This window comes from Mytilus edulis, chromosome 10 (assembly GCF_963676685.1).
Source record: "Mytilus edulis chromosome 10, xbMytEdul2.2, whole genome shotgun sequence".
NCBI classification, from domain to species: Eukaryota; Metazoa; Mollusca; class Bivalvia; order Mytilida; family Mytilidae; genus Mytilus; species Mytilus edulis.
Genome location: NC_092353.1, coordinates 45430038 through 45559892, shown reverse-complemented (window position 1 = coordinate 45559892; position 129855 = coordinate 45430038). Strand labels below are relative to the sequence as shown.

General features: G+C 33.2%; 3 protein-coding genes across 3 annotated transcripts; 1 reads left to right on the top strand and 2 right to left on the bottom strand.

The window, feature by feature from the left end:
- Positions 1-15828: 15828 nt before the first annotated feature.
- On the bottom strand, positions 15829-25573 carry LOC139491286 (ectonucleotide pyrophosphatase/phosphodiesterase family member 5-like). The gene is made up of 4 exons (XM_071278843.1): positions 24538-25573; positions 19644-19814; positions 18451-18705; positions 15829-17128 (listed from the first exon to the last, which is right to left on the bottom strand). The coding sequence occupies exons 1-4, from the start codon at positions 25430-25432 to the stop codon at positions 16926-16928; spliced, it is 1524 nt and encodes a 507-aa protein (XP_071134944.1). The 5' UTR covers positions 25433-25573; the 3' UTR covers positions 15829-16925.
- Positions 25574-42854: 17281 nt separating this feature from the next.
- On the bottom strand, positions 42855-44302 carry LOC139492444 (uncharacterized). Its single transcript, XM_071280630.1, has 2 exons — positions 44219-44302; positions 42855-43684 (listed from the first exon to the last, which is right to left on the bottom strand). The coding sequence occupies exons 1-2, from the start codon at positions 44232-44234 to the stop codon at positions 42984-42986; spliced, it is 717 nt and encodes a 238-aa protein (XP_071136731.1). The 5' UTR covers positions 44235-44302; the 3' UTR covers positions 42855-42983.
- A 20272-nt stretch (positions 44303-64574) lies between these two features.
- On the top strand, positions 64575-120476 carry LOC139491285 (thymidine phosphorylase-like). Its single transcript, XM_071278842.1, has 8 exons — positions 64575-64830; positions 102980-103182; positions 103685-103913; positions 104582-104700; positions 107722-107884; positions 108521-108748; positions 109696-109836; positions 118066-120476. The coding sequence occupies exons 1-8, from the start codon at positions 64686-64688 to the stop codon at positions 118200-118202; spliced, it is 1365 nt and encodes a 454-aa protein (XP_071134943.1). The 5' UTR covers positions 64575-64685; the 3' UTR covers positions 118203-120476.
- The last annotated feature ends 9379 nt before the right edge of the window (positions 120477-129855 follow it).

Here is a 129855-nt window from a genome sequence, read left to right as displayed (position 1 = left end):
ATTTCATTCCTCTAGAATATATGCTCTTCTGTTCAAGTAAGTGTATCTTCTATGATTCCACTGTTTGAATATACGACCATGCAGTTGAATTGATCAAGCGTTCGATAGATAAGGTGAAAAAAGTGATTAACTTTCAAAATACCGTCCAGACATCAATTATAGCTGGTGATCAACCACTTTAGGTATTGGCTAAGAAAATTCAATGGGAATGGCTAGATTTGTACGGAGAAGATAAGTTTATCGTTATGTATGGTGGATTGTACATCGAAATGGCTACCATAAAATCTTGCACCGATAAGTATTTGTAAAGGCTGGACCGAGAAAAAGGCAAGCTGCTGGCATTAGACGGAAAGTTGTTCTGGTAGAACTCCAATGGTTTGGAGTAGTTTTCTCTGTGATAATGACATCAAAACGGAATGGTTCAAGTTTACTGCCGACATAGTTGCTTCTTTACAGACTTAAAAACATGTTTATGTTACTCAAGATGAAAAGATTATTTGCAATTTTAATACAAATACTTCCCAGCTATCCCGTTGTAACCATGAAGAGGCAAATACACGCATGTTTGTCCGTGATAAGCCTGTTGCTGAAAATGGTTGATAAAGGTGATTTTAAGTAGTACTGCACATGACACAGATGTAGTAGTATTAGGGATTGCAGCACTGGCAGTATAAGGTGTGGACAAATTGTGGATAGGTTTTTGAAGGAATAAAGACTTTAGATTGCTTTATGTATATGATATATCCTCATGTATCTACTATTCTTTCCTTCCATGCATTCTATAGATGTGACACTGTGCCAGCATTTATTGGAATAGTGGAAAGGTCAGCTAGGAAGACATTGGAAGTATTTCCAGATGTAACGGATTTCCCCCCACTTTTTTTGGTACACAAACAGGGACACCATAGAAACATTTGCTTGCATCAACATTTACTGTTTGCGAGGCATGATTTGAATCATTTGCCAGGATGCAGTGTCCTTATGGTGCTATTCCGCCTAGCAGAGGTTGTCTTCCAGAGCGCATCAAGGTGGGCTCAACCGGATTTATGAATTCGACAAGTATACATACCAAGTCGTGAACACTGGGTTTGAATGACAGAAAAAAAAACTATACAGTTGGAAATCAAAATGGACTGTTTTGGAGGCTTTTGCACCCTCGTTTCAGGACTTTTGAAATGCGAATGCAAGAAATCTAAGGGCGTGGTAACTATAAACGCTACTGTTCTGACCTTCCTTGTACGGGTTTGTGCATTGGTAACTGCAAAAAAATGTTATCACCACACAAATAGCCCTGTACTAAGTACTTCTTTCCTCAAAGATAGAAAAAAAAATCTGGATAAGGAAATTAGGGACTGCAATGCCATATGGTTGCAATGATAATATCAAAGGAGTAGGAAATTTGTCAAGTCCTGCCTGCAGTGATGTTAATGTAATGAGTTTATTTAATACTACCTTACGACAACAACGTAGTCATGGGAAAAACATTACCATCGTCCTAATGTAAAAACGTCTTCCAAATCTAGATCACCCTCTGGGATCTTTGATGACCTTCTTTCACATTTCATCATCCACTAGGGTTACATTACATAAGAACTATTCTCTTTTCACTGCCAGTTAATTTTCTAAAACGTTTGAGAGATTATGCACTTGACAAAGGAGGCACCAATACATTTTCTGCAATATACAGACTAGTCAGTATTATTTGTGATGTAGCTCTTTTCCGTCTTTTCAAACCAGTAAGATCGGAACCTTAACATGAGGAAAAGAGGAAATTCCTTCCTATTGATTTTGCCAATAGAGGAATTGATGCAATCAATATCTGCAACGTTCTACATCACAAGGAGGTAACATCTAAAATTCCTATTTATTTTTAAAATCAGTCTGTTCCTATTGTATCCTACAGTTACACCAAAACCATTGCAAATATGGTACCTTTGATAACTATTAACTATAAACCAGCATTGCAGGACCTTGACTTAGAACAATACCTAAAAAACCCTCCTACATGTGACTGTTCCCACTCGCCTTATGATTACAGCCCCTCTGGTCATGTTATAACTGGGGATCGAAACATAATTCAACATGAAAATCTCTGAAAGGTGATTTCTCATGGTCCTAAGTTTAGAAAAAAACCAACACATTAATTGGAACCATAACTTCAAAATAATTATGGATTCCATTGAGTACTACACCAGAGCATGGGCTAAGCGAAAAGAAGTTAAACTGGACACTTTGTCAGAATGTGTTAAAACTATCAGGTCTCTGATAAAACGTCGCATTCACAAGTTGAAAAACTGTGAGAACGATCGACATGATAAGTATGTTGATGTTCCTGCGGACAAGGCTTCAAATAATATTGTCTTTGTATGTAAATCGTATTACTACGAATGTCTTGTAAAAGAATTGGGTCTCAGGTAATCCCACATACAAAGACATATCATTTGTCAAGGATGAGATTTTAGCAAATCATAAGTCCTTCATGGCTTCAATAAACATTACATTGAACACTAAATCGGAGGACTTACCTTGTTTGTATTGGATACCAAAGCTTCATTCCGTACAGACAACGGTATATTGCTGGCTCATCTTCATGTTCCACTTAAGAATTGTCCATTAGATTGACTAAAATTCTGTCCGCAGTGAAAGAGGGTCTTCGGAAATACTGTAAAACTGTTTTCTCGCGTAGTGGTATTAACCATATGTGGATTCTAAAAAATTCTACATAACTTCTATACAATTTTAAATCTCGGTCTTTTTTTCTGAAATTAGTTCTATCAAAACTTTTGATTTTTCAACCCTGTATACATTTGTGTACCACCATTCCCCATGTGAAACTGAAAAATCACCTAAAAGAAATAATCCACAATGTCTTTCAACATAAAAATAGTAGCATACGCTATAAATATATTACTTCATAAGGCTTATTTCGTTAATAGTGACAAACAAAAAGGTAAAACATGTTACACAGAAGAACAAGTGGTCAGTATAATGGAGTTTCTTATCGACAACATATTTGTTGAGTTTGGAGGTAGACTTTTCCAATAAATTGTCGGCATTCCTATGCAATTCATCGGGTTTCCATTGTACTAAGATGACCAAAACGACGAATGTCACATGCTTACTCTACCGGAGCATATGATATCATCCCAAGTTTTTGGTGGTATTCGTGTTGCACCGGCATTAGTATTCCATTTTGTGTTTTGTGAACTGTTGTTTGCATGTTTGTTGATCTTTTTTTTTTTTAATCATAACATTGCCAGTTTATTTCCGGCTTATGATTATGATTGTCCTTTTGACATCTTTCGGCTCTCTTTTACACATACATCAAAGCAAAGTCTAAGTAAATAGTTATCAAAAGTACCAGGATTATAGTTTTATACGCCAGACGCGCGTTTCGTCTACATAAGACTCATCAGTGACGCTCAGATCAAAATAGTTAAAAGCCAAATAAATACAAAGTTGAAAACACGTATATATGATGCATAAAATCTGAAATCATACACCTTCATCTAACTTTAAAAGCCCATATTAGAAACATATTTAAACAATTCGAATATACTAACTCCAAACTTTTTTTAACCTTTCTAATGAAGATCATCATTTCTTTTGTAATTCGCATGAATGAAATATTATGTACTTAATCTATTTAATCAAGTTGATATTGAGGATGACTTTCATTTAATTTTAAAATCCATTATATGACAATTTAAGAACATTTTATTATAAGGTATTACTATACGAATGCATCTGTTCAGTTATCATCAACATAGACTTGCATATTTTGGGAAAATATTTAAAGTACACCACAAATATAAAATGTTCATGCTATTCCTAAAATAATTATAATTTCATGAATGTGTAGGCTTGCTCCGATTGTATTTCAAATATTCTTTCACAAAATGCATGAATAATAAAATTAACGGTACCAATTTTCTTGAACAAGATGCGCATTTCGACAATACATGTCTCTTCAGTGATTTCTTTTATAGTTATTAGCTGTATTACATCTTGATTAAAATAAACTAAAACGAACTATAAATAATGTATGACATGTAAGTAAAATTATTCTGAAATAGTAAAGGATGTCTAAAGTAGAAGCTTTTAATCACAAAATGATAAATCTCTTGACTTGAATTACCACAATACATTACTATATTCACGCTAATTAGAAAGCATCATTCACATTTTAAAGTTAAAATAACACAAAACAAATATAATAAAGTGCCACTAGCCGTTCTCAGGTCCAGCAACTATTTGATAATTAGATATGTAGGAAATCAGATATGTCTTACATATAGTACTAAGGCTAACAAACATAATTGAATAATCATGATAAAAACAACTTGTTCACATTAAAAAAGAAAAAGTCAGTGCAACGTTTTGAAATTTATGCATTCAGTTTCAAATATTTTTTGTAAAAATATGTCTACAAAAATTTTATGATACCTCGTAGCGTGTAAAGGTAAGCTCTACTCTTTTCAGCATTTGTAACGGTCATGTCCGCCATCTGAACCTCTGCTGGAAGGTTTCTTAACGGACATCCTAAATGTAAACATTGGACTGCAATTGTGTGAAAATCGTTCAGTTTGCATATGATCGACCAATAAGGAGGATGCACAAATATGTCCGGTTTCTCGTACATTACGGTTTGAATATGATCGCGTATTTCAAGTTCATTCGCTCCGAATGCCTTTGCAACTCCTTTACCGTATTGTGTGATTTTATTGTTTATAAGAAAGTGTATTTTTGGGAGAATAAGACCTTCTAATCTAGCCCTGTACCAAAATTCGTATTCCCTTAAGTGTGCGTACTTCATTTGTCGTTCATTATCTTTTTCAACGCCATACAGCAAGTATAACATGGACTTAACGGCTGTTCTCGAAAATTCATCAGCATTAAAAGGCACAATAAGCCTGTTGGCTGCAAGAATTGCTAGTTCGGTGTAAACCGAAAAACTCGGGTTAGTGTCAATGAAGAAAGTGTAGTTACGTCTTCGAGATTCGGATGCTACGACTCCGGTGACAAATTCCTTCATAAATTCTGTTACAGCTTTCCATGGTCCTCCTGTAGCAGGTAGTAATAACCTCTCTCCCTCTAGACGCATAGCTATCACTTCCAAGTAATGGTCACCACATAGTAGATACATATTACTAGGTATATACTTGTTATATTCAGCAGGGTGAACGAGAAAATCTTGATATGGTATGCCTCTTTTATCTATCTGAGCCATTAGATATCCACACACTGTCTTATCATATGGAAATAACTTTTTACGAGTATCACTGCAATGTACTTTGGAATTAGCCATTTCCCTTACCACTTCATCTCCCTGTTTACCTTTGCCAATTTCGTTAACACTGGTGGACAGTAGAGCAGACGAAGCGTTTGCCTGAGGGCACATATCCAATACAACAATTTCCTCATTTGGATGGCTTAATGCATATTCAGTTGACAGATGAAACGTAAGGGTTGTCTTCCCTGATCCTCCTTTATTGTTCCAAACTGTAAGGAAATAAAATAAGGAAATGTAATAATGTTATGAAGTACTAGTAAACGTTTTGGTCTCGACTTCGAGAAATATGATACTCAATTAAGGTTAACATATGTTTGTACAGGCTTTTATTGGTATTTATAGTTGCTTGGTTGTAGTCATTTACATAACAAGATGATAATGTTAATTCACTGACTGGATATAAACAAATCGTATTTTTTGCACTTTGTTATTTTATTTACAAATATATGAATAAAAGGAGCACTGCTACGAGATAAATAAAAAAAAAATGTAACGTACGTTTTTGTTCAATCATAATTATTCGCTTTTATAGCAACCAATATGGTTCATTTTTGTCAAAATAAGCTATGAAAAATTGTACATTTAACATGTTAAACTTAATTGTGACAAGCAATATTTTAATAAATTGTGTGACAAAGTGCTTGTCAATTTCTTCAGTGCTAAAGATAGAAAGATAAACTTCTATCTAGGTTAATGTCATTGTTATTGTGTTTATATATAATATATATATGTTACCTATGATCAAAGGAATAAAACAATGTTTGTTTTACATCTTTATTAAAACATGCCTTTTTCAAATTATCTTTCACGCGTTAAATGTTTTCAAGATTGGCACCATACCCTTTTGAAATCCTAGCTGGAACACTGGCATGCAATGTGCCATAGTAAGTGTCAATTAAAAAATACGATGCTGGCCTTCCAAAACCCCATGTTTTACTTTCTACAAATTCGCTCTAGTTCAACAGTCAATTAGTTGAATTTTATTTTAAGATTTCAGCCATTTTACAAAATGACTAGGTATTTTTACAGTGCTGTACAACTTTGTACTTTTTTTTCGCTTTCGATCTTTAATATCTGGGCGTCACTGGTGAGTCTTGTGTTGATTAGGCGCGTTTTTGGCGTATTAAATTTTAAACCTGATGCTTTTTGTTATTCATTAATCATGCATGTGTTTCTTTTTCTAATACGTTTTCCTATTTATTTGTATTGCAGTCCTGTAATATTATGTTGTCATTTCTATGTTATATTTAACATTGCCATTAAAGTGCGAGGTTTTGCATGCCACAAAACCAGCTTCAAACCACCATATTTTCCTTTAAAAATGTCCTGTACCAAGTCAGGAATATGGCCATTATTATATTATAGTTCGTTTCTGTGTGTGTTACAATTTAACGTTGCGTCGTTTGTTTTCTCTTATTTTTGAGTGTAAAGTGACATTGCGATAAGACGTGTCACGGTACTTGTCTATCCCAAATTCATGTATTTGGTTTTGATGTTATATTTGTTATTTTCGTGGGATTTTGTCTGATGCTTGGTCCGTTTCTGTGTGTGTTAGTTACATTGTAGTGTTGTGTCGTTGTTCTCCTCTTATATTTATGCGTTTCCCTCAGTTTTAGTTTGTTATCCCGATTTTGTTTTTTGTCCATGGATTTATGAGTTTGAACAGCGGTATACTACTGTTGCCTTTATTTAGTCATTTGATGTAATGCCTGACATTTTATAAATAACCTGAAAATTCAGTCATATCATAAAATGCGTTTAACGTGTAGGTGGTGTTGTCTCTTTATTCCAATAGCATCAGTTCGAATCCCGGCGAGGGAAGAACAAAAATTTGCTTCCGAAAAAACTTTTGCTGATATTAAGGGTAGTTATGAATATATAAAATGTGTTTTCAACCGTGTGATTCACCATCAATGGTGATCAAATGGATTGATCTGTCGTAGAGTTGTCACTTGTTTAGACGTGCTTTTCAAAGTAATTATTTCTGTGACTGTATCTTATAATCCTTAACGATAGATATTTAGCAAATCTGCAATCTTTTATATCTACAATCCTAATATGTATCATGTACTGTGTTATAACTCATGCTTGCGGTATTGTCTCTTATTCGAATTCCGATGAGGGAAAAACAATTTTTACTTCTGCAAATTTGCAGACTTAACATTATTGTGCTGATATTTAGATCAGTTATAAATATAAAATGTGTTTTCAGCCGTATATCACCTTCACTGGTGATCCAGGTCTCATCAGATGACAAAATCAAAAGCTCAAACACAGCAAACGAAGGATAACACGTCATATTCTTGACATCGGTACAGGCATTTCCCTGAGTAGAATATGGGGGTTTTACAGTTAGCTAAACGTTTCACTTATAAGACAGTTGAATACAATACCATAATATACAACGATGTGTGAACAAAACAAACACACATAACAGGTACAAATGTCAAAAAAGGCGGATGTAGTAGTCAACATTGTGTTATTATCTTAATTAACATGAAAACAAACAACCATGTATCAAAGAAGCACAGAGAAGCATATAGACAGAGCACATTAAAATATAAAAATCAATTGCATGCAAATTGGTTAACTCTGACTCTAACACATAGATTCTTTCCGGCCATTTGTTTTGGTGTTTACACGTATTATATAATTACATCAACGCAAAAACAGACCAAACAACCTATAGTTGTTAATTTCTGTGTCATTTTGGTCTCTTGTTGAGAGTTGTCTCATTGGAAATCATACCAAATCTTCTTTTTTATATTACAGCGATGTCCACTCAATGAATTGAAGCAACTATTTTTTAAATCATCGTACACTTCATGTATTTCTTACAAATTGTTATATTCGACGGCATATTGAATTTGAGTTTTATTGGTTCTTTAACAGAATACTTACAGAAATGGCCCAGATTCATTTCTTTTAAATCTTCGTTAGTGGATATATTTTTTTAATCTTCACCAAAAGACATTCACGACATTCTAGAGATGTACAGATTAGACCAATGAAACACGCCCTAAATATTCATCCATTGTTCATAACTGTGACATGTTTGAATAATGCTATACAAACTTTTTACAAAACGTTACAAAACTTTAAATTTTTCGAAAACAAAAGGATTTTCTTAACCCAGGCATAGATTACCTAACCGTATTTGGCACAACTTTTTGGAATTTTGGATCCTCAATGCTCTTCAACTTTGTATTTGTTTTGCTTCATAAATATTTTGATATGAGCGTCACTGATAAGTCTTGTGTATACGAAACGCGCGTCTGGCGAACTAAATTATAATCCTAGTACCTTTGATAACAATTAACACCACTGGTCGATCCCACTGCTGGTGGACGTTTCGTCCCCGAGAGTATCACCCGCCCAGTAGTCAGAACTTCGGTGTTGATATGAATATCAATAATGTGGTCATTTTTATAAATTTCCTGTTTACAAAACTTTAAATTTTTCGAAAAACTACGGATTATCTTATCCCAGGCATAGATAACCATAGCCGTATTTGACACAAATTTTTGGAATGTCGGATCCTCAATGCTCTTCAACTTTGTACTTGTTTGGCTTCATAAATATTTTGATATGAACGTCATTGATGAATCTTGGGTAGAAGAAACGCGCGTCTGGCATACTAAATTAGAATCCTGGTACATTTGATAACTATAAGCCCATCTTAAAAGTCATTATAATTCCAAAATGTTTTTAAAAGAGGGACGAAAGATACCAGAGGCACAGTAAACTCATAGATTGAAAATTAACTGACAACGCTATGGCAAAAAAATAAAACGACAAGCAGACAAATTGTACACAAGACACATGGAACACTAAAGACTATAAAGCAACACGAACCCTGAAACTGAGGAACCAATTTCCATTTTAAAAAGTCAAGTGATATAAAAACATGTTGTATCCATCTAAGATTGAAACCATCAGTCTATTCTTTACATACTCAGTCTGTTTTTTTTTAATAAGCTTTAGTAAGATCTATATAAACGTGGTGCTAGAGCGTATGAAAGAAGTTTCATGTCGCTAGTCAAAAGAGAAATAGGACGAAATTGTTAGTGTCATATGTGTCACCTTTTTAAATAAAAGGTTTAATACACTTGTACGCTGTGAATATGTAAGTGTTTGGACTTTATACTCAATATCAAGAATGGTTATTACTATGCTCTCTAATTTATCCCACATATTTTTATAATATTCAACTTTAAAACCGCCTAATACAGATTTTTTCAGTTTCATTTCATAAATATCACCGAGCACTGTATATCACCTTGCCCTGTTATAATCTCATCATTTTCCCTTTTAATGTATAGTTAACTTCTACCCCAATGGGTCTTTGGTATAGAGTTGTCTCATCGGCAATAAAACCACACCCTCTTATTTTTGTATTGTATCAAAGCAGGTATTCAATTTGACAAATGACATTATAATATTCTCATACCAATATATGAATTCTTCAAAGACATGTTGTAAACTACACTCTGAAATAGAATAATAAGATTAAAGGGTATATCAGTTAAGTTATCATGTTGAATAGATGTTAGATATCAATTTCTGTTGAATAAGTGTTTTTTTTATTCGTTTGATGTGTATGAGCTTTTTATTTTTTCTTTTGATTACATACTCTCCAGTTTGAATTTTCCTCGGAGTTCGGTATTTCTGTTATTTTATTTTTTTGTAGCATAATCATAAAATGAACCCACATTTTAATGGTGCTTCTTTTTCAGTTAGATAAACAGACATATTGTTTTACAGTTTGTCTTCTCCTACAATCTGATAGATCCCGATCGATCAGCTCGTTTAGATATAGTTATCCAGGACATCGTCCGTTCATTTTTTATTGGAAATATTCAAGCATAAAATAATTTCGAGTTTCACGATTGCAAATATTTTACCAATATTCTCTTATTTGGCAAATGTGAAGCCTCAATGGTAAAAAAAAGAGACATATATCCTTAACTCCTATGCCAGTCATAAAAGAACAAATTTTAACTCTAAAGGCTTTGAAAACATTAAAAAATATTGTATGGGTTCTGCGGAACCAAGTGTCTCGCCTACTTTTGATGTTAATTGCGGGATGAACAAAAATGAGGAAAAAATCAATTGAAATATTCCTCTTGATATTATCTTCTGATTGTAAGAGGCTTCTTTCCACGATTGGTAAAATCCATGATAGTTTATGAATCTAAAAAATGGTTTAAAACTTTAACTACAGTCTATATATAATGTTAACTGGAAGAAAAGTCCGTCCATTTATAAGTTAAATATGGATAAACAGGTAAAATAAGTTAACAAAATGTCGTCCTTCTATATACTAGCTTTTGATCACAAACAAGCTTCTGTCCAAGTTTAGTTCAAATCCAGGATATTGTGAGAAAGTTAATTTTTTTTTAATTTTACCTCACAGTGTATGTATTGTTGCCTGTCTGAGAAAAAACTAAGTCCATTAATAAGTAAAATACGGAAAATGAAAAAAAAAAATTGAAAATTTATTTCTGGTTTCTATCTTATGATCATAAACAAGCTTCGGTACAAATACAGAATAGTTTAAGAAAGTTATTAAAATTTTGAAAACTTTTACCACAGAGTGAATGGAATGTTTCACGGCAGAAAAACTAGGTCCGTTTCTAAGTTAAATACTGAAAAAGAGTTTTCTTTTTACAAAATTTACTTATGGATACTTTCTTATGAACAAAAACAAGCTTCTGTCCAAGTTTGATAGAAATCCAGGATAGTTTAAGAAAGTTATTAAATTTTAAAAACTTTAAGCACAGAGTGAATGTTTGTGGACTTGGCCAACGACGACGAACACGGAATGCAGGATCGCTGTGACTAAAGCCGAAGGTTCGACAAAACTGACATTTATTAGAACTTGATTTAACTTATTATACCCTGATAATAAGATTTAATTAAAATTAAAACTACCTACCCCGTTTCTAAACTTTGTCAAATTATAACACAATAAACAATACCAACTATTTAACCAAAAGACTTATGATATATTTGAAAGTGATAATGATAAAAGCCAGCCGAGATCCATATTTGTTGTTAAAACTCATGATAAATAATTCAAAGTCCAAACGATTAATTTTACTAATTAGCTATATCAGAGAGATAACAGCAAAACATGGACGAGGTCTACTTTGTTATTTGGGTCTGACATAATCTGAAGGTTATTGCCGTTTATCGTATGTTGATGTTGTCAAATAACTGGAAAACCGTATGTCATCTCCCATTGACTCCAATGCAAACTTATTACTGGAATAGATATATACCTGGTATAAACCCTATTCTTGATCCATCGTACAAAAATGTTTCATTACAAACAGTATGTAACAATTAGCGAAGTACAAGACTCCGGTGTGATATAGAAAGCTCTCCCCATATTAGGCAGTCCATTATAACCTTACCTTGAAAGAAAACTGAAGACACCAACAATGGCAATCAAAATGCATCAGTCAAAGAAACACCGACAAACTTAACAAAACCTAGAAAGATACAAAACCAAACAAAAGTACAATAACAAAAATACCTTACTCTTAGGAGATTTAAAACAGAAAGCCCCTATCAAATGCCTGTACCAAGTCAGTAATATAACAATTGTTTTCTATTCGTTTGATGTGTTTGTCATCATCGATATCAATGTATTTCCATGGTTTTAGTTTGTAACTGCCATCATTTTTATTTATTTCTAATAGGCTCCAAAAAAGTAGTTAGAACAATTACCATTATTTTCGTGATAAATACCTATTTGTTCTGGATTCTGGTTTAGCAAATGTCAAAGTAAGGTCATATGCATTAAAAAAAATTCACTGTCTATACCAATAGGAGTACTTCAAACTAATTCAACTCAATTTTTTTATTTTCAAAATCAATATGCATGCAAAAATTCTTATATAAAATAAAGTTGCAGGTTTTAAAATATTTATTTCAAAGAGAAAAACAAAACATAATATATAAATAAAATATCAATAAATGTCATTTATGCTTATGTTAAAAAGACAAACATTTATCCATACATCTGTAGTGACTGGAGTATATAATGGGTGGCATTTTAATCTTAGCCATGTTAAATTTACTCTGCTATAAGTCTTTTCAAAGTGTTAAGAATCAGAAATGTTTGTCATTTTTGTAATGTCTATGTTTAAATTAACATAATCCATAATATTATACTCAGTACTTTGACAATAGCATAGCACCAGGCCTTGCCAGTCATATATTTCTTTATGTTCTTAAAGTTTTCAATTTATTCATCATGTAAAATGATACTGCCATATATATATATACATATATATATATATATATATATATATATGGACTACAAACAATATTCATGCAGATATTCTTTCATAAAGTTACAGGTTTTAAAATGTTTTATTTCATAGAGAAAAACTCATATATAAGTGAACTACAACAATATGCAATTTACTTATCATGTAAATCATCATTCTTGTATTAATGCATTTAAAGATTTTAGTACAAGTATGATATCATAATAAGGTATGAAGGAGATGTGGTATGATTACTATTTCCAATAAGACATGTACACTCGAGACTAAATGATGAATATAATTGCTATAGGTCACTGTTTTGACTTCAAAATGTGCAAAACCAATATCGCATACCAAGCTGTCAAAGGTCACAAAAATTAAACAATTTTAACAAGAAAACCAACATCCGAATTTATGTAAAATAAACAATTAATGAAAATAATAATTTTATATACAGCAACAAACAACATACGAATTACAGGATCCCTGCTTAGGACAGTCAAATACATAAGATGGTGGAGGGGTTAAACATGTTTGTGTGTATCTAACTCAACCTGTGGTAGTGATGTGTCAGTTACTCATCAAATCGATACAAAGCACAAAAGCAACTTAACAAAAACGTAAGACACAAATTACAGATCTGACAGTACTTAAAGTTACTGTAAGCCTATACAAAGTCAATAAAAAAACTAATTATAAAGTATGTACATTATATTCAAGTCATTCAAAGATAAAATATCAATTGTCTTCAAATATCACATTCAATGGATTTCAGACATTAACTGTGTTTGGTAAGCCACAAACAAAGATGCATTGATGTACTAGTACTTTCAGAAAACCTAAACTTTTTTAATCTATATTTAAGGTTTTGTCCATTTTCATTGATATTGAATATTCTTCATAGAGTTAAATACTTTAGCATTAGAAGAACTGTTTTTGACCCCACAATTGTAGTACATTTGATATACTGCTAATTCAAAAATATTTGCAAGCATTTACTATTGCAATAGTAGAACAACCTAGAATTCAGAAAATACCATCAAAATGATTTTATGCATTTATGAAACTTATCCATTTGCAGTTTTTGAAATATATATACTTATATTCTATAAAATGTGAGTAAAAAAAAACTTCAAACAATTGCTTGGTCTTAAAATGTTCTTATGACGTTCTTTTATGGAATGTATAGTGAATTGCCTTCTAAATGGAACACTTTTATAGTGATATCAAAGTCGATGAACACACACATTTTGTGTTACAGATATGTAAACCTCATATATTCAAATTCATTAGGTAACAAATTTCAACATCTTCATTGCATAAATTGTGATATTGCATTTCTGAAGTTAATGGATTTGCAACCCTTCCTGAATTATTTAAGGAATGACTGTAATATTTTTTCTGTCTATGAAGAAATAACATAAAAAATTTGGTGCACACTGAATAACCCGCGTAGCGGGTTATTTAACAGTGTGCACCACATTTTTTATGTTTATATATCGAATAGACAGAAAAAATATTACAGTCATTTCTTATAATTTAATTCTAAATTCCATTTTAAACCGTAGAAAACCATGAAAAAACGTTGATGACGTCATGGTCACATGACTAAATTATGTCTATGGGCTCATAACAAAATAACGTCAGACAATCAGAAGACGCGTTACATCCAAAATTAAATTATTACTCAATACTAAACACTACAATGAAAGTTCAAGGCTGTATTTTTTATCAAGCAAAATATGTTACTGTGTGTTCATTTATAAATCAACTAGTAAACTGGTAACTACAAAACTTTAGTTTTTACACTTTGTCCTTCATATTAACAATCAACAAGGTAAACAATCAGTAGAAGGTATTTACTGAAGAAAAAATGAAATCCCAACTCTCTCTTTTTTGCTATCTTAAGACAGTCATACTTTAACACACAATGATTTGAAGTTGAATTTTTTCAGATTTTTTTCATTAGTTTTGTGAATTGAAACCCTTCATTTCCTTTATGTACTGTTTAGTCTATTACTTGCAAAGAAAAAATGAAACCACTTTCACAGATTCTTGAGCAATTCAGCGTAAATAACAAATCAGACTCTGTTAATCAGAATATGACAAACTTACTGTAGACTTTTAAAAAACACACAAAACAAACATCATAAAATTGGAATGTAACCAAGTGTAAAAAGAAAAATGCAACTTTTTGGAATCTAATTATTTGGATGGCAATATGATTAAATACATGACAAAGATAGGTGTTGTTGAAAATTCGTCACACTCAATGCTGAAAGGCCCTAGGGAGAACACTAGACTTAATTAATTAAATTGTGTTTCTATATATGAATCGTAAAAGATGCGGTACAATGATACTAACTACTAAGCAAATGCAAATTTATAGTTTGTTTCTGTGTGTGTTACATTTTAATGTTGTGTTTCCGTTGTGTCGTTTGTTTTTTCTTATTTTTGAGTGTGAATTCACATTACTATAAGACGTGTCACGGTACTTATCTATCCCAAATTCATGTATTTGGTTTTGATGTGAGCTGCGTCGGATAGAAATCGACCTTATGCAAATGAATATCAATACATCTTTTAACCTTTTGTCGGGTTGAAAAAATCGCTATGAACAATCAGTATATGTAACTGTTGATATGAGATAACTTTGTTGATATGAAAACCCTATATATCAGACCAAAATTTATCTTTGAATCGTTTTTTAAATGTTCCTCAATTAAACAAAATCTTATACATATATAAACATACGTACACTTACATAATGTCGATTTCTATCCGACGCAGCTCATGTTATATTTGTTATTCTCATAGGATTTTTTCTAATGCTTAGTCCGTTTCTGTGTGTGTGTGTGTGTGTTACATTTTAATGTTGTGTCGTTGTTCTCCTCTTATATTTAATGCGTTTCCCTCAGTTTTAGTTTGTTACCCCGATTTTGTTTTTTGTCCATGAATTTATGAGTTTTGAACAGCAGTATACTACTGTTGCCTTTATTAAGCTTAATAAAAGAATATATAAATATTTTCAAATAAATTACCCAATAACGACTGAGTTCAATACAATGTAAAATTAAAATTCTGTAAAAACAAATATATACAAAATCATACAAATGAAGCAAAATAATACATAAACACTGTTTCAGATGAAAAATGTATAAATCTTATTCATGGTGTGAATAGCTGGAAACATGTAGTACATTTAAAATTTATTGGGGACATTTCAATTCAGTTTGCAATAACAGAAAATAATTCTTTTAGGAAATTCAGTGATCACACAAAGATATTTGTAACCTCTTCTTCAATTTAAAGCTTAAGAATACCCTAATGTTACAGATCATAACAACTTTTTTGTGTTAGTACAGCAAATCACATATAATTTGAACATTTTTTTTTAAAATACAATCATAACTCACAAATAACTTAACAATCTATTTCTTGCTGTAACTTTTTTTTAGTAGTTTTGAATAACCAATTTGGGTGTGTTACTTAAATGGAGCATTTATGAGTAACAAAAAAAGACATAAACACTCCTTAAATTATTATGGTTTCAGGAAATGTTGCATTCTGTATTTCAACAATGTTTTTGTTTGTCTGTGAAACCAATTTTCTTTTTTTTTTCATATATACAATTTAATATTAAAAAAGGGCAAAAATGTCTGAATTTATAGTTCCTTTATGTATTGGATTTCATAACATTTTTGGGGTGTAAAGTACAACAAATCACAAAACCCATATTCCAAAGTACAATTCATTTCTTGCTTATATCTTTTTTAACAATACAGAACAGAAATGTATTCAGTACAGATAATAATTTAGAAGTATAATCAAACATGTTTGTCAAACATTATATTATAACATGATATTTCAATGTATTATGCAAAAGAAGAATATTAGACCATTCAAATCAAAACCTCTGTTTTTCAAAATCATGAAAAATATTTTCTAAGGTACTATATTTTGTATAACTTTCTGATTTGGGTACCCTTTTGTGGTTTAACTAATGGTCAAATTTATTATCTGATAATGAAAAAAGTACATACATAATTTGTTTAGTGGTGATTCTATACCATTAGCATGGTCAATCAATATTTTGTTAATCTAGTTTTCTTTCTTTGTTATCAAATGGCTGAGGCAAAATTTTGAACAAAGGAGTGATGATCAAAACCCATTCTTATATTGTTTCAATGAAATATAAAAAATATTACTGGTATGAATGTCCTGTCAGGGACTAGAAATCCTCTAAAAACAAGAGGTCACCAGATCTTACCCAGAATATTTTAACAGGTAATCTGGCACAGAGGTAGAGATAGAACTTTTATTTATTTACTCTGAATAGCATCAGATCTATATTAAAATTCTTCTTCAGTATCTGTTCCTCCCAGTAATGGCTGTTTCCCTCCATTTACTGAAGAGGAGCTGTATTTCAGCTGCATTGACATTGGTGACAAGGAAGATAATCTCAATCTTCTATGTCGATGAATTCTTTGTTGTCGACATGCAGCTATACTAAATATTCCTGCTACTGTTGCTATAAATACCAGTAATACAATATCTACAATAAATTCACATAATTTGCGTTATTATGCAATTTATTTTATGTTTTATGTCCATACACCTAATTGCTATAAATATTCCATTCCGGATCAGTTCTAAAATTACACAACTTTTTTATCCAGTTGAAGCTATCTGGGACCTTGGTTAAACAATGCACTATGCATGATACTTTTTAATGAGACCTGTTTAAACTACCGTAAATACTTCAAACAAAATATTTTTGCACTTCAATTTTAATTTCGAAAAAGTGGATCATAATCTATCAAAGTTTACTAATGACCGCTTTCTTAAGTTTTTCCTGCCTCAGCTCACTACTGATGACCTCTATTTTTTAGAGGCCTGACCCTAACAGGAAGTTGTGTAAATGACTGTTTTCCCAGATTGGACTAAACAGCAATAAAGTGTATTAGATACAGGTACATGTGGTGCTTTCATGTATATGGTTCAACTTGATTGATTTTATCGCCACTTTAACCATCATGACCATTGTCTAATTTTCATGATGGTCAGTTTGTTTTGATGGAGAAAGCCAGAATGCCCAGAGTGAGCAATCGACCTTTGGAAAAAAACTGAAAAATTGACAGACTAGTGATACATTATATACCGATTGTGCATTATGCATATAAGGTTTCAACTTTCAAGATAATTATTAATGTTATTCTGAAGAGTACAGTAGATTTATCATTATTTGTGGGATACCTATTCTTGTACATTTAGTGGGTTTCATTTCACTGCAAATTTTAATGTTTAACATGTTTAATGGAGAATACTTTTTTTTTATCAGTTTGTATATACATGTATGCAGACATTAGCAAAACCATAATAGTTATCAAAGGTGCCAGGAATTTATTTTTGTACGCCAGATGCGCATTTCGTCTACATAAGACTCATCAGTGACACTCATATCAAAACATTTATAAAGCCAAACAAGTAAAATCTAATATCCCTGAAAATACTTTTTTTCCTCTATCAAGGAAAAATTGGTACATTATATCCATAAAATTAAATGGATCCACAGTATCAGTAACACACCTTTTTTTCTCTTCTATGATTCCACACTTCATTTATATATGATTATTTGAAAAGTTTCTACTTACAAAAACATGCTTTATTTAAACATTTGTTGAACCCTAACATTGCAAGACTGTGCATGAAGGAGAACTTCTCTTTTAAATCTCACCACTTCACCCTATCTGTTTCAAAAAGAGAAGTAACTTCTCCCTATGATTCTGAAGTAGTGTGAGCCCTGAATAAATACAGACTAAAACAAAGGCCAGAGGCTACTTACTGAACAAATTGCAAATTAATTTGTTTACTTACAAATAAGGAATGTTGAATCATAGCTTAAAAAGCTTTTGGATTTATGAACTGCAGATTTAACCACCAGTAAACTCTCCACATTTTCCAAGGACCCATTATTTGGAGCTGGTTTAATTCCCAGGATTTCACACATTAATGGATAGATGTCTACATTATTAAATGTGTCTATGGAGAAGCCCTTTTTAAATGATGGTCCTCTTGCAATGAAAAATGGATGCATGTCTTTAAAACTGTTATTGTATCCATGATTTCCTCCTGAAAAATAATACTTGACATTTAGCTCTAAATAAATGAGGAATCATGTCAAATAAATCCCCTCCGACAGCTATGCATTAACAGTGCTCTCCCTAGGCTGTTTTAGGGATGGGGTATGGGTATTCAGCGCTGTGCTAAAAGCAGACTGCAGTGGTATCCAATCAAATATATGCACTATTGTTTTTAGAACTTTGAACTTTCCAGTGTTAATCTGTACAATTCCAATCAGATGGTGGGTCGGTTGATTTATTAAAAAGATCATTTATTCACCCAAGAAATTCAAATGTTGAAGGTCAATTCAATACAAGAACTAAGTGGGGTCACTTTAACTGTCAAAAAACCCTATTTCTTTCTGGAGTATGATTGTTTCGACATTTTACTGTCTATAATATATATCTACTTTTATTTATAAATTCTTAAACATCCAGAATTTGGACGTTCAGCTGACATTTTGTACAGCCTCTTGCCTCTATTGTAGAAGACCTTAGGTATGTTTTGCTTTTCTGTAATACTGGGTTCTTGTCTCAATTATATTTACAACAGATTTCCTTTTAGCTAAAAAAAATTAGTTTTATACAAGGGAAGAAATAAATCTTTTCTTACAAAAGGTGAATTCAGAAAAAAATACATGTACATTGTACTAGTAACATACATTGTACATGTACATGTATATTTGTAAGTCCATGAAAGAGTAAATACATGTTATACCATTAAGCCATATAAAATGGTATGTGTGGTTCGAGTTACATCTAAAAAAAAATGTTGAGTACATCCTAAGGTAGGGATTTGTTTTTCATTCAGTCTAAGGGAGCAACATTCTAACTTTAACAGTGCTGAATGAAAAGTGACAAAAAATATGTCAGGTAGTTTTATAAAGACTAAAAAGTAGGGTAGGTAGGGTAACTGGATTGCACACATATATTTTTATTTGGCCTTACTTTCAATCTTGGATTTATTGTGGCTAAGTGAATACTCTTCATCTGTCACTAACAAAAGAGGCTGTATTCTTCTGTTATGTTTATAATGCATGTCATCTGGAATGTCAGCTTTTTTGTATACTGTTAAATGTGGAATGTTTGATAATTTTTTGTATAATTCATCTTCTTTACCTGCAAAAGATACATACATAAATGTTAAAAAATATATTGACATACATGTCATGACATACTAAAGTGAGATATAAACATGATAAATGTATTTATGATATATTTCAACATGATGAATTTGAATTAATACTTTATTTTTGGCTCCATTGACATGATTGAGCCAAACTATCTCATCAATATACCATAACACTCATGCTTTAATCTACAAAAATGACAGGGGCGAAACCTCTTACAAAACAAGAATGTGTCCTCAGTACACGAATGCCCCACTCGCACTATCATTTTCCATGTTCAGTGGACCGTGAAATTGGGATAAAAACTCTAATTTGGCATTAAAATTAGAAAGATCATATCATAGGGGACATGTGTACTAAGTTTGAAGTCGATTGGACTTAAACTTCATCAAAAACTACCTTGACCAAAAACTTTAACCTGAAGCGGGACAGACGGACGGACGGACGAACGAACGGACAGACGGACGGACGCACAGACCAGAAAACATAATGCCCCTCTACTATTGTAGGTGGGGCATAAAAAGTACAAATGTAGTGTTTCATGCTAAATATTAGTACAATGTTAGGGAACACACTTGGCATTGTCAATTTTACAAATTGTGATTTTTTATTTGAAGTGATAACGAAATACTGCTGCATGCAATTTTATGTAGCATATTTACCTGACGATATCAGGATATTGGTATTTAGTCAAACCCAGTGTTCTCCCCAGGCCGTTTTAGCGCCGCGATTTTCAGCGCTATTTCAATTTCCCGCTGTCCTATTGCACTGACCGCGTCGCTATCCCGTTCAACCGCGTCGCTATATTTTTTTTCGTATTTTTTAAAATTTCCCGCTTATTTTTCTTTTCGGATCACGTGATTGACTGGTTAACGATTTTTGAAAGAATTATTTCCGTTGTATTTAAGTAACTCCGCGGGACCAGTCTAAGAAATTTTACAAAATGGCGTCGTTGAGAGATCAAAATAAACAAAGATTTCAACATTGACATCTATTTAATGAATATATAGAGGCATATATGAATGAAATGAGAAGAAATAAATTGACCGCATTTCCCAACGACATTCACAAACTTGTTTAACGAACTTTGAACAAACACTGATTTTAACAACGATCAAATTGGCTTCAATGAGCTAGTCTTTGAAGTATTAATTATCACCCAATCGAACTAATACCTGTTTAATCAGCAATTCTACAGTAATGAATTTTACCCTTTGAAAACAATTAAGAGGATATGATTAGAAAAACAAACCCCAAGCTGATACTAGACTTGAGAAATTCACTTTCTCGATGTCCAGCTTGGGTGAAGCCAAGTTAAACGTCGTAAGGTTAACAGAACACTGCTACATTTTTTCGCTTTATAAAGATGCCGAAACGTATGAAAGGAATGGACAGTGCTAACAGAGACATATAATACATGTCTCGGGTGCTGAAAAGTTCATTTCTATATTATATAAGGGAAGTTTTACCCCCTTCTCTGACAACGTTGTCTCGACCATTTTTTGAACCATCTACGATTATATCATTACTTTTTTTGCGTTTACAACCGAACTGTCGAACCTGTATTGCTTGAAAGAAGCATCCCTGTTATCAAGGGATTCATTATAAGCCCGTATTTTACGATTACTTGACCATACATGGCTCTTTTTCAAATGGATAAGGGAATAAAACAAAACGAAAATTTTGTGTAAATATATATAAAATATCGATATTTGTCAACCAATCATCAATATATCTTAATTAAATATTGCTTTAAATTTAATGTAAACAGAGGATGGCTTGGATAAGGAATAGTATTTAATGCTAAAAAAAGACACAGGTGTAAACAGGAAGTTATGTCAGCCAGTAAGGGAGATAATTTGGGAGGGAAAGACCTAAAAGAAGTATTGTCAAATCTTGACAAACTTATCTGGTGGCATGTATTCAAATGTTTATAAAATTATCAAACAAAACCTTTAAAGGTGGTAGTTGTTTCAATTGGCATACATAATGTATTTGATTGGTAATTCACCTTTGAAATAAAAAAAATCTCTTTAAAATATTTTTAAAGGATTTCTTTCATATTCATAATTGGAATATTTTAGCCTTTTTTTTAAGCAAGTCTTTGATAAGATTTGAATATTATTAAAAGGGCAATTTCATTTCTTCCTTTGAAATACTATACTCATTTTTATTGAAAAGTTGTACTTTGCTAGAAATGTTAATAAAAGTAAATGTAAAAAATACCAATCTTGTCATTGAAAACTTTCTCACAGAAGCTGACAATGACTTTATTGTTGGTCCTACATGTTCTGCAACATCACCTGTTAGTGATAAGAAATCTTCACATCTAAGCAGTCTGGTATAGACCCACCATGGAAAAGACTTCTCCTTGGGTTTTATAGACAGATGATATGAGGATTATATGTATTTACAATGGAGACAAAAAGACTTTTCTTCTATCATGTCTATATCCAGACAATAACATTAGCAAACAAAGGGGTAACTTCCATGAGCATGATGAGGACATCATTACAATAGAAAACATCAATAGCATTATATAAGAAAAACACATAACAAATCAATTACAAACCAACCGCGCGCCGCGACAAAGTTACTGAGAATTGTCGAAAATCACGCGCTTACCACAGCGCTATCCAAAAATCCTGGGGAGAAGTTTGAAACCTAAACTGGAATTTGTGACACAATTAGAATTCTAAAATTTATAAATGTAAACAACATGTCGAAATATTTAGGCTTGAAATAAATATATTTTTGGATAAGTTAATGCAAGCACACGAGGTGTATAGTGTCTTATACGATTACAGGTTTGTAATATTTAACAACCATATTATATCAGTGTGTTAAAACACGTTAATAATGAGCTTTGAAAGGCAAGTAGTTCGAGCATTTTTCTGAGTAAGTGTTAAAAATTTCAAACAAATATTCTTTACTGTGGTTAGCATTCATTAGTCGTCAGTATCTATAGATTAACAACATGTGGTTATATTGATAATTTAGAATCTTCCTTGAAGCTGGCGCACAAATTCGCAGCTTAATAATTCGATTGATGTGTCATTTGTATACAAGAGTTATATTCCTTTGAACTATGAGTCTATGTTAAATTTCATAAAGTCAATATGTTGATTGTTTACCTTGAACAGGATTTATAATTTTATCTTGTACATGTAGTTTTTTTTATTGAATTTAAAATTGTTACAAAATCTGTAATGAACTAGATACTCGTATTTTTCATTAACTTATCAAAGACATGTATGAATATCTATAATTTCTTTTATTTGTTTTGAAATGTTTAAAATAAATATATACCAATATAAAGAATTATTTTGTTATCTTATAAATATGTTTTTGTTATCTGTAAGTATTCATACAATGTTTATATGTCAAAAATAAGCAAGGTCAAGTCTGCCTTCATCATCACTAACTATCTTAGACCCATGAGACAAACTGCTCTGAATCACAGATCACAGGCACTAGCATCAGAATAAAAAATTCCTTTATTATACCTTAATATATCATTAAGGTATATAGGGGGAATTATTCTGAAACAAGTGACTATGTCACAGAAAAATCATCTTCCAAGTATTAATGAAATTGCTCTCTATTAAAACCATATCCTGGAAATTATTAAAAAAAATTACTTTTTTCCTACTTTTAATTTGAGGTACAATTATGCCGGTGAAAAACATAAATTTGTGCTGTCAAGAATACAGTTTCAAGTTGTGATATGCATAAAAAAATGTTGAACAGCATTCGTCCTTCTACCTGTAAAGGCATTTGTTTCTAAGATCGATATGGTGTATACCATTATGCCAGAACTCAAATGAAGCAGAAAGCTGATGTAACTTATCTGCTTTACTCAATCCCTTAAGACAAATACATGAAAGAAGTGTAATAACGCCTAACACAAACACGCACAAACACAAAACAGTACACCATAGCCAGGCCCGTAGCCAGGAATTTCCAAAGGGGGGTTATTTGGCCTCAAAAACTAGACTTTAACAGTCACAATTCAAACAGAACGTTGACTTTAACAGTCATTATTTGTTTTCAAGGGGGGTTCAAACGAACCCCCCGAACCCCTCCTGGCTACGGGTATGATAGCCACCACTTTATTCCAGAAGCTTCTAACTGATGCTGAATGCTAGAGTGTAAAATTGTAATTGGGACCTACCCAAAACATTTAGAACTTTTCTGAAAAAGCTAGAGTATAAATGAAAACAGAACTATATCATCTTCCCATAATGATTGAATGTTAGGAAAATTGACCAGAGTTATCTTACTTTAATCACAGAGAGGGGAAAGCAAACAATTTTTAATTTAAGCCTAACTAACATTAACAAATGAAGTTACCTTATTGAAATATAATATAAGGACTTTGTTAGCTAAATCTATTAATTTTATTAGATATCATGAATGTTTATGACAATAGAGAAACAATCTATTTTATGTATTTAGTGTATTTAATGCTACATGTAAGGCTTTATCTAAAGTCTGGTGTCACTAAAAAAAGTAATGGTGATCATTGTGATGCTTAATTTAACATGTTTAATGTTTTGTGTCATGTGTAACATACATTACATTTGTTTTTTGTACTAGGACAAACTACATTGTATTACAACAGGACAGAGTATATCAGTTCAATATTGTAAGATCATGAAGATTGTCTAATGAATATTATTATTTGGTTAACACGTTACAACTCTATTTACCTGGATTAGGAAGCACACTGCCAATAGGATCGCTTGAAAATATTCTATAGTCTAATGGTGAAATATAATCATCTAAGTTTATCATTTTTGATTGTGGAGTTGAAGCCATTCCATGGTCACTTGTAATGATAATATCTGTGTCATCTAAAATTCCTTTTTTGTCTAATTCATTTAAAAGATATCCTACAATTTTATCTAACTCTATGACCTTCTGATTTATTTCTGGATTATCTGGTCCCACTTGATGACCAGTATGATCTGGTTCTTCAAAATATAATAATCCTAAATTTACAGAATATTTATCGGTGAACCACCGGACAATTGTGTCAACTCTTGTTTTGTATTCTACAGTACGGTCATACGGTAAATATTTGAATGGTAAAACACCTTTGACTGGTGCTTGATCACCAGGCCAGAACATAACTCCTGTTCGTCTACAGTAACCATGGTAACACTCATTTTGAAGTTGATTTGTTACCCATATTGGTTCCCCTCCATTGTCGAACCATTTTGAACTTTTTTCTTGATTTTCATTATAAATGTTAAAAGTTTCATTTAGCACCGGATCAAACATAACATTGCCGACAATGCCATGACTTTCTTCATATAAACCGGTCACAATAGTGTAATGATTTGGAAAAGTTTTGGTTATGAATGCATTTTTAATACCATTTCTTGCATGTACACCTTCATTCATTAATCTATGAAAATTTGGTGTAGAATGCTTTGTTTCATTTCTCGATAGGTAATCCCATCTAAAGCCATCAAATGAAACTAATAGCAAGCGTGGAACTTTTTTATCAACTGCTGTTGCTAGAATCAGAATAAAAAAGGACAAACAGATTAGTAAAGTTGATATTTTAGGGAAAGGAACTATTCTGTGGATGAAGAACATTTCAAATTGTGTTGAATGTCTAGAAAATAACGAATGATTTCTCTTCTACATCCTGTAAAGGTCTATTTAGGATCTTTGGACAGAAGTTTCGGATGAGCTGGCCAAAATTAACAACAGGAAGTACACAATAAATACTAATTCTGTCCATTTGTGGTACAGCTATAGTTGTTTTCCGGTTATTTTTATAAGTTCTTCTTAGTGATTTTAAAAGTATTTTATCGTCGCTGGGCTTCTAAAATGTTGTAAATTACAAATTTTTCAAAAGAAAAAAATATCTCGCAAACAGGCTTTGAAAAGAAATAAAAACTTTGACATTTCTGGATTATCCAAGAACTTAAATTATTTTCACAGAAATAAAGAATTTTTAAAATGTACAATTATTTTTTCCCCAAAGCCATTCTACAACAATTTTCAAGTTTTCATGCAACATTTTGGAAGCAAACTTTACAAACAACTGAAATTGGCAATTTTGTAATATGTCTTATTTCACACATTTTGATTGGTCTAACTGTATGCTATTCATTGTAATTTTGTAATACCAAAGATTTCACATGGTATTACAAAATTCACATAAAAAGCCGGGATGTATTGCCAGGAGCGTAGCTAGAATGGAATAATGTGCAAGCAACTACCGCTGCGCGGAGCGAGGCGAAAAAATTTTAGGTCACTTTTATGCAGAAAAATGTTTGTTTTTTTGTTTTTCGGTCATAGGACGGTTAAAATAAGAGCTATATGTAGATAGGACTTATAAAAATTTTATAAATGTAAAACTATTTATAAATCCTCTGAATAGAGTAATACATAAACACCACATATTTGTGATACAGAATTTACTCAATTCTTCAATAGCTTCTCTATTACTTTGTCAATATTCAAACTGAAATCCCGATGAATACGCAGTAATGCTAGTAACTGTCGTTGTTCATTGTTGATCATGCATTTGTTTTGAACATACGTAGTACGTACACTAATAAATCTCTATGGTAGCACTCGCGAGATGTTATAAACCAGCGTACGTGTTCGGCATCGAGCGAAATCGTCAAAATTACATGCCAGGTCAGTTTCGTATGTCTCAGACAATGTTGAGATTTGTTCGTTTGTGATATTTCCTACAACACGATGAAGCAGATACAGCGCAAATAAGCGATTTTCTGATAATACTAGACGCGACTCCACTCTCAACTTCCCTTATCAAATGGTCTATAAACGCAAAAAATAATGAGACTTTCCAATACTGTTTTGACGTGTTTGCAGGGTGATTGGCTCCGGTAGTCTGTCGACCACATCGCCTCGGCATATTTTCAACGATATCGAAGGGTTCTGATAATTTAAATGCCGATTGGTACATCTCATTCCAAACTGATGAACCGTACACTGTAAAATGTGCTCCAATACTACATGTCTTCGACTGAGTTTTACAAATTCAAATCTTGTAAAAGATACAAGTTACTGTCCGATTTTGTCATAATCTTCGATTAAACTTTTATTTTGAAACCAAATGCCGTTATTTAATGATATTTCATTAATTAAAAAAGTGACAACATAGGTGTTTCCTTTAACATTCAATTGATAAATTTTTATTTTGCCATTTTTTTTTTGCATGCCGAATCGATGTGCACGCAACTGCGTGTTAGCGTATAGGGAGCTACGCGCCTGATTGCTAGTAGGCTTATATAAACTTAATAAATATCCTTTGAAATTTTTCAATATTTAATAATATAGTATCAAAGGGACTTGGTTAGTGGATTTAAATATAATTATCTAGCATATGTTAATTTTATATAATTATTGTAAATTGAATTGGTTTATCATATTTCTGGCTACTTTAATCAGGAACATACATATTGACATACTATTCTTTAAATACCGATATGGTACTGTCAGGCCGGTCAAATTGTGTTTATTTTTGTTTAGACCTATACCTTGCTCGCCAAAAAAAAAAACCATGATGGATAACTGAAATATCTCCAAATTCCTTAAGTTTAATTCTTGAGTGTCCCACTTTATTTCTGACCTTTGATACCAGTAATCAAAAGTGAAAGAATCAGGATATACGACACCGAAATATCATATTCCAATTAACGTGATTAACTTTTTTGTTTTTTGTTTTCGAACCACAAAAGAAGTATGATATTGAAAACAAAATCACCCCGTTTTTATTGTGATCTAAACAAAATGCTAAAGTGTCCGCTCGGTGAAGGTCGGTTAATTTAAAGTAACAAAGGTCATAATCTAAGTGGGACAACCAAGATGTAACCTAGTATTTATTTTATAAAAGATTGTTTCGGTATGCGTTTTATTTTTGTGCGAAATTGTCAGACTTGAACAGACTATTATAGCTTTTCATACTCTTTTTGTGTTTGTTTATCTTTGTTCAAAATAAAAATGTTGACAAATCCTGTGGAATTTTATACTTGAGATGACACCAACACGTCATTTCTGTCAAATCCATTTTAGTGCCAAAACGCTAAAACTGCATGTTTGCCGCTTTACATAGGACTTGCAATATACAACTATTGACTTGTGATAAGGTTGAATCTCATATCTCTGGCGTTGGTAGTCACCATTTCTTTTTTCTTCTAAACATCGCCATCAAAACGGAATTTGATCAGACTGTCAACAAAGTGAGAGGTTTAGCGACAATAAAACCAGGTTTATTCCACCATTTACTACATTTGAAAATGCTTGTACCAAGTTAGGAATATCACAGTTTTTGTCCTTTCGTTTTTTGTGTGTTTTTTCGTTTGATTTTACCATGTGATTATGGACTTTCCCTGAAGTTTTTCCTCTGAGTTCAGTATTTTGGTGATTTTACTGTCTACTTCTAAATGCACTTAGGACCACCACATGGAAGTCCTAAACTGAAATATCTCCAAATTCCTTAAGTTTAATTCGTGAGTGTCCCACTTTATTTCTGACCTTTGATACCAGTAATCAAAAGTGAAAGAATCAGGATATACGACACCGAAATATCATATTCCAATTAACGTGATTAACTTTTTTGTTTCTTGTTTTCGAACCACAAAAGAAGTATGATATTGAAAACAAAATCACCCCGTTTTTATTGTGATCTAAACGAAATGCTAAAGTGTCCGCTCGGTGAAGGTCGATTAATTTAAAGTGACAAAGGTCATAATCTAAGTGGGACAACCAAGATGTAGCTAGTATTTATTTTATAAAAGATTGTTTCGGTATGCGTTTTATTTTTGTGCGAAATTGTCAGACTTGAAAAGACTATATAGCTTTTCATACTCATTTGAAAATGCTTGTACCAAGTCAGGAATATGACAGTTCTTGTCCTTTCGTTTTTATGTGTTTTTTCGTTTGATTTTGCCATGTGATTATGGACTTTCCCTTAAGTTTTTCCTCTGAGTTCAGTATTTTGGTGATTTTACTGTCTACTTCTAAATGCACTTAGGACTCCGAATGAGTTTGAAAATGCACTAATTTAAAAGGATTTAACGTGATGATATTATATCGATCGATTGATACGATGCTTTTTGTCCGCAATTTGCTTTTTGTCCGCTTTTGCTTTTTGTCCGATAATTTTGCTTTTTGTCCGACACTTTTGCTTTTTGTCCGTTGCTTTTTGTCCGTTTTGCCTCTTGTCCGATAATTTTGCTTTTTGTCCGACACTTTTGCTTTTTGTCCGTTGCTTTTTGTCCGTTTTGCTTTTTGTCCGATAATTTTGCTTTTTGTCCGATACTTTAGCTTTTTGTCCGTTGCTTTTTGGTCCGTTTTGCTTTTTGTCCGCTTATTTTGCTTTATGTCCGATATAAAAACGTGTATATTTTTGCATGTTTTATTTTGAACTTCGAAAAATCCTCATTATGGTATCTTATTCAAAAAGAAATATGCCTGAGTACCTCGCCTACCAACCAAGATGGCCAGCATGACTGAAATAGAACATACGGGGTAAAATTAAAGTTTTGTCTATTATTTTGAAAACCATTAAAAAGAGAGAAAATCTGACAACAGCAGGATGTTGAGCTCTACCAATTGTCAAAACTGTCAGATGACGTCCATAATTGGTTTCCATTCTTTAACTATAGTTCGCCCCAACCCAATGTTATGGAACTTAAACGCAATGCTTATTACCACACATCCCAGATCAAGTTTGAATTTTGATGGCGTCACTTTTACTGCTCTAGAGTTTGGAAATGGAAAAAACTACTGAACTTTTTATATCCGTTCTTTAACTGCAGTTTGCCTTTAAAAAACATGGCATGAAGCTTATATGCAATGAGTATACCACAAGACACAGGTCAAGTATGCATTTTGATGGCCTCCTTTTCCTCTTATGCCCTATATTATAAATAGAGAAAATACTGATTTTTGTCGTTTGTGTTTCTTAACTTAATATAAAAAAGAAGATGTGGTATGATTGCCAATGATCGAGACAACTCTCCACATGAGACTGAATGACACAGATATAAACAACAATAGGTCGCCGTACGGCCTTCAACAATTAGCAAAGCCCATACCGCATAGTCAGCTATAAAAGGCCTCGAAATGACAACGTAAAACATTTCAAACGAGAAAACTAACGGCTTCAAGCAAATTTTACGAAATTTATACACAATACTTATTACAACAGAAGTTAGATCAAGTACAAATGTGGGTAGTGTCACTTTTGTCGTTATCAAGTTATGTCCCTTTCTAAAGAAATATGCAAGCCGGGGCATTATCTCTTCCCCATGGACTCGTTTCTCATTTTAATATAGGATTAATTGCCCTAAAATAACAAACATTTTTGCCTACTATCTTGAAAATTATAATAGATACAGCAAAACCTATTAATGGTGATCAGCAAGATCAGTTCTACAAATGAGACAACATGATCGAAATCGTTAATTAATACAGATAATGTCCATTGATGATGGTTTTGACCATTTTTTGGGGGCGTATTTTGCCTTATATCTAGAGTCTACAATAAAGACAACATGAAGGCTACTACTTATTGGAGTTATTGCCCTTTAAATGTTGTGTCTTTCGCATTCTTGGATTGTAAATAACAAGAAAACCTAAGGTCGTTATCATTGTAATAAAATTCAACTGATAAATATTAATATTTTACAAACGTAGATTTTATTTGTTTGATTTTTAATGTTTTTAAAATGGCATTTTTAGGGGACATAGTGCATTTTCTGAAAGAATCTATATGAACTTTTGCTATCTTAAATTTTAGCAGGAAAAAACGCACGGTGACCCTATTGTATCTATTGATATTCTCAAAGCATTTTCTTAAAGCTATCTTCTCGCATTTTGTTTTCAATTCTATAATTCAGATTAGCTTCTGATCACATAATGCTGTTTCCTCCCGCATAATCCATACAAATACCGCGCTGAAGTACGTCCATTATTCATTTTCCATTCTTCAAAATTCAATAATGAATAATGAAATAGTTTATTATTCACTATTCAACGTTAAGTGTTGAATAATGAAAATGAAATAGTTATAAATTTCAGTATTCAAATTGAAAAGTGAATAATGAAATAGAATAATATTTTTTGACTGGGCCACTATATCTCGTATTTCATAGTTCGTCATTTTCGTATGATCTAACTATTTTCAAATTAATATACAATTTTGTAAGAAATAAATTAAAACACTATGTGAAATAATGATATTTTAATTTATTTATTTAGTTTCGGAGGATAAGGTTTTCCTAACTATTTTTAACAGGAATTCCTTGGTTTAATGTATGGACGACCTGAATACCAAAATATATATAAATTAAAATACAAAACATTTGTCTTTTTTTATTTTCACAAGATCTTTGCTGTTCTTAATCCTCTGATTTTAGATATTACATGTCGATTGTGCCGCAATAACCATTAGAGGGGTTACAGAGGACTTAAATGCCAAAATACGCGTGAAATTAAGAAATAGTCAATTTTGAATAATGAAATGGATATATTGAATAATGGAATGGACTGCTGCGTCCCTTCAGTCCCTAATAACAGATATACCTTATGACTCATTCGAAAACTTAACATATTGCTATCTTATACGTCATTCAAAAGCGTACCAACAGAGAAACAATTGGTAAACATGTATATAGCCTATAGCTATACAAAAAGGAATATAATGGTTATAACAGTATGTTCCGCATTGACCATTAGAGGGGTTACGGAGGACTTATAAATGCCAAAATACGCGTATAATGGAATGGACTGCTACGACCCTTCAGCCACTTATTACAAATATACATTAGGTAGCAATAAAAAGTTAATAAAACAATATTTAAATGTATCCTCATAAATTTTATCGTCCCCTTCAAATTGCTTTCTTGCAAATAAAGCTTACTATTTGTGTCATATATTTGCATATGCATGTAATGAGAATCTTCCATAGATTTTATATAAATAGTTAAAATGGTAAAATGAAATTTCTCTTTTTTTGTGTATTCATAGCAACAATCTGCTTTTATTTGTTATCAAATATTACAAAAGTCGGGGGCGGTGGAGTAGATGGCACATATTTCCCCAAATTTTGGCCAGAAGTAGATTTTCAATCGCTTGAAGTAATACCTGTTTTCACTTTTAACATATACACATGTATCTATCAAGAATTCAAATTAAAATCATATGTTTTTCATCTCATTTTTTTGTAAAAGTGCGTCAAAAACTTCGTGTAGAAAAAAAGCGTTTGTAAACATTTATTTACATTAATTTCCGGAGCTATGCAATAAGCCAGTCTAGCTATCAAATTACGGAGAGGCAAACAGTTAATAGGCCATAAAACATGTAAAAACAATCTTCATGTGCTTATTAACCGTCTTTGAAGGCTAAATTAGTACTCAGCTGTCTAAAAATGAATTTTATTGCACTATAACTTTCATGTCCACTGGGGCCAAAATACGAAACCAAATTCCTTACTGTGTATTGCTACATTATACGTCATTCAAAAGCGTACCAACAGAGAAACAAGAGGTATATAGCCTATAGCTATACAAAGAGGAGTAAAATGATTATAAATAATATGTCCCGCAATGACCATTAGAGGTGCAAAAATACACGTTGTTAAAACAGTTTTGTTACTCTATCAATTAGGTTTCAAATGGTGTATTAAGGTTTCTTGAATTAGAGGCTGACTGGTCGCAGCAGTCCATTTCATTATTCAAAATAAGCTATGTCTTTATAGTCACATGTATTTCGATATTGAGGTCCTTCGTTTCTCCTCTAATAGGCGACGAGGAACACTATGACTATAAACCTTTTTCTCCTCTATTAATAAGCTTTCGAATGAGGTATAAGGTATATCTGTAATAAGACTTAAGAGGGGGGGGGCAAGGGGTTTAAATGTTATGCTGTTATGGGGCAATTTAATTCTTTGTTATCCGTTATTTTGAAAATATATTTGCTGTTAGCTGTTATTGTCTTATTCTTTGTTAGCTGTTATTGGGCTTTTAGTTTTTTTGTTATCTGTTATTGTGATAATGTATTTCCTGTTAACTGTTATTGAAAATTGGAATGTTAGCATTTTTTTGACAGTCAATATTCGGTATAAATTGAAGATCATTGGCCATTGGGGTCTACCACTACTAATATGTTTGTCCCGTATTCAGAGAAGGATTCCATTAACATATACCCATCACAGAAGTGAGGTCCAGGACAATTCAAGTATATCTTATGATTATCCTTTGTAATAAATTCCATTTTTTATTTATGAATGTGTATTTAGAATTATCTTAATTTTTTGTATGAGAATAATGTTCCTTGTTTTCCGTACGAACATATTAAATTAAAACAATTCTTAATATCACAAAAAGGAAAACATATGGCCAGGAATATCTGACAGGGATCTCAATTAAGGACTAGGTCCTAACAACCACTTAACCTTTTATATAATATGGTACATAGACTCAGCTCTGTAATTCTTTTCAAAGCAGAACCAAATGCATTGTACAATGAAAGTTCCAACCATGTACTTGGGTCCCAAGCTGCACATAACTCATTATAAACAAAGATTTATTTCGTTTCAAGCCATTGTTTCCCTACTAAACTATGTATTCTACTTACTAGTACACTTGGTACAATCAAAAACCTCAGCTGATTAAAAATTGTTCAAATAAGGCCTTTGCAAATAGTGGAATAAATTGCTTTTAGAGTGTCAAAATCGTTCGAAGTACTTGATAAATTGCATGCTTATAATTGGTGCTTTTGATTTTTCTACCCTATATACCACTTTGCCTCATAGTTTTATTAAGAAAAATTCACACACCTCATTAAATGGTCATTTAGAAAAAGTCAGAATATTCAAACTCTTTTTCGGTCACTTTTTTGATTAGCAACAAAGGGAGCTTCAGTCAATATATATAAACAATACACCAACGTTTCATGAGAACTGCTGAAAAATTTTTGTGTTAATGTCTGAAAACTGGAAAATCACCCCTTTTTAATTAATAAAACCCCTTAACCCGGAAACGTAAAATCTAAAATTTATAAAAATTGAAAGTTACCTCATGTTAATAGATATAAACAATTCACCAAAATTCCTTGCTTTGTGAAAGCATTTTTGAGATATTATCAGAAAACTGAAAAAAACAACAATTTTATTGAATAAAAAACCCTTTACCCAGAAATTTAAAATCTAAAATTTATAAAAAAAAAAGAAAAAAAAAAAGGGAGCTCACGTCAATAGATATAAACAATTTCCCAAAGTTTAATGCAAATGGTTAAAGAGTTTTTGAGTTAATGTCCGACATGTTGACAACAGACAGACAACAGTATACCATACTGAATACGTTCCGTAAACGAGCGTATAAAAAATATAATATATTGAGTAGTAATTCAAACACATTCTAGATACATAAATTAATACTAAAAACATAGTCATAAAAAATGGAATGCATTACAAAGGATTATATCCGTAATAAGAAATACTGATTTGTCAAAGACCGAATTATTTTAATATTTCATTTACTGTTATCTTTTTTTGTCCATTTTAATTCCTTGTTATCTGTTATGAGCCAAATCAATTTGCTGTTTTGCTGTTATTGGTACCCCCCTTGCCCCCCCTCACTTAAGGGCCGAAGAAGCCTATTCCAAAATTCAAATATCCATTTCATTATTCAAAAATGACTATTCCTTTATTTTTACGCATATTTTGGCATTTTGGTCCTCCGTAACCCCTCTAATGGTCATTGCTGTACAATTACATGTAGCATGTCACATCTAATAATCAATGGATGAGAATTAGCAAAGGTCCAGTGAAAATAATAAAAGACAACGTAAAGTATTTGAATTTTTATATAATTATGGTATTCAGGTCATCCATACATTAAACCAAGAAATTTCTGTTAAAAATAGTTAGGGAAACCCTCTAGTTTTTCCTCCGAAACTAGATGAATAAACAAAGTTAAAAATTTCAAAGAGTGTTTTGATTTTTTTGTCCGATATTAATTTGAATATTTGTAAGATCAAAATTACGAATTTTGTAATACGGGATATAGTGTCACAGTCAAAAAATATTATTCTATTTCATTATTCACTTCTCAACTTGAATACGGAAATAAAAACTAGTTCATTATTCATTATTCATCACTTAACGTTGAATAGTGATTAATGAACTATTTCATTATTCATCATTGAATTTTGAATAATGGAAAATGAATAATGGACGTACTTCAGCGCGGTCATACAAATTGTGTCATTTTGTCACAACCCTGTAGCTTGCGAAAAATACTCTGTGACATATCATGAACATTTCACATTTCATATATACTACGTCTTTGCAAATTCTATCATTTTAAATCTAAACTTCCATACCATCTTAAAGAAGATTTCCATCTATCTTTTTTTAAGTTTTGTCATATATTATAGAAATTATTATAGATTAAAATACACTTTAAATCACAAAAATGATCAGCAAGTCAAGATCTACTAACAAGTCAAATGTTGTAAGTTAAGTAGACTGTAAATCTTTATAGAAGTAATTGCACTTAAATGAGGATTTTTTTTATCCTCTTTTGTGTTTTGAGCAAAACTAAACAAGATAGAAGGAATCTAAACAGCACATGCTCAGCAATACAAGATCAACAAAACATATTTTGTCATGAATTATATTTTTGTGTACAATGTTGGAGAGTGTCCTTTGTTGAATATGTATGGAACGCGGAAACCACATTAATAGATAATCACAGTTTATCGGGGATAATGATAGTTTATCGGTCGATCATTATAGATAGTCAGCGTAAAGTATACTTTACGTTCGACCATCATAGATAATCTAATTAATGTGACTCGCGCTCAGATAATGATGGTTACTTTTTTGATAATGCATTAACGGTCGATAATGTGAATTGTTTCGATAATGATAGTTTACCTCGACCAAGTGAATTAAAACACGAGTCATAAATTCGATAACTTGAATTAAAAACGGAAATGCTTGCCGATTGTAAAATCGATTTTTGAGTGGCGGTCAACTTTTTTCTACTTTCGATAGTAGGGGCTGGGTCTAGTGACGCAATGTGGTTTTCAATTTTTAGTTCAAGTGCTTTAATCTTGCTTGTCCAAACAATTATAACATCTTGTGAGGCTAAGTTGTATGCTCCAATAGAAGGGTATTATTTTTTTGGTAAATGTATCCGTCCATCTTCCTGTCTGTTTCTCAATCCATTCCTAATAAGGGTTTTCGATATCACAAACTAGTCAAAACATTTACTAAATTTCATCATAGATACAAGGACATCATATGTAAATATAAATCAACATGCAGACATCTTATACGTTCAGGTACTTAACATCCAAAAACAGGACGAAAGAAAGGAGTTTCACAACTTAATAGCTTATAGAGTATAGTATATCATAAAATGATTTGAAACAAGAGGACAATTCAATTAAAACTGTCTTGCATTTTGCACGACAGATCGCATATCTTTCCTTTCACAATGGATAATAATTGCAACTACCCTAGCAATGCACTTACAAATGTAACATAATAAGAAAGTTCATGATTTGACATTTTTAAGGTTTATGGTGATTTATATATTTTTGCCCATTTAAAGAAAACTATAAATATATTGTATTGTTAATGCTGTAAAATGATATTATGTTTACGTATAATTAATCACGACACCGGTATCATATGCTTGTCCTTGGTAAATGTACATCGCAGGTGTTTCAAAATTTAGAACGTTTGCACAGCTGACATATTTTCACATTCGATTTAAAATGGAAATCCGGAGTTGTATTATGTTGCAATTTTGTTAAATGTTTCTCAGATTCAGAAAAGAAAGGGTATAACAAAATCACACTTATTTGCAATTCATGCTTTGTATAAGCATGATATCTCCCCCCCTTTACACACACACTCACACACAAACAAACACAAACAAAAAAACAAAAAATTGCAGTCTTAAAATTTCATTTATCCAAAATGTATAGTAAGAGATGAGGTACGATTGCCGATGAGAGAACTATCCAAGTGTGTTTAATCTTGCAGTTGAAACTTTCCAATACCCGTTCTTTAACATGCATGAGGTACATTGTCCGAGAAACACGTTATTTTATTAAAACATAATTTGGGTAAATTTTAAGATTACATACCAATCATCTGTAAAACATTTGTTTTATAATATATTGAGTGAAGTTTTCTGAGATGTTATAGATAATCAGGAGCTTGTTGTTCAGTGGTTGTCGTGCGTTGGTGTGGTTCATAGGTATTTTTCGTTTCTCGTTTATATATATATAGATTAAACCGTTGGTTTTCCTGTTTGAATTGTTTTACACTGGTCATTTTGGGGCCCTTTTGTTTGCTGTTCGTTGGAGCCAAGGCTACTTGTTGAAGACCGTACTCTGACCTATAATTGTTAACTTTTTATACATTGTGACTTGGATGGAGGGTTGTCTCATTGGCACTCATACAACATCTTCTTATTTATATGTACTTTTTTCGTTTCTATTTTCCCTCAGTTTTAATGGATCTCATGTCTGCCATCCCTCTCTGGACCCTGTTTTTGAGCTGCTATAAATAAATATGCAGTCCTTTGCAGTTGATGGAAATATAAAGTGTAGTCAATTTTAGTAATAATCTTTTGGCGTTGATCGGTACTTATACATCCCGCCATTGTGATATTGTGCTATAGTCATTTGTATACGACCGCAAAAAAAAAATTGGGGTCGTATTGTGTCCGAAGACATTTGGTTTCCGAACAATAACTTTAGTTTATGTGTATGGAAGGTTCAATACCACAAAAGGAAGGTTGGGATTGTTTTTGGTGGGTGATGGTCCCAACCGTTTAGGAATTAGGGGCCCAAAACAAGCATTTTTCTAGTTTCAGGACAATAACTTGTGTACAAGTATTGTGATTGCTCTGAAATTGTACCACAAGGTTCAATATCACAAGTAGAAGGTTGGGTACATATGAATTGCACTGAAAACAGGGCGTAAATGTATTTACGAATCGCCGTTAAACTGTTCTTATCAAATAATGTTGTTCTCGCTTTGATCTATCATAGATTGTCGATCGTTAATGCATTTATGTTAGATAATGATAGATTCTCGACGATAATTTCGTAAATGCATTTACAACCGTAAAGTATACTTTACGCCGTACATCTATAATGGTCGACCGATAATCTATCATTGTCGCCGATAATCTGTGATTATCTCATTAATGTGGTTCCCGCGTGCCATAAATATGCACATAGACCCAGGTGATCACAAAGGCTATTTAGAGCCTCTAGTTTATTATTATTATTAGAACTATGCATAGTTGGTTAAAAATGACTGTTAAGACTAATGTCGAATACTTTTCGCTTGATAGATTTTTGGAACAGATGTGAAGGACAGGGTTATTTGAACGGACGTAATTCGAGTTCGAACGTTTTCTAACTCAAGTATGACTTTTTTTCTTGCTTTTACTTTCGACATGTAAAGTTTAGCTTTTGTCATAAATGTCACAACCTTATTGTAAAAACACTTCAATAAACAGCAGACTATATGACAGGTCTTTCTAACAACTAATGACAAACAATTTGGGGCGTAATTTAAGGAGGCTTTTCCAAGGATGCAATTGCTTATAGACTGTATAATTACCCTCTACAGTATACCAAATAATCCACAAATCCTCAAAAGGGACCTTATAATGATAGGCCGTGTCAAGGGAGATATAAAGCAACAAACGCCCAGCAGGATCGATGCATTTGTCTTAAACATCTCCGATACTGACTCCGCATGGCTTTCAAATTGACACGAGTATCCATTGGTGTTCATGGTAAAACCTTTGGGGCTATATCAGTTTAATGGAAATTAACAAAGAGCATGGCAACCTTTCCTTGTTGATGTTTTAATGGCTGTCCGGCGTAAAAAAAAAAGAATATCTGTTAACCAACAAAATAAAATATATTATGTGTACCAAAAGCCGTCAGCGATTGTCACACAGACAATTTGCGACCTTCATGGACCAAAGTCAGACTTTTCGCGGGATCCTATTAAACATCTAGTGGTGTCACTACATGTACCATGTGCTGTAGAGATTTCGTTGCACAACATGACAGAAACATTCTTTGTTAGGACTCAATGTTGATAATTCGACATTGGATGTTTCATATACCCATTGTAGCCGAAAAATGACAATGAAACACTTTTGTTTGATATCGATCTATTGTTTGAATTGTATATTTTCATATTCCTTTTTTTTTTTTTTTTTTTTTTTTTTTTTTTTATAGATTATCATTTTAAATATAGATTTTGGTTTTGAAAAAGCAAGTGTTGGACTCACTCTTTTATTGGCACTCACTTCATGTTAGCTGTCATTTTTTAATTGTGCTTAGCTGAGAGCAGGAGTGCTTTCCAGCGGCTTTCTTTCATTTACTTTTGCGTACATTTTACACAGACCAGTATTTTTTTGCAATTGTTTCACCAATATTTTAGCTGCATGTAACATCTTGAACACTCAGCAGTGGCGGATCCGTTGACTGCCTAAGAGGGGGCCCGCTCCGGTCATGCTTCAGTGATATTCTATTTAAGCAACCAATTTTTTCCCATAAAAAGGGGGGCGGGCTCCCTGCCCCTCCTTCCCCCCTAAATCCGCCTCTGCTCAGAACAGCGAAGCAAAATTTAGATTTCAGAAATAAATAGCATTTAGCCATCAATGAATAGCTTTTCAAGAGATGTTTTCGTTAAAGGATAATTCCATTATTTTTGTGCAATTTTAGTCTTTATAACCAAAAAAAAAAGGATAAACAGAACAATACGTAAAGCATTAAGTATTACCTATAGTATTTTACAAACTTCATTGGTGGTAGCTCATATATATTCCTGTTGGGTTTTTTTTGGATATAAGTTATTGTCTTGCATAATCATCTTTATGCGTTTGTGCGTTTTTCCGAATGCGTTTCAGTTTTATCATGAACATTTCTTCTATTAACCAAGACAAAACTCTAAATTCGGCCGTTATAAATGTTTTCGCCAGAAATCTATGCTTACACTAAATGAACTAGCCAAGGAATATGTTTTTGTCCCGGCTGATATAGCTGCTAATAATATCATTATTGTTTGACGTTAGTTTTACATTTAGGTTCTGCAAAAAGGAAATCACGAATTCACCAACATTTCAACTGGCTTCATTTTCAGAAAAAGACATCTGTAACAAACACAAACTTTTAGCTACATCTTTACAAACAGAACCAAATACAATGAAAGTCCCAACTATGTACTGGCTTCCGAAGCTACACAAAACACCTTACAAGTATAGATTTATTTCATCTTCAAGCCATTGTTCCACTACTAAATTGTCTATTCTACTTACAGGTACCCTTGGTACAATCAAAACCCTGATAATAAATTGTTCAAATAAGGCCTTTGAAAACAGTGGAATTAATTACTTTTGGAGTGTCAAAAACTCGTTGGAAGTACTCGATAAATTGCATGCATATATTGGTGATTTTGAACCTGTTCAAAGTTATGATTTTTCTACCCTATATACCACTTTGCCTCATATTCTTATTAAGAAAAAAAATCACATCCCTAATTAATTGGGCATTTAAAAAGTCAGAATGCCAAAACATATGTTCAAACTCTTTTCGGTCACTTGTTAGTAGCAACAAACAAAAGAACTATGTCAATTGGACATTCTTTGATACTATACTTGCGATTGCATTTTTACTCGATAACATTTTTGTTCGCTTTTGAGATTCCGTATGATATCGTCAAGTTAACTAACTGTGCACCACTTATTGCGTTATGAGTTACAAATTATGACTAAAATCAGCAAAGACCAATCGAAACAACATTTGATACAAAAATTTAACAATACTCTTAAATTTTTGGATGATCTATTGGCTCTCAATAATGACGACTTCAGTATGTATACTAAAGAAATTTATCCTGTTGAACTTATTTTAAATAAAGCTAATACTAACAATAACCACTATCTTTTCCTCGATCTTGATATCTATATCATTAACGGGAAGCTTAATACAAACAAATATGATAAAAGAGATGATTTTTCATTTCCTATCGTTAATTATCCATTTTTAATTGGTGAAGTTCCCTTGTCACCATCTTATGGTGTTTATATATCTCAACTTGTACGATTCGCTCGTGTATGTAACAGCGTATTAGATTTTAGCGAGAGAAATTTATGTATTACTGAAAAAATTATTTCACCAGGGTTTTCGATATCACAACTAGTCAAAACATTTACTAAATTTTATCATCGGTACAAGGAAATAATTCGTAAATATAACTCAACATAATTACATTAGATGTATGTTTCATTATAATACGTTATTCTGATTGGCTACACTGCAATCTCGCGTTATTCCTTAATCAATTTCATTACACAATAAAATTTATAATTCATGATGACACGAGGTCCCACAACAAAGTGCATAGGTAAATTAAATAAAAACTTGATAAAAATCGTGTTTTTATGATCCTAGCTAAAAAAATGTAATTATAAGTATTGAATGCTTCTTTTTGTAACTTCATAGGGTTGTAAAAGCGTTGACTGTTTGTACATTTTTAGAATGAAGCGCTTCCGCGCTTCATACAAAATGTACTTCGGTCAACGCTTTTACACCCCAATGAAGTTGCAAAAGAAGCATTCAATTCTTAAATGCAGATATCTTATACGTTCAGGTATTTCACATCCAATCTTTTATGGTAATATTCTTTACAAAGCACAAAAATGGTTTTTTCATCGGATTTGAACACATTTATTCTTAAAGCAGTTGTTGGCATGACATGGGTTATGTTCTTCTCATATGTTTCATGATGGTATAGCACTAAACAGAAGGGATTGTGCCTGATATTCATATGATGAAGACAATCTTTCAATCAGTTGGCTGGCATGTCAGTCACTGCTAGTAGTCTTTAAATATTTATGTATTATTGTCATTTTTTTTAATTTTCTTTTGTTTCATATTCTGACATCGGACTCGGACATCTTAAGCTGAGTTTTACTGTGCGTATTGTTGTGCGTTTGTTTTCTACATTGGCTAGAGATATAGGGGTAGGGTTGAGATCTCAAAAAACATGTTTGACCCTGCCGCAATTTTGTGCCTGTCTCAAGTCAGGAGCCCCTGGCCTTTGTTAGTCTGGTATGCTTTTTAATTTTAGTTTCTTTTGTATAATTCAGAGTTTAGTATGACGTCCATTATCACTGAACTAGTATGCATATTTGTTAAGGGGCCAGCTGAAGGACGCCTCCGCGTGCGAGAGTTTCTCGCTACATTGAAGACCCATTGGTGGCCTTCGGCTTTTGTCTGCTCTATGGTCGGGTTGTTGTCGCTTTGACTCATTCCCTATTTCCATTCTCAATTTTATTTATTATCTAATAGCAACAATTTTAATCATTATATTATTATCAAACATCACATAAAAATTTGTGTATTTACAATAAGTAGTTTTTAAGTAAACAAGTTAGTCAAGTGGTTTAAACGAGTTAGTTAAGTCGTTTAAGGTGGTATGGGTGTCTTCATCCATCTTGGATTGTAAAAAACAGAGAACCAAAGGTCCAGATTTTCTTTCAAGCTAGCAAAATTTGATGCAGGAATGCAGATATTTAATGTGAATTTTCATTTAAAAGAACCAATTTATAAGAATATAACTTATAAATATTATACAATTATTGTCTTTTGGTGAGGTAAATGTGTGGTTTTATTGACTTTTGAAAAAACTGATATTCACTGAGGCCAACGGCCGAAGTGAATATCAGTTTTTTCAAAAGTCAATAAAACCACACATTTACCGAAACAAAAGACAATGATTGTTTTATTCAATAATACAGAAAATAAAGAGTGTATTGTCCTTGATATTCCTCAATATACATGTATATGTATGTGCATGTTAATTTGTTTGGTTTTTTTTTGCAATTTATTGGATATTTGTATGATTTATTCATAGTTATTGTTAAGTTATCTCCCTGAAATATCCTTTTTTTTGTAAGAATAATAATCAAAAGAAATCTTTTAATACCAACACAAATTTAATTTTGCAAAAATTAGAGAACAGACTTGAAAACAGGTATTAAGATGTTTTTTGAAGTAATCACAGGTTCTTTTACACAATGTAACAATAAAAATGTCTATAGACAGTTTACTTTGGAATGATATTGTAGTTGATATTGATATTCCCATAATTGTTTGTAATGACAGGATAATTTGGGTATCCATTTCCAAAATTGTTTATACATGGATAGCTTGAATATGTTGCTGTTTTGTTAACATTTACTTGTTGCTGTTCACAAGCAGCCACCGGTCCATGCGAAGAGTTAGTACTAGTAATGTCTTGGCATAAATTATTCATTTGCGAATCAGACAAAAGCATGAAGTCAATAATGTCACTGTCATTCTCAATTTGGAACATATCTTCAACATTACGATCAGGAACTGCAGCAGTAGAAGTTGTAGATGTAGCATCTGTCCGAAGACTTTCACTAATTACGTTTGACATATTATGTAGTGCACGGTCTGATGTAAACCCGGTATATGTTTTTAAAGAATTTTCACTTTTGTGACCCGTTACTGACATAATATGCCTTCCAGCAAAATCAGCCTCATCCAAAACATGGACAGTTGTTGCACGAAGTGAATGGTTAGTATATCTTTTCCCGAGACCGGCCTTTTCACATATTGCCGGCATCATAGCACCTAGGGTGTTATGTCCTAATGGTGCTGCATCATACCAAACAGAGTCATCATTTATGGTGGTTTTTGGCCTTTGAAAGAAATATTCACAGTTTGTGTTGAGTTTGGTTGTGTACTTGATGAAGCTCTTTACTGGACACTTAGCATCATCTGAAAAATAAAGGAAACTGGTCAATAAGGAATCAAAATTACAGTTAAATGCTTGAAGAGTTATCTCATTGGCTATTATACCACATCTTCCTTTTTCATATTTAAATACATGTATTACTCTATGTAGTGTGTACCTTCAAACCACAATGAAATAAATCAAATTAAGATAACAGAAATCTTTGCTCATGTTTTGATGTTATTAATATCATTTTGAATGTGTTTTCATTACTACCATATTGAATTTGTATTTGTTTATAAGAACGTGTCCATGTACATGTACAAATGTATCACCATAAACTGGAGCACAGTACCTGAGTTCAAATTGATCAATATTTATTTTTGTTTTGTTTTATGGACGGCCTTATTTACTTTTGTTTTGTTTTATGGACGGCCTTATTTACTTTAATCTTTTGCCATAGTGTTTTAATCAATCCCTTGGTGGATTTTTTAAAACTTTTTTAGTATTTATACACTGAGTGATTGCTTCAGAGTGATTACAAATGTAACTAAATGTCAAAATTATTTTGTACCTACCTTTCACCTCGTACATTTTTCCAACTGCAGTATTTGTATCTTCCTTGTGATTTTTTGTTAGTTCATCCCGTTGTATTCTTATATTGCTGTACGGTGACCCTATCTTTTCTTTTGATATTCTCAAGGCATTGTCTGAAAGCTATCTTCCTTTCCCTTAAGTATTTAACAATTCTATCATTTTGTCTAGTTTCTAATCACAATATGGTGTTTTTTTCTGTATAATCCATACAAAATGTGTCATTTTGTCACGTCCTGTAGCTTGAGAAAATGCGCGGTGACCTATATCATTTTTTATTATATTTTTCAACATATATCTATAGATACTACGTTTTGGCAAAGTATGAGCAAATTCTTAAGCGAGTTAGTTAAGTCGTTAAAGCAAGTTAGCTGTGTTGGTTGTTTAGTCGTTATAACAAGTAAGCTTACTCGTTATAACGACTTTAAAATAAAACTTCCCTCAAATTAAAACTAAAAAATGCTAATTTACCTTAAAATTAAATTATCAGGGGCAGCAACCCCAAAACGCGTTGTCCAATGTAACTAAAAAATCTCGGGCATATGGATTATGACTTGATGAATATTTTTATCCCAGAACTAAATGCTTTTGTAACAGAGATATAAGCTAAAATCTACATTTTACCACAATGTTCTATTTATAGACAAGGCGGCCATCTTGATTTTTGGGCGGGGTCAACGGATACCTTTTTGAAACTACATACCCTAAGGATGATTGTGGCCATATTTGCTTTAATGTTGCCATTAGTTTCTGATTTTCTGAAAGTTATCGACGACGACGGATGCCAAGTGATGAAAAAAGCTCACTTTACCCTCTGGTCCAGGTGAGCTAAAAAAGCAAAACGGACAAAAAGCAACGGACAAAAAGCAAAAGTGTCGGACAAAAAGCAAAATTATCGGACAAAAAGCAAAACGGACAAAAAGCAACGGACAAAAAGCAAAAGTTTCTGACAAAAAGCGAAATTATCGGACAAAAAGCGAAACGGACAAAAAGCAACGGACAAAAAGCAAAAGTGTCGGACAAAAAGCAAAATAATCGGACAAAAAGCAAAAGCGGACAAAAAGCAAATAGCGGACAAAAAGCACCGTATCAATCGATCATGAGACTACATAACCTGATGATATTATATCGATCAATCATGAGACTACATAACCTGATGATATTATATCGATCGATCATGAGACTACATAACCTGTTGATATTATATCGATCGATCATGAGACTACATAATGTGATATTATATCGATCGATCATGAGACTACATAACCTGATGATATTATGAGACTACATAACGTGATGATATTATATCGATCGATCATCTGATATTATATCGAGCGATCATGAGACTACATAACCTGATGATATTATATCGATTGATCATGAGTGTTGTGAATGCAAATTTAAAGGTTTGAAGTAATTTCAGTTAAATAAACATGTTCTAAAAACGACCAAGACACATTATTCTTCGCTTTCATGATTAATTAATCAGATCAGTCTAAAGCGATAAAATTCAAAAACAAATTGTATCGATTGAAATAGGAAGGATAGAATATGGATCTGTGTACCTCAGTATCGAACCACTTTTTCTTAATCCGAATTTTTGGAGACATAATATATTTTCGAAAATGACATCATATTTAATTTTGTTCATCGCTTGTCTCCCTTCAACTGTACATGTGTTTTGTCACAGTACTTCTATTCCTGTTATATATGTGCGTATCTATATGGGTATACGTCGTAGTATAGTTATCAATACTGGCTGTTATAAAACTGGACGTTCTTGACGTTTAGCGAGAGCAGAGGTCGAAGTCATAAAACTTTGCTTAGTGCTTGGAAAACAAAAATCATGCTCGAAACATGAAATTCAGCATTTTGATTGGTTGATTTTGGAGTATGAGTACAAAAAACTGACTCGAAAGTTTTATGACTTCAAGGCCAGATCTAGCTAAAGAGAGCAGATCTGAAGCTAGATCTGCACGTATTGTGCACACAATTGTGTCTTCTATGGGGTTTCAGACGTTTCAGTTGACAATTGGGGACATAAAACATAAATTTGAATGTTTCGGTGTTTTACTGGTGGTAATGTCAAAACGTCGCACGATACTGGTGTTATTTTCGTGAAATCGCGGACAAGACACATTCAAGTCATTAATAAATAAACATTAAAAGTGATCTCCTAAAGTGTTATATATCATTTTTAAGCTTTCAAATTATACTTTCAGAATATTGCAATTTTGTATACGTAACAGACTTTTTTCATTAAGTGAAAATCAATTAAACCTTCATTTTTTAATATTATTTCCTTGTCCCGCGTTACACTTTAAGTTTTGGGAAATTCGGAATATTTTAAAAACCATATAAAAAATTCCACCAAACGATATAATTTTAAAAAAGTCTGTCTAGAACAAGCACGACATAATTGGTCGATGATGTAATGTCGGTTTGTTCTTTAAAAAGACGGAATTTTGAGAAAAAAAGATCTAGATGATACAAATTATATGTCCCATGCACAAAAAATTGCCGTCATTTTTCTAAATTATCCAATAAAAAAGGGACACCAGAGCAATCACCATGTCGTAAGTAAATAATTATTATACTAGTATTTTGTACAAAGCTCACACTTTCGCCTCATGCAATAATCAGGAATTTTTTTTATGATATTTATTTAATACAGTGCTATTCGCTACATAAAACAAACTATAAGGGAAAAATCTATTTTGATAGTAAATTCTCATAATTTTAATTTAAAATACGAGATATCGGATAAAACTATAATGTCCGATACAATGTCCCCACATACGTTATGTAATAAGATATATACAAAATTTACGTCAATTGTCATTATTGCGGTTTTCAAAGACGTTTCAGAATACGGGTAATTTTTGTTGCTTGTTGAAAAAACTTCAAATGTTTTAGGTAAAAGCACAATACTGATTCATGGGAGGGGGCAATAATTCCTCGCGGAACTGCACGAAGTGTTTTCCGGAATTTATAATGATCAATCGACCTGTTACAATACAAATTAAAATCATAGAAAAGAAAACACCTATTGTTCCCGCTGCTTCCTTTGTATAAAATTGTATATATTTGTGCAGAACCTAATGGCACTGTCATGCTATATATACCGTAGTCCATTCGCCTCGACATTCTGCAGTGTATAAATGAGTGCATTAGCCATGTTAGCACTTGCGTAGTGTATTAAAAAAAATCGATTGCTTTTGTAATTAAAATGTATATTAAACAAATAGTTTCAATTCAATTTTTTATTTTTTTATTTGTTAATAAAAAGCTTAGTATATTATCTAAGAAAACATGAATCTAAAGTTCATAAATTTCGGTCATAAAAACCGTTTATTTTAGAAAGCCGTCTGAAAAACGCATTCTAACGTTTTTATTTTGGACAACGTCTTCCAGAAAGTAACGTTAGGTGACACCATGCAGTATCTTGCGACTTTTCTATAGTATTTTTTCATATGTTTGTTACTTGGTAATTGCAATTTTTTTTGCTGTGTTATTTCGTCTTGGTCTTGATGATTTTTAGAATAATTTGTTGAGCATTTTCGTAATGCAGCCATCTTCCCTTGTTTTGTAGTCGCCTGTTATCATGGTTATAAAGGGTGCTGCTTGCCGCTGTATGCTTTCCAGCTTGTTTGAATCTGCTAGACTGTAGGGGTCCCATACTATTGCTGCATATTCCATAGTTGGACATACTAGAGAAACGTAGGCCGTTTTCTTACATTCACATTCCTGTGGACATTATCGTAAGTTCCTTCTGATGAAACCTAGAGGGTTGAGTTTGCCTTTTTTGCAACAATTGTGATTTGCGTGCTCCACTTCAGGTCTTCTGATATCTTCACTCCTAGGTATGGGCTGTTCTGGACTTGATAGCGTATGTGGCCATTGAGTGTATGTGACCATTGAGTGTATGGAATCTTTGGCTTTTGTTTTTGATGTTTAGGATGCAGCATTCTTTTGAATTAAATCGAGGATGTGGCAATCTTTTGCATTAAATCGAATACCCCATTTGTTTGACCAATTTTCAAGATTTGCGAAGTCTCCTTGCAGTATAGTTTGTGGTCTTTCTCTGTTTTGATTGGTCTATACAGTAAACAAACATCGGCGAGCAGCCGCACTGATGATTTATCAGTGTCCTGGAGGTCATTTATGTGATATATAAGAAGAGAATGGTCCAAGTACTGTTCCGTGTGAAACTCCTCGGTCCACTTTTACTTCTTCAGACTGTTATACCTCTACTACAACTTTCATCTTCCTCTGTATAAGAATCATATATTTAACCAGTTGTTAGTTGTCCCCGAATTGTTACTCTGCGAGTAGTATGCCAGTGTTCGTTGGTGTTTGGAAGATGGCGGTTAGAACTGGTGCTATTTCTGTTGCACAATGTTTAAGTACTCTGTTTGGTATGTACCATCTGGTCCAAGTGTCTTCGATAGATTCATATCAGTTTTTGAGTAGTTTTTTGAGAACTTTAGTAGTTATTTGTAGTTCAGGTATTGTTCATGTATTACCAATGTTGTTTTGATGTGAAGTGTAATAATGGCAAATAGTACATGCATTATATGAAGAGAACATATTATGTTATAGATAGTTTTTTTATTCCAATTAAAGGGCCAATGAAGAACAAAGTAATTTATTGCAAATTCAATGATTTTGGTAATTGACACAATAATGTTGAAATACATCATGTAAAGATATATAATCATCTCAATTCTAAGGTGTTAAACCACAGCCAGATCAGAGCCTCACACATATTAGAAGAAGAAAAAAAAAGGCATAACAATTATGTCTAATATTAACAGGCAAATATTCTCAACATGAAATAAAACAATATCTGTACTATATTGATAGCTTTCTCAGTTCAAAACATGCATTAACATAAATTGCAATACTTATCAATATCTCTAGGTTTTCTTGAATAAATAACCAATCAAATTTGTCACTAGTGCTTAACTTTTCAATATTTTTATAGCATATTAAAATATTATCATAAAATTCTTTTCTTAAACAGTTGTAAAGGGGACATTGACATGTAAAATGATCGTCATCTTCAACTTTATCTACGGTGAATTTTTACATAATCTTTTTACCCTTCCGGAGCACATGAGATCACCCCTTGTTTTTGGTGGTGTTCGTTTTGTTTATTTTTTAATTTTCTATGTTGTGTCATGTGTACTATTGTTTGTCTGTTTGTCTGTTCATTTTTGGCCATGGCGTTGTCAGTTTATTTTCGATTTATGAGTTTGACTGTCCCATTGGTATCTTTCGACCCTCTTTTGTCTATCTTTAAATTATTTGAATTGCAGATATTTTTCTGTACCGAAAAAAATGTTTTTTAATTGAAAAAATAAGTCATGAGTTTACCTGTACCTGATTCAACAGTACTTTCTCTAAATTTTTTCAATGATTCCGAAAACTTGTACATAATTTATTCTTAACTATAGTACTTAAACGGCCTACACTTACATTTAAGGGGGTAGACCTTGGTTCAGGGAGATAACTCTTTAAATCAATTAAGCGTTTGTAAAAGTCAATTTCATCAATGTATTTTAAGCATTTACATGAAACAGATTGAAAATAATCTATGTAACCTAGAAGCTTAAAATATATTTTTGAAAATGGTTGACACAAACGTACTGATGATTTTAAGAGTTATTTCCCTTAACCTAGGTCTACCTCCTTAAGTTTGGAAAATCTAGTTCTGTCATTAATTAATCAATAATAAAAAAAAAACATGTAGTGATGTGGTATGCACGAAACTTTTTATAACAAATATATGCATCATATAATAAACCATCTTTTGTGTCCTCAACCTATGAGCATATTTTAGCATTGCTAATAAAATTTAAAAATATACAGGAAATCTTCCTAATTCAGAGATAACAGCAAAATTACTTGCTTTTCTGTTACCACCAAGAATATACTTTATGAATTTTGTGTGTGACTTCAGATATGTCTTTTGAATAAACCTTTTCTAAAATGTAATCGTTCTTCTTCTTAATGTATGCAACTCAAGTGGTTGAAAACATTCCCCATATTTTACTGCCATACATTAAAATAGGTTTAATTGTAAGGTCATAAAGGGGCATTACAGTTGTGACACTAGGATTTGATGATGCTAGGCATTGTTGTAATACAAAACAAGCTTTATAGATTTCTGGTATAGCTTATCTTTACACTGTGTAAATACACAGACATTAGATACAAAAGTAATTCCTAGGTACTTATAACATTTTCCACGTTCAAGCTGTTGTCCATATAAATACACTAGGCAATCAACATGTTTTCCAGGTTTGTTAACAATTGAAACCTTTGTTTGATAAAGGTTTACATTTAAACACAATTTTAAGCAATACAATTGTAACTTAGCCATTCTCTCTTGTAAACTATCTTGTGTAGGGGGGATTAAGTTTTACCCTTGTCTGTCTGTACGTTCCAAATTAAGTTGGTTTCCGTTTTCTAACTTTAGTTTGCCTCAACCAAATGTTATGAAACTTATACACAATGTTATTACCACTAAATACAGATCAAGTTTGAATTTTCGTGGTGTCACCTTTACCGTTCTGTAGTAATGCCCCTTTGCAAAGGGAAACATTGCTTAATTGTTCATTTCCGTTCTCTAACTTATGTTTGCCTCAACCAATTATAATGAAACTTACACACAATGCTTATTACTACAATAATCAGATTAAGTTGAAATTTTGGTGCCGTCAATTTTACCGTTGTAGAGTTATGCCCTTTACAAATTGAAAAAAAACCCTGAAAAATTTCAAAAATATCAATCAAGTATTTCATTTTTAATTGGAGTTATCTTCCTTTGTCCATAATTGTAGTTGATTCAATTTTAATACCAACTTAAAAAGCAATATTTACCATTCAGAGCTTTCAAGCACTTTGATTATAATTTTAGGGTTATGCCCCTTTACAAAAAGAATAAAATGCTGATTTTTTTTCGTTTCTGTTCTCTTAATATAAGTTTGTCTCAAGTAAATTTAATAAAATGTATATATGTAATGCTTATTACCACTTAACTTATTAAAGTTCAAATTTTGGCAGCTTCACTTTTACAGTTGTTTTGTTATTTCCCTTTATAACGTTATATGATAGCGGGGGTATTATCTGTTTCCCTATAGACACATTCCCCATAGGGTTCACAGATGATGCCCCAGCTAGCATATAACATAATAAAAGGACATAACACAAGAACTGTAAAAGTGACACTACAAAAATTTAAATTTAAACTGAGTTAAGTGGTTATAAGCATTCATTAAATTTAGTTGTGACAAACTTAAGTTAGAAAACAGAAACAAAATATCACATAAGGTTATAAAAGGACAAAACCGGAGAACATTAATCAAAGTGCTTGTAAAGATTGTTTTTATTTTTCAGTGAATAGTGCATAGTATAAAGAATTGGTTGTAGTTCAATTGTTAAAATCATTTTATTTTTTAAATTGGAGTAATCTTCCTTTGTCAATAATACAGATGGTAAAATTTAATTTTCAAAATCGATTCAACTACAATTATGGACAAAGGAAGATAACTCCAATTCAAAAATATATGTGTTAATTATAATTTACGTCTTTTGATTGAGTTAAGCCTTCCAATTGATATTTTATCGTGTGGTTTTCTATGTTGTGATGTTATGCTATTGTTTCAGAAAAAGGGAGAAGGTTTGGTACTATTAAAACGTTTAATCCCGTTCAAATGTTTGCACCTGTCCTAAGTCAGGAATCTGATGTACAGTAGTTGTCGTTCGTTTATGTAATTCATACGTGTTTCTCGTTTCTCATATAGATAAGACCGTTGGTTTTCCCGTTTGAATGGTTTTTCACTAGTAATTTTGGGGCCCTTTATAGCTTTTTGTTCGGTGTGAGCCACGGCTCCGTGTTGTAGGCCGTACATTGACCTATAATTGTTTACTTTTATAAATTGTTATTTGGATGGAGAGTTGTCTCATTGGCACTCACTCCACATCTTCCTATATCTATATAAGTTTGATATTTTTTTAACAGATATTATATTCCTTTGTTTCCATTTTTTAACGAGCATAATTCTCGAACGGTTGTGGTGACACCACTAAAACAAACTTGATCTGTATTTTGAGGAAATAAGCAAATATGTTTAAGTTTAATAACATTTGGTTGAGGCAAACTAAAGTTAAGGAAACAAAACCAAAAATTCAGCATTTTTTTTATTTGTTAAGGAGCATTACTCAACAACGGGATATGTGACGCCACCAAAATTCACACTTGATCTTTGTTTTATTGTTATTAGCATTTTGTATAAGTTTCATAAAATTTGATTGAGCCAAACTTAAGTTAGAGAACGCAAACTAAAAGAATTGTAATTTTTCCATTTCTAAAGGAGCATAACTCTAGAACGGTTTATATGACGCTACCAAAATTCACACTTGATCTTTGTTTTATGGTAATAAGCATTTGGTACACGTTTCATAAAAATTGGTTGATCCAAACTTAAGTTAGAGAACAGAAACTAAAAAAATGTAATTTTCCCATTTATAAAGCCGGGGCATAACTCTAGAACGGTTTATGTGACGCTACCAAAATTCAAACTTGATCTGTAGTTTGTGATAATTAGCATTGTGTATAAGTTTCATAGCATTTGGTTGATGCAATCCAAAGTGAGAGAACGGAAACCAGTTTATAGAGGAGCATTACTGACTCCACCGAAATTCAATATTGATCTATGTTTTGCGGTAAAAAGCATTGTGTATAAGTTTCATTACATTTGGTTGAGGCAAAATAGAGTTTGAGGACGGAAACCAATTCCGGGACGTACGGACAAACGTACGTACGTATGTTATACGAATATGAATATGAACTTTGATTGTATATTATAAGACCGACATGTTGAGTCAAAGTTTTAAGGTGCTAGTTCACAATGTAACAAAAATCAGGTAGACTAAGAAATTTTGCTAGAAAATACCGTGTGCTTAGCTGAGGATTAGTAAATACCATTGTCATACATGTTTTGGTCTAAAGCAGATTAGATAGACCATGGAAGTACAATATAATACTTCCATGTCTAGACTTAGTGGTGACCTGGGCTGCGTTCAATATCGTAGCAGCTACGTAGTGCTACGTAGATTTTGACTATTGAACGTGTAGCTAAAGACTAGTTTTTACATAGATATTGATAGCAGCTATGTAGCCGTATCGTAGCAGCTACTGACGTAGCGGCTACGTAGCTGCTATCTATATCTATGCAACAACTAGTATATAGCTACACGTTCAGTAGTCAAAATCTACGTAGCACTACGTATATAGCCCCTACGATATTGAACGCAGCCCTGGGTTGCGTTCAATATCGTATCAGCTACTGACGCAGCAGCTACGTAGCTGCTATCAATATCTATGTAACAGCTAGTCTATAGCTACACGTTCAATAGTCAAAATCTACGTAGCACTACGTAGCAGCTGCGGCCCTGGTCCAGGGTTGAGCTCAATATCGTCACGAGCAGCTAAGCTGCGGCCCTGGTCCCGATGACAGAAATCGATAACAAACTTCGTGACCTAAAACAAAGACTGGAGGCTGACACCAGTCAAATACATAGTCTCAGCATCACATGTTTATCATGTGTTTGTGTGAAATTAATGAACTACTGTGAACTGTCTGGTATTTTGTCTCTGCAGGTGTTGTTTAATCTATAGTGCACATAATAAATTTAAGTGCATTGAAGTTTACATGTCAATATTTAAATGAAAAATTAGTCTATGTATTTATTTCGGTTACTTTTATTTTCAATATTGCTATATTCAGTCTTTGTACATAAACATGCACTTAAAGGAATGGAATTTATCTGACATGTCCATTAAATGATTACATCAAGATTTTTAATGACATCGTTATATATGTACTTTTAAAAGTTTTCTTCTTGTTTGACGATTATTAATCCTTCAAAAAATACCATGTTTACCCATAGCTACATGTATAATTAAAATATCGTCATGTAATTAATTATAGGTCGAACATTGTAGCTGGTTTTGGTGTTTGAAAACGCAATCCTCATTTGAAATTAGGAAGACATAATATAGCTTGCTGTGCGGTATGGGTTTTGTTCATTTTTGAAGTGGCCTGTACTAAAGTTGTTAAGCTGTTCGTCCTTTGGTCTCTGGCGGAGTGTTTTCTCATTGGCAATAATGCAACACCTTCTTATTTCTATAATGTCAAATTATATCAGAATTTAGAAAAGCGTCTTTTGTAAATATATGTATGCATATCTAATTTTGTTTAATTGTGCCAGTTTAAATTGCAGGATTCTATTATTTTTTTTGGGATGTACAAGTACTCAGTCCCCTTTTAAAATCATTATCAAACTGCTACTTATTTGGGATGATTAATTTAGCAGCCTCTGTTGAAATTACTCTACCATTGTCAAATTTAAAATATTATACCAGCGTATAGCGGTCAGTGATGTTTATTGGGATTGTATATGTTCACCAGAGACATATATAATACAATAATTTAATTTTGGATGTAACGCGTCTTCTGATTGGCTGACGTTATTTTGTTATCAGCCCATAGACATAATTTAGTCATGTGACCGTGACGTCATTAACGTTGTTTCATGGTTTTCTACGGTTTAATACGCGCGTTATTCAGTGTGCACCAAATTTTTTATGTTATTTCTTCATAGACAGAAAAAATATTACAGTCATTCCTTAAATAATAAAATGAATTATATGTCTCTGTTTACACACAACTCATTATTGTAACGTCTTACCTGACGTCAGCTTTGAAATTCTAAATTTGTACCAGTTCATATCGCACATTATTATTTTTATTTGAAGCATGTCTTTGTAGTCTCTGTTTTAATAGCTATAGAACCTTCATCATTTCTTTTAATTTTAGAATTGCATAATCGGTTCTAAATGTTTAACTTCTATACATTTCAGGCGCGGATCTAGAGGGGGGGGGGGGGGGGGGGGGGGGGGGGGGGGGGTGGGTTCCGGGGGTTGGAACCCCCCTTTTTTTGGACGATCAATGCATTTGAATGGGGACATGTAATTGGAACCCCTCCTTTGTCCTGGGTTAGGAACCCCCCTTTTTAAAATGGCTGGATCCGCCCCTGCATTTCAAGATTGTTATAGTTAAATCAGAAAAGACTGAACTGAAGATGATTCTGTATGAAAGGCCGTTCATGTAAAAAAAAAACCGATAAAGTAACGCGTTAACATTTAACGCGATAAAATCGCATTTAACACGATAAATACAGTTTTACCACGATAAATACAGTTTTAACGCGTTTAAATATATTTTAACGCGGTATTTAATTTTTAACGCGTTAAGCACAAAACTACAAAAAATTACCAAAAATACTTTCATCTTTCGCCATAACAACGATTTTTTTAGCTTTTTCAGCACATTTTTAATATCAGTAACAGTAAATGAACGCCGTCTAGCGGATTCCGTGAAATATTGCGACGTTTTATACGAATTACGTCCCTTTGACCAGATTTTGCAATGTTGTGATGAGAAAAAAAACAGTATGGTCTCGGAAGTATTCTGTATGTAGTATGTCAAAACTGTCCTTACAAAAACCCTATATTCACTGGGAAAAGACATCGTCTAGCAGAAGTTTAAGCAGAAGGGGGTGCAAGTTTGGGACATTAATACTGAAGTTAAAACTTAGTATTGTACGGTAAGACTATATATCCCATATTTTGAAAATTATCACACCAGTCGGAACAAGTAAAAATATTTTCAAATAAGAGAAAAGGAAATGAACCACATAAACTATTTAACTGGTCATAAATTCGCCGCTGCTGTCAGTCAGTCATAGATGGCACTAAACTATAATTACACTTTAATTGATTAACCTTGTTCACGGTTTGAACAACAGTTTAATATTTATACACAGTTTTTAGACTATAACAAATTAAAAACAAACAAAAATGATGTTTCATCATCATTAATCCATCGTTACACTTTGTATTTTAACGTTATTTTTTTTTTGTAATGGTGTTTTCTTTCACGTCCGCAATTTCAATGTTAAAAATAGAACGCACATCTTTAAATAGATACATGTATAAACAGTATATGGTTTGAAGATTTTTACATGGCTTAGTATCATAAAAGTATTGATTCGCATGGTTGTCTCCTCAAAGGAAACTGTTATATATATTATTATTATATATATGGGTAAAAAATAACCGAAAAAAAATGTACCCTAGCTGAAAGTAGCATCTCAAATATAAAATAGAACTATTTCACTCATAAAACTTGAAGGTTGAAAATGAGATTATATCGATCATCTCTATATCATACTACTACTATATATACTGAAAAATATGCACAGTGTCACAGACTTTCAGTACTTAAAGTAAAATGTAAATCCCGCAAGTAGTTAGTACTTCCATAAGACAGCAACCAGACAACAACACAAGGCCAAAGAAAATTAAAAAGGAAAAGACATCTTATGATATACATTTGTAGGGGGGTAGGGGTGGCAGGGGTCCTGAACTCGAAAACACGGACTTTAAAACATGAAATCCCGAGGTCCCGAATTTATAGAAATATAAATCCTGCCATCCAGAAAGGACCAATCCCGAAATCCCGTGCTTAAAAACACCCGATCCCGGAGTCCCGTTAAAGCCCCCCCCCCCCCCCCCCCCCCGGCTCATTGTGTAGATGAACTAAATAACAAAACACAATATTTCCAGTCATGTTTCAGCCTTTGTGTGATTGTTTTTTTTTTCTTGTTTTTTTTTTTCGGTTTGAAAAGGGGGGGGGGGGGTATTTTTGTAGGCATATTAAACATAAATATGTACATCTGTTTTTTATGTCATATCTCAACCTCCGTATGTTTGGCTTTCTTGGAAATGTTTTTACACGGTGTTTTCTGGAAAATACACTGTATTACAAAGACCGTGCAATGTCTTGAGAGAAAGCGAAATTCAGAGAGAGAAGCACATCAAATTATTGTCACATATAATTAGATCTCAAAAGGAGTTGCAGAATAACGGATACTGGCGAATGTCAAAATTGAACGAAAAAGTTTGCAAAATTATAAAGAATAACAACGGAAAATAAAATAATTATTTAATACAATAGTGTAGACCATGTACAGAATTAAGAAATCATGTAGTGATAGAAGAATTTTACAAAATCGTTAATTGAAAATTTTACAGAATAAGCGTTAAAGATAAATAACATTTAAGTCCACACTTAATATGCACCCCTAAAATATCGTTGGATTATCTCGGTGTTGCTGGTCAGTAATGAATAAAAAATCACTGGTCAATTTAATGGTTTTGTAAGTGATGCAATATATTCTTATTTTCCTGTTCCCCTTATGTAACTTCCAGTTTTATTGACATTTACATCCATCAAAGCCTTAGTCTAATTTAGTTTCCTGTTATTACTACCCCCTTTATTTGTCGAATGTTGTGTATCATGTACTGGTTCTATATATCTTCGAGCATACATTAGTACACTTATGGAACAATAACCATTTAGTTAACTTTTTAAAACGTTTTTGTAGACTTGTAATTGTTAATTTTTCATTTTTAGATGGTGATGTTCCTTGGGCACCATCTTACGGTGTTTATATTTCACAACTTGTTCGCTATGCCCGTGTCTGTTGTGACGTTTTTGATTTTATGTATTACTGGTAAATTATTAAACCAGGGATATCGTTACCATAAATTACTTAAAACCTTTACTAAATTTTTCCATAGATATAAAGATTTGGTTTTGAAGTTTGGTTGTACCTGTAGAAAACTTATTTCAAACGGGATAGCACATCCTCATTTTTACGGAAATGTTGTTAACCGTGCCCGGAAATTTAGAAATGATCCATGTAAACTTGTCGCTGCTTTAAATAAACTTATTCTAAAAGGTTACCTATTCAACACTTAATAAGATCATTGCATATTGTTTTTATTGTTATACATATTGATTTTCTTATCAGTAAATTAAAAGCTAACTAAATATTACTAGTATGTTATATGCATATAGATATTCATTGATCTACTGTTACAATCTGTCGATACCTGTAACTTGGCAATGCACAAGGTCATGTTTTTCTCTGGCTGTTTATGACGTCTTTACACTAAATCCATTGGATGTTAGATGTGTACGGATTGATAGTTTAGTCTTAGTTGCATGATTTTTTTATTAGTTGTTAGTGGCTTTGACTTAGCTGTCAGATAACTGCGAGTACTCTTAGATCTGTTCATTGTGTCTTTTGGTGTCGTGATGTAAAAGTACCGGGCCAAGTCCAATTGTATTTTTGTCCATCAGACGAGTTAAGCCTTTTTCAACTGATTTTTATAGGTCTTTCTTATGTTGTACTGTTATACCACTGTCCCAGGTTAAGGGGAGGGTTGGGATCCCGCTAACATGTTTAACCCCGCCACATTATTTATGTATGTGCCTGTCTCAAGTCAGGAGCCTGTAATTTAGTGGTTGTCGTTTGTGTATGTGTTACATATTTGTTTTTCGTTCATTTTTTTTAAAATAAATTAGGCCGTTAGTTTTCTCGTTTGAATTGTTTTACATTGTCTTATCGGGGCCTGTTATAGCTGACTATGCGGTATTAGCTTTGCTCATTGTTGAAGACCGTACGGTGACCTATAGTTGTTAATGTCTGTGTCATTTTGGTCTTTTGTGGATAGTTGTCTCATTGGCAATCATACCACATCTTCTTTTTTATATTGTATACAATAAATTTTATACAGAACAAAAAAGATATTAACAAAGATGTCAGTTTGTATGCGTGTTCTACTTGTTGTATCAGATGTGTAAATAACCACACTCTTTCAAGAATTTGTAGAATCATTGATATAATGTTTGTTTATATATGCGATGTTAAGCAGCAGTATATATGGACAGAACACGTTCTGTCGTGATATAGTACCAAAACACAAGCTTTTACATGTTCCGCTGCTAAAGAAACCGTTTTTTTTTTCAAAAGTGGCTAAATCATATATCGGAACGGAGAAAAATTGTAAACAGATGACTTGCAAAAGAGGGACGAAAGATACCAAAGGGACAGTCAAACTCATAAATCTAAAACAAACTGACAACGCCATGGCTAAAAATGAAAAAGACAAACAAAAAACAGCACACATGACACAACATAGAAAACTAAAGATAGATAGTCTAAGAGATTTATGAATTAGTTACCCAAAAATGACAAACTTCAACTATCTCTCATTAGAGCAAATATTAATAAAGATCAAAACTCTGACCACATGCCAGTGGCGGATCCAGAAATTTTCATAAGTGGGGGCCCACTGACTGACCTAAGAGGGGGCCCACTCCAGTCACGCTTCAGTGATTCCCTATATAAGCAACCAAATTTTTTCCCAAAAAAGGGGGGGGGGCCCGGGCCCCCTGCCCCCCCTAAATCCGCCTCTGCATGCAAACAGACAGCAAAGTGAAAACGTTCTAGGATTCAAACTTTAGATGTTTTGCGGAATAACTATAAAGGGGGACGGACGGACGGAAGGACGGGTGGCCAGACGGAATGACGCGTAAAATACATCGATTTCTGTACGTGTTAAAACTGTATTTATTGCGTTAAATGTGATTTTTGTTAACGCCTTACTTTATCGGGTTTTTGACATAATTGGCCTTTCATAATTCTGTTACATCATAAGCATACTCATGAAGGATCTGTTATCCGAAATGTGAAGATAATTGCATGTGATATTTTCGTGTTTTTTTTTACTGGTGTTGGCTGCTTTGTGCAATTTTTTACGACTGCAAAAATTAAATTTGTTTGGGTCGTATATTGGTATCACGTCGTCGTCGTCGTCGTCATCAGCGGCGTCCGAAGACGGATTGTTTCCGGATAATAACTTTTGAATAAGGCAGCAACCATTTGATTTTCGGGAGGGGGGGGGGGGGGGGGCTATGGTTTTTTTTGGAAAAAAAAGTTTGTTTCCAGTTTTTGGAGAAAAAAATAACCTTAGCCCCCCCCCTCCCCCCACCCCAGAAAATCAAATGGTTGCTGCTTAAGTAAAAAGAAATCAATAACATTTAAATGCAATGTTAATAACCACAAAAGGAAGCTTGGGATTGATTTTGGGGGTTATGATCCCAAAGAGGCCCAAAACAAGCATTTATCTAGTTTCAGGACAATAAGTTGTGTACAAGTATTTCAATTGTTCTGAAATTGTACCACAATGTTTAATACCATAAGTAGAAGGTTGGGATTTATTCTAATGGGGGTATTGGGCAAACAGTCTAGGAATAAAGGGCCCAAAACCAGCCTTTTTCTAATTTCCAGACAATAACTTGTGTGTTACTGTTTGGATCTCTCTGACATTGTGCCACAAGGTTCCATATAACACAAGGAAGGCTGTGATTTAGTTTGGGGTTGATTTTCCCAAATATGTAAGAATAAGGGGTCAAAAAAGGGCCAAAAAGAAGATTTTTTATAGTTTACGGACAATAACTTGTGTTTAAGTGTATGGATTTCTTTAAATTTTTAACCAGAAGGTTCATTACCACTAAAGGAAGGTTGGGATCATTGTTGTTGGTTATGGTCCCAATAGTTTAGGAATGAGGGGCCAAAAAGGGGGTCAAAATAATCATTTTTGTAGTTTTCAAACAATAACTTGTGTTTTTATGTATGAATCTCTCTAAATTAAACCACAAGTTTCCATACCATGAAGGGATGGTTAGTATTGACTTTGGGGGTTATGGCTCAAACTGTTTCAGAATTAGGTGCAAAAAGTGGAAAAACTGGGTATTTCTGGTCAATGGACAATTAAGACGATTTAAAAGCAGTGTAAGGGAGATAATTCTAAAACATTTAACATACAATGTTGGATATGTTCGGATTTACCTCCCTTACACTACTTATCATGTATAAAGAATTGGCAGGTTTTGGACTAATTGCAAAAAAAAAGGGTGGTAATAGTTTTCAATTTATTTTTCAAATTTTTGAAAAGTTAAAAGAAGAAATCTTTAATTGCACAATATTGCACAATATATTTGAAAGATCTTGGACATTTGTTTTGTGTCAGAAACTCATATTATGTCAAAAATTTGATTACAATCCAAATTCAGAGCTGTATCAAGCTTGCATGTTGCGTCCATACTTGCCCCAACTGTTCTGGGTTCGACTTCTGCTGTCGTATAAAGCTGAGCCCTGCGGAGCACCTGGTTAGGCGTTTATATATAATTTTTTCATTGTGTATACATGTATTTTTACTCGTATTGCTCCAGCGCCCTCGTAAGAAAGATCGTTGGCTTATATCCAGACACTTTATATATACTTGTTTAAAGACCTCGCATTGTTGGCAATGGCCTTGGACAGGTTACTGCTCGTTGGATAGGTTGTAAAGTCCAATCTCTTTGACACATTCATCATTTCCGTTGATTATATTTCTGTAATTCAAATAACCAACTGTTCTAATCAACCGGTCAAAAGGAAATATACCTTAAAACTTTGTAAACGCATCTTCAAAAGAATTGAATTAATTAATAACCTTCCACGGCCCTTCCATCAGTGTAACACATTTTAGTCATAATATGTTATAAACTGACCATGACATATGGCGTGGTTTTGACCAGCTCATAAATGAATACAGACAAAAAACGAGTTGCAAAGAATTTGACAACTGACCATGTGCATGTTCTAAATACTGGACAAATACTAGTATACATCTATTGTGTATAAGCTAATACACGTCCTTCACAAAGATATATATCATATTACTTAGGGGCCACTGGAGCCCGCCTACGGGTGTTGGATTTTCTCTCAGTGTTGAAGACCAATGCATTAGTGGCCTTGGACTGTTTTCTGCTCTTTTGTCAGGTTTGTTGTCTCGTTGACGCATTCATCATTTCCGTTCTCAATTGTATTTCAATTACCAACTTTCCTAATCAACTAGATCTGTAAAAAAGAAATAATTGTTAAAAACTTGGTAACGCGTCTTCAAATGAACTGAATTAATTAATATCCCTCCACGGCCCTTCCATTAGTGTTTCACATTTTTTTTCATAATGTGTCATAAACTGACCATGACATATGGCGGGGCTCATAAATGAATACAGACAAAACGAAATTCAAAGAATTTGACAACTGACCTTGAGCGTGGCCTAGATACTGGACAAAAACTAGTATACAACTTTTATGTAAATAAGCTTACACGTCCATCAGAAAGATATATCACTATCTATATATGTTTACAAGAGTGACATTTATCCTTAATTTGTTTTGTTACATAAATCACAACCCTCGGACAGAGGTAACGCGTACTTGTAATTCGTCTACTGATTTTGTCTTTTATTTGGGACTTAAAATTATCCCAGATTTGACCCAACTTTTTTTTTTCTTAAAGAGTTACCAAACAAAAATGTGAGACAACTCTATAGAGATGAGGTGCTCTTTTCGATTTTCGTGCTGCATAAGGTTCTGAATCACTTCAATCAAACAGCTTCGCACACGCTAATCGTTTATTTAAATAAAGTACTTTGATATTGAGGTTGTAACGTCACTTACTTAATTTTAAACGATTAGTGTGTTCGAAGCAGTTTGATTGAAGTGAACCTTATACAGCACGAAAATCAGAAAAGAAAACCTCATCTCTATAAAGATTTCTCACCATCACGTTATGGCCATCAGCTAGTGAAAATTGATATATAATGAATATCACTTTCAAAATTATACCCTTTTCCCGCCGCAGATTGCACGTAGGCAAAATAACAGTTCGGGAATATCTGCGTAGCGAAAACAAAACTTTTAGATTCAGCTCGTCAAAATAATTTCTAGTAATTGACGTCACGTCATATCGTTTTTTTTTCTTTCTTCACACGTCGGGAATATATGGATGCTGCAAAAAAAAATGTAACATAATTATGCTCGGATCTAGACATTCAGACCTTGTTTTTTTTTTAATATACAATGGAGAGGAATTTATCCAACTTAAATATCTCATATCTGGACACATGTATATCGTATTCGTCTCTTGTGGAGAGTTGTCTCATTGCCAATCATACCACATTTTCTTTTTTTATATGACCTTCAATTCGAGAAAATATAATATTTCAGAAATAATTCAAAACCTTGAAAAGGTTATTTTCCCTGTGTAACACGAAGACCTTTAAAACTTTTGATATTAACTTTTCTTAAAGGCCATAATTGTATAGTGAAGCTATATATAACAAATATATAATGTCAATTACTTTTGCATATTGATCGAATTTGCCAGTTTGCCCCACGGTGTTTGCCCGAATCTTTTATCGATAAGGTGATTAATTAAGTGATAATTGTTCATGATATAATATTCATATTTCATAATCATAATCGATTGAATCATCCTGACGTTCAGCCAATAAAAATTCAGAATTGGTAAGAAATGAACACCATAATCTACTGTTTATATTTTAGTAATTTTGAAAGGATTGAAGAATTTCACTATTTTCATAATTTCAGGGGTACAAATAAATGATGGTTTAACTTTTTATCATGCCTCATCCTTTAATTTTCACTTTGACACTTACAGTGTTTTATTAAGAAATCGTTAACCCTTCAACAATAATCGTAACTAGAATTCTTTCTGTACATTTTATTCGAACTCAAGTTTATATTGAAGTGCATCTTCGCTAGCCAAGGGTTACGATCCACTCCCGCTCTCTTCGCGGGGAGTGGCTCTCTTCGCGGGAGTGGATCTTAACCCTTGGATAGCGAAGATGATTGAAGTGTAACTCGAAACATAACTTTAATTTTACCTCAATTCGGCTCGAAACGAAACACAACCAGAATTTCTAACTGATACTCGAACTTTAAATCGATCTCCAAATGAAATTATAGACTCGAACCCTACTTGGTGACAATATTCATTAAACATATGCCTGCATAAAATTGAAAATGCTCATGCTGTTATAGAATACATTAATATAGACGGAAGTGTAGGCAAGTTAATCTGGACAACCCGTACAGATAAAAAAAAGTGGTTACATATTATTATTCAACACTTCAATATTTATTTCAGGTTAATTGACCCACGAAATCCTCAATAGAATTCGTATAATCACTATAATGTATTCTCATAACGTGATGAAACTAATACAATTATTGCATCAGTTTGTGTCTGACTCTCAATTTTGCTATTATATAGTGCTCAATTCCGGGATATGAAAATACTCATAGCAGGTATACATATAAATATATTATAATGTTAAAAACTTCTATTAAATGTCCTATTTTTGACAATTAGCAATTATGTTATTAGTTAAGTATGTGACCAAATGAACTTTTGACCTCATACGATGACCGCCAAGTTTATGCCAAAATTGCCCTATATTTAAGAACTTTCCCTTCTATGTACCTCTGAAACACCTTGTTCTAGATTCCGGACAACCACATGGCTCATGTTCATTGATTTACTAAACATTGTAAACAAGTAGTAGTAGAAAGTCGGTCACTCACAGTTGTCCATTTCATTCATTCACGATGTCGGAACCAAATAACAACCAAGTCAAATACACAATCCCAGAATTGATTATAAAGAAGCGAAATGGACAAAAATTGTCAAAGGATGAGATAGAATTTTTTGTGCAATCTGTAGTGAATGGGCATGTCCAAGAATCCCAGATCGGTAAGTCTATTAAAAGTGCATGTTTCATGTGTTTTCTCGATTTATGTGAATATTAATGATTTACATTTTAGTGAATAACAACCAAAAATTAAATATCTTAAGATTGATTATATTTTTTTAAGTATATTAAACATTTCAAGTATATAATTATTTTAAAATTTGTATATATTTTATCGTTTGCTGAAATACTTATCTGTGAACATGGTGAATAATCTATCAGATTTTTGGAGAAATGTAACAAATAGCTATGTTTAGACATGGAAAAAAATAAACATTATATCAAAGTTTTCAAAGTTTGCCTCCTGCTACATTTTATTGAAAAAATATAAAAAAAGCATGTTTTTCATTTTTAATCGTCGCTTTTTTGTTGTAATGAAATCTAAAAAGTAGACATTTTTTGAAAACGTTTTGAATTTCAAAAGTGCAGATTTTTTTTTCTCCTCATATCTGTTATACATAAACATCTTAGTTCTTGAAAAGTCATGATTTTGTAACGATTTGACTACAATATCTACGCAGTAAATATATTTGTTGAATTATGTAATTTTTGTTTGAAATAAATGAAATACTCCTATTCGTGTTGAATAATAGATGTATGTTAATACCAGGAGAGCCAGTAGAGAGCTTCAAGTAATTATTGCATTCGCATGTTTTGAAAATCCTAGGATTACCTCGGACATATATTGTGACGAAATCTGTATACATCGTCTCTGAAAATTTACTGAAAATAGTTGCTTTTCATATATTTAAGCCACTACAATTCTATTATTATTTGATGTAACAGCTTTTCATATATATATGTGGGGGGGGGGGGGGGGGGGATGTCGTAAATGTACACATGATTTAAAATGTTTGAGTTAAAATGTAACAATTAAAGTTAAAATTTGTATTTTTTTCTTTTTGACCTCTTTTCCCCCCTTATAAATCAAATAATAAAGTACAAGACAATCGAAGATGAAATTAAAGACACGTTTTCATCTGATTGAGGTCTAGTGAGGACTCGACAGTTAACAATTAAATGATGCAATGTTTGGACGATTTCACTTCGACTGCCGGACTCTTTCTAAAGTGAAAACTAACGCACAATATAAACATAACAACAAAAGCTTATATATAAAATAATATTGATGACTCGGAACGGATCAAAGTTGTGTGTGTAATAAACGATTCTTGTCCATATTGTATTCTTAGAAGAAATAATTTGACAATAGGAAAAACGCATACTTTAAGATAATTATGTCTTAAAATGTTTTCAAAAGTTATCACAATTCAAAAGCAATACAATTTTTGACATTTGTGGTTAAATCTTGCACACCGTACGATTCAAAGAATATCGCGTTTAACAGCAGAGTAATGACATTTTCCTGATAAAATAGTTCATTTGTCAAAGTCCCAAAAATATTCGAAACAAGAAAATATTTTTTTTTAATTGTTCTTCATAGAAATACCATTTTCGAATTTTCAGCGCTGTCGCATATCCGCTATTTCACAACAGTTGATGAAATCTCTTTAAATTTCCTGTGACTAAATGAAGGTGTTTTTTTTTTTTTTTTTTAGTTTCACAATTTCAGCTTTACTCGTTGTTTGGTTGCAGACCTTTTTTAAGTAGCGAAAAGTGATACTAAAATTGATTTTGGCTTTTCCATTTCGGAAGTTCAAACCCTACACAAAATTATTCATTATTCATTTTTACCTGATCCTGTCTGACCGGTTCCTGTCTGGGTTCCAGATTTGCAAATTTCATTTTCATGCAGGAAAATCTGGTTTGCTTCCAATCTTAAAGTTTCTTGTTTCAAATTGACCCGAATCTCAATTTGTATTTGCAGACAACATATTTGAATTTGAAATAATGTTTTAAAGGCATTACTCTGAAAGGAAAAAAAACAACATGATGTGTCTTTTCCATAATAATTGAAACAAAAAATTACATAAATTATAAAGTGGCGCTTCACGCAAAAATATGCGCGTAGGAGAGGAATAGATATACATTATAGATGTGTACAACATATATATGTACAAACACATGTCTGTTCTGTTACACCGAACCAAAATCAATATTTTCTTCAAAAAAGGTTAAAGGTTACTTTTGCGAATCCTTTTTAATATGAAAAACATAAATGTGACATGTACACACATTATTAATTATATCATTGACTTTATAGATCTTGTCGTCTAGTACGGACTATTATAGATACGAGACCCGGACACACAGAGAAATAATTAAGTATGAAATGTTTAGGTTAAGATTACCGGCTTCACATTTCCTGTAAACCAATATTTTCTAAATATAGCAGTAACGCTGTTATCAATATTCTCTAAATATAAATAGTAACTAAGTGAATTTTTTTGTACTTTTCACATTTAGGGGCTCATTTAGGGACAACTTGGACATATCTGTGTTGACACTTTAAATAATGGCTATTATTTTAGTTTTATTATTGTAGTTTTAACATTTAAAAACAATGTAAGATCATTTTTTTAAATTTCATTGTACATTTTAAAGTCATCTTACCTGGTAGTTTAAGAATATATATTTTTTGTTATCACTTGACCTCTGTTGTCTGTATAGTCCGTTCCCTTAGTCCGTTAACCTTTTAATGAAATCTCTTCCAAACCAATTAGCGGTTTCATATGGCAAGCCGTTCTCGTCAAAACTATATTTAAACCCTTTTTTCGAAAAAAAAAATACACACTGAGATTTTAAAACCTAAAATAACACACTGAGAAATGCCGTGTTAAGGAGGCCCGAGGGTATAAAAATTTCAGAAAAAAATCAAACATTTGTTTTTCTTTACAAATTTTATTGATTTCCTTTTGTAGTTGTTACTTTATCATATGGTACAAAAATCTTTCAAAACAATCAATTCGTGTTGGGCCCAGATGACTTTTAAATGTATACATCATTGAAAAAGTTCCAAATTATCTCCCTTTGGTGGAAAAAATGCCATTTTTTGGCAATATCTTTTTCAACTCATCGGTGACCTATCTTTTTTAATATAATTTCCATATAAGCTGTACTTAAACTAAATTATTGTAAAATTTGAGCGATTTCTGTAATACATTTCTTTTTTTATTTCGATATTACCTTTATTTCTCTTATTACATCAACAGAAAAAAAAACACCTTTACATAAATGTATGCTTCTTTCGAAGGAGCGCAAATGAACGGTGACCCCACTTTTTTATTTTATTTTTCTATTAACTATGAGATAAAGTTCATTTATAGAAAAATATAGAGAAATCCTATATAAATGATTTAGACCCGCGAACCCCCTTAAGAGTTGTACGTTAAAGACACCCTTGTAGATTTCGAAAAAGAGCAGGCTTATGCCGCTACAAGGCGAGTGGCGGATCCAGGGGGAGGGTTCCGGGGGTTGGAACCCCCCTTTTTTTTGGACGATCAATGCATTTGAATGGGGACATATAATTGGAACCCCCCTTTTTAAAATGGCTGGATCCGCCCCTGAAGGCAGCACGCGCACCCACAAAGTGGAAAGGGATTAATATAGATGCAAAACTAGTTTCCCAAACCACTTTAAATAAATATGTTTTCACTAACCGTTTCACTATTTTAAGTAGTGTTGGTCTGGGAAATTCTTTGATGACATCTATGAGTGAATTCCCAATTTTAGTTTAGTGAGTCTACAATTATACGATAATTTACCGTTATCAATAATATGACGGTCGCTTTTCTAAGACATGCAAGATTGATTACGCTGCAAGTTTTAACGGACAGTTTTAAAACATATGTAAAACATATCTATAGAAATCATTGTCAATCTATTATTTAAAATGAATCTGGCAGACCTTGGCCGATTTTTTCTTAATCCAGCCTTCACTTTCCGTTATAGAAGATAAAACAACAGCTGTCGCACGTATTGAAACATATGCCGTTAATCGTTTCATTGAAGATTTATTGAGTAAATAAAGTTCACAGCCTAACAAATGATTCACAATGTGCGCCCAGCATAACAAATGATTCACAATGTGAGAACAGCATACCAAATGCACCACAATGTGCGAACAGTATTATAACAAATGATTCACAATGTGCGAACAGCATACATGTAACACATGATTCCCAATGTGCGAACAGCATAACAAATGATTCACAATGTGCGAACAGCATAACAAATGATTCAAAATGGGTGCACAGCATGACAAATGCGTCACAATGTGCGCGCAGAATAACAAATGATTCACATAACAAATGATTCACAATGCGCACAGCATAACAAATGATTCACAATGTGCGAACAGCATAACAAATGATTCAAAATGTGCGAACAGCATAACAAATGATTTACAATGTACGCACCGCATAACAAATGATTCACAGTGTGCGCACAGCTTAACAAATGATGCGCAATGTGCGTGTTAGCGTTACATTATTAAGATATTCTCAATACTGCGATGTCATAGGTGAACATGGTGAATGTAAACAAAAGATATTTTTACATTATTTCTTGAAACATAAGGTGTCATTTTTTCGCCGGATTTCCATGTCGTATACAAACATGTGTACCCTTTTATTCATTTTCATCTTCATTTATTCGTTATACTTAAATATAAATCACTTTATATTTATTAGGCATTTAGATATTATTCCCGTTTTTTTTTTGCCTTTTTTTGCAAATTAGAAAAAAAACACCCTGAACGGTACAATGTCATTTCGAAAACGCGCTATTGACGTACAGAAAACATTCAAAGAACGTCAAATGAATATTTTGTAGATACATGTATCATTTATAAAGCTTATACAAATATAAAGCTTTCTGCACGAATGACAGTTGTTAACTTCTGTTTAGTAATAATCGGGGGGGGGGGGGGGGTCACTGTGGCTTTCCATAGGAAGCAATTTTAAGGAAGGTTTTGTGACTTTGGTTTGTACGCGTACGTGCGTTTTTACAGTTACTTCAGAGCTTCAGAGCTTCAGTTAAAATATGATGACTAAACATGCATACAACGTGTAGAATTTCAAATATCTAAGCACAACTTTTAGTGTTTTCACTATTATAAATCGACTCCTCTCAGCTTGTTGTTATGCATCGCTTCGGAACGCAAGATTAACGTGCGGAATCAATTGTGCGGCGGTTAAACCACGTGATTTACCTCGAACCAAAATACAATGAAAGATTGTAAAAGTAATTTTTTAATCTTCAAGTTTGAATGTACCTGATAATCAAGGACGAAAAGCTAAAAATTGACAGTTTTCAGTTAAGTAGAGTTGAATTTATTTGTTTTTGAGTATTGATAAAATTTATGAGTTTGCACCAATGAACAACACAAAAACTTAACACGTCTAGAAGTCTACGTTGGTCTTTCAACAAATGGGCAAGTGTCGTGTTTTATGTTCACCAGTACACGTACACACAGTTGATCGGAAGGAATTTTTTCTTGCGTACAATCTTTCTGCGTTTGTATGTATTAAATTCCCTTTCCTACCCATCAGTTATGAAAGGAAGATTTTCCTTTATGTTTGAGGCGAAAGAAAAGATTTTTCGGTTCATAGTAGATTTTTTTTTTTCATATTACTATAGGGAGGTTTAAATTTATGTTTTGATTTACCTGTTATTTAAAACATTTTGTTGAAATATTTGAACAAATGATGGATTTTTTTTGTAGCTGCAGATATAATGATTACATGAGTGTTCATAAGCAATAATGTATAAATATAAAATATCTTAAACATTGTTTGACAAAGAGAAGGGAAATTAGAGGAATCCACAAATACAAGTTGGATTGGAAAAGAATCAACTTTTCCCATTTAACATTAACAAAGACGATGGGATATGATTGCCAATGAGACAACTCTCCACAAGAAACCAAAATACAGCAATTAACAACTATAGATCACCGTACGGCCTTTAACAATGAGCAAAGCCCATACCGCATAGTAACCTATAAAGGCCCCGAAATGACAACGAAAAACAATTCAAACGAGAAAACTAACGGCCTTATTTATGTACAAAAAAATGAACGAAAAACAAATATGTAACACATAAACAAACGACAACCACTGAATTACAGGCTCCTGACGCCTTAATAAATGCACGAATTCTGATTGTCCAATGTTACAATTGTAACTTGATTTTTTTCCAATCTTCTTTGTTCATATGCAATGTAGTTCCTCTTTGTATTCAATAAATAAAGACATTGTGACCAGTAGAGTAGAGGGTGGTTGTACCCCCTCCCAACTCAAATCTAAAAATAGTATTTCTAAGGGAGAACCCCAATAAAGCAGATGTCTATATGTGGGGGTTATAACTTTTATGAATAGATGTGAGACTTCACCTGCACACCTGTTGGGGTTTATAATCTAAATGTTATCGATTATTGTAAACATAATGTGGGGGTTATGAATATTGAATGAGATGCTTGTACTTATTGCTTTTTAATTTATTCATCTGTGTTTTCCCCTTACTTTATAAGTAGATTTAAACATACATATATTTACTATATAGAAATTAGTCCGTCGTGAGTTTTTTAATCTAGGTTTTGAAATGTCAAACGTACTTTCAAAGGAAATTAAGACGGTGAGTAGCGTTAAACAACTATTTTTTTCACTCGAGCTTTTGTTTTTGTTTTAGAAAAAGTCTTTGTTATTGTTTTGATTTGATTCTTCGTAGGTTCGCTTTTTACCAGAGGGAAGAATTAAAGAAATACACCCCATGGTAGTCTGGTCGTTTGCCTCCCGAGAGGCAAGAAAGGGTCATTGGATGACATACGCCATTGATGCCCATCGTTTCAGGCGACGTATTCACACAATGGAGAAGATATGCTCCCCAATTTTATCCCGTGATCACAGAGAAAGGGTGTATAAAAATTCACGATCTCCTGATATTAAAACCCCCAATCCGTAGGTTTCAACTACAGCACCTGTTCTACCAAATCACTATAAATACACGTTTAAAAATTGTTCAGAGTATCAGAATAAGAAAAACAATTCGACTGTCAACATGCAGAAAGAACACATAGAGTCCCTTCAGAAAAACTACGTGAAATTGGTGAAAGAAACACCAACAGATGCTGTGGTTGATCATTTATATCAGAATGGAATACTAACAGATGAGTTGAGAGAAGAAATTTTACAGAATTCAAATATTTATTCGAAAACTAGACAACTTATTTCTACACTTCAGAGAAGGGGACCAATGGCATTCGAATGTTTTTGTACAGCACTGGTAGATGAAGGCAAGTCCAGTTTAGTACAGCTTTTAAAAGAGTCAACGATTGAATCAGAAGTATCAAAAGATCGAGTTATGATACCTATAGGAGGTGATATCTTTGTCGTCGTCAATGAATGGGATGACAAAGTGCTTATTCACATCCGCAAATACGAAAAGAATTCAGCAGACACATATGTTCCTACAAAAAAGGGAATAGCATTGCGTTTGAACCAGTGGCAGCTTTTAGAAATGTATGTGAACGAAATAGATGCGGCTATAGGTCAGATGATTGATGACGTTACAGGGGTTCCTGAAATGACTTTTCATCTTGGTAAAGGTGTGTACGTCTCTGTTAACAAAACGTATCCAACCGTTGATGTCAGACAACGATGGAAGATCCCTGATTCCAATAAGATAGTTTCAACAAAGAAGGGTATTTCTCTGACATATGATAAGTGGGAAGCGTTGAAAGGCACATTTCCTGACGTCAGAGAGAGTGTTCCTGAACTGGAAACCACGACCCCTTGTATTTTATCAGAGGACCATCAAAACCAAGAAGGGATGCTCAGGTGTTCAAACTGTAACCCGTTCGCTGAACCTTTATGAAGTCGTGGTATAAAAACGTTAACAGTTAAAGAGTAATCCATTTTGTCTCCTGTTGGGTCAGAGTACAACATGAATTCACGAGCAATATCTTTTGAGTCTGTAGAACGAAATGATGAGCAACCAATTAGGTTTTCTATGGGACATAAAATGCCGTCTCAGTTAAGTTTGGCATCTAATCTTTCCTCAATGTATGAAAAATATTCAATGCATTTGGACGTGATTAAATGGACTGGTGTCGTTGTAATGCTTGCTCTAATGTCCACAAGTTTAGCGGTAACCAGTGAAATGTCTCGGAGGGTACCCACAAACCAGACGGACTGTAAAAGGATTACGATAGCTCATAAAAACAGTGATCCGACGATGAACAACACGACCTGTAAATATTTTGAACAGTTTGATCTACCGGGGCACTATAAAGTCACTGTGTGTTTATTCCGAAAACAAGTCCAGGTAGATATAAGACATCATAAAAGGTGCGGTATACTGTTCAGCACTAAACAATGGAGATATCTGCAGAGATTACAATCAAGTATCAACAGTGCTATGAAAAAAGCTGGTAAAGAACTGAGACAATAGACATGATCGATTAGTTTGATGTTATTTTTAGTATACTGTTTTATTATAATAAATTTTTTAAAATAAAATATCAAATGTTTTGTTTTTATTTTAACTGAGAAGTGAAATATTTTCGATCTATCGACATTGACAAATTAAAACATACATTCACACCCCAAAAACTGAAACTTCAACCCGAGATTAAGACAAAAGATAACAGAATAAAGAATTTGATCTTGATAAATCCTTAATAAATAACATGTTCACATAAAAAAAACATTATTCGAGATGAGTTCGTTAAACTATGAGGACTATTTAGATAAAATATGGCATGACCCTAAGCATGCTGCTGCATTTACGGGTTCTGACAAATTATACAACATAGTTAAACAAGAGGGGAAAATAAAAATAGGAAGACACAAAATAAAACAATGGTTACAAAACCAGGACGCTTACAGTCTTTCACGGAATAATGTACACAAATTTAAACGGAGTCGATATGTTGTGGATACAATAGATAGTCTCTGGGAAATGGACTTGGCGCAATTAGATAAATTTCAAGACTTCAACTCAGGAAATAAATTCTTGTTGTTTGTTATTGATTGTTTTTCCAAGTTTCTATGGATACAACCAATTGTGGATAAAACCCACACCAGTGTACTTAACGCCTTAAAAACAATTATGAGTGGAAACAGGAAGCCTTCCTCTATTAGATCAGACTTGGGGAAAGAATTTAAAAACCAATACGTACGGAAATATCTTTCAAACCAGGGGATTAACACGTATTATTCTCTTAACGATACAAAATGTGCAATTGTCGAGAGAAGCATTCGAAGTCTGAAGTCGATTTTATTCAGGTATTTTAGGCACAACCAAACATATAAATATGTGAATGTCCTGCAAGATATGGTCAAGGGGTATAACGCAAGACCGCATCGTACCCTTGGTGGATTCGCACCGTTCGAAGTAAATAAACACAATGCAGGTGAAGTTCGTTTAAGTGCATATCTTGCTCGAAACCCTAAGAGAAGGGAAAAGAAAGTCGTTAAAAAAACAAATATCAAAAGTAGGAAAAAAAGCTTTAGATACAAGGTAAACGATCTTGTCAGACTTACGTTCAAACGTCATCCATTTCAACGTGGCTATCTACAGAAATGGACAGAGGAGATATTCAAGATATCACGTCGGTATTTCCGTCAACAACTTAGTCTGTACAAGGTCGTTGACCTTCAAGATGAAGCAATAGAAGGGACCTTCCAAGATAGTGAAGTTCAGAAAGTACGGAAGGATGGAGAGACCAAATGGAAAATAGAAAAGGTTATTAAAAGACGAAAAAGAAATGGGACTAAGCAGGTACTGGTGCGTTGGCTAGGGTACCCTAAAAAGTTCGACTCATGGGTTCCCGTTTCAGATATCCAAAATGAATAAATAACACGATCTCTTGTCATAAAACGTCATTTCTGTTCAAGATGAGTATACGTATGGTTCTTAAATCGTCCGATGGATCACATTTGTTTGAACAGAATATGGCTTACGACTTCACAGTACAATTAGATAGGCAAATAAATCTTGAAGCATATTGGGTTGTGGCATTGACAGAAATCGATATCACTTATAAAAACGCGTCGAAATATATAGACGATGTTTACGTCTATTCAAACATTTGTGAAGAGAGTTTTGTGGGTTCATCCGAGAAACCACTCCTACGGAAAGTTCACATCAGTAAAGACGCAACAGACGCACGCGTCATTAGGAAGATTAAACACTATAGGACAAACGTGATCTTTAACACTCCATATTATGTTCCTGTTCGTTTGGGGCAAGTGAATCAAGTTCATATCTATTTAAGAGACGACAAGGGACAACCGTGTTCAGTTATCAATTTGGAAGCCTGTGTAACACTTCACTTTAAAAAGTATCCTTTTCTGTAGAGATGTCGAAATCCCCATACATAAGTGATGCATTGTTATGGCAAGAGGCCATAAATAAAGCGAGCTATTTAAAAAAGGAACAAAATAATCAACTTGGAAGAGGAATTTCGAGACGTTATGGTAGAAAAAGATTTGTAATTCTGAAGAAAGACGTACCTAAAAATGAAACCAGGGTGGAACAGGTAGCCCCAACAGCCGCAATCGAACATCGTGCTGTTTCAGAACTTATACAACAGACGCGAGACAAAGACCCGCACATCAAACAAGAAAAAGCTAAGTCAGTGGGTATAAAAGAAAAGAAATCAAAACCAAGAACCATTCAAGTCGAAAAACTTAAAGGAGCAAGAGGTAAAACGCAGAAAGCTAAAAACAGGGCACCACCCAAGACAAAACACTATACAAAGAATAGAAAGATCAATTTAGAAATTGAACCATCCATTTTTGATAAAAGGACAACAAAGAAATGGCGTATCTAAACGAAGAAAATAAAGACATTAGCATTCCAATGGAGTTGGATTTGTTTGACGAACCTAAGAATCAAGTAGCTATCGATCGAATATTTTTTTCGGAAACTAGGCCTATGTCAAACTTCACTTCGCCAGATGTATCTACAGTAGATTTTTTCGTTTCGGGACAAGGTCCCGAATATATGGATTTAAGACGCAGTAGATTATATGTTCGGGCAAAACTTGTCAAGGCTGATGGAACGGCACTAGACGATACCGATACGTCAAGTATTGTAAATTTGCCTCTTCAAGCTATGTGGGCACAAATGGATGTGTATATGAACAATAAACTAGTGTCGTTAAATACGTCAAACTACCCATGGAAAGCCTATATCAACACTATTCTTACCAGTGGTACCGATGAACAGAAATCACAACTTCAGTCACAATTGTTCATGAAAGATTCCGGTGATTTAGCGAGTACGGATGGAAAAAATGGAGCTAACACTGGATTGATTCTTCGTCGAGATTTTATCAAGAACAGTAGAGAATTTGAAATGGAGGGACCGCTGTTTGAAGACATATTTTCACTTGATCGCCATTTAATACAAGGCGTCGATTTGTATATAAAACTTTATCGTAGTAGCGACCAGTTTTTTGTCATTTCGGGTGAAGACACCCCCGCTTACAAGTTACAGTTGTTAGATTGTGTTTATAAGGCATGCAAAATTAAAGTAGACCCAGGAATCATTGTTAACCATATGAAACAGATAGAAACCAAGCCTGTCCGTTACTATTTCCAAAGGACGGAAGTAAAAAGAAACACTATCAATAAAGACTCTAGGGAATTCATTTGGGACAATATGTTCAACATCCGTCCAAGTACTCTAGTCTTAGGGCTTATTTCACAAGAAAGCGGAAATGGTACGTACGATACTAACCCCTTCTGTTTCAACCATTACAATGCTACTGACGTAGGACTGTACGTTAACGGAGAGAGCGTTCCAGCGAGACCGTTAAAGCTTGACTTTGGGGATAACCGACAGTATGCAACGGCATACGCTAATTTATTTGAGGTCTGTGAAAAAATGAACAGAGACGCAGGACTCGCTATAACAAGAGAAGACTATGGAAAAGGGTACACCTTGTATGCTTTTCCATTGGACCCGAAAGGACTTGGAGATGACTATATAAACTTGGTGAAGCATGGAAATGTGAGAGCGGAAATAAAGTTCAAGACTGGACTACCCTCTGCTGTCACTTGCATAGCTTTTGGAGTATTCGATTCATTTCTAGAGATAGACCATTCCCGAAACGTTCGCTATATACAGTCATGAACGGATACGAACTAGAATGTGCCCTCCGATCAAATTCGTGTATACATCGGCACGTGAAAGGAGTATTTGCTAGGAACAATTTACCAACAAATAAGATACATTACCCCAGTGCCTACATCGTCAACAACCATACTAGTGATCTGCCGGGAGAACATTGGATGGCAATTGTGCTTAAAAGTAAATCTCACGGGATGTTTTTCGACAGTTTTGGCAGACCACCTGAATTTTATGGAGAAGAATTAAAACATTTTCTGAACTGTAACGTGAAAAAATACGAGTGTTTTAATGTTCAAGTTCAGCCAAAGTCGTCTTCTCATTGTGGATTATTTGTGTTAACTTTTCTCATGTTGAACCTATGTTTTAAATATTCGTTAGATTGTATTGTCAAGATTTTCGATTCAAACGTTAATGTAAACGACCATTTTGTATTTAATTTTGTCAACACCTATTATAGTTTGTGTCAATAAAATATATACATTTGTCCATCGTATTAAGTTATTTATGCTGTGTCCAATTCCTTCATACCTCATCCGGACGTCAAGATGACAACTTCTCACGACGTGTTACCTTTTCAAAGTCCATGCACTTTCATGATATCGGGGGCTACTCAAAGCGGAAAGACTACGTTTGTTATGAAATTACTAAAGCATGCAACTGCCATGTTTAAGACCCCTCCGGTTCAAACAGTGTATTGTTATACCGAGTTTCAACCTGTTTTCGACCAAGCTGAAAAAAATATACCCAATTTTATTCTGCACGAAGGCTTCCCCACAAGAAGTGACCTTATGGAATGGACCAACCCGGACAAGCACACACTCCTTGTTCTGGATGACATGATGAGGTTGATCAGTAAGAGTGATGAGGCTTTACACCTGGCTACCGCTCTATCACATCACAGGAACTGTTCGGTAATTTTCATCACCCAAAACCTGTTTGAAAAAGGGACACATTTCCGATCGATAAGTTTGAACACCCATATTTTTGTTCTAATGGCTAATAACAGAGATAAAAAACAACTCATCGCCTTTGCAAGTCAGGCATTTCCCGGGGAGACGAAATATTTCAAAGACGCTTATGATAAAGCTATCAATTGTGTTTCAGTTGGTGGGTACCTAGTATGCGACTTGTCACCTTATACGAATAAAAAGTACCGCTTACGTACTTCGATATTTCCAAGTGATGACGTCACCATTGTATATGCCCCAAAGTAATAAAACTGTGACGAGCAAACGTAAAGCACCAGTTGACAAACAATATGCCGTTGAGTATCACGTCATACAGTACATTTCTTAAATTTGCATATGATGCTGCCCCTAGACAGCAGAAAGTCTTAATTCAGTCAGCTTCGAACGACCAAATGGATATCATATCGGAAATAGCATTGAATGTGTACAGAGGAAGTATACCGGTGAGCCCCTCACATATAAGAAAACTACGACCTTACATATTACACATTCGTTCCTTGTCATCCCGATCGATCACATACACACGGAAAAGGAATATTTTAGTGAGACATCCTACACTGACTTGCCTTTTGATTAAACCTGTTTTGTTATTTTTGAACGAACAGTAATGGCCCAAGAGCTCATACTCGTGTCTAAAGAACGATACGAACGTCTCGTGAATCAAACACAAACTACCAATCAAACGGACTTTAGAAAAAAAGAAATATCGAAAACCGACCATGGAGAACACCCCGTCACTAACTTCATGCCAATGATAGATAGTACTTTACCCCAAAAAATTAAACAACATGCTGCCGACCTTTACAGATTCGTTTTAGCTCAAGATAAAAACGTGGTAAATCATAACGAACAAGGCGAATTAATACGAAACGGGAAAACAGTGACTGGTTCGCATATTGTAGATCTTATTCACTACACCGTGTCAACACGGCAAAGAAAAGAGCCAATTGGAAGTAAGGAGTTTCAAATCCTTTTGAGAAAAATGAATGTACCAAAGACATTAATAGCAGAACGAGGGAAAAAATCGTTAACACAGACAGGAGGATTATTCGTTAAGAAAAAGGGGAGGAGAGACATCATGCCTGGGACGACGCAGAAAAAAGAAAAGATTCGTTGGATAAAATACTGACTTTATTGTATAACATATATTATATATATTTTTTCAATAAAAATCATGCTGAAAGTCATTTTTTATTTCTATAAATACCCATAAGGAACTGTATCGAAATTGTCAAGAATAACACGTTTGTCATACGCGAATTTATACTTCTTGTTTTCTTTTCTGCTGAATATTTTTCTCTGGTGAGGTAGTCGACTTATTTTAGTTGGATTAGTTAACGTTTTGGACATGTCCCTGTCCAATGTGATCATCTCCTTGACAGAATTGAAGTTAACAATGTTAGAATTCGTAAAATTAAGCGTGAAACCTTTGACTTTACACGTTTCAGTCTTGAGTGTCCGATAAGCATAGTTTTTCGGTCCACCGGACACAAATTCTACAATATGCCCCTCGTCTAATGGTATTTCGGACGTCAGTTCCCCCAAATAATCCCCTAACGACGGTTCAGGTTTTCCCTTCTGGCTTACGTAGATGCAGCTATCAGTGTCTGTGTAAAGAACTCTATCATCCAACATGTCTAAAACTTCATACAGTTTTAATCTAGCCCACATCGTTGTGAAAATAGCGATGAAGATGTTGGTCTTCGCATCCACAGGGGGGAACTTGGAGTTTTGTGTCCATTCTAGTTGTATTGTATCGTTTGATACAATGTGAAAATTTTCGACTACTTTAGTGGGGTCTGATATGATCTGAAAGAATTTGTCGGCCTCTGATTCATGGAAAAAGGAGTGCTTTTTCAGGAACAGTCGTTGTCCAAATTTCCCCCAGAAACTGTTGAGACACAGTTTGGCAAGACTACGTAAACCTGGATTTACCTTGATGTTGTCGTAATCTAAGTCTATGCCTTCATTTTCTTTATACAATCGAATGTAGTCTCGTTTTTCTTCCTCTGTCCGACAGTGTGGGGGGAAACCACTGGCTTCCTGTTTTATTTTAAGAAACAGCTGTACGTAGTTTGTGAACAATCCTCCGGAATTAGATTGTTTATCGTACTGTGTATCATCCGGAAAATGCCACACTTCGTACAGTTTTAACACTCGGTATCCTTTTTCTTTCGCTACCATTACTTCAGGTGTAGCATAAGTACCTGTAATACTTCGTTCCTGTTCATTATGCGTGCATTTACCTTGATGTTTTGTATCAGCACATGTTCTACATAGTGGGAAAGTGAGCTTTCCGTGACATCGGTAAGGTAGAACAGCGTGATACAAGTGTCTAGGTGGTAAAATTTTCACTTTGCACAAACCAAAATATGTATCCAACTCTTCAAAATCTTTAGTAATGATCTCTGGGTGATGCAATGGATAGCGACAATATTTGTTTGTCCATGGGTATAAAGATGTGAAATCTACGTATTTGATCTTTTCTTCATTTTTGACTTTGTAATACAACTTTGTAGTATCTGTTCGTCCACCCTGTAAAAGAAAATAATAACAATAAGGAAATGTGAAACAAAACATTTTGGAACACTTTCAAAAAAACACAATAGCGTTATTTTTCAAAATACATTTTTTTTTGTAAGGGGAGGAATTACAAAAATGAAAATGCTTATATACTTACAAAAAAGGCAAGGCGAGGATCAAGACGTTCTTCGATATCAAGATTATTCGCAAATAGTTTCAGTCTCTGGTTTGATTTCAATTGACTAGCGAAATCGTGCTCCCATATCTTTCGATATCCAAAGCCAAGTTCCCGTATGGTGTTCTCTCTTTTTTTGGTCACCACATACAATTCATCCATCGATTGTTTCGTTAAGGATGTTTTTGTTCCGCTTCTTTCACATGGAAAACATTTTTTACAGCCATGCCAAAGACACTGAAACAGAAGACAAATCAGTAAATGACAGCTCATTTTTTTGGTTTGAGTAAACGCGTTATCAAGTGACACCCCCATGGTAACGTTTCCCACAATACGCGTATCTAAGTTATCCGTTAAAACGCGTATCAATACTATGCACGCGGCGGCGGCGGCGGCGGTGGCGGGCGGGCGGGCGGCCTACCCCTCCGTAACAAAGGAAAAACTTACCCCTAAAAATTCAAAGACTTCGTTGGTTTCTTGACAGTACCCATCGACATGAAACTTTGTTCCAGGAATTTTGAATTCCCCTCGATTCAAGGCATGTTGAATAGACATCTTTTCTTCTTTCATCATCCATTCCAACCATACTATCGAGCTTTTGCTATGATTGTATCTTTTGGTGTATCCCTCTGATGGTACGTGGGCCAGCGGACTTTTGACAAATTTTCGCTGACCAAATTTACTTTGTGGATTTTCGGAGAGAAATGTTTCGGAAGACTTCCAAGTGTCATGATCTAAAACGTCGAATCCTTTCTCTGTAAATGTCATGGGTATATGGTCGATATCGTCAGTGTCATGCCTCAATACTTCCAAGTCATATTGTTCTTTTAAAAAATTAGTCTTGTAAACACCCATGCACACACTTGCAATGGTCACATAATCTAAAACATCAACCCCTTGCCCGTGTGTGTTTTTCGTTTTCCCCGTTCCAGTTACCTCCAACATCAAATCACGAAATCTTAAGACTCCTTCCCTTAAGATCGTCGTGTCACTGCAACAGTATTCTTTTATTTCTTTTGCAAAGTCAAATACTTCGTTTGTTTTCGTTTTGTACCACGACAAAAAATCACTCCTGTCATCTTTACTCATGTAGTCGCAACCGTAATATGTACTGTCCGGGTATGGGCCAATGTAATTTTGGTTTTCCATTGTATTGAAAAAATGAGGAAAGTAGCCTTTTTTCAATTCCTTTAGTCCAAACGCTTTCGGAATTTTCGATAACTTCATAGGTAAAAAGTTCAACGAATCTAAAACTCGGATGTTTAAACCTCGATTTATCGCCATGTACATGATTTTGGATCCATTGAAGATAACGTCTGGGCGAATAGAATTCTTTATCAACCAGTCAATCAGAAAATAATTATCGTAACCAGATCCATTGTGGGACAACACGACTGCGTTTGTGTACTGCTCTGAGAAAACCCTTCTACAGAATGCATCAGTGGCGAGTTCACCGCGAAATATTCTTTCCCTAAAACCACATGTTTTGAAACATGGTTCTTTTTTAAATTCTTTTTTGTCCTTTTTATCACACATCGAGCAGCGAACACCGCAAAAGTTACATTTTGGTTCATCAGATATCTGTTTGTCTTTACAGTGGTCACATGCTGTTTGCATACAGATGAAATTCACTTTGTGTTCTTTTGAACCACACCAAGATTTGCCGCAGTTTTGACAAAGTGTACACTGATTGCACGCTTCCTCTTTGTCTTTACAATTTTGGCATCTCGAAGTGGATGGTAGATTCCCGTTTTCACATTGTAGGAGTGTGTCTTGGGTCGTTTCACAATCGAAGAATATCATTTGTCTGTCGGTTCTCTCGGTATTGATTGCCCTCTGGTAGCATAAATGTTCTTCGGGTTGATAATCTCGGCAACAGACACATTTCCATTCTCCGCATTGGTGAAGTTCGGATGGTCGTTCCTCTCGGACTAGCACTTTTCTACAAGTTTTACACTCGTACTTTTTACCACAGTCCGTGTAAGAAACTCCTTTCTTTGTTATTTTTTCCTCTATGTGCCTTTGAAAACAAGCTATGGATCTACACGTTCTATTACACGCCCGACAAGACAAACTGTTCCCTGTCAGAACACAATCCGAACTGCAGCATACGGTACAATGCGTTTGGCAAGAATGTTGATCTTTGGCACTGTACGGTTTAAGACAGTCTGTACAGAAGTAGCTACAACAAAAGAAACCCGATATACTCACTATGGCTGCAAAGTGTCCACAACCGTTCTCTTCAATAAGGTAGAGAAACACCTTTTTTCTGTCCGTTTCTCCTTCACCAACACGAATGAATTTGTTTCCTAGTTTTGATGAAATGACTAAAATTTGCAAGTCCACCACCTTTTCAAAGCGTTCTATGTCATTAATGTTACATTGTTTCTCCGTACTGACATCGGCTAATGCACAGAGACGTTTCGCAAAATTAATACATTCCTTTCTCCCCTTATCAAGTACATGATTGTAGAACCATTTCGGGGTGGTTCTGTGTTTCAGAACTTTATCTGTCATACACTCTGTGTCGTCTGACGTCAGTGTTTTCCATTCCCTAGGGGATACAACGCGACAGGTTTTCAGGAAGCAAACCGAAATTGCCATAGGCATGCACATTGTGTCACTAGGCCTACTGATAATAGAACGTTTGCGTTTTAAACTGTTATCGTCACCCGTCAATTTTGTAATATATACTCGACCACCACCGGATGGAATATCTATTCGCCCTACCGTAACAGAAAAACTATCGTCTACAGGTAGCTCTTCGTTGCTTTGCAGGACTTTGCTTATTTCATCCATCACCGTGGAGGCATCCATTGTATGAAGTTCTTGTAAAGGGACGACGATTGGGTCCGTTAAACCATTATGTTCGATGATAAGTCGTGCAAGACTGTTGTCTTGAGATCCTACACGCACTTGATCGAGAACATCGTCGAATACGTTGTGTAAATCGTCGACTATGTCCGTCAGTTTTTTATTCTGCAACTGATTAGAGAATTTAACTTCATACGTAATGTCTGTAGCCCCATTGTTGGCGTAGGTGCGTTCTCTTTTCTTGTGAAATGTGTGTGTTGTAGGGTTGTCGTCACCGGCACCATACTGGTGGGATGGGAAACTTGCTTTTTTAGCTGGAGGTGGTGTGTAAACGTCACATGAATCGGGAATGGATGTCGTCCTTTTATTAGAGTTGATAGTCGGTTCTATATGATTTTTGTCAGGAGAAGTGTCATCAAATAAACTTAAGTCAAAATCTTGAATTGTCTCGTGGTATAACATGTGAAACTCGTAGTTTTCTTGGTTACTGAACCATTCTCCACATGTCGTGCATTTGAAATCCATTGAATTGGTTTGTCTCAAATGAGTTAAGCGGAGTTGAACATACGGATCGTCCTCCAAACCATATGCTCGAACAAAAGTCAGCAATTGATCAGTGGACGTAAAACAGTTTATGATGTCTGTTAGAATCGGACACCCTTCCATCTGAGAAAAGAAATGAGATCCAATATGTTAGAAAAAACATATGTACTGAGCAAGGGGGTGTTTACCATTGTTTCAGCTACGTATAGCGGAGGTAAATTTCCTCAATTTTAGATTCGTTTTTTCATAAAATATTAAACATACAAGAATCAAACAAAATATGAGTACGTGTACTAATCTAAAGAAACATTATTACAGTATTCACTTTCAAATATCCGTTATTATAGTATTAATATTAGGGGTGGAGTTTGAGGTCTACTAAAGGTATTTAAATGATTAACAAATTGTTTTCTTCAATGACAATGTCACACAAGTATTATTTTTTAAAACTTTTGGTTAGTTTAGTTTATCATTGAAGAGTCGTGTATTGAAACTTCTACTAATGTTAATGTAATAAAAACTTCAATTACACTGTTATGGTTACAATCTGTGAATAGAAATACACTGGCTTTTGTCAAAATCATTCATTGAGAATAACTCAAGGGTGTTTTGTGTCTCACTCGTTGTTGATACATCGTGAATAATTTAACAATGGTGAACATAAAACTTTATTATCTCAAATAACGCCTTCCCCCTTTGAACTTTAGGGTAACAAGATTATAGTGTGTTTAATAGACAGCTTAAAAGAAACACTTTAGAAGAATTACACGACAAACGGATAGCAAATTAATGTATCTGACATAATGATTCTTGCGATTAAAATAGTACTGGTTTTTTTTAAACTTGTGTCAATGTTCAAAATTGAAATATAGTCCTAGTCTACTTAATTTTTTTTTTTTCAAACTGTTTTCTTTTTCTCTTTTCATTTTAATATCTATTCACGTTTTCATTACTTCTTCGTTAATCAAATTAGAAAAAATATCTGTAGTCAAAACTATTTCTAAAAAGAAACATGTCTTCAAATTTTTCTTTCTTAATATTTTTTTTCTCTTGAAAAATTTATTTTTATTTTTTTTCTATTTTCATTTACTTAATATTCGATTTCCATTGACATTCGCTTTTAATTTCCTTATTCGATTTTGAATTTTCTTTTTCAATTACTTTCAGTTCAAACTGTTTTATTCTCATTTTTCCATATTTTTTTTATTTATTTACGTTTTCATTACTTCATTATTCAAATTAGAAAAATATATCTTTAGTCAAAACTATTTTATTTCTCAAAAAATAATTCTTGAAATTTCTTTTTCTTTTTCTTTTTTTCTCTTGAAAAAATCATTTGGAAATACAATTTCCTTTTTTTCCCATTTTCACTTACTTATTCGATTTCCATTGACTAATTCGATTTTCATTTACTTAACCGATTTAATTTACTTATTCGATTTTCATTTTTATCATTTGATTTTCAATTACTTTTTTAATCTTCACTTACGATTTTCATTTACTTTATTTGATTTTCTTTTTCATTTTCCTTTTTTATTATTTGATTTTCAAATAATTTTTCAATCTTCACTTATGATTTTCATTTACTTTATTTGATTTTCATTTACTTTATGATTTTCATTTGCTTGTTTGAAATCCAAAAACGTTTTTATTATTTGATATTTGTTTTCTTCTTTGAAAAACAAACCTGCCATAAAGCTCACTAAAATACTTTTTAAAGATAATAATTCAGAAAAAAACCTTTTTCCCCTATCTAATAAAAATGTCATTTAAAATGAATTTGTTTAAAGTAAAATTTTAAAATTATATTCTATACCTAATAATAAATATACTTAAGTTTATATAGATTTCAATGTACCTTCCCAAAAAACAACAATTTTATTTGCTATGTAAACTCAAATGTTTTAAATATATTGATGTTTACCATAACTCTTGGTTGAAAATTTCAATAACAACATAAAAACGGGTCTTAAATGAAAAATATATTAAAACAAATGTCCCCTTTTCCTTACCATCAACACCTATTTTCAGTTAGTTTATTACTTTTACCAATAAACTTTATGCTGTTTTATATAAACGAAAATGGCGCAATGTATGCTTAACGATTAGGTACAATGAAAGATCTGTTTAATCGTGTTTTATTCAAAAAGTAGATGATCAAAAAAGGACAGCTGTGCTTACAAAACCATTATTTCACAACACTTTGCAATACCAATATAAAGTATGACTAAGGGTATGGATACGGGCGGTCAAAAAATATAAAAATAACGAATGCCCTGATGGGTTCAAAGTTAGGTCAATAAAGACAAGAACGATGTGATATTAATGAGATTTGTTTTTTTATTGTAATCAGGTGTTCAATTGTGAATAATACAAAAATATTTTTCTTTAAATTTTTTGAGATTATTCTTACCATTAATTCAGGATGAGGAGTTGCTTATTTGAACGCGTGTACATAAGTTATATTTCTTGTAACGACTTCTTTCTATCGGTATATCTGAACTCACAGATTGTGTATACGGTCTTTTACATTGACTGCTTGGCTTTTATACCCTTACTCAATAGAAAATAACCGATAAAAATTATAACCCCCAACAGGTGGCTCAGGCATCAACGACGTCTCCAATTTATTCAAAAGTATAAAAGTATTATAACCCCCAAATAAAAATCAATAAAGACATCTGTCATTTGTCATGGGGTATTTTTAGAAATTGACGTCATATCTTATAGTACTAGAACATAACCGATTAAAATTATAACCCCCAACAGGTGGCTCAGGCATCAACGACTTCTCTAATTTATTCAAAAGTTTAAAAGTAGTATAACCCCGAAATAAAGATCAATAAAGACATCTGTCATTTGTCATGGGGTATTTTTAGAAATTGACGTCATATCTTATAGTACTAGAACATAACCGATGAAAATTATAACCCCCAACAGGTGGCTCAGGAATCAACGACTTCTCTAATTTATTCAAAAGTTTAAAAGTAGTATAACCCCAAAAATAAAGATCAATATAGACATCTGTCCTTTGTCATAGGGTATTTTTAGAAATTGACGGCATATCTTATTATAGTTGGGGTTCAATCATTATAAACCCCACATATAGACATCTGCTTTATTGGGGTTCTCCCTTAGAAATACTATTTATAGATTTGAGTTGGGAGGGGGTACAACCACCCTCTACTCTACTGTGACCAATTCTTGTAAGGACAGAAATAGTCTAATAGTTATGTGTAGAATTTCAATGAAACAATAAAATATATTTATTTTTGTTCTTACAAATGTGATATTTACAAATTTGTGTCGTTGGTTTGAATTTTGTTATCGTTTTTGTATTAAGCTTTGAAAACTTTAATCGGCAGAAACAAATCGCAAACAGATAAAAACACTATATTATAAATCGTTAATAAAACAAATTTCAACCCATAATAGCACAGGCACTTGTCTCAGAATTTTTTCCCCTTATACCTTAATACCTTAATTTAAGGTATATAGGATTTTTTTTTTCTGAGACAAGAATTAAAGGTATATATAGGATTTTTTTTCTAACACAAGAATTAAAGGTAATATAGGAATTTTTTTTGGAGACAAATGCCTGTGCATAATAGGAAATCTAAAGAAATACCACGTGAACAAATGAGCTCATATCGTTTAAAGAACAAATTAACACTAGAATATAAAATTAATAGAAATGTTCACTGTCTGTATACTGTACGTTGAACTTTAGCTGTTAATTTCTACATACTTTGATCTCTGGTGAGAGTTATCGCATTGCAATTATACAAATGTACCACATCTTCTTATTTGTAAATGCACTTTGTGACTGAAACCATTATACAACTCATTAAACGAGTACATGCCTCTAGTTCCCTCTTTCTGACACATTTATGTCTCTTTCGGCAAAATTTAGCTGACCAGGCCCAAAGGGTCCAGTGAGCTTTTCACATCACTTGGCGTCCGTCGTCTGTCGTCGTTAACTTTTAATAAAATTTCTCCTCTGAAACTGCAAAGCCAAAGTTAACCAAACTTGGCCACAATCATCATTGGGGTATCTAGTTTAGAAAATGTGTCCGATGACCTGGCCCACCAACAAGATTGCTGACATGTGCTAAAAAAGAACTGTAGAATTTAGCTTATATATATCTGCATTTAGAGCAAATTTGACAATGGTAGAAAATTGTTCATCAGGTACGATCTATCCGCCCTGAAATTTTCAGACAAATCAGACAACCCATTGTTGGATTGCTGCCCCGGAATTTGTAATTATAAGAAAATTTCGCAGTTTTTGATTAATATCTTGAATAAGTTATTATAGAAATGATAAACTGTTACAGCAATAAAAGCAAAGTAACTTAACGATTTACACACAAGTCAACATGACCAAAATTGTCAATTAACCCTGAAGGAGTTTCCCTTTAAAATCATTTTTTAACAATTTTTCGTAATTTTTTGTAATCGTTTAAAAAAAGTCTTTATCTCTGAAATGAGAAAAATAAAACCAAACGTATCCTCATTCAAATTTAACCAAACTATCCATAATCATCATTAGGGCATATCTAGTTAAAAGAATGTGTCCGGTGACCCCGTCACATAACCAAAATAGCCGCCATTTCTAAAAATAGTACAAATGGGTATAAATGCAGTTTTGGGCTTATATCTCTGAAACTAATGCAAAAGTATAGCAGACGCATTATTTCATGCATTAATTGGTTATTTGCTAGAGAATCATTGCATTATGAAAGTGTTTTTTTTTCTAAAACTTTTTTTTTTAAATTGATAAAAATATGATTGTCTGTAGTTTGACAATATGAACTTTGTTTTACTTAAATACGGATCGGTCGAAGAAGATCTTCCAATTATCAATCTCTTGAAGATACACTGTATGTACGTTTCGCCCTGGAGTTTCAGAGCAGTATATTGCAAATATTCGATATGAATGCGACTATAAATTCTTCTGGCTCAACTAAATTATACTTGGTTTAAGAGACCCTTTGCAATATTTTCTCTAGGTGGGATTAAGTATGTAACTAATGATATTTTGGGGACATTTCGAAGGCACCATGCTCCTTGTTCAATTATTTTCGAGGAAGCATTTACGTTGTAGCCTCATTGGAGCCTCTGTTTGTTTTATTTGTTGTTGTTTTTTTTTCATAAGTGAAGACACGTTGACTATATATATGTACAGTTAATAAATACTATAATAAACGACCAGTGTCATTTTGTTGATCTAAAAGCGACGTAAATACATGTATCAGTACACACTTTTTATAGAAGTTTAAAAGAAAAATATAGGATGATGGAATTGGTCACGTGTTCACTTGATATTTCTGTACTCATTAATGTTGATAAAATGTGAGCGTAAAAAAAATATATACATTGCCTTAAGATGATAAAATGTGAAACAATTCAAACGTGAAAACCACAGGCAGGAAAATGTTCTCTTGATTTTTCATAGCTTCAACATTGTCAGATTTAAGTTCTCAAAAACTATTAAAAAATAACAAGGGTTGTATATAAGACTTTTTACAGAGGGCTTATAATTATTCATGTAAAAGATTTGTAAAAAGAAAAAAGGGGGTCAATGGGCAAAATTTGTGAAGGCATTCAAATAGATAAAAACAGAGGATTTCGAAAATCTGACAAAAATATCAAAACATGACAAGCAAACATCCTTAATTAAGTAACGTTTAAATTTCTTAAATTCTCCGATGACCTACTTCTTTTATTTTTATAAACCCGAGGCTCGAACTCCTTAAACCACAGCAAGTTGACTTTAAATGGATTAAAATGTAATACAGTGTTAATATCATGATCATATCATGTTCTAGCAATGATTCGATATGCTGTGGTTTGCGTGTTCCCTGTGATGTCATCGCAGCTGAGTAGCTAGTGTCAAGATATGGACATGAATTTAACCATTCTTAAAGTTTCTGTAATTACCCGTTGATAAATTAAGAAATTGAGGTTGCAACTTTCTCACGCAGGGACCGTGAGATCCAGGAAAAATGGCGGGTTGGGGTTATTCATTAAAACTGGTGAGACAATTTTTTTTGGCAAAATGATTAATCATATCAATATTGAGGAACATGAGATTTCTTTTTATTTTGGCGATCGAGGATAAGAGATGGTGTCTTCTATGCCATAACGACTAAAGTGAGTTCATATAGATTTTGCTGTCCCCATAAATAGTCCTGACTACTATCATTTGTATGCAACGGAATGGATCGTTCTTTTCGTTATGGTTCTAAGTCGGACATTAAGTCTGGATTTTGTTTTTTGTTTTTTGTTTTTTTTTTAATTTGCATAAAAGGATGACAGTCTAATTTAAACATTTAAATTCTGTGAAGTTACTCTTTACAGAATATTTATAGTCTTTATTCAGGTCAATGTCACGAAGTGTTTTTTTTTTGCTTACATAGACTAAAATTATGGTTTCAAAATATGCCAGACATACTTCGAAAATAAAATAAGTTTGATTTATATTTTCAAGAAAAAAACAAATTAAATGGATGTCTAATGTGTGGCATACAAATGGAGTAATTATTCTGAAATAAATAAAAATACTCCAGGAAATTGCTAGCTGTTGAATTTTAAAGTGCAAGCCATTTACAGTTCAGGGTCACAGTCTTCATTTTGTATTTTCATATTTACATACTGCATAACGTAAATGTTTACATAAACGTGCCTTTGGCGTTTTTATGCGACCACAATGTTGATAGTACATATATTTTATGGTTTTATGTCACGGTTATTGTTTGTTAAAGGAATGAATAACTTTTGTTTTAGCTGACATATATTTATAAATCTTTACAAAAAGGTTGGTTTTGATTTTTTGCGCGCGACATGGTCGAAAAGTTTTCATGTTTGGTATTACATTTCGTCAGAATTTTGCGCCTGTATACGGGGCGTTGTCTTGTTCGTTCCATATACGATTCCGTACTTAACTGTACAGGTCACTTGGCCTACATGGCCTAAGAACTTAGTAATGTATGATGTTCTTTATATGGGCTCCGACGGATAGAAATCTACCTTATGCAAGTGAATATCAACATATCTGGTTTCCAATCTCGGCTGAAAATCAAATCATTGTCAAAAGTCTGTAACTGTTTGAAAATTGAGTTGTTATATTATAAACCTAAAAAACAAACAAAATGCATCATTTCTTACGTTTTTAAACATGTGAAAAGCTCCTAAAACTATTCAAAGTTGTATCCATGTACATAGACAATAATAGTGCATTGACTTGACATATCAACAAAAAAGGATGAGGCTTAGAAACGGGGAAATGCGAGGCTCTGCCCAGCTTTTTCACCGTTTCGAGCCGAATCCTTATATCGTTGATATGTCAAGTCAATGCACTGTTATTGTCTTTATACTGCAATCTAAAAAAACATTTTCAATTGCTGTTTCATGTGTTAATGTTATTATTTGCTTAAATATTGGAAACTTCTCCCTTTTATAAAAAGGCCTCATATCATGCAGGCGGTGAAATATACAACAAGATGAAATGTACATGGTGACCGAATTTGTTTGAGAATGAACTAAAATATCAGCAATAACCATAAAACATAATAATTTATAGTTTGCAAACCAAAAATATTAACAAGTGAAATGTGTTATTTTTCTAAAAATTGCAAAAGAAATAAGTTTGAGTCGTTGTATAAAATTGGAAACAAGAACAGGTTGAATAGGTCGTATGAATACTTAATTATAATTTCGGAAATTTCTAATTAAATATTCATGAGGAAAAGTGATATCAGGTCAGTGACTGTACATGTATATGACATAGAAATATACGGTCAACGCATTTTGACTGCTCAAAAAGAACGAGTGCAGTATAAATGTAAATATGCACTCGCATAAAGTCGATTTCTATCCGACGCAGCTCATATGATGTTCCTCTTGCTAACTTGAGCTCATCGAAATAACCTCAGATTTGAAGTATTTCAGAAAATACATATTTTATACAACATGAATACACATTCATGACATTCAGACCGTCATACATTTTTCTTTCCATTTTACATACAGCTATTACTGAAACAATTTTAGCTGCGAATTATACGTCTGTGTGTATTATGTCGTGTACAAGTTGCGATTTTGTACAGGTTATAACATGTACAAAAATATTGTACATGTTATAACTTGTATAATGCAAAAATACAAGTTATAACATGTACAAAAGTATCCCATACATGTTATAACCTGTACAAAATATTGCTTAAAAATGGTTTTAACTTGTACAAAATCAAAAAATAAGGATATTTTTCTATTATCGCAATAGATGATATTGACCTCAATAACATTTTCATAACTTTTTTATTATTCCTTCATGTTAGTGTGTTTGTCTCTTTTTGCTACAGTTGGGTCAATATCTTTAATTGTTTTTACATAGGCGGTAATGGTAACGTTTTTTCCTGTAGCTCAGTCCATATCGTTAACTTGGATAGCTTGTTAGTTAGCTGTGACACTTTCACAAATGTGGTTAAATTTTCCGGGTACAAAGTGAGATTACTTTTTCCGTAAATAAGCATACCCCGAACATCCTTTTGTGATGTGGCTCCTTGTGGTAAAATATCCACTTTTTAACACAATAAGTTCTTTGAAAATTGAATACTTTGAACACATTTTATAGCTCTATTTTTTAACACATTTATTCTATGTTCCTCTACTTTCCTAATCACCACAAATGGTTAAGTTCAGTCATTTGTAAAAATTAGAAACATATCCAATATCACTACACAGAGATTTTTTCTTTACACATGACTTTTGAGTTCCTCATTTCGAGGCGCATTAGGGATGTTGTCCCAGTTAATGTCCTCTTTGAAGGCAATAGTAAAATACTTTTATTCTAGTTGACACTAAAAGACATAAGAGGATAGCCAGGATAGATGTGTTTACAAATAAAATTGAGAATTGAAATGGGGTATGTGTCTAAAAAAACAACCTGCCCGTGAAGCAGACAACATCCAAAGGCCACAAATACATGCTTTCAAAGTAGAGGATATATATTTAAAACATATCAAAATGACATTCGCCTCATGCAATGATCTTATAGTTTATAAACAAAAATTAAGTTATAAATTTACATAAGTCATGTTGTAGGCCAAAAATGTTGAAGAGTAGATACAAAGATATTGATAATGAAGCGTGGTCCAATGAAAACTATTTCAGCTATCTCTCTTACTTTTACAGAGTAAGCATATAAGACATTGTTTTAGTCTTGCACGCTATAAAATCGAGAGGGAGGAGTATTTCCCAAAATTATTAGGAATCTTTCTAAAAATTTTTGGAAGAATTTAGTTACTAGTATCTAATGTAATTGTCGTTGAGGAATGCAAGCTTTTAGTAAATAGTTTCACACTTATTTAAGCCATGATGGACTGCATAACCATACAATAACATGAAAACACATTTTGCCAACATAAGTCATGAAACATATATTTCTGAAACTTTGTGATCACTGTCCTCTACAGAAAAAGACAAGTTCTGGTCTATTTATTGTTGTTCTTTATGCATTGGTGAATTTAAATGTATATTTTACTTTATTTTATATTTTGTACAAGTTAAAACCATTTTTAAGCAATATTTTGTACAGGTTATAACATGTATGAGGTACTTTTGTACATGTTATAACTTGTATTTTTGCGTTATACAAGTTATAACATGTACAATATTTTTGTACATGTTATAACCTGTACAAAATCGCAACTTGTACACGACATATATATCTTTATTGCAAAACGGGTAAAAATGCAAACATTATATACACATGTGACAAGAAAAATAATACATGATAAGTGTTTTAAAAAAGTGAAGTTGATATTAATAATATATATACATATATATTAGAAGTGTATAATTGACTAATGTGGATCTTATTTTCGCAATTCCATAGATGGCGCCGGCTTTGTATAGTATACAACACTAGATAAAATATCTTTATTGTGATCTAGAATAGTTGTAAGTTTAGAATTTGAGTCAAGCTGGCTAAAATTAGGATAATGGGTTTTAAAAATTGCATTTTTCTATAAGGGGAATTCTTATATTATACTGTTAATTTTGCAATGAAGGAAAATGTGTTCCTTAACATCTAAAATTTTACAGACTTTGCACAGGCTGTGTTCTCTTTGATTTTTTTTAATAGCGTCTTATTTCAATTTCCAAATTATGGTCACTTACACGTAATTTGTTAAAAGTTGACGACTATTAAAATTGTTTAGATTGTGCAAGTAGTCTTCCAATTTAATTTAATTTTTAAGTTTACTATAAAAGTAACACAACACGTGAAAGTCAATATTTCGAACATAGCTAAAATTCATGTATGCGTATTACCTTCATTGATTGAACCAGGAATTGGAATACTATTACCATTATTCTAGACAAGCTCTTGCGCTAACAAACATTTAAAACCCCGCCACAATATTAAAGTGCCTTTCCAAATCCACGAGCCTGTAGTTCAGTGGGTTTTGTTGGTTCATGTCTGTCATATTTGGTTTTGGAAAATTGTTTTGTTATAAATCAGGCCATTAGTTTTCACAATTGAATTGTTTCATGTTTGTCGTGTCGGGGTCTTTCGTAGCCGACTATACGGTTTGAGATTTTTCATTGTTAAAGGCTGTATGGTTGCCTTTAATTGCGTACATCCATTTTATTTGAACTTTGATGGATAGTTGTCTCATTGGCAATGATACCACACATTTCGTTGATTTATTTATATTTACTCGGAGAAGTATTGTCGTTTTGTTTGGACTTAAAAATGTGTAACACGTTTATCATGATAAAGGTATGGAATGAAACGCTGACAAAGATTAATGGCAACAATATCACTTCTGCATACTTATACTATTATGAAACAATTATGTCCTTGATATGGGACATGTTTTGAACCTTACACAACCTGCTATGATTTAATAGATTTTTACAACGAAGTCATTTATTTTTCTGTCATGTTATTCTTCATTGTTCTTTCTCTCTAATATAAAAATTGAAAACAACACGTTAAATAATTTCATGCGTGAAGCGCTTTTCTGGATTTACTCCGATTTACCTTCATCAGGAACGCTCAAAGCCAAACATTTGAAATCCGAGGATGTATATGTATAAGTACCGAAACCGTCGAAGAGCTATATGTCAAAACTACCTAAAGTTAACTTTGCCTAAGGGATCTACGCATGTGTACCAATAGTTACAGTATTTCAGCAACAGAAAGCAATGAGATCTGGTATGAGCAAACTATCCAGCTGGCTTCAAATCATAAAGATTTTTAAAAGCTATTAATCGCTGTGCACGGCCTTCAACAATATAAAACCCATACCTTAAAGTCAACTAAAAAAGGACCCGTTGTGAAAAAATGTAAAAAAATCTAACGAGAAAACTATTTGGCATAATTTATGACAGTACAATTTACGAAAATAAAATATGGCAGACACGAAATTGTTCAAAGGAAATTACAAATAATGAATACATCATATTTTCTTAGACTGCTGTATCAGTGTTCACAAATAAACTTGAAATTATATGCAAATTTTACAACAAAACCAATATAAATTTAGATGATGTGGTGTGATTTTTAGTGAGACATCTGTCCACTAGAAAACAAAGCGTGGTAGACGTTGGCGACTAAAGATCATGCACTGAACGCCCTTTATCAAAGAGCAAAACCCTCAACGCATAACAAGCTATACAAATACACCAACTTAATATATCGGTCTTTTGTTTTGTTAATTAAATACAGTGAAACCTGTTTAAACTGAACCTCTTCGGGACTTAAGATTTGTATCGGTTTTGTCAGGTTCACAACGCATGCAATTTGATATGACGGTGCTTTAGAACATGTTTGGTTAAGACAGGTTTTCGTTTTATGCAGGATTCGGTTTAGTTTAAACAGTATTTATTAATGAAAAATTACAAGATAATTATAACAATGTTACTTAAAGTTCAAATATGGGATTCGGAAACAAGTTTGGAAACACTTTTAGAAATCCGTCTCCCTAGGATTCGGTTAAGTCAGGTTTTACTGTAACTCCAAGGTAAGCCTGTGTATTCTTCTTGATTTTAATGGAGGAAGGTATCGACCACAGTAGTGTTTCATAAACAATGTCTTAAGCATCATAAATAGAAGTGTTCGATCTTCTTTTTAAAATTTTGTTCCCTAAGTTTTATGACCAATCTATTCAGATCTTTTCCCAATCAAAATAACTGTCTTTATACAGGTATTTAAAATATAGTCCGAATATTCTGTAAACTCCTTATTTTTACACTCGAACAGGACTTTCCTTTTCTATTATTATAACTGATTTGTTAGTATTTGATAAGGAAGTCACCTTTTTGCACTTTCAATTTAAATCACCAATTTGCCGCCACTGCACTGTTGATTAATGATCGAAATAGTCTTACTGATTAAAACACAGGTGCATCAGTACTGACCTTTCTTTACCTTATGTTTACATAATTATTTATTACACAACCAGGTTTCAGCAATTAACCAAGATTAAATTGTATAATGTTTTTAAGGTTATACTTCCTGACCGAATTTCTCATTGTATATCTATTGTGAGGGTTTGAAAAGCTAAGCGCTAGAACTATCGACCGTGCAAGGGCTATATAGCCAGTCAAGGTCGTTAGAAACTTCCATCGTCGTCTTAGCGCTTCGAACGTTTTACGGCGTCATATCGGATCCTTTTTTTTCTTTGAAACAACGATTCTTCATTTTGCTAAGATCAAAAATGTGCTTATAGCAAAAATGATTTTACATAGATTACGGTTTCAACTAAACCTGTAAGACCTTATTTGCATTTGATAGTAATAAAAGGTCCTTCAGAGGTAATTTAATTGCAAAATCTATTTCTAATGCGCTTTGCTCATTGTTTTAAGCGCTACAAATAAAATATATGTATAGATACAGTTTTACTTCCATGATGTCATTGTTTTGTACATGAAGTAAAACGAGAGTAAAACACCCTTTAAAAAAATACATATCTAATATTATCTAGTATATATATATGTGATTTTGGCAATTCTTTGAAAACTATCGAGACATAAACCTACAGATTGCAAAAACAGCAATGAAAGGAGGACTGTCGCATTTGAGGAATGCATATGATTTGTTGATCAATATAGCCTTTTTGCGCTCGTGTGGCGTAAAGCAAACACCAAACAATCCATATTATCATTCTCGACAAGTACAATTTGTTGTTTCGTCTAAAAATACGAATATCATGACTGACAGTTTGTTAACAGGCAGTAATGTGTAGGTTTCGTGCAATTTGTATGTTATTCTGCAAAATAAAAGAACCGGCGAGATATTAATGTTTGACCACTTTTTCATCCATGCCATGGGGTCGAAATTAGAATTAATAAAACTTTAGAATTATTATAAAAATGTACCATTGCTTTTTTCAAAAAATATGAAAATTTATGGAGCACGTATTAATGTACAAATCAATGAACGAAAAACAGATATGATTATACAGAACAAACGCGACAACCACTACAGGTTCCTGACTTGGGACAGACACATACAGAATATGGTAGAGTTAAACATGTTTGCTGGCGCGCCAACCCCTCTCCCAGTTTTGTTTTTGTATTAATAGTCTTAAAAATGTGATAAATATATATTGAATCTGAAAAGTTTTACAAATAAATTGCATTCCTCTCTCAAAATTTGCACATGTGTTTAAAAATCTAGATTGATTGAGATTTGACTTTACAATCCTAGACGGCAACACCGATCTGCATTAAGTCCTTTTTCGAACAGGGGAATCACAATGTACGTTTTTTGAAGAGTGAGCTGCATGAGGGTACATTGTATACACAAAACTACTCAACCCGGCATTGCACAGCTATCATACAATTATATCCGTAAACATCAACGTAATTTGTCCAGAATGTAGGACAAACATATGGTATACATGTAAAACAAATGTTTGACCATGAAATGTCTAATTGATGTATTGTCTCTTTCTTTCATTTTTTATATAATACATTTTTGGTATCCAATTAATTATTTCGGCAAAAATAGAAATTGCATGCATGACCGACAATTTTACTTGTGTTAATGTTATAAAACATACTTGATTTACTTTGTTTTTGTCAAATCTCGGTCTTGCTTACTAATGATACTCTCATGACGTCACAAATATGCTGCATCTGTGAAAAGTTTACTGTCAACAAGGACAAAAAAGTCAACTACTTTAATGTCCTTAAACGAGGACTGTTTATTAATATAACATGACTGTGTTTTCTGTAAGACTGTTAAAATATGTTTTTGGACAGTAACCATTCCTTGAAACAGTTTTTCGTAAGGATATACAAAGTGTTTTCCAATTCTATTTTGTGCAATATTTTCAGCCACAATTCAACACGAACCAAGCCGAACAGTGGGGATGATCTCATGTGCTCCAGAAGTGTTAACATATCTTGCTTCACATTTAGCAGTGATGATACTTAGGAAACAATTAAAAACCTGTTACAAATGAGACATTCGGTTTCTACAAAACCAATTGACCCGTAACCTTGCTCCCGTATTGATCTCTTGATTCCATTTCTGATCTTGAAGTAGTCTCGATCACCCAGACGCATTATGAATGTTTGATTTGTAAAATTCAAGCGTCTGGGTAACCGAGACTAATTTTGAAGTTGATTTCAATCATATGGAAAGCATAGTTTAACCGATCACACAGTACAGTAGTCCGAGATTACTCTGACGTCCAACGGCTGTTTTGCCAGACAAGCTGGGGCCGTGGGACATGTTTGGCCCCAGCTTGTCTGGCAAAACATGTCCCACGGCCCCAGGTTGTCTTGCAAAACAGCCGTTGGACGTCAGAGTAATCTCGGACTAACAGTACAGTAAACATTTAAAATTAAAAAGATAAACTCAGTTTTAATTTCTCTTTTGAAAATATTTGAATAATGTGAACAAAAGAGTAACGTAAAACAAAAACGTTCTTAATGAAGAGAAGGCATGTTGTCAACAATAATATTGTAATAAATGTTAACATGTGTGTTTTAATGCTACATGTTTGTATTGTTTTCTGTCTATCGCTTTGTTATTACTGCCCCGAAAAAAATATTTAACATGCTTATAGAAAACATATGGTGCATTAATAAACTGTCCTCGTTATAGGACGTTAAAGAAATCGTCCTTGTTGACAATGAACTTTTTACAGATGCGGCATATTCGTGACGTCATGAAAGTATCATTAGTAAGCAAGACTTTGACAAAAAATAAAATAAATCAAGTTCGTTTTCCAAAATTTACTTCCGATACTATCTTATGATCAACAACATGCTTCTGTCCAAGTATGGTAGAATTTCAGGATAGTTTAAGGAATGTAGGATCGCTATGTCTCGCCTTTTATACGACAAAAGTCACAGGCTCTACAAAAATAACCCACGATGATGAAAAAAAAAGACTTGTATTTTTGTTTTCTCACGAAAACTCATTAAATAAATTTAGTCCTTGTATAATAACAAAAATCTTAAACAGTTTTGTACATATTTGAAAACTTGTTCACGGCCATTTATAAACTTTCAAAATGAATCATGTTATAATTTGTTAAATTTTACCTCATTATGCTTTTAACATACATTAAAATATATAGCGTAACTAATTATAATAACGTTAAGCAAAAGTCAGAAAAAAAACTACCCCACCATTTCCTTCCAAGAAAAAAAGAAGAAAAAAGAAAAAAAAACTAAGAATGACAGGAATGTAGTGAAGTGCATATAACCCAGTCCTGTAGGGAGTTCAACGTAAAAACACCTATTCTTAGATCGACCAGTTATTAATAGTGATGTTTACATGGCTTTTGCCTTGAAACAAATAACGATACTTCAGTTGATTGTTATGACCATGACCTGTATATCGTTTGTGATTACAAGAAAAATAGTATAAAATACAACCGATTAAACGTATTTACATTTAGAAGCCTTATTTTGCGAAACTGTTTCTTGGTTTCTCTATTGGTTTTCATTGCGAAACTGATTTTTTCCCCCATGGTGTAATCTTCAGTTTAATTCATACAAAAATTCTTAACATAAACCACATGGTCACTTGACTAACTCCGCAAGTTTAACAGTTAGTCTATCCTTCAACACAAATTAAAATTTGATCGTTGCTCCATATTATACATAGGACTAAACAGTAAAAAAATAAGTTTTATGGCAATAATAGTTTGAAGCATATTTAATTTTAAACTAGAAAAAGTATTTTTTTTTGTGTCTTTGTATGTTGTGATGTTACATTATTGTTTCAGGTAAGGGTGAAGGTTGGCACCTATTAAAACCTTTAAACCCGCTGCATTTGGTTGCACCTGTCCCCCCCTGTCCTAAGTCATGAATTTGATGTTCAGTGGTTGTCATTTGTTGTTATTATACTTCACGTTAAAATGCCATATTTTGATTGGCTGATACTAGGGTATCTCACATGGTTGAGAGGGTAACATTTTTTTAATGTTACCCTCTCGTCTAGACCAATATATAAATAACACATAGCTGAGAGGGTGATAGAGCAGATTGTTACCCCAAGAAAACATTGTCAACCGCGGCGAAGCCAAGGTTGACAATGCTTTTTCGAGGGGTACCAATCTGCTCTATCACCCTCTCAGCTATGTGTTATTTAATTTATTATACTGAATGTCCTATCATTGTAGTTTTTGGCAGATCAATTTTATTTTAAAAGTATTTTCTAAGACGTCATGTAAATCTACATAACACCGTTACTGGTTTTAGAAAAAACAACAAAGTTAAGCAAGATGTTTTATCTTTTATTTTTATTTTAAATAATAGAATCTGAGCCAAAACGTAGAAATTTAGCATTGTATTTTTGATTGGTCTGAATTGAATTAAAAAAAATGTCACCCTCTCAGCCGCGGTTGACAATGCTTTCTTGGGGTAACAATCTGCTCTATCACCCTTTCAGCTATATGTTATTTATATAATGTGGTTCATGAATGTTTCTTGTTTCTCGTATTTTAAATAGATTAGACCGTTGTTTTTTTTTTCGTTTGAATAGTTTTTCACAAGTAATTTTTTGGGGTGCTTAATAGCTTGCTGTTCGGTGTGAGCCAAAGCTCCGTGTTGAAGACTGTACTTTGACCTGTAATTGTTTACTTTTACAAATTATGACTTGCATTGAGAGTTCTCTCTTTGGCACTCATATCACATCTTCTAATACCTAAGTAATCTTTTAGCTATGTTTGAGTATACTTCCGTCCGACGTGATTGCAACCCTCGAAAATTATGAAGATATGATCTTAATTACATTTAAAAACTGATCAAATACTATGTAGTTTATAATAAAGCCCTGGTCACAACGAATCAACGACACATCAATGCAGCGCCACGACATGAAAATTGGTCAAATCGTGGGTCATTTGTGATCATCGTACGACAGTCGCACGATATTTTGAGCATCGTGGCGCTGTCATGTGTCGTGGGACGAAAATTGGACATGCACCTTTTTGCTCTACGATGTTTTGTCGTGTCACTGTCTGGTGGCTGTCGTGATAGTGTCTTTAATACCACAGTCGTGCGACTGTCGTGCGATAAACACATTGTCGTGGGTACCAACATAAGCCATTTTGATAGAGAAAAATCGGACTAATGTTGCACGATTGTCGTACGACAATCCCACGACTGTTGCAAGACACTCTTGATACAGTGGCACGATTGTCTGACGAATACCAAATTTCGTACGATGTCCGCACAATATTGATGGTCTGTCGTACGACTGTTGTGCGTTCGTCGTAAAACATATTTTTGTTTTATTTAGAAGACTACAATTCGGAGGGAATGAATGTTTGGAAAAACATACCGTACGCCGTATAAAGAGGATGGCTATACCATCTGAACGATTACGGTTAGCCTTACTGAATATGCGCCTTGCCGTTCTCCAACAAGAACAAAATATGGTCCTGTTAGCGTTGATTCGAGCTCGTGATTAGTATAGGAACCAACGAAACGCCCGACGTTGGTGGGTTAGGCCATGGATCGAACGGCGCCTGATATTTGGTCAGTATAGTATACACTGATGCAAGAGTTAGAGCGGGAATCTGCTGTTGATTTCGTTGGATTCATGCAGATGGAGCCTGGCATGTTTCAAAACAGTGGCACGACAGTCCTACGACATTGGCACGACAGTCCTACGACATTGCCACGACAGTGACACGACAGTAACACGCGCATTCCATGACATGAAAACCTGAAAAATAGCCCCAAACAACTCATGATTGTCGTACGACTGTCACACGACCGACTTACGACAGTACACGTACAATTCTTTTTTCTCTGACGTGTACCCATTGTGGACATGTCGTAGCTGATGTGACCACACGAAATATTTTTTTGATATTTTGCACGACAGTGCCACGACAACTGTTTTATACATACATAGATCTTCCACGACAAAAAATCGTACGATCTGTTGTGACCGGTTTTAAGAGTTAAAAGCAAGTGAGTGCATGTAGCGAGGGACGGAAGCACTTATGTCAATGCAATATGATTTGAAAAATCAAAAAGATTGTATCAGGTTTTGCAAGAAAATTCTTCTTCAGAAAAAAACCCCAAACTTAATAACAGTCGAGATCCCCTAAAAAAGGAGGACACAAGGATGGACATATTTTTTAGGTGATCGTGACGTCATCAACGTTTTTTAATTATTTATTCATTAAAATAGAATTTAGAATTAAGTTATAAGAAATATTTTCAATATTCTCTCTGCCTATTCGAAATAACCTTAAAAATGTGGAGCCCACTTTTAAATACTATTATCACGCTACGAGGGTAATTCAGAGCATAGTGCACAGGTCTCAGTTTTGAGGCTATTTCTTCAGGGACAAAAAAATATTACAGTCAGTCATTATAGTAGTTTTAAATAATATTTTAGTCTGAAATGGTATTGACCATTTTGTGGGTCAGGTAAGGTATATAAATCACTGTAATTTCATTTTATCAAGAGTAGGGTTCCAAAAGAAATCAAAATTTATTTTAAGGATACCTTATTATTATAGTATCAAGCTATATTTGTTTACCATTGATTATTTATCTTATTCATGTTAAAGTAAATTCCGTTTCTTTTAGGGGCCATGCTGATGGCTATGTATCTGAAGGAACTAAACATTGAGGAAACAACAAATCTGACGCGATCCATGATGGTATCAGGGGACATGCTTATGTGGCCAAAGGAACTTAGAGGCAAACTGGTAGACAAACATAGTACTGGTGGAGTAGGTGACAAAATAAGTCTGGTATTGGCACCAGCTTTAGCAGCATGTGGAATGAAGGTAAGTAGTCTCTCAACAATTACGTCAAATACTAAGGATTTTCTTATCCCCGACATAGATAACCTTAGCCGTATTTGGCACATTTTTTGGAAATTTTGGGTCATCAATGCTCTTCAAATTTGTACTTGTTTGGCTTTCTAACCTTTTTGATATGAAAATACTGATGATGGTTATGCAGACGAAACGCGCGTCCGGTACTTTTGATAACTCTTTACGTCAAATTGTACGCCTAAATTCCCGTATTCCGGACGTACCTTAATACAATGTATAAAGGACATTTTATTTCTGAGACAAGTGCCTTTAAGGTATAGAGGATTTTTTTTTGCTGAGAAAAGTGTGCTACATGTATATGACATAAATACAAAATTGAATAACGCTATATGAGGTGTATTTAATTACGGACAAGATCTGATAGGTCACAAGACAATTCAAATTGTTGTAAACATCAATCCATTAATGATAGTTAATCGAGCAATCATAGTATTTTGTTTTTGTTTTATAGGTGCCAATGATATCTGGACGAGGACTGGGTCACACTGGTGGAACTCTTGACAAACTTGAAGCTATCCCAGGCTTCATAGTTTGTATCGACCAAACCCGTATGCAGGAGATAATTGACAGTGTCGGCTGCTGCATTGTGGGCCAAACAAAATCATTAGTACCAGCAGACAAGATTTTCTATGCAACTCGTGATGTAACAGGGACCATTGATGATACATCTTTAATAGCAGGTAGTTGTTAAAAACTGTTACTAGATAAGACAACTGACAAAAGCACTAGATAAGAAACAAGTAAAAGCACCAGACAAGAAACTGGTAAAAACACAAAATAAGAACACTGGTAAACGCATTATATAAGAAACTGGTTAAAGCACTTAATATGACAATTTAAATCATAAGTATTATACAAAATTAATGCAGCATATAAAGCACACTGTTGGAAATTATTGTTTGCATTCATATGTAGTTAAACTCGAGGGGGGGGGGGTCAATTTAATTCACAAAAACTGAAAATTGCATTCAGGAAAAAAAAGCAATATGTTAAATTGTTCCATTCCTTCGAAGCGCCGCTTTTCTATATTTACCATCATCATGAATGTTCAAAGCCGAATATTAAGCCGAGAATGAATAAGAACCGAAGCAGTTGGAGTTTTCCCCGAGTTTAATTTCATATGTATATCTTATCAGTGTATTAGTTCTATTAACATGATTAACGTATTTTAAAACGTATCATATAATATGATTGCATGCAGTTGAAATTTCAATTTATTTTCAGACCACATGACATTTAATTAAAAAAAAAAAAAAAATATTATGATTACTCTTGGAACAATATAACAATATATGTGTTCCTGGGTTACTTGTATGGCTGAAATTAACTCGTGCTATACATATTTCAGCTTCTATAATTTCCAAGAAAGCCGCAGAACAGGTTGGGGCTTTAGTACTAGATGTTAAATGTGGAAAGGGATCCTTTAACAAAACAGAGACAGCAGCCCGAAAACTAGCATCGAAAATGGTAAGAGAATATTATCAATCTATTTAATTCATAATTGTTAATTTAGTAACGTCTATTGTTTTATTAATTGATATCGATGTAATGTGTGTTTATTCAATGTATGGGTGCCTAGTTCTCCTGAACCGGTAATCACTCGAGGGATTAATTTTTGTAATTACTACAAATGAAGAACATTTTGGCTACTTTTAATTAACATCTGTTAACCATATTCAAATCTGATAAATCGATTAAGAAGACAATTACAGGTAACAAACAAACAAAACTGAAGGTATCACATGATTTTGATAAGTAGCTAATGCCTTTACTTCATATGGTGTGTATATAATATCGTCTATCATAGACCTTTTTCAAGCATCGTATGCTTTTGCCCTAGATTAGCATTCTGATGCTGTTTATATTGATATCTTAAATTTTGTTATATATTAAATATAATGAGTTTCTTTTCTTATAAAATCTTCTAACATGTTCACTCACAAAGTAAGTAAGCACAAGATTGGGGAAATATGTCGCAATCAAATTATTCTGACTTGTATGCTTTTTCTGAAGAATGCATCGAAATTGACTGAAGAAGTAAATACCTGATTAAAAGTTTGGATTGACCCAGCTGGTGCTCTAATCCATTACGTCCAGAACTCGAGGCGATCATGCTATGACTTGTTAAACTGCATGTTTGATTATAGGAACACCATATGTTATAACATATATACACCTCGCCAAAAGTGAAGCAACACCTTATAATTTTCTAGAATCGTTTTTTACTGAATTCGTAACTTATCAAATTATTGATACAATGAACTGAATTTGTGTTTTTATAAGAAAACATATAGAATGTTAATTGAAAAGTTAAAGTTTGGACTGTTTTCATGATTGAACTTTTGACTGTTTCATTTTTGGCAAATGTTTGTAAAATGGCAAAATAAAATACAAGATAAAGTTTCAACTTAAACTGAAGTTTTTATAAAGTTTGCTCTGCACTACACACACTATTCTTTTAAAAACTCGAGAGTGACAATTTGTGAATAAATTAAAGTACAATTTAGGTCAGTAGCGATTGTATCCTCCACGCTTCCGGAAAAATTCAGCCACACGTCGTCTCGTGCTTTGAACTAAGTGTCGTAATGTTCTAACAGATTTTTTTTGCCATTTATCAAGGCTGTTCGTATTTCATGTAAATTCTTACTGACTGGAACCCTGTTGTTGACTTTTCGAGCAATATCATCTCAAGCATGCTAAATGGAAACCATATCCGGTGGTATGGGTGGCCAAGGAATCGTGCCAACTGCCTCCTGGCGTATTTTTTCGGATACAATGCGTTCTCTGTGTTATCGTCCATAAATATCGGTCTAGTTCCTAGATTGTTATTGTCAAAATGTGACACAACGATATCTCGGATGATTTTAACGCGATATTTTTAACCCGTTATAGTCCCGTCCAGACCATAAAGGTCAATTTTTCAGTCAAATACAAAACATCCCCAAACTGTCAAATCCCCACAACCAAACGCTGTAGTAACATGGATGTGATGTTTCTTGTATGCTGTATCCCGAGGGCGCCATACGCGCATGTGCCCATCAATGTGATGTAGGAGAAATCTGCACTCCTCAGACCAATGGACTTGACGCCATTGTCTCATAGTCCTATTGCGGTGATCACGTGACCACTGATGTCGAGCCTGACGATGCCTACGAGTCAGCAATGGTCTTTTTACTGGTCTACAGGCACGTAAATTGGCACAATTTAGTCGCCGGTTAAAAGTTAAATTTCATTGCAATTAACTGGGAAAGACAAAACGTGCATGTAGCTTTCGAAAACCTGTTTTTTAATGTACCTAGCAATAAAACTCCGACCTGAATTTTTACCAGTCGATTAACAATAGATTGACAAAATATATGGAAACAAAGCAGTATCAAATTTAATTGTAAAACAAAAATTAGAAGCAAAAACATTTAGGTGTTGCTTAAAAGAGGGACGAAAGATACCAAAGGGACAGTCAAACTCATAAATCTAAAACAAACTGACAACGCCATGGCTAAAAATGAAAAAGACAAACAGAAAAACAATAGTACACATGACACAACATAGAAAACTAAAGAATAAACAACACGAACCCCACCAAAAACTAGGGGTGATCTCAGGTGCTCCGGAAGAGTAAGCAGATCCTGATCCACATGTGGCACCCGTCGTGTTGCTTATGTGATTACAAATCCGGTAAATAGTCTAATTCGGTAGGTCACATTCATGAAAGGGAAGGGGATTGTAGTTACGACGTAAGGAACATATCCGATATAATTTTTGAAACGGTTATTCCATAACGGTCAACCAACTCGTGATGGCGTCCGTAAAATTTACGAAGGGATGATTTCAACTTCACCATTTAGAACTCTTGGTTTAATAGCTTCCTTGTGAGCAGTAACCCTCTATCAAGAAAATCATGATAGGAAATGCAAGCACGGGAATATCGTATCAATTGGGAGATATATACCCCGTATGCAGGTGCTGCTGGAATGTTGCTACTTAGAAATGGAAAGTTCACAATTGGAAAGCTGAAATCATCTCATTTGTCGTAAAGTTTTGTTTTCAACCGACCCTCATTGTCAATTTCTAGATGTAAGTCAAGATATGAAGCCGACTTAACTGTATCTGTAGTATCCTTTATCTCCAATTCGATGGGATAGATGCGTTCCACATAGTCACCAAATTTTGAATTGTTTAGTGAAAGAACGTCATCTATATAGCGGAAAGTAGAGTTAAAGGATTTTGCTAACTTCTTATCTTTCTTCCTAAGAAGTTCCTGCATGAAGTCAGCCTCATAATAATAAAGAAACAAGTCGGCAAGTAGAGGGGCACAGTTTGTTCCAATTGGGATGCCGACAGTATGTTGAAAAACTTATGGCGAGGTGTATATATGCAAATGCCAGAAACGATATAGGTATTACCCGAAACGAAAATCCAAAATTAACAGTATGGTTTCGAATTCCGCTTCTAAAGGAACTCTGACTTTTAATTGTTATTTCATTGAAGGTCAACATTGGAAATGGACTTGGGGTTAAAACAGTTGCATTAATTACAAAAATGGATTCGCCTATAGGGAATGCTATTGGAAATGCTCTTGAAGTTGTCGAAGCTATCGAATGTCTCCATGACAACGGACCTGATGATATCATGGATCTTGTTTATAGTTTAGGTAATTGATTTATACTGGACTTCCCAATGTTTTAGTCTCTAATTATAACAAAGATATGTTTTTCATTTTTTATTATTTAAACAATATTATGTAAGATTAAAGATAGGCAACAGTAGTATACAGCTGTTCAAAATTCATAAATCGATTGAGAAAAAAACAATACGGGTTTCAAACTAAAACTGAGGGAAACACATCAAATATAAGAGGAGAACTACGACACAACAGAAACATTTGAATGTTACACACACAGAAACGAACTATAATATAACAATGGCCATTTTCCTGAATTGGTACAGGACGTTTTGAAAAAAAAAAAAAATGGTGGGTTGAACTGTTTTGTGGCATGTTAAACCTCCCGCTTTTATGGCAATGTTAAATTTAAACTTAAAATGACCAACATTACATGATAGGACTTCAATACAAAAAATTGGAGACAACATATAGGACAGAGAAACACACGAATAATATCTAAAATAAAGGCGCCCGGGTTGAATTGCTTTTTTGATTAGTGAAAAAAAAAACGTCAGTCAGTTCACTGTCCTTTCCCTTTTAAGCTTTTAAAATTTGTTGAAGAATTATTCATAACCTGTTTATAACCAAATATCAAAGAAGACTAAAATAATTACTTTTTTAAAGGAGCACAAGTATTGCATCAGAATTGTAAGACACTCTCCATAACAGAAGCTCGCCACCAAATGATTGACATCATATCTTCTGGCGCTGCATTAAGAAAGTTCAGAGACATGATTGTTGCCCAGGGAGTATCAGAACCAATTGCAGATAGTCTCTGCGAGCCTGGAGCGGATATGTTCAAGATTCTACCAAAAGCTCAAAATGTTACTCCAATAATTTGCAAGAAAGAAGGTATGTTTTCTTTTTAATGATATACGATACACGATACATCAGTAGGGCTGGCACTGATGATAACCCATCCTAATGCATCAACTTGCTTTAAAAAATGTAAAAAATGTCGTAGAAATACGCTACCGCAATCAAATCAGGTGCGTGAATGTGGACGCAACCTAGAGGTGCTATTCCTGGAAGCACAAAATAGCAGCTTCCTATCATAAATTTCGAGGCAAATTAAGATTTGTTACTTTCCAATCATCACTAAGTTCCAATAAATCACTGTAAATCGTATATATATATAACGTTGATATGATGAACGACGTAAATTGCCCCCCGACGATGTTGCATTTATCATATACGGTGACCTTATTTGAGTCAAAAAGAAAATAGAACCTCCAACATTTAAAAAGACTTAGGATTTTGGCTTTTTACTTACATAAGAGCAGATTTTATTTATTTTGCGGCAATTGTGAACTGTTTCAAGAATGTTGTTTTGAAATTACACCATCTACGGGTAATCTTTTTTCTGTATGCATTTATCGACGAATATTCTTTTATATAACTTTTAAACTGTTATTGTTGCCTCTAGTTTGTAAATTACAATTATTTCGAAGATTCTCATACCACTGTCAGAAATCTTGTTGATGGCATGTATGATCTGTTTCGCGCTGCTTTATGGGAGCAGAAATACTTTTGACATTATACAATTCTTTTATATGATTATTATTTTTATGGAGATATATTGTAAACAACATACAAAAAACTAAAATAAAAATAATACTAAACTTCAAGGAAAATTCAAAACGGAAAGTCCCTAATCAAATGACAAAAAACAAAAGCTCAAACACATTGAGCTAATGAACAACTGTCATAAGCCTGATTATGTTTGAATTATTTAATGTTTACTTTTATAGTTCAATTTTCAAAGCCTAAAATTTAAAACATCATAATTTATATTTCAGGTTCAGTTTTGGAAATAGATTCTTTGAGATGCGCCGAAATTAGTGGTAGACTTGGTGCAGGTAGATTCAAGTCATCAGATCCTATTAATTATGCAGTAGGATTGGAACTTTGTGTACATGTCGGAAGCAAAGTTAAAGAAGGTGGGTGTTAAGTTATTTGGCATATTAGTTTTTTTTTGGTTTAAACATATTAGTGCAGTGACAGAATAGGAAAAAGTCGATTATTAAAGGAGTTTAATTTCACTTCATGGTACACGGCTAAAAGTTGGCACAGTCCTAGAAAAATGATTTTACTTGAATTTAAGATTGGTCGTCAAAAAGTCGTATGGTGCAGTTTTTTTTATTTCAGCTTTTAGTCAGCAAATTTGACATCAAATGCAGATCATAAGTGGCATGCAGTTGGCGTTTTATTCAAAAGCTGCCATCGCATATCTTTCTTTTTTGTTTTATTTAAACGTGAAACATAATGTTCTATGCATTAAACAAAAAGGGTAATCCTCAAAGCCTTTTGATGACAAATTATGAAGGTAAAAACTACTGTTAACGGGGATATTTTGTGTTTTACCCGATTCCAACATCGTACAACAAAGCGCTGATGAATGGATTATATCGTATCTACTATAAAGTAATAAAACTACATTTTTTCTTTTCATGTACACATGTTTTTATGAGGTCATATTGTTTAAAACGATATTTTTTTAATTTCAAAAATCTCTTCTCATCAATCATTTACTTAAAAATATTCCGGATAGTTGTGTCCCGTCCATGATTGGGCTGGGACATAGTTTTCCTGTAATATTTGGACTTGATATTACTTGTTTTGGTTGATGTTTTATTGTTTCGTTGAATTATTTTGGTGTCCGTAATTCTTTTTTAAGGTTGTGTTATTTTGATTTTATTTATGTAAAAGGCGAAATAAGTTTTTCAATGATTTATTTAAGAAATAGGGATCCGACAAAATCCCCAAAAGATAACAAAACTAGAAAGTCCGTTGAAACTTTGCGTTTTCATTTCAAAGAAGCAAACATTCATTTTAATACCCTAAATAGTGCTATTTTATTAAATGCAGAAGTAGAATAATTGATTTATTTTTACAAACGTACAGTAAATTGAGGTATTTTGACACAGTTGATTGGTGTAAATATAAATATACACAAGATTGTGCATATAATTGTGACTTTAATTCATAGATGTACATCTATCATCGGATTCATTCTATTCGCTTGAAAATTGTTTATAATAAAAATGGATACGAATGATGCATAAGTCTACATGACATAGTGATATCTACATTTCGCACTGCAATTTGAAATGCTAAACCTTTTAAAGACCTAAAGTAAACCGTTTTGCTTAGTTCTATGATTTCAAAATTCAGATGTATTGAAGATTACCTTTCTTTTTTTTACCTACATTTTCGTCAGTCAGTACTTACATTTCCCAGTTAGCTTGTGATAAAGGATACTACAGAAGTTAGAATGTTCGCTTCATATCTTGGCCTTTTTCTTTGATATTGAGACGGATTGACGACTACAAATAAAAATCTATGACAAACTTTGGATGGCGATTTTAACTTTCCAAATGTCAATTCCCCAGCTAGGTCTCAATGTACTACACTCCTCTGCGCCATCGTATATTGTGCACATATCTCAAATGATACCCTATGCTGGTGCTTGTTGAGTCAATACAGTCTTCTTGGGCAGGGGTATACCCCTGACTACTTAAAACAGGCCGCAGAATTTTAAGGGATGTTCAAACATATTAGTCGACGATAATATCAAAACGACATGGTAAAATTAGGAGAACGACGTAAATGACAAACAAAATTCTGCAAAACTATTCATAGACTACCAAAGATTAACACGAAACATACTGAAAACACGGTTATCTCGTGTGCCCCCGGAATGTTTAGAAGATTATGTTTCAATTTTAAAACCTGAGTGTCGAACGTGGAAATTTAATTTTGGTGTCATGTACTTAATTATGAAGACTTGCGACTGAAATAGACACAAAATAGGTTTGTATATTACCGTATCACGAATAATGATACATTTAAGCTCTGTCGTGGCCCAACTCACTAGCACGTCTTTTTGCGGTTTACAATTTTAAGTTACTAAGTGTCAGATCAGATCTGAAAATTTGCAATTAATTTGTGTTCCATTCCTGTTTGTAATATAATGATACTTTTGATTCGCATGACACGGGTAACATCTTGTTGACACAACCAAACTGAGCTATTTTTTGTTTTTCCTGGAATTCACCATGCTTTGTTTTAAACATAACCGTCGGTAACTTATGTACTGTTGCCTGTTTTTCTTTGAGACATACAGACAAAATGGCAGCCGGCTCAAGTCAAGAAACCGAAGTCACGGCTATCAAAGGTTGTGCTATGTGTACTATAACTGTTTGTCTGTGGTTTTTTTTTCATTTTTTGGCCATGGCGTTGTCAGCTTATTTCGACTTATGACTTTTAATGTTCCTTTGGTATCTTTTGTCTCTCTTTCATATGCTTGCATCTATTGTAAAGAAAACTACAACCAAGACGAGGAATTTCATTCTAATCTCTAAAACAGAACATTTAAGTAAAGGCTGTGTAATGCGTATTTGTCATATAGCCACTATGAACCTTTACTGGGAGTCAAACTGTTGTATTCTAAATTACAAGATCATTCACAGAAGAAAGTGTTTCTACCATCAGCAGATAAAAATGCTATCCCTAGTTCAGATATCAAATCACTTATACAGACCAGAATGTAGGGCGTAACGACCACGACAATCGGAAACTTTGCACAAACTACAGTCATGTGATCATGGCTAGTGTATACTGTCGATGCGGATCACATATTTTTTTTTCTTGGCTTTTGTTTAGAGATATTTTGAGTTTCAAGCAGCAGGACAAGACGTTTCTTTCAACACAGGGTTCTTTTGACATTTGTCCTAGAGGTGCACTGATGTTTCAGTTGTTTTATGTCCCCCATAAAATAGATTGACATGGCCAAAGTGTATTTAGCAATAACGATTTGATGTCAAATGGTGATGGATAAAAGCTCGCTATATGTGGTACACAAACATTTGACCAACACTCTATTGCAAGGCATAACACGTTAGATGTCCGAAGTTTAACATTGATATTCGCAATATCATTATAGGATTTGTGGCTTAAGAATTTTGTCGTTTTCGTTAAACACTACGGACCAATACTGACATTCGAGATTTGCTAATACTTCCACTTGCTAACATACGTATTCCAGCCAATGGTCAGAACGTTCTAATAACGTCCCCACATTACAAAAGTCATTTGAGGTCTGAATTACTGATTAAAGTTAGGTATATTTAGTGCTATGTCAATATATCCCGCATAAAAAAAATATGATCTTGCGTCACTTAGTTTGGGATTGAATAACCGAAACGTTCTTCATTTTCAAACGAATAAAAGGCTGTTCTTTCATAAACTATACCTTTTTAAAGTTGTAAGTTTATCTTAAAATGAATTATTTTCCTATTGATACAAATTTATTTCATAGAAATCGTCATGATATTGTCAAAACTCAGCTATAAGTATGTTTTAAAATAATTTGTGTTGTCTGTTTTGCATGAACCGAGTTCAACGTATATGGCAAAAAATTAAGTTTTCACTTTCATTGATGTATACTAGATGGTTATATGAATAAATACATATTTCTTCATAATTTTCTTTGAATTTTGTTAAGTTTTGACAGACGTTGATCTTATTATTTGAAAAAAATACATCATGTAAAACTGAAAACTACCCCCCTTTTTGTACAGTCGTATACGTGTGTTCGGAAATCTCATATAATGATGGATTTCCACTTTTTGGATGAAAAATTAAATAAGGAAGAAAATAGATTAAAGTTTTCAATCATTCTACTGTAAAAAGGGTATTTAAATTAGAGTTGGATATTCAATTTTAATTTTCCTTGAAAACGACATATGACCTTTGATCAAGATTTCTGAAAAACTGCACCATATTTTCATTTGACGACCAGAAGAATCTCGAAATACACATATTTCCGAATCCAATGATATATGATATAGACGTGTACCATTTTTGACGATTAAAATTTTATAAATCCGACTTTGGTCACCGGCCTATATTTATTAGCAAAACTTATATAACATAATGCATATGAATACTCAACTGGTTTTAATATTTTAGATACAGTTTGGTATGTTTATTATCGTGGATAAAATCTCGAAATTGACAATGGTGGTCGCTTGTAAACTAATATGTACTATTTGCATTTTTCGGTTGTAAAAATTATTTTTTTGTGGCAACATTGCGGCACCACCTGCATAATGAGTTTATTTATATCTCCCAGATGATATCTTTTTTTATGAATGCTTGTGTTTTCTATTAAAATATCTTAGTGTACGGTAAAATTGAGAATGAAATTGCATCCTATATTGACGCTTTCTATAGTAGTAAATGAATTTTAAGCTGAAATGATCAATTTGGTCTAAACAGGATCTGCAAAATCTGAACAATGAAATATTCACTCACGTTCAGTATTTTAGTGCTTTTTAAGCAGTTAAGCTGCTTTATGCGAGCACCCTAGATTTATGTTCTACCCAATAAATGCTGAAATATGTGCCACTTTTATTATCTGGCTGGCTATCATGTTATTTAGGGCGATATCTTTTTGCGCCAAAAAGTAACTCATTTGCGCCACAACTTATTTGCGCCAATACTTCTTTTGCGCCATCTAATTTTCAAAACCATAGGTATCATTTGCGCCAATAAAATTATCATCTAATTGCGCCAATTCTATTTATTTTTATTCATATATAACAACTAAATGATTGACTAGGTACCATCAGCAAACAATCCTCTTACATTGTACAAAGAAATTTTAAATTAGCCTCGCATCCTAATAAAATCATCCCGCTTTCTGGATCGTTACACAATACAAAGTCATCATCTTTGTTTGTAACAACACCAATATCATCCAATATTGTGTGAAATTCTTCTTGATTTTTAGGTTGAGCCGGATGCAGTTTTCTTCTCTCTTTATACATTGACTGACGCACATATTTTAAATCTTTCTTTTCTAAATTTTCTTTTTCAATTTTGAAGAGCTCTGAATTTATTATTTTTGAAGGTCGCCCTGACAACATATCTGTTGCTTTTGTTTTGCACGAAGTTCTTTCTTTCTTTTTACAAATGAAAATATGATATTTTATACTGCCAAAATATGCTATGAAATTTTAATAAAGCGAAAATGTATTTTATACTCATGATAGTTGACTTGTATTTGTATTATAATTTTTAGAAAAATTGTTTTATAGGCTGTCAAAACTCTTTATAGAGTGGCTCTTGTTAACTTGTGTTTTAAAAAGCTGTATATTTCATATGTACATGTAACAAGTCACGTTGGTGAGAGTATTTGTCTTGTCTTGTCTTGTCTTGATAGGTAAAACATGTACAGGTATGATATAGGTAAAAAATATTAACAGGTAAATGTGGCGCAATTTCATTTCATTTATTGGCGCAATTAATACTATCAAAATAAAAGAGAGTGGCGCAATTAATACCTTTTCAAAACTGCAATTGGCGCAAATTGATTCTGCCCGTTATTTATAACTTATTGGGCACTTTTTTCATACTTTTTATTTTGGAATATAAAAAATATTACCATAAAAACGGTAAATGGTCGTCGATTTTCCCAAAAGTGTTGAAGTTGCACATAGGAAGTAGTGCTCGATAGAAATCCTTCTATAGTTTATTACCCCCTGTGATGTGGGCTATTAAAGATGTCAAAGAACAATTGTATGAAATATTTGATCGCTGAAAATCTATAAAGATGAGTCGTTTACATTTCCCAGATGGCAAACGTCGTAGGAATATTGTTTGTCATCGATACGTATTACATACGTCAGTAGTCTATTAATAAGCTGATATAAGTTGGCGGCAATTTCAAATTACATAGAAGACGAAATTTACGTACCTTTTAAATTGGGAGAATTCTGATGATACATAGGTACTTTATTATTAATCATTTTATTCGTTTTTTTGTCTGATTGGGATTATTTAAATCATCTTTATTCAGTAATCTTTAATGTATGCTCATTTGTTTTCTTGTTAATATTATTCCGATTTCTAGCAAATCACCTTCATGCTTGTCAAATTAAGTTGTTGTTATTGTAGTTTTCTGATTGGTCGATGTCAAGGTCATTTTAAGATTGTTTCGCTTTTGTGTACAATGTAACATAATGCTACACGTGCTTTGATTAAGCTCGATGTGGTTCAATAAATATTGTGATGTAAACTTTAACAATTGTTTTCTAAAGGACGGCATTATATAACTTCAAAGCCGCATATTTTGTAAAATATTAAGTCCGAATCTGTGACGCGTATCACACCGTAATTGTTTTTGATTTACAAGGACTGTTCGATTTCCGGTACAGAAAAATATGACTTTTTTATATGTTTTTTTTTATAATTTTTCGCATTTGAACACTCGTTAAGTGTTATTGAATCAATTCTATGCGGTTCCTTCAGCAACTTTATGCTGGTAAACGATTTCCCCATGAAAATAATATGAAAAGAAATCACATGATACGATAAAAAAGGTAACGAGTCGACTAACGAGACTCGAGAACAGTTGAAGTTACAAACAAGTTTTTCTTAATTTTTACTATTACAGTTATTGAAAGTTTAAATAAATGTTTTTTTATTATGATATTAGTAATGGAAGACAGTTAAACCGTAATCAACATATTTTAATTCAGTTATAATTTGAGACGTAAAAAAAATGAGAGTGAAAATGGGGAATGTGTCATAGAGACAATAACCAGATCTTAGAGCAGACAACAGTCGAAGGTTACCAATGGATCTTTAATGCAGGGAGAAACTCCTACACCCAAAGGATTGCTTTTGCTGGCCCCTTAACACAATAACCATGATAACAAAAATGTAAACTATTTCAACTAGTCGCTTGTTCAGGTGGAACTTTTAAACCAGAGGAAGAACAAAGTAACTACAATGTAGTTAATAAGTTCTGGAGAACTTTTCGGCTAGTTAGTTCTTTCCGCCTGGAACTTTCCAACGTCGGAACAAAAGAGCATTTACAATATTAAACTTGGACATCATACTAAAATCAGAAGTATACACAAGAAATTAATAAAATTTTTAAAAATGTACAAAACAATTATGCAAAATAAATATGATATACAGCAACAATCACCGCATTCGTGGGTCCTCACTATGGACAGGTACATACAGAATGTGGCGGCTTAAACATCTTAACTGGCACAAAACTCTCCCCTAACATAGGACAGTGTATGTGTATAATCTCAGACATTGAATCTTTATAAATATAAATTGGAAATAACTTTTGAAAGTGGTAGGATTGCATAACATAAACATTACTGTACAAGCATTATTTGATACTTTAGAAATAGCTGAGAACAATGCCGGAGATAAATATTTTGACTAATTCTTTTCACTATATATTCATCTGAACGTGGCCAAGTTTGCCTTTGGGTTTTTGATTAACTGCCTATAGCACCCTTTGGTGCTTTGATTTGGACTTGTTTACTGCGGTAAATTCAGATATGTTCATAGAGTTAGCTTGCAGTCAATTAAGTACTGTTCAGGAGAATTCAAGACAATTCAGTATGATGTTGATATGTTCAGGTAAATAGCAGCTACTGATCATAGACTGAATATATCTGAATTTATTGCAATCAAATTGTTTGAACATAACTGCATTTATCACAGTGGAGAAGTGTGACAGGAAATCTGAAAATAATATTAAAATTTATTATTCAGTCTTTTATGAGCTGTTCAAATCAAAATGACAGTTTTAGATTAAAATTGGTGTACTAGCTAATAATAAAATTAAAGAATCCTTGAAAACAGTTTTACGACCGCCAAAATAATTATGTTTTGTCAATGTGTTCTGGACCGAGTGTGTTTTGCGATACCTTTTTGATAACCAGAAAAAAAAACTTATAGTACATGAGACGTATGTTTTTTCACTAGTAAAACGTCACACAAAGAGTCTAGCTAAACAGAGTGAAAGTTCATTTAAGTTTTTTCACTTTCTTTGTGAGATCCACCTGTGAAAATAAAAATAAGCAGGTATACTCGCCTTTGTTTTGAACATGTCTTGTAGTTCGATATTTTTGTGAATACTAGGTAGACAAATCACGCATAAACAATCCGAAATATGACAGTTGTTATCCATTCGTTTGGTGTGTTTAAGCTTTTGATTTTGCCATTTGGTTCAGGACTTTCCTTTTTGAGTTTTCCTCGGAGTTCAGTATTTTTGTGATTTTATTTTTTGTATAAGGAATTAATTAAAAACAGTCTCAATACAAATGTAACGATGTATGCTTGATTTTTTTCAGGACAGACTTGGTTGAAGATTCATCATGATGGACCACTTCAGAAGGAGCTGATTGAAAATATTGATTCCATTCTATCATTGGTACCACCTGGTGAAGTTGTCGTAAATGGGTCAAGAATCATTGATGTGGTCTCTTAAATTGAATATTGTCTACACAATTGGAAAAACATGCACTTGGATTTCTGGTTCGACTATAAAATAGCCTACTTAATTAGGCTTAACAATGATACGTGATAATACATACCCTATGGGTCGTGGCTCATTGCTTGAGTACTTGTTCGTACATCAGTGTGTTGCAGATTGTGACTTTAAAATATAAATGTAATTTTAGAAAGAAATTGTGGTTGAAAAATGTATTTTAGTCACTATGGCAATCATTTTGTATTACATACCTGTAAATTACAAGTCTTACGGTATAATGGAACAGAATAGAAAAAGGAGAAATCGTGCTATTCATTTTTATATAAAATTTACCATACATGTTTTTAATTGTTTTCTGGATTGAGAGGGTACTGCTTAATTCTTTCTTGGCAGCAACCATATAAATAAGAGATCTGTAAAATATAATGAGAAAATTATTTGTAGAATGTACTTTGAAGCAAATATTGGTTGAAGTCGTTTGATAGAACAGCATTTGTTTAATCCGACCAAACATGCACACTTATATTCGATTGTTTTTTTTTTATCAACTAATAACATTCTTTGCAAAAAATTACTTCCATTTGTTATGATATAAAGCTAAAATCTTTAACTGAATCTGTAAAAGGGTACTGGTCTTTACACAGGACTACTCCATTTAAAAACGATCGTCGGTTCGACCATGGGTCAGACAAAAAAGTATCTGCATTTATATATAAAAAGGATCTGGTAAATGGTTAAATGATGTAAATGAATAAAGTTATCTAGTCAAAACATGGGATGGATAGGTTACATAATAGGGTTAAAGGAAATGTTTTCTTTATTCAAATCTAAATTTCTATGAAAAGTTTTATTTATTTTAAAATACTTTTTTTTGTGAAGACACACTATAATTCTTTGATAGAATTTGATTTATAACTATTGACATTATGATTATTATGTACATAGTCTAATTTTTTGTATTTATTGTATATATGATACGCAAAATAGGGCAACATATTTCTTTATATGTTTTGTTTTATTCACATTATCAAACAAAATACATAAATAATATTTCATATTTTAATGATTGCAAGTTCATTTTTTACATTCGTTGTTCGTACATATATTTTGTTTACTCGTATTTTTGATTGCTGTGTAGTTGGTGTACTGTTCGTATTACTATTTGGGGAATCATTTAGTTTAATTTTATCTTTTTGTGTTGATGTCCTTTGTTTGTAAGTCTACAGAAACTGTTTCATAACAAATATTCAGTTTTTCAGTTAAACAAACTATGGGGGAAAATTCATAAGTTCGTATAATTGCATAATAAAGATATGTTTTAAATTTCATCTTCATCAGTAAGGTTCTGTTCATCTTTCAGGTTGCTGGTCTCTTTTTGAAAGTTCTTGAAACTTTTTTCAGTTAACAAGTCCATAATTGTAACCAAAGGAAGATAACTCACAATTTTATATTGCAAACTACAGATCTTTTCACTGCCAATTATAAAAGAGCATAGATATTATTAAAAAGATATGGTATGAGGGCCAATAAAAAAAATCTCATTCCAAGTATCTATGAATAAAAAGTAGTCAATTGTAGGTCAAAATTCGGCTTTCAACTCGGAGCATTTGCTCACAAGGAACACATAGATGTACACTGTATTATGTATTGTATATCTTTAAAGGTTAAACTAAATTCACATTTAAATATCTTTTGAAGATCAAATTAATTCAAGTACGTTATAAGTTGTTTTATTTTAGCTATTATAGATTTGTTTTTACTCGTTTTTAACAGTTCAAAATTGCAGCTTTGACAAATTGGGATGAATATTTTATTACATTTATTGTATTTGTGACATATTCAAAGCATTTCTTTTTAAGTATGCAAAATTGTCTCCAAACGTTTCCAAAGAGTTCATTCACATGTATACTTACTCTTTCTGATTTCAATTGTTGTAACTTTTATTGGGAGACAGAATCTCATAACATTCGTCTCAACTCGGCCGATTCCGTACCATAGAAGGAGAGTAGCGGATCCTATGGAGGATTGCCAATGAATCTCATAAGTTATGTAAAATGTAGCATTATTTGAATTCTGATTATATCTGACGTTATGATATGGTTGGTTTTGGGATCTTATTTATTTATTATGTCAAATATATTTCGACAGAAGAAAACGACATTTTGATATGTAAAATTGCAACATTGCATTGTATATATTGTGTATATATGTATTGTTTTGAGGAAACATTTCATGTTTACTTTTGTAATAAACACTTTTTATGCGTCTTAACATTAGTCTGTCTTTTAATATGATGGCAGTATGCCGCGGATAAGGATATTAACAACTCTGACATCAGAGTGAATGTCTTAAAGCTCACATATATGACCAAACAGGTGCAAGAGATGTGTATAGCTGCATTCACATCTTCGTTGTAGTTCTTTGTATATTCCTTTGTCTGATGATATTTTTGTTTTCTTTTATACTGTTTGTGGTAATCTAATAAGTTTCTTTTTTAATTCCACTGCAATCTTATAACAGCAAGTCCTCCGCATTTATTTATTTCAACCTCTTTAGGTAAAACATTACCTGATATGTACGAACCAACATCACAAGATAATATTTATTTATTTCAACCTCTCTAGGTAAAAAATGACCTTAGATGATAAACCCATTATTATACTTCTGTTTTGTCACATAGCACCTACGATGTTTTGATCATTTGCATCCTTGGCTTTAAAATAACGATGTTTCGATCATTTGCATCCTTGGCTTTAAAATAACGATGTTTCGATCATTTGCATCCTTGGCTTTAAAATAACGATCTTTCGATGATTTGCATCCTTGGCTTTAAAATAACGATGTTTCGATCATTTGAATCCTTGGCTTTAAAATAACGATCTTTCGATCATTTGCATCCTTGGCTTTAAAATAACGATGTTTCGATCATTTGCATCCTTGGCTTTAAAATAACGATCTTTCGATCATTTGCATCCTTGGCTTTAAAATAACGATGTTTCGATCATTTTCATACTTGGCTTTAAAATAACGATGTTTCGATGATTTGCATCCTTGGCTTTAAAATAACGATGTTTCGATCATTTGCATCCTTGGCTTCAAGTTAAAATAACGATGTTTCGATCATTTGCATCCTTGGCTTTAAAATAACGATGTTTCGATCCTTTGCATCCTTGGCTTTAAAATATTTGACTTTGAATGATCATGATGAAAACAAATCAAGATACAACCAAAATGTAGGTGCAACGCACGCATACAATTTTAAAAGTGTTATTTTCATTTATTTCTTGGTCACATGAATAACAAATTTTTCGGTCTGCTTTATATATAAATTTTGAACTCAGAGATTTGGATGGATGAGTCACCAGTTGTCGATATTTAATGTAAATGGTTCGTCTGACTACTTTCATGTTACAGGAGATACAAAGTTGACACAGAATAATCCTGCGATATACGGGACCATATACACACACGGAAACTGACCTGGCTTGAAGCGTTTTCCCAAGGTTATTTCAATCAAAGTTAATATAAAATGTCCCCTTTAAAGTTGAACTACGGTATTTCTTTTGAACTACAAATCACATTCATTTCTATGATAATGGGTACAGATTAGAAATTATTTTTGACTGTTCTCTTTTATTTTGCATGTGTAACTAAACCAATGTAGGATAATGTATTTCCACATGAATATAGACTAGAGTGTTATTTGCATAATTCAAAGGACACGGATAAATCTTCACTATTTTTAGTATCCATAACTCTTGAATGTAGTGATGTAATCTTCACACACAATTTGCAAAGTCTATCATTTAAACTCTGTAAATGCCCCGTTCGCTGTTAAATCCTTATCCTCATCCACAACTGGATAAACTGCTTTTTGTAATTATTTGGCAATACACACATTTGCTTAATAGGAGCTAGTTGATTGATGTATGTCTCCAAAGGAAAAGGCATACAAAAAAGAAACCGACTGACTGACGTTAGTTTCTGCGTTCTATTTTAGTTTAAACTCGTCAAATATTTTAAACGATTGTTCAGTACATCACTACCGAACATTGTCATTTAACCAACGATGCTGCATATAGCTTACTGTCTAAAGAAGAAAACTTTGCATGAAGATAAGTTGACAACTGGTGTAATATGACTGAATGAAATGTTTGAACACATAATTTTATAACGATGTTTTGTTTTGAGCAGTCAGCAGACAAATTATCATTTAAGTCCTCGGAATTTATGATCGCGCTCGTTTTTATTACCCTGTCGTAGCGGAGGAGGGCATTACGTTTTACCCTTGTTCCTCTGTAAGTCCCGAAATTAGTTTCTGTGTTTTAAATTTAGTTTGCCTCTACCAAATGTTATGAAACTTATACACAATACTTATTACCACAAAAAACAGATCCAGTTTGAATTTCGTGGGTGTGACCATCATCATATGTAACAAAGAAGCACAAAAAGGCATATAACCTCATGCATTGCTTTACAATACAGTATTCGGATCCCTGACCAGAAACTTCTCGAAAGCTGAGGAAGGAGCTGCCAAATTTAATAAGCTGTGAATGTGTAAGCTGCTTATTTTTATGTAAGTTAGGATTATGTTAAATGGACTGATTATAATTTTCCTGACTGTCACAGTGTTATTTAGTGGTGGTTTTTGGTGTACAAATTGACATGTTTTCTCCGTTATACTACAACGGTGATCTAACTTGGTACAGACATTAATTTAAATGTATTTGTCTATAACATCTACTACATTTTTAATATCAAAAAGTATATAAACAGATAATCATAACCCAATATGTATGTGAGGGGAGCCACTCAGCTTGAAATACATGCAATAGAGGTAGTCAGATGTATATGCGAATTTTTCGTTGATAATCACAAAGTCATGTTTAATGATGTCTTGTACTCCATAGGCAACCTGCTGACATGCTGTTACGCGTCTGACGTGTGTATTAAATTTGGTCCCGGTATCTATGATGAGTTTATGTACACGTTTTCTATTTTTAAATATTTTGCAGTAAGTGTAAATAATAGTTGTTATCAAAGGTACAGGATTATATGTAACATTGTTCTAAGCAGCAACTGTGAAGATTCTTTCCGGTCAACCACGATTTACTGTGTACAGAGTAAGTTACCATGTAAATACCATCTGTCATATGCCCTAAACTTACAGTATGTCGGTAAACAATTGACATCTTTGCTCTGATCGAAGTTGCTTCCTGTAGTATCATCTTTATGCAGTGCTGCAGTGACGAAAGGTGAATTCTGAACAGTTTGGTTCCTTATAGCTACATGTGCGTTGCTGTGTCCTGATATTTGTTTGAAATCTGTCAAAATTTGTTTTTATAACCAATTCAAATTGAAAAAAAACCACATAATTTCCCATGACACGTACCTGCTTCCATAGTTTTAATACAATGTAATGTAGAAAATAAAAATGATGTAATGATCTACAAAATTTCGCGAGAAACAAATGGTTACATTAACCTTATCATTCATGAATCCAAGAGTTATATATTATTCATTATTATCATTATAATTATTATTGGTATCATCTTTCAGTTTCTGTTTGAATATTTCTGTAAGCAGCTGCTGAAGGATGTCAATGATGAACATGTTTTCATCATCATTAACTAGGTGAATTTGCGTTCGTCATTCGTGACTGAATTAGAATGAAATTCATAACAGTGTAGCTATGGCCATTCATTGACTGGGGAAAATTAGGTGAACGTTCGTCTGTAATGCCCACTGTTCACGACGTACTTATCATAGAAATTTAAACTGTGAGGTCACCAAAGGTTCTAAACGCCTAATAAAATAATTAAAAATACTAATCAGGAATAACCTTTGTAATTTGAAAATAAATAAAAATGGCCTTTAACACGGAGTCTTGGCTCACACCGAACAGCAAGCTATAAAGGTTGAATACTTAAAATTCTTTACTTGATTTTTTGTTATGGTTTGACCATTAATTTTCCTAATATGATATCGCACGTTCTTTCAGATTATTTTTTTTACTTAATTGGCAAAATTAAAATTTGCAATGCATGATGTCGTCTGTTTATGTAGTTCATATGTGTTTTTCGTTTGTCGTTGGTTTTCCCGTTTGAATGGTTTTACACTAGTAGTTTTGGGGCCCTCTATAACTTGCTGTTCGGTGTGAGCCAAGGCTCCCTGTTGCAGGTCGTACCTTGACCTATAATGGTTTACTTTTATGAATTATTACTTGGGAGGAGAGTTGTCTCATTGGCACTCATACCACATCTTCCTATATCTATCTATATCTATACATTTTTTTTTTCAACAAAAGAATACATCACAAGAATATAAGTTTTGTAAGAAACGTGAGAAATTGTGTTGGACTTGAAGATAAGACAAAGTGACAAATATCTGAAAGAATGAATCGTTTTATGGTATTAAACAAAGAAATCAAATGATTTTTTAATTATCCAGAACTCTTCACAAACAAAACCCACATGTATACGCATTAAATAAATAGTAGGCCATTCTTAAATGATCACACCGTAGAAGTAGTTGTGCTCTTAATCAATGAGATATTTTGTGAATTAACACGGCCGACACTCGGCTAACCGAGAGATTGGTCGGTTAATCTATATTGAGTATGCGGCTATATCGGCGGTTGGTCTGTTAATCGGGTTGGCTAAAGTCTGTTAATCAGGTGTTATCGAGAAAACCATTGAAAGTTCAGCATGTTTCATTGCATAACTTTCTAAATATATTTTCATCATAAAAAGTATTCATGTCTAACAAAACAATTCAATGTACTGAATTCAGTGGTGTAGTTATTATTTTTCTAGCTTCGATGTACGATCTGCTAAATGAAAAGGCGGGTTACTCATCAATAAATTTATACACATTTTACACACATAAAATGTAAACAAAATGACACATTGGTTAAATTTACTTGCATTCAATATTTTGAACATCAAAAAAAGAAAGGCCATATGTTTGTTAACCATATTGATATCACTGTGTGAAAAATCTACACGAAAATCTGTATTTTGGTGACATAAATCAATCTTTATTTAAAACCTGGTCTGTTAATGTGTCGGATGTATAAAACCCGGTCTGTTAATTGGTCTGTTAAGAGTTATGAATGGCAATAATCTTATTGCTATATGGGGTGTTATCAGATCAAATGGATAGGCTCAAGACGAGCGGCTAAAATATACGAAAACAACACATGAGCAATGAAACATAACATATACAGAAACAACACATGAAATTGAAAATTGATAAAAATGGTTTTAAAAAAAAAGGTAATATTAAAGTAATATTATTTTCATCCAAGAATGATCGCATATATCATGTTGATTCTGTTTAATTGTCATGAATGACACAAATTTGTCATCTACATTGGTAACCAGTATACAAATCAGAGATAAACGTCGTACTTTAACTAAACATCAGTAAGTAAAATATATTGGGATGACAAAATATGAAAAATAAAGAAAGAATAATGAGTAAGATAAATAAAATGAAGAAAAAAATGACATAACAATTTAAAGAATACAGAAATAAACAATACCCCCAATCCGGACCCTCATGGTTTACACGAGAATCTGGATGGAAACGCAGAATATAGAATAATAGATAAGGACAGTAGAGAGTGATACATTGCTAAAAACGAGAAAAAAATAATACTTGTTTAAGAATACACACATGAAACACCTATGACTGTTGATACAGTAACGGATTACGATGTACTTATATTGGTGACAAATTCTAGAAGTTTACATGCGGACAACTATGGTGGCAGGTTAATGCCATTTTGCGTTTTCGCCTTTTATATTCTATATGGCGAAAACGCGAAATTGCGAAGTCGAAAACGCGAAATCGGTTTCGCGTTTTCGACTTCGCGTTTTCGACTTCGGGATTTCGCGATTTCTCATTTTCACGTTTTCGCCTTATCCCTTCGCGATGTCGCGTTTTCGCCCTATAGAATATGAAATGCGAAAACGTGAAAACGCGAAAACGCGAATGGACTTCACCGGCCACCATAGACAACTGTAGTTCTCCTCTGCACTTATGAAGATAGGAACTAAACGTAATAAAATGAATTGAAACTTAAAATAACCAAACGTAGCTGCATTTGTTCCTTTCCGTTTACTTCTTTAGAATGGTTTGTAAACAACATATGATTAAGTAATAGAAGAAAAGAACCAATTGGATGATACTGACGAATTAGGGTTTAACGTCCAGTGACAAATGTCATGTTCATATGAAAACGAGAACACGTTATATGTACCCTGTGTTGTATTAGAAAGACACTTTCAGTTGGAATTGAGAACTTACTACTTCGAACAGACACAAACATTAAGGCTGTTTGAAAAGGTCAATAAAAAATGCATGCATATTCCAGAGGCCAATCCATATCACGCTATATTGAAGTGACACACCCTTCAATAAAATGCAAAGAAAGTCAAAATAAAAATGCTCTTTCTAGGATACTGTGGCACCGTATTGTCATTTTTGTTTACTCAGGAACATCTCATTCTTAAATTTTTCAAGGGTAAAATATAAAGGTAGCAAAATTATTGTCGTTGCTAAATAACTCTTAACTGACACAATTTCAATTGTCCAACCCATTAACAGACTTTATTCCCATAATTTTCACTAAAACGTGATATTATTCACGTTATTTTACAATTATGAAATATTTACTAATGTCAATTTATTTTTTAGAACCACAGTACTATTTTTTGTCCTTTAAATGACATCTAAATTTGTTTGTTTCGCTTTTTATTAAAAAATTGCTATGCGTATAATCATAAATACTACATACTTGCGCGACGCCTTTTAGTTTTATTGAAAACTGCGCAGACTAAGAAATGTTTTTTCAAGTGCAAAATGTTCTATGATAGATATCATTTTGTCAGACATTTTTCTTTTTTTGATTTGGTTCTTATAAAATGCCAAAAATATGTATATTTAATAGAGTTTAACATTAAATTAAGCGTTTTACTCTTAACAGACGTATAACCAACCCGATTAACAGACCAATCGCCCATATAGCCGCATACTCAATATAGATTAACCGACCAATCTCTCGGTTAGCCGAGTGTCGGCCGTGATTAACCCCATCAACTTAATAGTTTTTTTTACAATGGATAAACCTATTTTTTTATAATAATTAAATAATATCATCTCTGACTCTGAACATTATTATTCTTATAAATGACACGGTTGTATGTGATGATTATAATAAATATTTAAAACAAATTCCTTTCAAGCTTTGTAAAAAGAAAGTTTCATTTTATGTATCGGAATGTGTAACAAGTGAATATTTCAATCCCCACTGGAAGGCCTCTGACAGACTGGGTGAGCATAAAATCATAGCCGTTGACAAACAAGTTACAACCTACAAACGTTTTACTGTCGACCACACTGTTATGCAATTAATTCTAAAGTATCTAATAAGGGAGCTACCATTTGATTTTTATGGGGGGGGCTAGGATGAAAAATTTTGTCCTGCATTTTTTTTAGCTGTAATCTCTGTCCTGCCTTTTTTTTTCACTCTGTTCGGTCCTGCCTTTTTTTTGTTAGTTTATCCAGACTTTTTTTTACCTAAATTGTCGTCCTGACTTTTTTTTGCCAGTGTCTCATCCTGCCTTTTTTTTTTACTCAAAACTCCTGTCCTGCCTATTTTTTCAAATTTCATCCTAGCCCCCCCCCCCCCCCCCCCCCCCCCCCGACCCCATAAAAATCAAATGGTAGCTCCCTAATGTGTAAGCCTTATTTTAGCCTGTTTTTTTTTGGCATTGGTATTGTCATCTGATAAAATCATGCTGATTATAAGATGTACAGTTTTTTCTGCTTTCAAAATCTTTCTGATTGAACCCGTCGATCTGGAACTGATCAATTATTGGTAATATTAATTGTTTGGAAAAACAAAAGGGCCTAAATTAAGTATTTTCTAATCAACAGCATTGTCCTATATTAGTTATAAATAAAGATGAATTATTTGATTCGCCGTTTTTACGTCATGTCGCCTAACAAATTGGAAACTGTACCTAGTGAGTACGCCTATTATAAGTCTAGAATTCATATTATCATCTTGTGAAGTCATGTTGATTAAAATACTATAATGGGAAACAATGTGACGATGATTGAATTTAGTAGTGTCAACCCTGTGATAATGACCCGTGTATGTAGCAAATTCCAAATACACCGTTTGGTGGTGCGCCTGACACGGAACGTAAAGATAAGGCAATAGATAACATGTGACATATATAGTCTCGATTACCCAGACGCATATTTAAATATAGCGTCTGGGGTGATTAACCAGACTGGTCAGAAATTTATAGGGGGCGTAAAAAATAATTAAATATAGAACATATCTATAAATAGATTTTCCGTTATCCCCAATATAATTTAAATAAAAAAAGCAACAGTCAACAGTGTAGTAGTAAATGTACATGACATTCCTGTAGCTCACTCTGTGTTGGCCAACTTGCTGAATGGGAAATTTTAATATCAACGTGAAGTAAAATAAATAAAACTGCTCACAAACAATTTCACACGTATTCCTGTTCTCAGAGTTCTTGTCTGAAACTGAGTGATGTATAAAGTTTAACATATAATACAGATCTAGAGTCAAAATTAAGCTTTAATTGGCCGTACTTTATATTCAAATTTCGGATATTTTCATCTTTGATAAAAAGTATTTTATATAAGTTTTACTCTTTTTTTTGTCATGGTTTTTATCCAAGACTTGATCATTAACTACTTTTCTAGTTATCGGCCGGTTGTGTCAGCCGTGATTCCCCCGTTACCTGAGTACCGCAGACAGCGACACCCAAACGCCTGCCTCTTTTTATTCTGAGGTTTAGTTACGGCCCAATGTAAATACTTCAGCACTCGTCATAGGCGGATCCACCCCACCCCCATTTTTTTCGTATGAAAAATGTGGTTGCTTAAGTAGGGAAACTCTGTAGCATGAGTGAGCGTAGTTCCCCTACCTAATAAGAAGTTCTGGATCCGCCACTGTTCGTGTATAGAGGATACCACGCTCTCTGCACGCTTAAAAATGTGTCCGTAGGTGGATCGTTATACGGCTTTAATCTATATTTCTGCTTCTATAGAATATTATTATTGCCCTTATTTTTTAGTGAGTCATAATTTATCCAACCTTCCCGAACGGGCTATAAATTAGGACCTCCGTTTTATAATTATTGTTAATTTCTATTCGTCCTGAACATTACCATTATTTACCACAAGACGATGAAAAGGCAACCCAAGATCAAACTATTCTTATATTATTGCATATCTGTCCACTTTATTCTCTTATCTTCATACTATAAAATACCACTATTTTCTATTCTTTGTATTGCATCACATCGTCCTAAACATGCATGAAATATTTGTCACTGGACGTTAAGCAACCAACCATCAGTATATTGTCACCGTTAGTTTATTCTTTATTTTTTTTATCCATTTTTTCCTAGTTTTGTCTCATCATTCTCATTTCTATAAATTCCTGTAATAATTTATGCTGTCCTATTTTTTTTTATATATATCTTATGCACTTACCTTACAAAAAGGCACACATCAAATTACGTCTATGTAAAGAAAAACGTCTCATACAAATACTAAGAATGCATTTGGAAATTAGTATGGCGTTCATTAACAC

What these genes read in the sequence shown, in the direction of transcription:
- LOC139491285 (XM_071278842.1), top strand. Translation starts at nt 64,686, where the DNA reads ATGTCGGAACCAAATAACAACCAAGTCAAATACACAATCCCAGAATTG. An exon ending in TGTCCAAGAATCCCAGATCG is followed by an intron (nt 64,831 to 102,979) that starts GTAAGTCTATTA and finishes CGTTTCTTTTAG; the next exon opens with GGGCCATGCTGATGGCTATG. An exon ending in TGATACATCTTTAATAGCAG is followed by an intron (nt 103,914 to 104,581) that starts GTAGTTGTTAAA and finishes TACATATTTCAG; the next exon opens with CTTCTATAATTTCCAAGAAA.
- LOC139491286 (XM_071278843.1), bottom strand. Translation starts at nt 25,432, where the DNA reads ATGTTCTTCATCCACAGAATAGTTCCTTTCCCTAAAATATCAACTTTA. An exon ending in CAATAAATCCAAGATTGAAA is followed by an intron (nt 18,706 to 19,643) that starts GTAAGGCCAAAT and finishes ATTATTTTTCAG; the next exon opens with GAGGAAATCATGGATACAAT. An exon ending in TGATTCAACATTCCTTATTT is followed by an intron (nt 17,129 to 18,450) that starts GTAAGTAAACAA and finishes AATTTATTGTAG; the next exon opens with ATATTGTATTACTGGTATTT.